The 144,179-nt window shown below is 43.3% G+C and overlaps 3 protein-coding genes, 1 long non-coding RNA gene and 5 pseudogenes across 9 annotated transcripts; 3 read left to right on the forward strand and 6 right to left on the reverse strand.

Moving 5' to 3' along the window:
* Nucleotides 1-23,352: 23,352 nt before the first annotated feature.
* LOC136520549 (2-methylpropanoate--CoA ligase CCL4-like) lies at nt 23,353-26,841 on the forward strand (annotated as a pseudogene).
* Nucleotides 26,842-28,569: 1,728 nt separating this feature from the next.
* Nucleotides 28,570-68,001, reverse strand: LOC136523912 (very-long-chain 3-oxoacyl-CoA reductase-like protein At1g24470). The gene is made up of 4 exons (XM_066517431.1): nt 67,848-68,001; nt 67,491-67,779; nt 67,142-67,211; nt 28,570-29,005 (listed from the first exon to the last, which is right to left on the reverse strand). Exons 1-4 carry the CDS (start codon nt 67,999-68,001, stop codon nt 28,697-28,699), a joined length of 822 nt encoding a protein of 273 aa, XP_066373528.1. The 3' UTR covers nt 28,570-28,696.
* LOC136520548 (2-methylpropanoate--CoA ligase CCL4-like) lies at nt 49,633-51,514 on the forward strand (annotated as a pseudogene).
* A 3,852-nt stretch (nt 68,002-71,853) lies between the features above and the next one.
* On the reverse strand, nt 71,854-74,555 carry LOC136521544 (uncharacterized). Of its 4 annotated transcripts, none has more exons than XR_010775573.1 (5): nt 74,417-74,555; nt 73,759-74,167; nt 72,664-72,893; nt 72,310-72,379; nt 71,854-72,143 (listed from the first exon to the last, which is right to left on the reverse strand). It is a non-coding gene; the product is annotated as an uncharacterized lncRNA (long non-coding RNA). The 4 variants fall into 4 exon arrangements; XR_010775576.1 differs by having other exon boundaries at nt 73,759-74,172; XR_010775574.1 differs by having other exon boundaries at nt 74,375-74,542.
* A 20,185-nt stretch (nt 74,556-94,740) lies between these two features.
* On the reverse strand, nt 94,741-96,834 carry LOC136523913 (very-long-chain 3-oxoacyl-CoA reductase 1-like; annotated as a pseudogene).
* Nucleotides 96,835-98,438: 1,604 nt separating this feature from the next.
* LOC136521526 (very-long-chain 3-oxoacyl-CoA reductase 1-like) lies at nt 98,439-99,946 on the reverse strand. Of its 2 annotated transcripts, none has more exons than XM_066515272.1 (3): nt 99,242-99,946; nt 99,094-99,163; nt 98,439-98,999 (listed from the first exon to the last, which is right to left on the reverse strand). In XM_066515272.1, exons 1-3 carry the CDS (start codon nt 99,856-99,858, stop codon nt 98,739-98,741), a joined length of 948 nt encoding a protein of 315 aa, XP_066371369.1. In that variant the 5' UTR covers nt 99,859-99,946; the 3' UTR covers nt 98,439-98,738. The 2 variants fall into 2 exon arrangements, with proteins under 2 accessions (XP_066371369.1, XP_066371368.1); XM_066515271.1 differs by having other exon boundaries at nt 98,439-99,017; nt 99,242-99,943.
* An 18,020-nt stretch (nt 99,947-117,966) lies between these two features.
* Nucleotides 117,967-120,562, forward strand: LOC136523914 (2-methylpropanoate--CoA ligase CCL4-like; annotated as a pseudogene).
* A 1,645-nt stretch (nt 120,563-122,207) lies between these two features.
* On the reverse strand, nt 122,208-129,405 carry LOC136522231 (very-long-chain 3-oxoacyl-CoA reductase-like protein At1g24470). Of its 2 annotated transcripts, none has more exons than XM_066516027.1 (4): nt 128,938-129,405; nt 128,546-128,834; nt 128,197-128,266; nt 122,208-122,690 (listed from the first exon to the last, which is right to left on the reverse strand). In XM_066516027.1, exons 1-4 carry the CDS (start codon nt 129,314-129,316, stop codon nt 122,382-122,384), a joined length of 1,047 nt encoding a protein of 348 aa, XP_066372124.1. In that variant the 5' UTR covers nt 129,317-129,405; the 3' UTR covers nt 122,208-122,381. The 2 variants fall into 2 exon arrangements, with proteins under 2 accessions (XP_066372124.1, XP_066372125.1); XM_066516028.1 differs by lacking the exon at nt 122,208-122,690 and adding an exon at nt 125,486-126,278.
* A 2,373-nt stretch (nt 129,406-131,778) lies between these two features.
* LOC136522232 (very-long-chain 3-oxoacyl-CoA reductase 1-like) lies at nt 131,779-134,616 on the reverse strand (annotated as a pseudogene).
* Nucleotides 134,617-144,179: the final 9,563 nt, after the last annotated feature.

Here is a 144,179-nt window from a genome sequence, read left to right on the forward strand (position 1 = left end):
TAGAAGTACTACATGGCATAAACATAAGCATGTACTAACAAACTTTCATTAGCTTTTCTATATATAAAAACCTATATATTGATTATAGGTGATGTTGCAAACATTTCATTTGGATCTCAATTTTTTATGAGAGATAGATGATGACAAAACATGATTACTGTACAAATCTTAGATGCTCGGGTTTTATAGATTAATTATTATAGAAAAGATAAATTGTTAATGCAAGAAAACATGTAAAAGCAATATAAATCTAAAGATCATCATTTTCTATAAACACAAAGCTATATTATGGTTTCTTAGGTCACAATATCACCATGCAAGGGCAAAAGAACCACGTTTCACATTTTTGCATATATAAATTATTTATAAACCATTTAAAATCATTTATCAAACATTAATCAAGTTAAATCAATAACTCAGTCATACTACATTCAATGACCATGAAATTTTTAACACAGCACACACATAGCATCAGTAGCCTACCATAAACATTTCACCACATTTGGAGCAACACAACTTTAGATATGAATTCATCCTTAGAAAACCCTAATTAACCTCGATAAATAAAAACAACAAAAACCTTCTACTAACACATATCATCAGATGACTCTATTGTGTAGGTCTACTCACAACGATTCCAAAAAAGTTGTCATTTGCTATTTTATGATTTTTCTATGATTTATTATGATTTTCCAAAGTTTCAGCCATAAAAGAAAAATAGATTTGCACCGAGGCCCCTAAACTTTCATGAAAACATATTCTAGCGAACAGGTCCTTCTAGGCACTATTTAACTAAGTCTATATCTTTGTAGTTTGGCCCTTCCCTTTCGTCGAATTCTTGCACGAGGTCCTTCACGCAACTTGGAGCAGAGGATGCGCAGGAGCTCGCTGTTTAAGGCCAAAGGAGGCCATGCCGTCGGTCGGGGAGTGGCACTGGAGCATCAGGGGACCAACACGCACCCGCGGGTGGCGTTGGCCTGACCTGAGGCGGCCCTAGGTGGTGCAGCCATGGTAGCCGGTGGCAACGATAGTCGGCGCTCCAGTGGCAGTAAGCTATAGGTGGCTACGCGAACAGGAAGGTGGCGTGGAGGAGGTAGCATGGAGCAAGAAGGTTGAGGGTGAGACTAGCTGGGATGGAGGAGGCTCAGAGGACGAGCGAGGATGGTGGCCATGGAGCTCGGTCGGCGGCCATGGCGGCATCCACGCTCTAAGCGCGCGTGGCACCGAGCGTGAGGGAGAGCGAGGGCGAGTGCCAGGAAAGAAGAGAGCGAGTGAGGGAGGCTGAGAGAGGGTTCGGTCGCTCCATATCAAGGTGGCAATGCTGATAGAAATGGGGGCGCATGGCGTCCATGCATAGTGGCCATGTCAACATTGCATCAAGCACGTGGCATGCGGTGAAGTGGGTAAGGTGGGAGACAAATTGGGCTAGCTACGGGCCGATTTGGACCTTAGGCCCAAAAGCAAAGTTGAAGCCCACTTGATGATCTACAAAACTCATTAAGGATGCCTAGCCATTAGAGCTCTCCATTAGTAGCTAATGAAGCCCCAAGTTGATAGTGTCAGCAACTAAACAAGGGTTAAGCTTCGCTCTGCTTATGCTCCAATTACTTGGTCCAAACATGGTCAAATTTGATCCAACTTCTTCCTATTCCTTCTTCATGATGTAAACTCCAACTTTTATATTTGGCTCAACTTGAGCTGCTTAACAAAAATCCAAGAACACCAAATGCCAATCATCATTGCCACTAAAAATTCCAGACAGCCAAATTTTTAGATCCACAATTGCACTAGATTCAATTTTGAGGCCTCGGTTTGACTAAGTTAGAGACGAAACAAGCTCCTGACCCTTAAACAAAGTTTGTTGTACACCTCTTGGTCTACAACTTTGCTTAAAGGATCATAGACTAGTTCAGCTTGGTTAAGAATATACAATTCTCCAAGGTGGGGTACATGAAACTAAAACTAAGATTCAGTGAACTCCTGAAAATAGTTAGTCTTTGCTGATTTTGAAACTAATTTCAAAGATCCAAATGAACTCCAAAGTTGATGAGACTTGCTTCATTGTTTCTAGGACATAGTGTACTTCAACTCATATTAAGAAATCTAGTTGAGTCATCATATGAATTTGGAAGATAAAAATGTCACAACATGTCAACTCGTTGCCGATCAAGGACTTAGATTTCTGAGAGGCCAAAACAGCATTGTATTCAAACTTGAGGCCACTGTTTGAGCCAATTAGGTGTTGAATCAAGGCCTCATCCAAAAATAAAGTTTGTTTTAATCCATTCAAACTTCAACTTTTATTTAAGGTCCAACTCCATGCAAGCACTCCAAATAGTTGGTCAACATATGTCAAAGCAACATCCCGATAAAGCTTAAATTACCCTTATTGATACATTGAAGCATTTTCTTGACATTTTCTCAACACGAACCCTGCATGATTTTTGTTCATGAGTTTAATTAGAGTTGTTTGAGCAAGGTTTCAAGGTTTGGTCGACATCCCATGTTTCCATTTGCTAAATGAAGCAAATTAAGCAAAAATGTAACTTATCATTTCATGTGACTTTTTGGTTCCAAACTTCATGAAAATTTTTCACTGGTCAAGATGGATGCATGTTGAAATAATGTACATGAAATAAGAATGTATAACATTATTGTTGCATAATCTTAACAAGGGTCCACATGTAAGCAAAGGTGTGTTGTCCAAGTTCAAGTTGGGACTCAATTTCATAGATTGGACCACAACACCTTCATCATCACTTCAAAATTATGAACTAGAGATCATAATCATTGCTTGACAAATCCTACTTAAGTCCAAATCCATTGCTTAACTTATGACTAACACTCGGGGTGTTACACCTGGTAGAAGCAACACGAAACAAAGCCGAAGCCCTAACCGTGCAGTAGGTTCGGGTCAAGAGGGATTTGCGCCAGCAGCTTGCATAGACCTAGAATGTGGTAGTTGATCTTTAGCATGAGGTGCATTTTCTGGACAACCAACTGCACCCGATCCTTGATGAGGAAGAAGAAGATCCAGAAATGATGGTCAAAGATGATGGTTGGGTGGAAAAGAAGTGGAGCTAGAGGATGAGGACGATACTATCTCCGACCTCGATAGCAAGCACGCTAAAGATTAGAGTCACCTAGTGACTAGTTAAAGCGCTAGATGTATCCCTGTTATTCATATAATGGACCTATAACTTCAAGTTCGGTATTCGTGATTTAACTTTAGTGTAATATTGGCACTTTGCATGTTGTTTCACTATGGGTTGAACTTTAATGAAATTCTAGTTTTGTTTTACTGGTGGATTATGACATGCATATTAATGTGTTGCAAGTACGATAAGTGATCTATTTGGTGATGTCATGTTGCGAGAATGGATGATTATGCCTCTATTTTATTGTATGAATTTAAGATTCTCTCCAATAATTTTAGTTTGGCATGATTGCACAATTCGTCTACAATCTCTTAACATCAACAAATAATCACTTATTGTTGCAACTTTGCAAATGACTTGCATTGGCACTGGGGCAGGCACCAGCCAAGGTGGCAACAACGGTGACTTACCACCACCACTGTCACCATCTACAAATGAATTCTTTGCATAGTTCCTAGGTAATCAGAGAGCCATGGAGGATACACTACGCCTCATTGCGTAGAACATCGCTCACGCCCGTCAACAATATCAAGGGCCTGAGCCAAATCAATATAGCTCTTTCAAGGATTTCCAAGACACCAAGCCTCCTATCTTCAAAGTGGCCAAAGAACTACTCTAGGCAGATGAATGGCTAAACACGATCGAGCAAATGTTCCGTCTGTTGAGGGTTACTGAGCATCAAAAGACAAAATATGCATCCCATCAACTATAGGGACCGGCAGGGATATGGTGGTCTCATTTCCTGTCTTCTTTACCTAAAAACTCATAGGTCACATGGGAGCAGTTAAAGTTAGCCTTTAGGGGACATCACATTCCCCTAGGACTAATGCGCATGAAAGCTGCTGAGTTCATGTGACTCACACATGGGACAAAGACCCTTACCTAGTACATGCATGCCTTCAACAATTTATCCCGATACGCCCCAGGGTGCATCGATATAGAGGAAAAGAAGATAGAAAGCTTCAAGAGAGGCATTGGCACTAAGCTAATGAAGACTATGGCCAACTCAAGGTGTGCCACATATAATGATTTTGTCAGTGATGCCTTGACCCAGGGGAACTAGAACAATTTACATGCAGCAGCAAAGGGCCACAAAAGAGCAGCTGAGGTAGGCGCCTTAGGATGTTCCTAGACCAGAGCTCCAGTGGCGACTAGGCCATAGTTTCATACACCAGCACCTAAGTTTAGGCCTCCACCGCCAAAAGCTCAGGCCAATCGCCCCTAGAAATTCCGTAGGGCGTTCACCATTGCCCTACCTAAGGGAAATGGAGGGCAAGGAAGCTCAGCAGGACTAAGGAGCAACCAGTCATGCTTCAACTGTAACCAGTTGGGCCATTGGGCCAAGGAGTGCCCCATCCCAAGAAAAATGGCAATCAAAACCAGGGTAACAAGAAACAGACAAATCTAAAGGCACTGTGGGAGAAGTTGTCACCGCTGGTATGTTTCTTGTTAACAAACATCCCGCCATTATTTTATTTGATTCTGGAGCTTCTCATTCATTTATGAGCCAAACATTTGCATCTAAGTATGATCAAAAAATAATTGAGGTAAATAAGGGTGGTTATAGTATAAGTTTGGCTGGGGCTACTATCTCTACAAATCAGATAGTTAGAGATGTGCTCATCTCTATACAAGAGAGGGAGTACATAGTGGATCTGATAGTGTTGCCTAGATTAGCCATAGATATGATCTTAGGCATGAAATGGAAGAGCGATCATGGGGTTCTCATTGACACTAGCACTAGAATAATTATGTTGAGAGAACTAAAGGGAGGTAATGTTTTTCTAGTACCACTTCCCCAAAGTTTTGATCTCTAAAACTTGTCTTGTGCTATCCAAGCCACTACCCTTTGTGATATTCTAGTGGTTTATGAGTTTCCTGATGTATTTACAGATAAGTTGCCGAGTTTACCACCTAATAGGGATGTGGAATTTAAGATTGAGTTAGTGCCAGGTATGGCACCTATCTCAAGAAGACTCTATCGGATGCCACCAAATGAGTTAGTTGAACTTAAAATTCAGTTACAAGAACTATGGGACAAAGGTCTCATTTGACCTAGTTCGCCTCCATGGGGATGTCCAGCTTTATTTGTAAAGAAGAAGGACAAGTCCTTGAGATTGTCTGTGGATTATAGGCCGCTTAATGTTGTGACCATTAAGAACAAGTATCCTTTGCCTCGTATCGATATCTTGTTCGATCAACTAGCAGAAGCAAAGGTATTCAATAAGATTGACTTGAGGTCCGGCTATCATCATATTAAAATTAGGCTAGAGGATGTACCTAAAACAGCTTTCTCCACTAGGTATGGCTTGTATGACTATTTGGTCATGTCCTTTCGGCTAACAAATGCTCCAGCCTACTTTATGTATTTGATGAATTCGATATTCATGCCCGAGCTTGACAAGTTCATGGTTGTGTTTATCGATGATATCTTGATTTATTCAGAGAAATGAGGCAGACCAAGCAGAACATCTGAGAGTTATTTTGTCTAGATTAAGGGAACATAAGTTATATGCCAAGTTCAGTAAGTGTGAATTCTAGTTGAGCAGAGTACCTTTCTTGGGTTACATCATATCTAAAAATGGAATATTAGTAGACCCATCTAAAGTATAAGAGGTCATGGATTGGAAGGCCCCGACTTTGGTTCATGAAGTTCAGAGTTTTCTAGGGCTAGTAGGCTACTATTGTCATTTGATTCCTGATTTCTCCAAGATAGTTAAGCCCATGACCATACTACTCTAGAAGGATGAAAAGTTCAATTGGACTCCAGTGTGTGAAGCCGCTTTTCACACCCTACAGACCTTGCTAACTATAGCTCCTATTTTAACACAATCCGACATTGAAAAGTCTTTTGATGTGTTCTGTGATGCATCTGGTATAGGTTTGGGGTGTGTGCTCATGCAAGAAGGCTGAGTTATTGCATATGCTTCTCAACAATTGAGGAAGCATGAAGTCAACTATCCTACACAACATTTAGAGCTTGCCACAGTTGTTGATGCACTGAAGATATGGAGACATTACTTGTTGGGAAATGTATGGCACATATACACTGACCACAAAAGTCTCAAGTATATCTTCACTCAACTAGAGCTAAACATGAGACAGCATAGATGGTTAGAGCTGATCAAGGACTATAATTTGGAAATGCACTACCATCCAGGAAAAGCCAATGTTGTAGCAGATGCACTCAGTCGGAAATAACAATGTAATGCCTTAGAAGCATTGTTGGAAGATGGGGCTAATCTATTGCATCCTATTGTGCTACACAACATCACTGTCAGTTGTTCACTTGAGAGCAAAATTATAGAACTATAGAAGATAGATGTAGGTGTGTTTCACATAAAGAGAAAGATGAAGGAATAGGAAACCAAGCATTTTAGGTTGGATGAAAGAGGTGTGCTATAGTTTGAGGACCAACTTGTGGTACCGAAAGACCATGAGCTTAGAAATCAAATTTTAGATGAAGTTCATTCATCCAAGTTCTCTATCCATCTGAGAAGTAGCAAAATGTATCAAGATTTGAAAACCCATTTTTGGTGGACCAAGATGAAGAAAGAGATCGTCGCCTATGTCGTTAGGTGTGATAATTGCAGTAGAGTCAAGGCCATTCATTTGAAATCTGCTGGATTACTTCAGCCATTGTCTATTCTAGGCTAGAAATTGGAGGAAATAAGTATGGACTTTATTACAGGCCTTCCGATGACACAGCAAGGTCATGATTCCATATGGGTCATTGTAGATCGTCTTACCAAGTCAGCACATTTTGTACTAATTAACACAACATATCTAGCTGGGAAGTACGTCGAACTGTATGTTTCCTAGATCATAAGGCTACAAGGAGTACCAAGGACCATAGTCTCATATCATGGACCATAGTTTATAGCTTGTTTTTTGGAACCCTTGCACCATGCCTTGGGAACTAAACTAATTAGAAGTTTAGCATACCATGCACAAACTTCTGGACAGACCGAGCGAGTGAATCAAATTTTAGAAGACATGTTGAGAGCTTATGTTATATCTTCCAAGGGTTCATGGGAAGCATGGCTACCTTTAGACGAGTTCTCCTATAACAACAGTTATCCAGAGAGCATCAAGATGGCTCCTTTTGAAGCCTTGTACGGTTGGAAATGTAGAACTCCCTTGAATTGGATTGAGCCCAGAGAAAGGAGATGTTATGGGATTGACTTTGTCACCGAAGCTAAAGAGCAAGTATGTATTATCCAATAGCATATGAAAGCAGCTCAGTCCAGACAAAAAAGTGGTGTGGAATAACCATAGTGAATAAGACACCATGTGGGAACGGGAGGATTATTTATGTGAGGTTTATCCCGCCTTTTATGAGGAATGGTAGGTCTATCAAATCTTGGGATGAGATTTCTATAAGGGGGAGGGGTTGTAACACCCCAGTGTTAAGCATTGCATTTGGCACCTACATTTCATGAGCAAAAGCATCATCCAAGCATTCATGAACATGAACATCAGAAATTTCATCTTATTCTTATACCTTATCACATGAAATGTTGATTTTATATATAAGCTTATGCTTGTAATCATATGTGACCAATGTATGAAATGGTTGTGAGGTCATGAAATAACCTTACACAATCTAGAATCACAATTGGAACAATGTTTATATTAATGACATAGACCAAATTTGCTTCTAAGTGTTGGTTTCATTTTAAATGCCATTTTCATGGTACTAGTTTGACTAAAGTTGAACAGTAGCTTAGAGTGTTTGCATGGTTGTGTGACCTAAATAAAAGTTGTAGTTCATGTCATGTAGAATAATCTTTGTTTAAGGGTCATGATCTAATTCAGTGCCTAAGTTAGTCAAATAGAGCTTAAAAATTCAATTTGTTGCTCTTTCGGGTACTTAGAAAATTGTCTGTCTTAAACGGTTCACACTTTTCATGTAGCCATCTTTGGTGATTTTTAGTTTGCTAACCATTGGGAATTAGGCCAAACTCTTTTAAGCATTTTTGTAGTACTCACTTAGTTCTACAAATTTGATTAAGGAAGTTTTCTAGAATTCACCATGGATTAGGAGTTATAGAGTCACGAAGTCACGCTGTCAGTCGGGTTCAGCGGCATCTAAATCGGCATCGCATGCACACATCGTGACTGACCGACGTAGGCCACGTGCATCGTGTGGTGGCCATACACCGGTGCTGGCCCCATCGGTCAGGCCAACATGGGCAACAAAGTCGTGCGACGCCACTACCCACTCACTCGCCTCACTCTACCTCTCTCTCTCTCGCCTCCATCGTGCCCAAGAGGAACTACACACCACCGCCACCACACCATTGTGCGATTGCTCTCACGCACCGCTCAGCCATCACCTCCTCCACCTCACTGACCCGCCATTGCCTTAGCTTGAGCCAAGGTCAAGCCCAATGGGCCGTTGCCATCCACCGCTCCTCCTACCTCTCTCTCCCTAGTTCTATCATTGCCTTAGGTCATAGATACTCACGTTATCATTTATTTAACCGCTACCGCTGCCATCACACAGGAACGCATGACATTGACGTGCATGTCTGCCATGGCTGCAAGCACGCGCTCACTGCCACCACTTCACCGGCCATCCTTAGCCCACTCTAATACCTATTACCGTGTCACCTAGAGGTGTAGTAGCTTCCTTGATGATGGAGATCCGCCTTCGGTCGCTGTCTCGTCGGAACGATGACACCACCACCGTGCTCTGTGTGCCGTTGTGCCGCCATGCACGTGGTCGTAGCTCACCGCCACTTCACCGTGGCTCAATCCGCACCGTAGAGCTCTGCTAGGGTTCGTAGAAGTTGTAGCCATGCTTGGTTGGTCACGACTTTGCTGGAGATGGCGAGTCCGCCGCCACCGAGCCACCATGCTCACCGGTGAGGTCGCTCCGGTGATCCCCTGGGCCAACCGAGGGTACCTGTAGGTGCGGAATAGGATGGTGAACATGTTGGTGCCGACCTCGTCGTCGGTGAGCTTTTCGCTAGTCAAGTCGTGCCCCTGCTCTCTGTGTCGCTGACATGTGGGTCCCGTTAACCCACGGTCCCAGCTGTCAGTTAGTATTTGAAATGTTTTTTCTTGATTTGTTTTCATAGATTTGAATACAAACTTCAAAAATTCATATCTAGAGCTAGGAGTATTCAAATGAGGTGAACCAAATTTTGTTAGATTCGAATTGAAGTGTACTAGTTGATAAAAATATGAAATCTACTATTAAGTGTATTTTTCTAGGATAATTAAATTGAGCAAGATAAGTGCTTTTAAAATAGTTGCTAGCTTGTAAATTGCATAACTTGAGCTATGAAGGTGATAAAATTGTGATCCCAATTTTGATGATCTTGTGTTGACATCCTCTATTTAGAAAAAAATATTAAACATATAGTAGGTATACTTTTAATATGGTCTTTATATTTAATCTCAATTAATTGCAAGTTTCTAGTGAAATTAAATGGGGTAAAAATACATAACATATGATCATACAAATTTTTACACAGTATTATCATGCTAGGAGGAAAGTAAGAAAAATATTAAATCTATTTCTTGACACTTTTCAGTATGCTAAACTATTTTTGCTAAAATAAGCATATGTAACTTGTCATTTTTGTATAGGTAGCTATACTTATCCAAATGACATCAAATTTGTATAGTAGACTATTAAGGTCATTTGTAGGCTACTGTAATTTTCTTAGAATTTATTGAGTACTAAAAATATTTATCCTTTAAATCACCTTATTATCTAAGGAAATTAATAAATAAATATAAATGAATTAGTTGGGCTTAACCAGGATGTTTTCTGTGGTGTGTGTGATGCATATAATCTATTGATACTGTTAGTGAGGCTTAGAAGTATTTGTTTATAGGCAACTAGTTAATTATTGCTTTATAATTCAACTAGATGACTGCATATGTAGTTTCTGTTGTGGTGATGATTCCATGATGATAATGATCCTTTAGGTAAAACTTGTTAATAACAAAGTTGTAGATAACTTAATTATATACCTCGTGTTAAATTTTCATAGTCATAGGTCTTATGGTTTAAGAATTATGGCTATTAGAAATCTGCTGTCACAAATGCTTGCTCTCTGGACAAATCTGAATGATTGAATTGTTTAACCTATATAACTATTGAATCACATTAAGTTGATTAAAAGAAGGTTGTAGAAAATTTCATAAGCTTTTTAGAATGTCCATAATCATATTATTTGAATTGGTATAACTTTAGCTATGGTCAAAACAAGTGGTAGCTAGCTTGTAGTCCAAAAAATTGCTTAGATGAGAATTTGTTTAGTTACTAGAGAGAGATATGCACCTACTCAGTAAAAATAAGATGTAACTAGTTATCACCTTAATGTAATGCTGCCAAGAACACTTATGAGGATGCATTCATCATATTATACATATCATTATATATGCATCCATGATATCTTATTTCATGCTCATGCATATAGGATCGTTCGAAGGGATAACTCTTTTGGAGTTCAACGAAGAAAAAAATGGAGGAACAACAGGAAACACCTCAGGCCATAGCTCCAGAAGGAGAGGACCAAACTCTTGAGGACCTCCCTGAGTGCTCAGATCATAGGCCAACCTCTTTCCTCAAAGGCAAGCCCCGGAGCATTCTAAGTCTCCTATTTTTTACAAACTTCACTTGAGTCCTTTTATGTTTGATGCATTAGGTTATAAGAGTTGAATTGGAAACACTTGATGCATAGAACTACCTTGTCCAGATATATACACCTTTAACCCTATGTAGGTCTAGGATTGAATACCTACTTAGCTATGCTTAGACTGGAAGAAGTCGGGTGATTTCCTGTCACCTACGAGATATAGGTGGATACTGAGACATGGTTGGCTATATTTGCTATAGTGGAATAGAACAGTGGGGTAATGTAAATGGAGGTCGGATGGAATCTATGTGTAGGTTAACTCATGAGAATCCATCTATGGCGATTAAGAACCGTACCATTGTTGGGCGCTTCTAACAAGATTGAACGCATGCCTCTCACTTAGCTGGACAGACAACTCATTCTGACTGTGAAGCCAAGTAGCTCAACTTAGGCTAGGCCCCATTCTATAAAAGCAGGCACTCTGGATGGTAGTAAGGATGTGCGGGGAGCTAGACGTGAGCCTAAGGGTAGGCCAGGCCTGAACATCCTAGCAACTGGTTGTCCCTAATTGTGCGGCACTGGGCGAACCCGTGAAATGTGGACCTGAGTTGTACCAAAGGTGACCTAAGGTAACCATTGATTTAGTCTGCCTAGGTTTGTGTTAGGAATAAATTCTCAACTGGTTGAAATTGATTCTAATCGTTGTCTCTCCCAAACAGTGAGAAACTTGGCTAGTGCCAACATCGTAGTAACTGTGTTATGAAATATGATTGTTCAGATGAACATGGAATTATATACTGGCTATGGTTACTACTTCATGCTTTTAAAAGATATACCACATGTTTGGCATATGTTAGTTGCTAATCTAGAGATGAATAGTTGTAATTAACTTGATGACCGAATTATAACTATATACTTGAATTGGAAAGATTTTTATGCAAAATGTTGTCAAGCTAGCTCCACTTATAAAGCCTTGCATGATCCTTGGAGTCACTTTATTTTTGGTTTATGATGGGTAAGTCTAGCTGAGTACCTTCTCGCACTCAAGGTTTATTTCCCATTGTTGCAAATGGTATAGTTTATCATTGCTATTGCAAGAACTGCTTTTGTCCCATCGTGGATGAGGAGTAAGCCCTGGGTAGGCATCTCTTATTAATCCCTCTCTTATACTTTTGTGGAAGTGTGATCATGAGCTAGCACTATATTTAAACAATGTTGTAGATGTTGGTTTCAAACTTTTAATTTGCTTCTGCTACTATCTTACCTGAACATGGTTTGTAATAACTTTAATTCATACTCTGATGGATGAACTGTATTTGTGAACTTTATGTAATGTGTGAAATGTATGTTGAATCATGTACGATCTTGGTTGTATGTTGGTTGAATTGAGACCCTTCGTAGTACTCAATGGACTACCGGGTTTATATGGGCTCAAGTATGACAGTGTGACTACTTATGGGCTGCCATTGTACTTGTGCTCTTATAAATTGGTCGGTTCTGCTACAGGGTGCTTAGACTTAGGTTAATCATGGATGCACCCTGCATTCTAGACCAGTGGTACATCGCAGAGTAGCATTAGAACGCAAGTATGACACATTCATTGAGTCCCCTGTATTCCACCTCCCGTTTGTAGGCCAAGTAGGACCCGGTTATGAAGGAATGCATCCCCTTCTGGTGTCTTTCTCTAGTAATGTCCCTAGTTCAATGGTAGAAGATAGCTTACCCAAGTCATAACTAGAGAACCTTAGTAATCCTCTCTACACTCCTGTTTATCCTAACCTTGTTTCTACCCTTAGTTAAGTGAGACCATAGTTAGTCTCACATGTTTCCCTGTGGATATGATATTTGGAATACTTCTGGATGAAAGCTATAGTGGTATCCATGCGCTTATGGATTTATCTATGTGTTAATAAATACCAACAAGCTCTCTGGCACCGTTGTCGGGGAAACGGTTGCTAAATTAACTACGAACCTAGCTTTACCTTGTATCTTTTATCTTTTATCTTTATCTTTTATTCTTTTCCTTTCCACTATGGATTCCACTCCTATCTATCAATATGCTAAACCTATGAGCGCACACCTACAACCACCAAAATCTTCAAAGACTATCCTAGCACCTGGCTATGAGTTGTGCCCATGTTTTATAAAATTGATTCGGGAACAATCCTTCTCGGAAAAAGGCGATGAAAACCCATACTCGCACCTATGGGAGTTTGCACAGACCTGTGCATGCTTGCATATCACTGGCATGTCTAACAAGACCTTAAGATGGAAGTTGTTTCCGTTCTCTTTAACAGGAAGAGCTAAACAATGGTATAGTCGAACCTTAGGAAGTATGCAAGGAGATTGGGAAATGTTATGCTCTAAATTTTGTTTACGTTTCTTTCCCATCTCTAAAGTTGTCAGCCTTTAGAAAGAGGCTCTAACTTTTAGACAACTAGAAGAAGAATCTATTAGCACATCATGGGAATGTATTAATAGTCTTATCACCACTAGCCCAGACCTTGCTATTTTAGACCCGATGCTCCTTCAACATTTTTATATGGGTCTTAGCAAGGATTCTGTGCAATCCCTTGCTCAAGCCTCTAGAGGTGCTTTTCTTCATTTCTCTACTAGTGAAGCAAGGTCTATGCTTGATAGAATTAGTGGAAAGATTCCCTACACTAGCATTCATAATGAGCTCCTCGAGGACAAGAATGAATCATCTCTTGAACAAGTAGAGGAAGTTTTGATAGTCAAATCACAACCACTCCAATCCCAAGATTTAGCTATCAATCCTGAATCATCAATACCCCAAAATCCTCCAAGGGAAGAAGAAATTCCACCGTTGGAAATCCCTGTTGAAATTAAAGATGATCTTTTTATGATGATTTTGGGAAAATCTTAAATTTCTAACTTCACAAGAGACCATCCAGTGAATATCAAGTGATGCCATAGAAGGAAAGTCGAGTCACCTAGAAGCCAATCCTATCTTCTCCCCTTCTATGCTTGCAACCAATATAAGTTTTGAACCCATCCTTGATCCCAATTAATCTCCTGATGCACTTACTCCTAAGTCTCTTGATGATCCTAGAAATCCATTAAGACATCCAAAGCATAGGAGCCATGAAGACTACAAGGATGACCAAGAAGAGCCACAACAATGGTTGGAGGATTTTAAGAGTTCATATGCCATTGAATGGATAGATAAGGATGAAACCTTAATGATAGAACCCAAACCTGATCCAAACGGCGAGCTTGAAAAATCACCTTAATAAACATGACTCATCCAAGTTTGGAGGAGGCCTTAGACAAGATCAACCCGAGAGTCACCAATCCAAGGGAAATTTTGGACATCTATGAAGAATCACCCGTGGAGCTTGAAAAGGAAGATGACATAGACGAGCATGGAAGTTATTTCATGAACACCTCATTAAATCTATGCTCGCATGAGAAATCTCCTAAATCAATTGATCTCTCCAACATTGCCACACATGAGATCTTCAACCCCCTCATTCTTCCTGTTCATAAAGACTTTGAAAGGGTGGTTATAGATGCATATGTTTATTATAAATATTACAAATCTCATTGGCATAAATCTTGAGATAGGCACCCAAAGGTTGGTGTTGGGGGGAAACCACTTCACCAACTTAAAACATAATTTGATGGTTTCCCAAGGATGAGCTTTTATCCTAAAGCAAGCACTTTTGGGAGATAACATGAGCCTTCACCTTTTGTTGTAATGCTCTTGTGAAATAAGCATAGAAATATAATTGTGAAAATATTCTTTCAGGTATTTTTGTCACTAACCATTCTAGGTTTGAAGCAAAAAGGAGGAAGGATGTCGACGCAAGGTATGTCCAACCAATCATCATGCAACAACATTTAAACTTGATTCCGTGTTTGCAAAATTCAAGCTAGGGGATGGATTTCCCTGAAAAATCTTATGCCATTCATCTTGGTTGTCTCTACCTTTAAGCCATGCTCAATAACAATCATGCTCTTTCATCTCCAATTGAATAAATCTCTATAATGCTCTCATGTTACCTTTGCCTACTATAGTAAGTTTTGGTTTGGAAGTACTACACATACTTCCATAGACGTTTAAATTAAGTGTGGTTCTTAGGTTAAATAGCCGCCCTTAATCAAATTAGACATGGAGTCTAGTTTGATTATTGAACTAAAAATTACTTGTGTAGACACTTGATATTTTATTAGACTAACCCCTATAGGAAACTCTCAAATCCAATCTAGGTAAGTCAAGGGATGAATTCATATCAGAGATGAATCACGCTGAGGAAGTGGATGAACAAATCGACAGGCCATGAGCAACATCAAAGACAACATAGCATTAAGTCTTCCTAAGACTCAAGCTAGGATGTTGTTGAGAAGCAGGATGCAACCCACCTCGTATTAGATAGAATATGCCTGCTTCCATTATCTTCAAAAGGACTAGCTCACACATCGGCAACAAGGACCAAGATGTCAAGATCAAAGAGTAAAAAGATGACATGATAAAAGGTTGAGAAAGAAAGGGTGTAAGCTAGGAAACAAGAAGCTCATGAACAGTTCAAACTACGAGGCTAGCCGAACAAGGAAAACTTCAAGCAAAAGGGAGGAACCATCACGAGTCATTTACCCCTCATCATATGGTGTCATCATGCTCCAATGATAAAGGTAACATCATAAGGTAAGTGATCATTATTTAAAAAAAGAGGGAAGAGAGTTTTTCCTTGATTCTGGTAGGCACATAAATAAGAATCAAACATGTTTGGGTTACAACTCCATTACTTGATCCAACCTGATTAACTCAACATGTTCTTTAAGCTTGTTCCTAGCACCACTTTCTTTATCTCATAGTCTTAACCAAATAAGCTGAAAAGTGCACATTCTATCTCTGGAAGATGATAGTCATAATCATGTAAAGTTCGATACAATATGTAAAGATAGACAATCCTTCCATGGGTTAAGCAATTCAACCCTTTTGGCCAAATGTCTTCAAATGCTACATTCATGCTCAATCTTCTGATCTTACCACCCATGTTATAATTGAACGAAGCACATAACATCAACTTCATCTTGTTCAATGTGCCTAAGGATGGAGAAGGATAAATAAAGTTTTGGTTATGTTGGTGTTTTCTCACCAACAGAGCCCATGCACTTGATCTCTACCTGTCTTTATGAGTAGGACACACTTCAAGCAAAGTGTGGAAGGAGTTCGTCGATTCCCCAAATTTTTACAAGAGAAGGTTCTGAGCCTGTCAAACCAAAATCCAAGCTCAAACCCAAGATAGGTTTGGTAGAAGAAGGTGACATCACCATTAGAGGCACCACCACAAGAATGTTCATCTTTAGAGCGAACTGAGGTACTTAATCAATGAACTTCACAAGGAGAAGTCTGATTCAAAGAACTTACAACACCGAACCCTCACTGAAAGAGCTAGCTTGGGGGAGAAGCACTCCCATATATCCAGGTAAGTATTCTTTCCCCTTTGTATTAGTTTTATTTTCTTTTAATTAATTAAAAATGATGAATGAAAAATAAAATAAAAAATTATCTTTGCATTTATAGTAATAATGTGGATCTAGTAAAATTGAAAACAAAATAAAAAGGTGTATCTAGTTTGCTTAAATTTATTTTTAAGAGCTGAATAAAATAAAGAGGACTCAGAATAATCTCTTAAATAGAAATGATGAATATTTGCTCTGTTGTAATTTCTTTCAAGTACCTAGTTTTCAGCCTTGAATTCTTTTGAGTTTTGGATAAAATTACTTTGATATAAAGATTTAATCTGAACTTGAAACCCGTGGGTAGCATAGCTTGATCTAAGTCTAGGTAATTGACGGATATGATATGAGAAGGTCTGAGCTGTTGTTTATCTTGTCCCAAGTGATACTTAAGTTCTGGAGATTTATCTTTTGAAAAACACAAAAAATGCTATGATAAGTTCCTGTATGATAAAGCTTGAATTCCCACTAGAGCCATACATGTTATTTAAGCTAGGAAAACTTTCATTTATAAGTTGTTTGTTTTGCATTGAGTTTTTCCAAGCTTTGTTGACCCTTATGAGAGGTTTGTCATGCTTTTAAAATCAAGATCATGTACACACCACCCACATATGCACTACTCCTACACTAGGGATAGGCGTAAAAATATGCCTTCATCTAGATCAACCCAAAAATGTTTTACTCCTACACTGGGAGTGAACACAAAAACATGTTTGCTAGGTTTTCACTCAAAATAAATGTTCCAAGTTCTTGTTGATATCTCTCTCAAAGTTTTGTTGCAAAAAAGAGGCATGGGGCTATGCAAAAGTTATTCAAAAAAAGAAGAATAATAAAAAATGAGTTGAGGATAAAATGGACATAAAAGTGTCCAAGATATTTAAAACAATTGGTACTTAGATACCCGCATGATAAAAAAGAGATGAATAAGATAGCCCATGTTCTCTAGCAGTTATTTCCAAGTTTCAAAAGAGAGATATGTTTTCAAGGAGCATAGTAGAATTAGGTTAGCCACCATATATATCCACCATATATCCACACACATGCATATCTTGATTTCATTGTATGACTCAACTCTCTTTGGATCCGTTGTTTGACTTTACAATATATGCATTGCAAGTATGCTCTAGCTTTCTCCCTACCTATGAACTCCACATAAGCCTTAGTGATAGGAAGAGAAAAAGGCATAACATCTTTATTGCCTTGGTGAGGATCCACAAATACCACATATATTGAGAGACTTGAGAGTGTCATACAATGGAATATCTAAGTTTTATTTTGAAAACTTATAAAAACTCTAGAACAATGGTGAAACAAAGAACTTGAGACATAGTGCTTGACATGATCATTCTGTCTTTCAATTGCTTAAGACCCAAGTGTAGTCTAAGAAGCCCATAGTTGAAGGTAATATGGGTACGTTTGAAAGTTAGATCAGTTTATCCGGAGGAGAATTCTTGATTGAACGCATGTGTACTTTTGAGGAGTGAAACCATTGTAGCAACTCCTGATCCATTGCTGAGTTTAGCTTTGCTCAGGGACTGGTAAAGGATAAGCTTGGGGGAGCTTGTTGATGATCATTAACATCAATCATAAACCGTCAACATATCCTACATATACACTTAATTCCATCACCAAACATACATCTAGGGGTTTAAACTAATAATTTCCACGAGTTTTGGTGAATCTATGTTTTTAGCAGGGTTTAATCAGAAAACAGTGAAGGAGGACCTATTCATTAAAGCAAATCACATTTATCCACAACGAAACTGACGTGGGAAGACTCGAGAACACTTTGGAAGGCAACCCACCAAAGCAGACCTCGAGGGGCTAACATGTGGCGCCAACCGGCCCATGGGACCCACATGTCATGCTCTCCTCCGAATGTCGGTTCTCCACCGTCTCCTAGATTGCATCAACTCCATCATTTTAAGTTGGTTTGATCTAAGGGTCTAGAATTGACGCTGTCCCCTATATATACAGCCATGTACCCCCTCCAAGAGAGCCATCGTGAAACCCTAATTTAGATACTCTTCATCTAGATCAGAGCTAGCTATCAAGAGAAGATTAGTCCTCTATAGGATCTAGTCTTATAAATAGAAATAGTGAGATAGAGGAGTGAGGGAAGAGTTTGGAGGAGGTGTCGCCCTATCAGTGCTCTCTCTCTCTCTCTCTATGGCTTGTACCTTGGCGGATTCAAGTTCTACTTGAGCTTGCTTCTGAGATTTCTCTGGTAATCAACTTTTGATTCAAGTAAGCATCTTGTTTATATTGTTCATCAGGATCACGACTCTTTTGAGCGCTTTATTCTCTTCCAAGGGGGAGTAAAGTATTAATCATAAGTGTAAGCGTGGTGCTTAGACTTAGGTTAATTGTGGATGCACCCTGCATTCTAGACCGGTGGTAGATCGTGAAGTAGCGTTAGAATGCAAGTATGACACATTCATTGAGTCATCTGTAGTCCACCTCCCGTTTGTAGACCAAGTAGGACCCGGTTATGAAGGAAAGAATCCTCTATCGGTGTCTTCCCTAGTAATGTCCCCAGTTGAATGGTAGAAGACATAGCTTACCCAAGTCAGAACTAGAGAACCTTAGTAATCCTCTCAATGCTCCCGTTTATCCTAACCTTGTTGCTACCCTTAGTTAAGTTAGACCGTAGTTAGTCTCACACATTTCCATGAGAATACGATACTTGGAATACTTCCGGGTGAAAGCTACAGCGGTATCCGTATGCTTGCGGATTTATCTGTGTGCATTAATAAATACCAACAACAGTCTCAAGGACTATGCTAACTACTAGGGGAAACCTGCCAACATCAACCAAGTGCTCAGGCTGGTCACTTTCGTCGAAAGTGATCGGGTGCTACGACCAGGGTAACTGGGTCCTTATCGCAGGTGTCGTGACGTGAGTCTCTCGAACGTTAGGTGGGTGTCTCGTATCCGACCGGATCCTAGTATGGGCACGGATAGTCATTACTCGTTTGTGGGTTTGCTTCGAGTATCCCTTGAGCCGTCGACTATCTCCTCAAGGGGTGCCTCATGTGAGAGTCGCTGCCACGGCTGTCACATGATACATTTTATAATCTTTGGCGAGATGAGCCACTGGGTACCAGTGATTCTGGCACGAAGGATTCATGCTAGACTGGGGATTTTTGGGTTAGGGTTTGGTGAAATTTCGGGTCGATTTGAATCACCTTCTCTCTTTTTCTTTCTATTTCTTTCCCTGAGATCTGGTCGCGGGTTTAGGGTTCGGATCAAGTGGTCTTGAAGCCAAGCCCCTTCCGTCTTCACCTAGTAAGGGTTAGAGACTGTTCTTCTTCTTCGTAGGGTTAGGGTTTGGCTGACCCCTTCTCTGTCTAGATCCGAACAGATCTAGTCTATCTTTTCTTCTCTAATCGATTTCTTGCCCCTAACAAGATCCACACACTAGATCGGCAGCTCTGATACCATTGTTAGATACTTTTGATCATCTGGGAGTGGATCCAGTGGGTGTTTACTTGTGTTTCTCGTAGAAATGGTGTGTACGGAGAGGGACAGAGAGGGAGAGGGAAAGCTAGGGTTAGGCACAAACCATCGGTAGGCATTGAGGAGGTGGATCCGGCCATCACAGGTTCGCCGGTGAAGATCTGCGCTAGGGCAGCGACGAGCGATCAAGAAGGAATGGTGCAGTGAAGTGGTGTTGGCGCAGTGCTGTGGCGGCGGCGGTGCTTCCCGTCACTGGCTGCGCCCCTCTATTAGATCGGAGTAGGGTTTACCGGTGGGGCGTACGGCTCAGGCCAACCTCGTACTGAAAGCCGCCGGCCCCCAACTCTATTTAATGCGCAGTGTGACGGGGGTCCGCCAGCCATAGATGAACTGGACGCCCCCGATCAGGGCACGAGGTCAAGGCCCAAGTGGCCGTTGAGCCACTGTGGTTGGGAGATCAAACCAACAGTATATACTCGATAAAAGATGAACTTGGTAACTGAACTATGCTACCATGTGAAGCACCTGCACCCTGTACTTGGAAGATGAATTAGGCTGGCACAGTATACCATACAGTCATGGAAAACATATGCCCCGAAAAGATGTTGTCCTTGTCATCGCATCGTGTCTGTTGTGTGCGCACAAGTGCTGTTCTGTAGTCACGATCACGATGTTACTATGCTTCACGCGAAATCGCTAAAAACGAAGGCAAGCAACGCGTACCATCAGTTTCGCCTCACAATTTCATTAAATATTTAAATATTTTTTCTCGAACTGATGGCAGTTGAGCTGAATGCAAGTAAACAAAGGACGGCCAATGTGCAATTACTTTGCTACTCGTAGTAGTGACCAGCCGGTGGCTCCTCGTTAAAAGATTTGTTTGTAATTAAGAAGCATTTTTTCATTTTGAAATTAAGGCAAGCTTTTAGCCTATAGTACTCCCCCATCCAAGAAAAAAATACAATTCTCCTTTTCAAGAACTTAAACGGTTTAAATTTTAACTAAATTCGTATAAAAAAAGTATTAACATTCATGATACAAAACAAGTATCATTTAGATTAGTTATAGAATATATTTTTATAATTAATAAATTTATTTGGAGACACAAATAATGCTAATACTATTTACTCTCTCCATATAAAAAATGAAGTTGTTTTAGACAAGGCTTGGGTCAAACATTGGGAACATAAATCTTGAATAACTTTTAAGTTGTTGAGTTTAGAAATGTGAAAACATATATATAGATTTGTCTTGAAAAATGCTTTCACAAAAATTTACATATATTACTTTTTGATAAATATATTTATAAAAATAAGTAGTCAAAGTTATGCTTTGGAGCCGTGTCGCTGTCCAAAACGACTTTATTTTTTAGTATGGAGGGAGTACTATAAACTTGATCAAACTAGTTATATTCTTTTATAGACAGATGAAGTACTTACTATGAGAGAAGGCTACTACAAATGTGGTTTATTATCATTGTTGCCAGTAACATTATTACTACAGCTTGCATCAAAACTACTAGAAGTGATAAGTTGTCGTTGCTTTGAAATCAACAGCGGTAATTCGTTATCCCTGTCAGCTGCTTTATTAAATGCTATCACTGCTGGTTGTTGTTAACTGTGAGAACGCCATTAATAGGGACTTAGGGAGTAGTATGTTGACTTCCTTCCCCTTCGACTCCGGTATGTATCTCCCCGCCTCTCTACATAGAAGTAGCACGCCGTGTTGCCTGCACTCCAACCTCGAAGGACCAGGTGGAGCATATATCCTTAATTTATGAGAAAAAACGCTTGTGCTGTTATTCTAAAGTCTCTGAAGATCATTGCGTTTCTTTGTTTGCGTATACACCATAGGGTTAGAACTGTCAACGTGTGTGCCATCTTCGTACCTTGACCCGTCATGTGGTAGAACCAATCTTCCATATCATTCTCAGTCGTCCAATGGGATGGAAATAAGTTTTGACCGTTGCTCCAGGTTGCTACAAGATCCCAAACTTTTCGCAAGAAGGGACATTCAATGAATAGATGTGTGACTTTCTCTAGGTTCCTTTCACATAGCGCGCAGAAGTAGTTGTTTTTTCAGCCGCGTAGTTGGAGGCAAGTCATTGTCCAGAGCCTATTTTGTAGGAGTAGCCAAACGAAAACTTTGCATCGTGGAGGTGCCAAGACTCTCCATCCAAGTTTTGGGAAGTTCGAGGGGATCTGACCGCAAATTGCATGTTGTAGGCAGAGCTGGCCAAGTTGATCCGGGCTGACTGTAGTGCGTTCCAAAGGCTCAAGTATTCTCTCAGTAGGTCGTGGTCCAGATTGTAGGCAATGTCCCTAATCCAGACATGTCCCGTGATGGCCTCTTTCACCGTTCAGTTCTTTCTTTTGCCCGTGCTTGTATAGGCAAGTGAATAGCCATGATGGGGCTTGGCCATGAAGCCAATTGGAGTTCCAAAATGATGCCTTGCAACCGTTGTAAACTGTTTGAGAGTAAAGAAAACATGTCAGAAATAAAAACTGCAATATTAATAGTGGTAGGTGTCAGTTTTGGATTTGAAAGTTGAAACTCGAAAGTTCCATCATCTGAATGCACATTCAAAACCACAGATTTCCTTCTTAAAGTGTTTTTAGTTGAAAATGGAAGCCATGGAATGCTTTCCCGGTCTAAGGAATGGGAATGGGTTGGGTCGACCCACTGGGTAGTTGACCTGACTCACAAAATAACGAAAAATGGTCGCAGGGCGGTGGTCTCAAAGTTTAAAATAGGTTAATAGAGCTGGAATCTATTAACTCAATGGGTACGATAGATCGATACACATATCATATAATAATATTTTTCTTTAATTTGTTAATCTCTTATTTTTGAATAAGCACAGTTGTTGATAATATGTGATCATATCTATGCTTAGAAGTACACCGAAGAATAATATATTTTAAAAGTAAAAGTAGATAAAACTAAAGGAAATATTTGGCATGTTTTGAACATATTTGTACGCAGGACTATATTTTGAACCAAATGTTGTTTACACGTATGGCATGTTTGGCCAATTCATGAGCAACTACATTTGGTAAGTCTTTATACCCTTATTACAGTGTACTACATGATCTACCAGTTAACTAGATAATGAAAAAGGTACGGCGGCAGTAACAAGTATATAATATACGGGCGCTGGGGCAATATGAAGCATTTTATTGTACGGTCAGAACTGTCAGCAGAAACATAGCACAATAGGAACGCATTGTATGCCTTAGGGCCACGGGGCCAAGTCAAAAGCCAGGGCCTGGTCGGCCCATTCTCATCCTCTAATGTTATATCTTCGAAAATGCTATACAACACATATGTGTTTTAGCGTAAAAAAAATATATGGATTTTTTTTTTATCTCTCTTCCTCTCTCTTTCTCACCGGTGACCACCGGTGTCGGCGCCAGCGACCAGCGAGCTCGCCCCGGCGCCCGCGGCGGCGGATCTGTGATTTGTCTTTCCATAAAAAATTATGATATATGATCTGTGATCTATGGAGGCTGGAGGCTGAAGGTAGTCGAAGGATGGAGGCTGTTTGATCTTAATCCTATGGTGAAACAAAATTCATGTGTTAAAACTACATAAAACAAATGGTTATGTAGTAGACAGACTCTGTATCTTTGTGCCTTTGTAGACTGAAGTTGACAGTGAAAGATACTAGACGACGATACTATTGTAACTGTAAGCATGGAAAAGGGGAACATGTTCACCGTGGCCAACCTTGGAAACAAACCTCCAGGTTCTAGAGAGGTGAAGATATCACCGCTCACACAACACAAGGCCAAGCCAAGCCGCCTCGGGGCACCCCATGGCATGCGCAATCTCGGCGTGAATCCCGCGAACTCGTGCCTGCTCAAGCTGCTGGGCTTCCTGGAACGTGCGGCCACCGTCTTCGGCGACTGCCCCTCCGTTGTGTACCACGACACGGTCTTCACCTGGTCCCAGACACACCGACGATGCCTCTGGCTCGCCTCCGCGCTTGTCTCTCTCGGCATCTCCTGAAGTGACATCGTAAGCCACCCTCCGTCGAGATTCTCCTTGTTTATGTAAGTTTTTACTTCGGTGGAACATGGAATTAACAAGGCCATGAATCGGACTGCATATATAGGTGTCCTTGCTGTTGCCGAACGTCCTGGCCATGTACGAGATGCACTTTGGCGTGCCCATGAGTGGCGCCATGCTCAACAACATCAACACCTGCCTAGACGCACGCACAGTCGCCGTCCTACTTTGCCATTCTGGCTCCAAGCTCGTCTTTGTTGACCCGACGTCTCTAATGTTCATCAGAGACGCGCTCCGGCTACTCCCGCCGCGGCACCCGATCCCGCGCGTGATCCCCGTCGAGGACCCTCATGAGGAGTTCCCGAGTGCCCCTGCGGACATGTTAACGTACGAGTGGGACAGGATTGTTCTGAATTACACCTCCGGCACGACGTCGTAGCCCGAGGATGTCGTGCACTGCCACCGCGGGACCTTCTTGTTCACACTTGACTCGCTCATTGAATGGGCGGTTCTGCCGAGGCCGACGTACCTATGGACGCTCCCCATGTTCCACGCCAACAGCTGGAGTTTCCCGTGGGGGATGGCTATGGTGGACGCCACCAACGTCTGCCTCCGCCGCGTCAACGCTGCCACCGTGTACGCCGCCATGGCGAGCCATGGGGTCACCCACCTCTGTAGCGCGCCCCGTCATGCTTGAAAGCATCTAGGCTCCTAGTTGGGTTTCGGTGATTAATCACAATACGTGATTACTATGACAAACGTGTGTTTTACAAAGGCAATTAAGTTAGGTCATGGTAATGGCAATTGATTGACCAATCATGGTTGTCATGCCTCTATGATGGAAATCGTTTCGGTTTTCAAAGGATGGACGACAAGGTTAAGGATGGACTAGTTCTACGTGTCGTTTGGTGTTGAAGAGACACTTAGAGTAGTTTAGGACTTTGTTTTCCCTTTTGGCCGTACTATTAAGGGGGGTATGAACTAGTACCTTGGCCTAGGTGAGTCTAGTGGGTTAGGTGTGGTGCACACTTGTCAAATCTAGCACTAGGTTGCTCGGAAGTAGCCCTAAGATCAATTGGAGCAAACTTCATTCACATATGATTTCGAGTTGGAAGTGAATGGAGGGTGAAATGCTGACCGGACGCTGAACCGGTTGTGACCGGATGCTGACAGTAGAGTCCGGTCAGTTCATTTGATCAAGGAGAAGTCTCTGGTTGCGACCGGATGCTGAGTGAAAAGTGACCGGATGTTGGGTGCTAGAGTCCGATCAACTCCAGTAAGGTTCTAGAGAGGGAGAATCCTAATCGGACGCGTCCGGTCAGTGCTGACCGGACGCTAGTCAGGTTTCGGTTGCTGACTAGACGCTGAACAACAAAGTGACCGGACTCTGGGTGCCAGCGTCCAGTCAACATCAGTAAGGGTCCAGAGTGCAGGTTTTTGTGACCGGATGTGTCCGGTCAGTGCTGACCGGACGCATGTCAGAGTCTGGTCACAACTTAACGGCTCTATGGCGGGGATAACTGACCGGAGCGTCCGGTCACCCCGCAGAACGCTGACGTAACCTCCTAACGGTTCGTTTTGAATGAGGGGGTATAAATACTTTCTCTATTCATCCAAGGGAGGTCTCTTACCCATTTGATCAGCTGAGAAACACCCTTGAGAGTGCTTTGGAGAGCAAGAGCCTAGTGAGGTGATTGAGATTTGAGAATCCAAGATTAAGGCGTCATTAGTGCAAGGAGAGTAGCAAGTGTGTATCCACCCTTCTTATTAGGCTTGTTGTGGTCAAGTGAGAGTTCATGCTTGTTATTCTTGGTGATCGCCATCACCTAGACGGCTTGGTGGTGATTGGGAGTTTGGTGATCATCCGGCGGAGCTTGTGGATGATCCAACTCAAGTTGTGAGCGGTTGTGGGTGATTCACCGTGACGGAGTGTCGAACAATCAACTCGTAGAGAGCACTTGATCCTTACGCGGATAAGGGGGAGCTACACCCTTGCGCGGGTGCTCCAAGGAGGACTAGTGGGGAGTGCCGACTCTCCGATACCTCGGCAAAACATCTCCGTGTTCCTTCTCCTCTCTTTACTTTGAGCAATTGAGCAATTCAATTCTTAACTTTACATTCTAAGAATTGCCATGGTAGAGTAGGATTGGAACTTAGGTTGCTAAACTTTTGTGTGGTAAATCATTAGAATCACATTCTAGGCACAAGGGGTAAAGTGGGCTAAGTGTAGGGCTTAATTATTGTAAAGAATTTTAGAGTTAGCCTAATTCACCCCCCTCTTGGGCATCTTGATCCTTTCAGTGCTTAACATGCTAGCCAACGCGCCCGAGGGCGTGCGACGGCCGCTCCCAGGAAAGGTGCGCATCTGCATGGCCGGCGTGCCACCGCCGGCAGCAGTGATACAACGCAGAAAGGCCATTGGCTTTGATATCAGCCATGGGTACGCGCTAACCGAGACCGTGGGCCTGCCGGTGTCCTGCACTTGGAAGGGTGAGTGGGATAGCTTCCCAGCGTCGGAGCGTGCACGACTGAAGGCGAGGCAGGGCGTGCGCACGCCGAGCACGGGCAAAGTTAACATCATTGACAGGGAAATCAGCAGCAGTGTGCCCCACGACGGCTCCACGATGGGAGAGATCGTGTTCCGCGGTGGCTGCGTCATGCTCGGCTATCTCAATGACGACGAGGCGACAATGGCGGCAATACATGAGGACAGGTGGTTCTACACGGGGGACATCGGCGTGATGCATCCAGACGGTTACCTGGAGATCTGAGACCGTTCCAAGGACATGATCATCAACGCTGGCGAGAACATCAGCAGCGTGGAGGTCGAGTCGGTGCTTTATAGTCATCCAGCGCTCAATGAGGCAGCCGTGGTGGCATGACCAGACGAGTTATGAGGTGAGACACTGTGCGCGTTCGTCAGCCTCAAGGACGATGCGGTGGGCACGATGACCGCGGCCGACATCACTGCGTGGTGCCGGGAGCACATGCCGCAGTACATGGTGCCCCGAACGGTTGTCTTCCGAGCTGAGCTGCCCAAGACCTCCACCGGCAAAATCCAGAAGTACATGCTTCGGAACCTCGCTATGGAGATGGGGCCGGCCCACAAGGGCCACGGCCGACGCTAGCAGCAGGCCGTAGCAAATAGCAATATGGTGTGCTCTTTTTTTTTTGCGAGTAAGCAATAAGGTGTACTCCCTCCCTCCCTTCTCAAGGATCACCTACATTTTATATTTATAGAAAATATCAGTAACATTTGTATCTCCAAATAAGTGTATTACAAAAATATTTTCAATGAACAATCTAATGATACTTATTACTCCCTCCATTTCGAATTATAAATCGTTTTAATTTTTTGGTTCATCCATTTTGCTATATATCTAAACATATTATTATATCAGGATGGACAACAAAATAAATATACCATAAAAGTAAAAGCGACTTATAATTTGGAACAAAAGGAGTATATACTATAAATGTTAGCAAATAGATGTACCATAAAAAGTCAAAGCGACTTATATTTGATAAGTGTCGTGAAGGTTTGACTCTTCCATGTGTGAGAAAGGAACTTACAAGGCGACAGAGGGAGTAGTGGTTGCCGATTGCTGTCATCCTTGGCATGGGCATGTGTCCTGCTTGGTCTATTTTCTTGGTTGGCTTTAGCATACTCCCTCCCTCGCAGAGTGGCTCATTTGGTAGAGCTACAATTTTAACTAAAATAGTTCTGCTTATTTAGTGGAGCAGTTTTTTATTGGGTCCACTTCATACATGAACCCAACTGTCATTGGGTTCACCCTTTTATTCCCCTATATCTCTCATCTCTCCGCATCTCTCTCATGGATCTCTCACGCTAGCATCTCTCTCATAGATCTCTCTCGCCATCCCCAATCCCTGCGCAGCCACACCGGCACCAGCCCTCCTCCATGGGCACTAGACTCCTCCACCGCCGTTGGCCCCTCACCATATGGCGCTGTGGTGGAGTGCAAATTATGTTATCGCTTGGTGCAGCGCACGAGGAAGCCAGAGTTGTGGGTGGTTCCTCCTCGGCTCCTCCGGAGTGTGAGTAAGGCAGGGTCCACGAGAGTGAGATGGAGCTGGTTGAAGCTCAAACTTTTCAGCTCCTCCATGGTGTTTTAGCTCCAGTCGACGGGCGAGACCTTTTTTGGTGGAGCTATTAGCTGTGTTGCCGTTTGGTTGGTCGCATGGTGAAGTGGCTCCAGGAGTGGTCAGATGTTGTATTTTGAAGAGTTAATAGATCTTAACTTTAACTAAATAAATACTCCGTCTTGACATCCTTCAACACTATCTACGCTCCATCGCATGTACACTTACTTGCCGATGTCGCCAAGTGCTAGCCGTCCACACGGTCCATTCTCCGGCCCTCAGTCCCGTACTCCATGCCTTTATGCTCGACCTTCACTGCTCCGAGTCCATCGTCAACTCGCTTGACCTTCTCCATTGTCGTCAACCATCTCAACGTTCAACACCTGCACATCACAAGACAAGAGACATGTTGCACACGCATCACTACTCAAGCCTTGGTTACTAATCTCAACCCTAAATCAAAGCTTGGTCATCTCTTGGCAATCGCTCATCATTCACACGCATAAGCACATATCCACCATGTGTTCGCACTAAGCAATGCATATCCCCAGTTTGATATCTGTTGGCTCCATGCTCTTCCAAGGATCCCTTTCTGCCTTCAAATCTAACTGAAAGTTAGATAAAGCCCAAGTGCCCGAAATTTTTTTCCTTGAAAAAAAAGATAGGTCGTCATGGAATGGAGCTAATAACCTTATCAAACTGGCTGTTAGAATGGCGTGCATATATCATATCGCGATCCACCAAACACGCTACAATAATATCCTTCGGGAAAGCGAATACAAAGCCAATAAAGATTACACGTTCCAACCACATAGCCCAACGCTAGTAGGACGCAGTTTACAGAGGACAGTGGCCATTGGCCACTGGCCACGCACATTGCTAACTCTTCTCCCGAAAAGTCGTCCCAATCGTCGGGGTGCTCGGTGCAGCCCGTGCCGACCTGAGCCGCTGGAAGAGTGCCCGCTGCCGGAGGTGCTCACGGAGGCGGAGCCAGTCGTGAATGCAGTCTGGCACGACGGCAGCGAGGCACCGCTGGACCCGGTGCCCGGCGTTGGGTACGCAGAGCGCACCGTGCCCGATCCAGCGCACGGCCACGTGCGCGTACGCGTCGGACGTTGGCACAAATGGCGAGAAGCGCTTGGCCTTGGCGACGCTCGACGCCATCTTGGTGTCCACGAACAGCGGGGCCTGCAGCGTCCGTCATCAGTAGTGTTTGTCGAAATAAATTAACTTATAGAGTTATTCTAATTTAAATCATCTACGTTCATTGTATACTCCATAAAATATATTATCATTTGTATTTGATTGGGACCATAAATATTAATACTCTTCTGTATAAAGTTGATTAGCCGGTTTTATATAGTACAGAATACAAATCTTACATAGCCGGTTGTATGTGATTAGACAATTGTTTATTATAGACAATAAAGTCTTAACTTTAAAATGTGTGCAGGCCTTATATTTAAGGGTGAAGGGGGGTAACATCTATAGGAAATATGATAGATCATGGAGTACCAATGATCACTTAAAGGGTTGCTCACCAGCATATGGAAATTAGTATACTTCCTTCGTCCCAAAGTAAATGATGTTTTAAATCCCTCATGGGAACCAACGCTCAAGCTTAAAGACCAAAATATATTTCAAGAAGTAGAGATAGAGATGCAATGGGAAAAGAGAAAGATGCATTGAGAAGTGAGAAGATCAAGTATTTTTGACAAAATTTGAATGCTATAACATTTATTTTGGGAGGAGGAGTAAATACAATCAAATAGCTCTACTATTTGTCTTTTTTCTGTGGGACACAAAAATTGTGATTTTGTCCACAACACATTATTGCCTCTGGCGCACTGACCGAAATCCTTTCATTTCAGTAAATTGAAGCCATGCGCGGAGGTGTGTTGTAAAAGTTAGCAATTAAAGCACATGTACTTCAGGAGTAAATAGATCTAAACAGGTGGAGCAAAACTTTTAGCCCATGTTTTGGGCAAATAGAGCAAAAGGGGGAGGGCTAAAGTTTTGCCATTTACCACCGAAGAGGCCTAAAACTGGGCTAAAACGCCTGGGGACGCGAGCCAGATGCCCACTACCCCGCACCCACCCACCCGCACTCGGTTCCCTATCCATTCCACTGCCCCCCCCCCCCCCCCCCCCGTCGCTCTCGCTCTCTCCCTCCGCGTGAACCCTAGCACCGCCCGCCACTCTCGTCCTCTCTCCCTCCGCACCAACCCTAGCTCCGCCCTCCACCGCCGCCTAGATCTAGCTCCTCCACCCCAGCACCCAAATCTAGCTCCTCCTCCCCACCATCCAACTCCAGCTTCTCCTCCCCCCCCCCCCCCGTCCAGATCCAGATCTGCGCGGCGCAGATGGACGGCTACAACAGCGACGACTACGGCGATAGTGACCGCACTAGGACTTTCTATCGCAACCTGATCCGTATTCCCCTGCCGGCGGCTTCGACATGTTCTCCGACGCGGTATATCCGTTTCTGGGCTCGTGTGGCCTCAATGCTCCCCGGACGGGCATGGCGGCACTCGACTTCAACTCCCATGGCGAAGGGTGGCCCAAAATGGTAGGCTATGAGGGCCTCTTTCATTCTGGCGCGTAAGATGGAGGCATCGGCGATAGCATGGGTCCACCTCCCATTCGTGTCCACAGTGGCAGTCAAACCCTTGGCTCACGCACAGCTAGTAGTGGTGGAGGAGGAGGCACCATGGCCGGTCGTGCTGTGTCGTCATCCTCCGGTGGTGGCCGTGGCCCTCCCTTGCCTCCTGTGAACGTCGGCGTTCATGGGATGCATGGATCTACCTCCGCCATGCCTGCTAGTTTGAGGAGCTGCGGTGGATGTCGAGGAGCCGTGATGAGTGCTATTGCTGTAGACAACTTCAACATTAACCTCGAAGATACTACTGATGAGACCGACATCGAAGAGATATTTCCGAATGCTTATGACCCGGTACATTCTCAAACCTTGCAAAATATGCTTGGTGTTGGATTTTGCCATGTTCGTAATGTATCCGCGTATTTTGTTTATCCATGGTTTAGGCTAGAACTGACAAGGAAGATTGGTCAGAACCACATAACAAAATATTGTGTAATTTGTGGGTTGACCAAATTGACAAGGGTAACTGCATCAAAGGAAACATGTCAAAGAGAGGGTGCAGGGAGATTATACTTAGGTATAATGCTGCAACCAATTTGGTGCATGATCAGAAGCAGATTGCTAACAGGATTAGACAACTGAAGGGACTATGGCAATTCGTAAGAAGACTGTAGAATGACATTGTCTTAGGTTGTAGAGAGGATGGCACTGTTGATGCAACAGATCAATGGTGGAATGACAACACTAAGGTACTTGCAAAACTGCTTGTTTCCTGTCTGACCACAAGTTAGTTGATCACATACTCACTATGGTAAGCACATGTTCTGTAGGACCACTCAGAATGGAAGAAATGCAGGTGGGAGTGGCCACAATACTTGGATCAAATGGACCAAATGTTCCATGGTGTAGTTGTTGATGGCTCAACCGCATTTGTTGCTGGAACTATGGATGAGGAAGAGGAGGATGCAACTGACGACCCTGAACAAGTACATACTCTAGTTAACATCAGTAGCCATAAGAGAGCAAGCAGCACAAGTACCACTAGCTCTAGTTCTCACAAGAAGAGCCCAACACTTAGGGCCATGAACAAGTACATGAGCAAACAATGCTAAGATTCAAGCTGAGAGGAATGACATGTCCAAGCAACGATTGAGTGTGAAGCAACAGAGTGAGAATGCCAACAGTGAAAAGATTAGGCTAGTGCAGCAGTTGGCTAGAGAGTGCGGGGTATCTAAGACTGTCCCTAAGTGGTTTGTTGTACACAAGATCTTCAATGAAGAAAACAGTATGGAGTTCTTCATTGGAATTTCTACAGTAGAAGGAAGGTTGGCCTTCTTGAAGCACTATGCTAGGGTCAACAACCTGATCTAGATTCTATTATCTTAATTTCAGTCTGTCATTTGAACTAAGTGTGTCATTTGAACTAAGTGTATCATTTGAACTATGTCTGTCATTGCACTAAGCGTGTCATTTGAACTATGTTTGTCATTTGAACTATGTTTGTTATGAATGTGCACTATGTCTGTTATGAATGCGATGACTTTGAATTATGATTGTGATGTGAGCCTGTTTGTCATTTCAACTATAATATTTTAACATCTAACTGAGCTTGTGATGCATTTATGTGCCAGGTTGGTAATTCAGCAAGGGAATGGGGACAATCCAGATGAGCCAAGTGATGAGGAACTCTTTAGACTTCTTGTTGATGATGACGACAAAGGTTTCCTGGACGGTATGCTTTTGTTTGCTGGATGGTATGTGCATTTGTCTGCTTGCCGAGCCTTGGAATACTTCCAGGTGAAAGCTACAGCGGTATCCGTATGCTTGCGGATTTATCTGTGTGCATTAATAAATACCAACAACAGTCTCAAGGACTATGCTAACTACCAGGGGAAACCTGCCAACATCAACCAAGTGCTCAGGCTGGTCACTTTCGTCGAAAGTGATCGGGTGCTGCGACCAGGGTAACTGGGTCCTTATCGCAGGTGTCGTGACGTGAGTCTCTCGAACGTTAGGTGGGTGTCTCGTATCCGACCGGATCCCAGTATGGGCACGGATAGTCATTACTCGTTTGTGGGTTTGCTTCGAGTATCCCTTGAGCCATCGACTATCCCCTCAAGGGGTGCCTCGTGTGAGAGTCGCTGCCACGGCTGTCACATGATACATTTTATAATCTTTGGTGAGATGAGCCACCGGGTACCAGTGATTCTGGCACGAAGGATTCATGCTAGACTAGGGATTTTTGGGTTAGGGTTTGGTGAAATTTTGGGTCGATTTGAATCACCTTCTCTCTTTTTCTTTCTATTTCTTTCCCTGAGATCTGGTCGCGGGTTTAGGGTTCGGATCAAGCGGTCTTGAAGCCAAGCCCCTTCCGTCTTCACCTAGTAAGGGTTAGAGACTGTTCTTCTTCTTCGTAGGGTTAGGGTTCGGCTGACCCCTTCTCTGTCTAGATCTGAACGGATCTAGTCTATCTTTTCTTTTCTAATCGGTTTCTTGCCCCTAACAAGATCCACACACTAGATCGGCAGCTCTGATACCATTGTTAGATACTTTTGATCATCTGGGAGTGGATCTAGTGGGTATTTACTTGTGTTTCTCGTAGAAATGGTGTGTACGGAGAGGGACAGAGAGGGAGAGGGAAAGCTAGGGTTAGGCACAAACCATCGGTAGGCATTAAGGAGGCGGATACGGCCATCATAGGTTCGCCGGTGAAGATCTGTGCTAGGGCAGCGACGGGCGATCAAGAAGGAATGGTGCAGTGAAGTGGTGTTGGCGCAGTGCCGTGGCGGCGGCGGTGCTTCCCGTCATTGGCTGCGCCCCTCTATTAGATCGGAGTAGGGTTTACCGGTGGGGCGTACGGCTCAGGCCAACCTCGTATTGAAAGCCGCCGGCCCCCACCTCTATTTAATGCGCAGTGTGACGGGGGTCCGCCAGCCATAGATGAACTGGGCGCCCCCGATCACGGCACGAGGTCAAGGCCCAAGTGGCCGTTGGGCCACTGTGGTTGGGAGATCAAACCAACAGTATATACTCGATAAAAGATGAACTTGGTAACTGAACTATGCTACCATGTGAAGCACCTGCACCCTGCACTTGGAAGATGAATTAGGCTGGCACAGTATACCATACAGTCATGGAAAACATATGCCCTGAAAAGATGTTGTCCTTGTCATCGCATCGGGTCTGTTGTGTGCGCACAAGTGCTGTTCTGTAGTCACACGATCACGATGTTACTATGCTTCACGCGAAATCGCTAAAAACGAAGGCAAGCAACGCGTACCTCCCAACCATCAGTTTCGCCTCACAATTCCATTATATATTTAATTATTTTTTTCTCGAACTGATGGCGGTTGAGCTGAACGCAAGTAAACAAAGGATGGCCAATGTGCAATTACTTTGCTACTCGTAGTAGTGACCAGCCGGTGGCTCCTCGTTCAAAGATTTGTTTGTAATTAAGAAGCATTTTTTCATTTTGAAATTAAGACAAGCTTTTAGCCTATAGTACTCCCTCCGTCAACGGAAAAAATACAATTCTCCTTTTCAAGAACTCTAACGGTTTAAATTTTAACTAAATTCATATAAAAAAGTATTAACATTCATGATACAAAACAAGTATCATTTAGATTAGTTATATAATATATTTTTTATAATTAATAAATTTATTTGGAGACACAAATGCTAATACTATTTACTCCCTCCATAATAAAAAAATGAAGTCGTTTTAGACAAGGCTTGGGTCAAACATTGGGAATATAAATCATGAATAACTTTTAAGTTGTTGAGTTTGAAAATGTGAAAACCATATGTATAGATTTGTCTTGAAAAATACTTTCACAAAAATTTACATATATCACTTTTTGATAAATATATTTATAAAAATAAGTAGTCAAAGTTATGCTTTGGAGATCATGTCGCTGTCAAAAAGACTTTATTTTTTAGTATGAAGGGAGTACTATAAACTTAATCAAACTAGTTACATTCTTTTATAGACCGAGGAAGTACTTGCTAGGAGAGAACGCTACTACAAATGTGGTTTATTATCATTGTTGCCAGTAACATTATTACTACAGCTTGCTTCAAAACTACTAGAGGCAAGATCTATGTTGCGGCATGCCAAGTGCATAGCCGTCTGCAGTGGTGAGATATAATTTATTGTTGTGAGCCACAGAGACACTGCCACTTTGACGAAGAAAAGCATAAACTAGAAATAGAGACTAAATGTGGATTGCGTTGTTTGCTATGTCTACGGATGGACTGCTTGCTTGCTAGCTAGCTGCCTTGACTCTGCACTATTATTAATGGCCTTGTATTTGTATTTCTGTACCATCTGAACAGTATATGGACTTTAGAAAATTTACCGAGCCAAGGGGGGCCATGGCCACACTATGGCCCCCACGTAGCTCCGCCTATGCTATCACTGTTGGTTATTGTTAACTGTGAGAACGCCATTAATAAGGACGTAGGGAGTAGTGGCCCGTTCTGCTTACCCAGAAGCCGGCTTGCTCGTCTTCTTTTTTTATTCGGAACAGTGTTTTTCTCTCACAACAATTTAGCCAGAATAATGTTTTCAGCCAGTTTCAGTCAAGTTTCAGCAAGCCGAACGGGGTTGCTGTGAAAGAAAAAACACTGTTCCGACTGAAAAAAAAGCCGAACAAGCCAGCTTTTGTGACCAGCTGAACGACACCCATATGTATAGATTTGTCTTGAAAAATACTTTCACAAAAATTTACATATATCACTTTTTGATAAATATATTTATAAAAATAAGTAGTCAAAGTTATGCTTTGAAGACCGTGTCGCTGTAAAAAAGACTTCATTTTTTAGTACGGAGGGAGTACTGTAAACTTGATCAAACTAGTTACATTCTTTTATAGACCGAGGAAGTACTTGCTCCCCCGTCCAAGAAAAAAAATACAATTCTCCTTTTCAAGAACTTAAACGGTTTAAATTTTAACTAAATTCGTATAAAAAAGTATTAACATTAATGATACAAAACAAGTATCATTTAGATTAGTTATAGAATATATTTTTATAATTAATAAATTTATTTGGAGACACAAATAATGCTAATACTATTTACTCTCTCCATATAAAAAATGAAGTTGTTTTAGATAAAGCTTGGGTCAAACATTGGGAACATAAATCTTGAATAACTTTTAAATTGTTGAGTTTAGAAATGTGAAAACATATGTATAGATTTGTCTTGAAAAATGCTTTCACAAAAATTTACATATATTACTTTTTGATAAATATATTTATAAAAATAAGTAGTCAAAGTTATGCTTTGGAGCCCGTGTCGCTGTCCAAAACGATTTCATTTTTTAGTATGGAGGGAGTACTATAAACTTGATCAAACTAGTTATATTCTTTTATAGACAGATGAAGTACTTACTATGAGAGAAGGCTACTACAAATGTGGTTTATTATCATTGTTGCCAGTAACATTATTACTACAGCTTGCATCAAAACTACTAGAAGTGATAAGCTGTCGTTGCATTGAAATCAACAGCGGTAATTCGTTATCCCTGTCAGCTGCTTTATTACATACTATCACTGCTGGTTCCATTAATAGGGACGTAGGGAGTAGTATGTTGACTTCCTTCCGCTTCAACTCCGGTATGTATCTCCCCGCCTCTCTATATAGGAGTAGCACACCGTGCCGCCTGCACTCCAACCTCGAGACCGCACGCAGATCCACGAGACCGCCGTTGGTACTGAGAGAGAAGGCACCGGCCGTCCATATCGCGCTCAAGTGGCGAGATCAGTAGTGAGCCATGGATAACGTTGCCCGACATGCTAAGTACTGCCGCCTCGTCGTTTTCTCTCTCGACCCCGTCACAATTTAGGTAAGTCTTGCATTGACTTCATCCAGAAATAACTCATTTACAACCTGAAATTATTTAATTTTGCTTTCTTCCTTATTTACACTAGTAGTACTTGAAGGTTCAAAGTTTCAGGTGGTAAGTTTCAAACGTTATTTATTTCTTTATAAAAGAAATTAAGGTTCCAAATATCTAATGCAAAAACTCTATATCAGCTGCAAGACATTGAAATCATTTTTTCTTAAAAATATGTTTGATCTTGTATTTTTTTCATCTGAAAATTATACAAGAAATCAAGCTGATTGATTCGTTAAAAAAACACCCCGAATGCTAGGAGTTTCTTATGTTAAAACCTGGAAGAATCTATCCGACCACTGAATTCCAATATTTCATTTTTTTCAACCATCTACCCTATAAATATATTGGCCTGATTGTATCTATAAATTGTGCTAACAAAATCAGTCGCTATGGGAGGTTCCAACACCCTCATTGCACCACCTTTATTAAAACTTTCACCTAGATACACTATATAGGGTCCAAATCATAAGTTGTTTTAGTTCCATCTGAAGTCTAACTTTTCTGGATCAAAGTTTATAAGAAAATATGCAAATATTTAAAACCCAATTATTAACCGGTTTTGCTAGCAATGTACACTGAAATGACTGCAGATCGTCGATCTAGATGACCATTATCATATATTATCTTATATGAGGTAATAGCAAAGATATATATATATATATACTTATTTTTTCTCTCTTGAGAAATAGGAAAGATAAGAAAAATATTATGCAAGGTATCTATTAGCTAGACCTAACATACATCGCATGGATATAATTTCCATTCTTGATCTTATTAGATTTAGCTTTTCTGCGTGATTAATAATGTGATAAGTCGGTGACATGACTTTTTCTCATAACATTGAAAACCTAATATGTAGATGCATGATAAACTTGCTTGTAAAACTTTTATCGTTTTGTTCACCTGAAATAACATATTTGCATAGTACAGTTTTCAGTACAAAGAGTTATGCAATTTGAAACGAATGGTTCAAAGAACCAACCCAGAGCAATTTTATGGCCTTTAATTTGCATGCCAGATGGTCATATCGCACATAACTTTGTAGCTACGACATATACTCCAATCATTCTAAATTATAAGTCCTTTTAGCTTTTCTATATACTCCATGAAAGGATAGAGGACCTTCCCCCTGCGAAGGACCAGGCGGAGCATATATCCTTAATTCATGAGAAAAAAGCGCTTGTGCTGTTATTCTAAAGTCTCTGAAGATCATTGCGTTTCTTTGTTTCCGTATACACCATAGGGTCAGAACTGTCAACGTGTGTGCCATCTTCGTACCTTGACCCGTCATGTGGTAGAACCAACCTTCCATATCATTCTCAGTCGTCCAATGGGATGGGAATAAGTTTTGACCGTTGCTCCACGTTGCTACAAGATCCCAAACTTTTCGCAAGAAGGGACATTCAATGAATAGATGTGTGACTTTCTCTAGGCTCCTTTCACATAGCGCGCAGAAGTAGTTGTTTTTTCAGCCGCGTAGTTGGAGGCAAGTCATTGTCCAGAGCCTATTTTGTAGGAGTAGCCAAACGAAAACTTTGCATCGTGGAGGTGCCAAGACTCCCCATCCAAGTTTTGGGAAGTTCGAGGGGATCTGACCGCAAATTGAATGTTGTAGGCAGAGCTGGCCAAGTATTGTCCTGATCCTTCAAAGGTCCAGACTATTACATTGATCCGGGCTGACAGTAGTGCGTTCCAAAGGCTCAAGTATTCTCTCAGTAGGTCGTGGTCCAGATTGTAGGCAATGTCCCTAATCCAGATTTATCCCGTGATGGCCTCTTTCACCGTTCAGTTCTTTCTTTTGCCCGTGCTTGTATAGGCAAGTGAATAGCCATGATGGGGCTTGGCCATGAAGCCAATTGGGAGTTCCAAAATGATGCCTTGCAACCGTTGTAAACTGTTTGAGAGTAAAGAAAACATGTCAGAAATAAAAACTGCAATATTAATATTGGTAGATGTCAGTTTTGGATTTGAAAGTTGAAACTCGAAAGTTCCATCATCTGAATGCACATTCAGAACCACTGGGTACACTAGTACAAAAGCAAGCTGTACTCTTGGTTGGGAAACCCCTTCAATCCCGATTTTTCCAACCGAGAGCACGAATGCGGGACTAAAGGGCTTCTCCTTTAGTCCCGGTTTCTCGCCCGCATCTTTAGTCCCGGTTGGTAATACCAACCGGGACTAAAGAGGCCTCCCGGTCTGGCCACGTGGGCCGGCCCTTTAGTCCCGGTTGGTATTACCCGGGGCTAAAGGTTTTCTTTTTTTTTCTTTTTTTTGTTTCTATTTTCAATTGATGATTCGTTTTGGTTTTCGAATAGGTTTTCAAATACGCATTCTACACTGCTAATAATATACGTATTCTACATGCTTATACTGTTTGAACATTTTGTACAAACTAAATTACCCTTGGATAATATCTATCATGTCTTGGTACTATGTTTGCTCTTTTCTTAACGAGTCTAAGATGCTCAACCGACTATTGGCCATATCGATGACCATCAATATCCAGTGATTGTTGCATATGTTTTTATACACAAATATGATCGACATTAACTAGACTCAACATATATATATATGGGAGATAGCTTAGCTAGTAAGCAAATAATTGAACAAATGTCCATATGATCGACATTAATTATTTAACACTCACTTGAAGTTGTAGGGGAAGAGTATGTCCTTGTTTTGTTGGTTCACTAAGAACCTCATAAGATTTTTCTCGAGTTCAGCTTTCCATTGAGGCGGGGGATTATGGTGTTTGAATACGACATTTGGATCAACGAAACCAACATCATTATCCTTTCTCTTTCTGAGTTCTGTCATCTCATATCTGCATATATAAAAATATAGTTTGAGGATATATAATTTATATATATACATATAGCTTTATATATACACTTTAATAGTAGAAAATAATCACACTTACAGACAATAGCAGCTAATGAGACTTTTGTCGAGAGAATCCAGGTGGCATAGTTGGTGTAATTCTAAAAACTTGACATATATAACGTCATCGCCACGGAAGTAATGTTGGTCTCTAACTCTAACAGAAACAAAGTTCTCTCCCCATTCATACGCCGCCATGTACCACTTGTTTAGCAGGTACATTTGCGTACCCAGCTCACCTAAGGCCTCAGGGTTGTATAGACTCTTTCCATGTTCAAATTTCTTCCAAGGATCCACTTTCGGAGCAGATGGTCCTTCAGCGAGCACTTGGGCAAGGTCCAAACCGGTATCCTCGTAAAACTGAGCCAGGTCCTCCAATTCGACATCCAGTAAGTCTAAGTTTGAACCATATTCATTAGGAATGACAAGAGGGGGGACTGATTGTTGCGATTGTTGTCCGAGTTATGCAACACCTTTCCCTGCTCTAGTCTTTTTCTGCGTCGCCTCAAATGACTTGGTGAGAGAGCGGTCGTAGTCTAATTTTGGCAGGGTCTTTTGAGATTCCCGCTTTTTTTGGTCCACCTTCTTTCTTAGAAGATCTGGAGGTAGGTAGAAGTACGGTTTCTACGGGTTCTCCCTTGCTTCTCGTTGCTTTCTTACTTTTTTGAAGAAACTGTTCACATCTTTTTGTACTGCAGCATTTAATTCCTTTTCACTTTTCTCGTAAGACAGTTTTTGGGGAATAACTGGATTAGAGGAGGCTTTCTTCTTTGCCGGCTGGTGGGCCAACGGCTTCGTTTGCGGGGCGGACCTCTTAGGAGCTGGCTGCTTCTTGGTCATCAAGGGAGGCGGGGCAGCTGTTGGAGACCTCCTTGGAGGCGTTGGAGACCTCCTTGGAGGTGGCAGCGGTGGCGGTGTTGCCACCTGATTGCCCGGAGCACTATGATGATCTGGAGATTGAATAATTAGACTTAGGTTGGCGGAGGCCCTGCTGTGTGAGTACAAAAAAGAATAATTAGGTATAAGAAATTGTTATTATTAATCATGCATGTCAATAGAAAATTAGTGAAAAAATTGTTTCGTTCACTTTTGTCTGCACCTATTGTCTGGCTGTTGAGGAAGCGGTGGTGGACTAGAGACCCCGGGAATAATGATGTAGCACTTGCGCCATAGTATGAATGTCTTCTCTGCTTCTCCTAGAGTCTTCTCCCCATCACCTCCTGGAATGTCAAGAGCCAGATCACTAAAACCTTTGTTAACTCTATCCACTGAGACGCTAACATATCCAGGTGGTATTATTGCCCCATGGATTCTTGGTATCTTGGTAGGATCTAGAGGAGAAAAAACACCGAGAGCCACCATGATTGTGGCATTCCCTTTTGGAATATGTAGCTCACATGATGTAAACGGTGCAGCGATGTCATCCATGGGGAAATGTAGCATTGCGTCATCTTGATTTGGCAACTCCGTAGAAGCGCAGCTACTTTTTAACTGATCAGGGGGCTAATATTAATGTTGATTCCAAGATCTGATGCCTGCCTTTGGGCACTCATTGCTATTTGCACTTGCTTTATGATTTCATCCTACATTCTAGCTTAAATGTCTTTTTCGCGCTCCTGTGCTTGAAGCAACGCCTCCCGTGACTCATGAACATATTCCTCCAACCTGCTGATCTGCGCTACTTCCTCATCCTTCCTTCTCTACCGGCTTCTGTAGGTATCTCTATCATTAGGACAACCATGCTCCCAAGAAATGTTCCGTCCTAAACCTCTCGTTCAGCCACTGTGTTCAATAGTCCCGATGGCATACGTCAGTTCATCCTTCTCTCTATTGGGCCTGAACGCACTAATAGTTTTAGCTTGTAGAGCATAAGAAAATCTTTGTGTTGCTCTTTTGAGTTTTGGGTCATGAACCAGCTTCCTAGTCTCTAGGTCCAGTCTTCCCCCATGAGCGAAAAATTAATTCTTCGTGCGTTTGGGCCAATTGAGTGATTCTGATGTGATACCCTTGGCAAGAATGTCCGCTTCCATTTTTTCCCACTTGGGAATGGCAGTCGTGCAGCCACCTGATCCCATGCCATGGTGGTATACCTTCTGTCGGGCATTCTCTTGGTTCCTTCTCACCCGTTCCTCACCCTCTTTCGATGTCTTGTACTATACAAAATTATTCTAGTAGGGCCTCAACTTCGCGAGCGGGCCCCTAGTATTGAAATTGGGCGTTAGGTTCTTCTTGATGTATTTCGTGTATAGGGATTTCTTCCAAGTCTGGAATTGTGTGGCCATCTTCTTCATAGCCCACTTTCAAACTAGCTCCTTCAATTCATCATCGTTGATATCATCATAATCATCCGCTTGCAACGTGAAATGTTGAAGGATATCATCCCAAATTAAATTCTTATCAAATTCAGAGATAAAACTAACATGAGGTTCATTGATCTTTTGCTTCCATTCACGGGCACTGATCGGAAGTCTGTCCCTTACAAGGCACCCAAAGTGTTGCAAGTGTTGCACGAATTTCCTTGCATGTGGACCAAGTGGTTCGCCTATCTCGATATTGAATTCTGATATTATGTAGCGCCCCTCCAATGGTTTTTTCGGGCCTCGAATATTTTTGCTTTTCACCGTTGTGGTCGTCGATCCAGAGGGCTACGTATAAAAAAAAGAATAAATAAATATCATGTGTACACATAATAGACGATAGATATTCAAATATATATATAAATATATATACCTCGCCAGTATTTTCTTGCACAATATTTTCTTGATTATTTTCAAGAGCCAAGTATTGACTCCCGTCATCTACATCCTGCTGGTCATCATCGGCAAATTGAGTGCCGGTGTTGATAATATCCATCATTTCTTCATCTATGTTGTCTCTCGGGGCAGCCATCTAGCTTTTACACCACAAGATATATCTATAAAAAATAAAAACCATATATCTATAAAATGGATCGAGTCATGTGCTTAAAATTAATTAAATAACTACTCTCGAAATTCAAGTCTCCAAAGCATAACTTTGATTTCTTATTTTCTAGAAATCCATACACTAGTCATGCATATGCTATTTAATGGATAGAGCTAGGGGATTAAACTTAAATAATTATAGAATTTAGGGTTATTCTTTACGCCGAGCTCTAGTTAGGGTTTGCATGCGTGGAACTTGATTAGATATATATAAGAGTTTGGAGAGGAGCTCGGCCGGGTTAGGATTAGGAGCGAGTTCAAGATATTAGGTTATATATATCCTGATCTACATTGGTTTATATAAATATATCAAAATTCATGTCACCCTAATTATGAAGAATCAAATATATATAACTATAGAATTCAAGGTTATTATTTACGCCTTTGTTAGGGTTTAGAGCGGAGCTCGGCCGTATTAGGGTTTGGAGCTAGCCGCCAAGACGATGAAAATATATATATCAAAATTCATGTCACCCTAATACAATCATCTTGAAAATACTCTCCACCTAGATATATCATGCACACAAGCACGGTAAATGGATAATAACCTGTAAATAAAGGAGATGAAATTTTTTCTTTTCGATACTAAATCATTCCTGCAAAGCAACAAGCAACAAGCAAGTAGTAGTTGCCGCTCCCAATAGGACTAGCAGTTTCAGACTCTACTAATTGCAAGCACGATGGCGAGACGAGCACGAGCACAAGCACGATGAGGAGATTGAGGACAACGAGCGTGGAGGATGACGAGCGCGTGGAGCCGGACAGGACGAGGCGCGCGTGCGCGTAGAGCCAGCCACTAGGGACAAAGGACGAGCTCGAGGCGCGGTGCTGGATGAAGGTGATCTCTCGACGATGAGGATGAGCGCATGGCGATGGGGACGAGAACGAGCGCTCTAACAAAGGGGACGACGACGAGCGCTCCGGTGCTCCGGTGAAGGGGACGACGATGGCGATGAGGGCGTGGTAGATCCAAATCAGATCTGGGTGAGGGCGAGGACGATGCCGATGGATCCGGGTCTGGGCGCCATGAACGAACGAGAGAGGCACAAGCCGAGCCGCCAGCGGAGACGGTGAGAGATGGGAGAGGCGCGTGGAGGCAGTTGGAGCCGATGAGGAGCGACGGCGGCGTGGTGGCTCTCGGGCGATGGATGAAGATGATGGAGGCAGAGAAGAAGACGAGACGATATATATTTAGGGGATCTTTAGTCCCGGGTGAAGCCATGACCCGGGACTAAAGGACCTTTAGTCCCGGGTGCAGCCATGACCTGGGACTAAAGGTCTAACCTTTAGTCCCGGGTGCAGCCATGACCTAGGACTAAAGTTATTTTTTTGGCGAGCCGCGAAAACGTAGCCCACCTTTAGTCCCGGGTGGTTGATCCACCCGGGAGTAAAGGTGGGCTGCAGTTGGCTTTCTACCAGTTTTCAGAAGTTTTTCCTTTTTTTATATATTTCTTTTATATAAATATGCAGAGAGTTATTAATTGCCTAATAAATAAAATATTATCCAAAAAATTATAAAAAAATTCATGAACTTGGTTTTGCATTATTATACACAACAAAAATTTGTAACCTAAACTCTTTTGTTTTACTATATAAATATTTAACATAGTGTAAATAATAATTACAATTTGCACCATGCAAAAAAAATACTACTTGATTAAAATCATTAAAACTATTGATTTTTGATAGGAAATTAGTTTTTACATCTTATTAACATTGATCATTTGGTTTTTCATCATACATTCTCCACGTGAAATCCACTGTTAAGCAGAAAATTCATTTAAACCGTAGAAAATATGAAAACACGACAAAAAATTTGAAGTCACAATTATTACATAATAGGTATAATACATCACCATATCAAGTCGGGACAAACAATTTTTTCACTAATTTTTTCACATCAGATGCATTACTTTTGCTTTTTGCTTTGTGCGACATGGAAATCCCACCATCAAACACAAATTTAATCTGAACATAGAAAAAAAGAAAACACCTAATAAACATCTCTGAATTTATAATTATTACATAATACCTCTAATACACACTATTAAACATCACTATATATATCAAGCGGGCACAGTAGTGAACTTCTTCTTAACGTATATCCCTTGGTTATGATCGCGCCATAATCATGGAGTGTCCTCATCATTTAGCTGGATGTTTGGGTCTTTGTTCACTATGAAGGGTGGAATTCGGTTATCCTTTTCATAATCTTCTGATATGTCTGACTTGTCTTCAATTCCGACGATGTTTCTTTTTCCTGAAAGAACTATGTGGCGCTTTGGCTCATTGATTGGGTCGTTGTTGTTTTTCCCTTTCTTCGGTTTTATAGACATGTCCTTGACATAGAACACCTGATTCACATCCTTGGCAAGAACGAATAGTTTGTCTTTGTACCCAATATTGTTGAGGTCAACGGTTGTCATTCCATACTGGTTGTCGACTGCTACCCCGCCTCCAGTCGCCTTTACCTATTGGCACTTGAACAAAGGTACCTTAAAAGTAGGTGCATAGTTTAGTTCCCATATCTCCTCTATGCGGCCATAATATGTTTGCTTATTTCCATTAGGGTCAGTGGCATCTATGCGGACACCACTGTTTTGGTTGGTGCTCCTTTTATCTTGGGCTACTGTGTAAAATATATTCCCATTTATCTCGTACCCTTTGTATGTGAGGATATGCCACGATGGCTGCCTAGCCAACAAATACAATTGCTCATCAATACTCTCATCACCCTGACATTCTTTTTGCAACCAGTCGCTAAAAGTTTCCATGTGCTGACGCGTAATCCAAGCTTCAGACTTCCCTGGAAACTCGAATCGGAGCAACTCTTTATGTGTCTTGATATACGGACCCACCAAGGAGGAGTTTTGCAGAACTATGTAGTGTGCTTTATTAAAATAATTATCCTGCATACCAATATATGTTTTCTTCCCTAGTGTCCCCTTTCCACTTAGTCTCCCCTCATGTCATGATTCAAGAACACCAATCGGGTCAAGGTCGGGAATAAAGTCAACACAAAACTCAATGACCTCCTCTGTTCCATAGCCCTTGGCGATGCTTCCTTCTGACCGAGCATAGTTGTGAACATATTTCTTTAGGACTCCCATGAACCTCTCAAAGGGGAACATGTTGTGCAGGAACACAGGACCGAGAATGCTAATCTTCTTAACCAGGTGAACTAGGTGTGTCATGATATTAAAGAAGGAAGGAGAGAACACCAACTCAAAGCTAACAAGACACTGAACCACATCATTCTGTAGTTTAGCTAGATCCATTGGATCGATTGCCTTCTAAGAAATTGCATTGAGGAATGCACATAGCTTCATGGTGGCTAGACGTACATTTGGAGGTAGAATTCCTCTTAATGCAACTGGAAGCAATTGCGTCATGAGCACGTGGCAGTCATGGGACTTTAAGTTTAGGAATTTCTTCTCTGGCACATTTATTACATCCTTTATATTCTAGGAGAATCCATATGGTACCTTGATGCTTTCTAGGCATTCAAACATGCTTTCCTTCTCTTCTTTGCTAAGAGTGTAGCTGGCAGGACTTAAGTAATGGCGTCCATCATCTATCTTCTCTGGATGTAGGTTGTCTTATTCTTTCAAACACCGCATGTCCTGTCATGCTTCAAGTGTGTCCTTAGGCTTCCCATACGCACCCATGAAGCCTAGCAAGTTCATACAAAGATTATTCGTTAGGTGCATCATGTTGATCGCGCTACGGACCTCTAGGACTTGCCAATAGGGTAGCTCCCAAAATATGGACTTCTTCTTCCACATGGGTGCGTGACCGTCGACATCGTTCGGAACAAGTTCGCTGCCATGTGCCTTTCCAAATACTACTTTCACATCCATGACCATATTGAGTACATCCTCACTAGTTTGGTTGCCTGGCTTGGTCTGGTGGTCTGCCTTACCTTTAAAATGCTTGCCTTTCTTTCTTAGGGGTGATTCACAGGAAGAAATCGACGATGGCCAAGGTACATGACCTTTCAACATTTTTTCAAGAATATACCTTTAATGTCATCGAAATAGTGCGTGCATGCATTATATCCCTTGTTTGATTGTCCTGAAAGATTACTTAGAGCAGGCCAATCATTGATTGTTATGAACAACAATGCTCGCAGGTCAAAGTGCTCCTATTTGTCCTCATCCCACACACGTACACCTGGTCTGTTCCACAAAAGTAAAAGTTCTTCAACTAGTGGCCTTAGGTACACATCGATGTTGTTGCTAGGTTGCCTTAGGCCTTAGATGAGCACTAACATCATAATAAACTTACGCTTCATGCATAACTAGGGAGGAAGGTTATAGATACATAGAGTAATAGGCCAAGTGCTATGACTACTGCTCTGCTCCCCGAAAGGATTCATACCATCCGTACTTAAAGCAAACCTTAAGTTTCTTGCGTCATTTACAAACTCCGGGAATTCTCTATCGATTGCTCTCCACTAGGACCCATCATCAGGGTGTCTCAACATATTGTCTACCTTGTGGTCTTCTTTGTGCCATCACAACAACTTTGCATGGTCTTTGTTTCTGAACAGACGTTTCAAGCGTGGTATTATAGGAGCATACCACATAATCTTGGCAGGGATTTTCTTCGTGGGACGTTCGCCCTCAATATCACCAGGGTCATCTCGCCTGATCTTATACCGCGATGCATGACATACCGGGCATACATCTAACTTCTCGTACTCCTCACCATGGTAGAGGATGTAGTCATTAGGACATGCATGTATCTTCTGGATTTCTAATCCCAAAGGGCAGACTACCTGTTTTGCTTCGTACATAGTGGCAGGCAATTCGTTATCCTTCGGAAGCATCTTCTTTTGCATTTTCAGTAACTCCCCAAATCCCTTGTCAGATACACCATTCTTTGCCTTCCATTACAGCAATTTCAGTGTGGTACCCAACTTTTTCTGCCCCGCATCACAAGTTGGGTATAGGAATTTCTTGTGATCCTCTAGCATGCGCTCGAACTTGATCTTCTCCTTTTCACTTTCACATTCTCTTTGTGCATCACGAATGGCCTGACCAAGATCATCAGCGGGCTCATCTTCTGCCCCTACCTCTTCTTCAGCTTCCCCCATTATAGTATCATTGAAGGCACCATATTCAACAATAATGTCATCATCGTCCCATTGTTCTTCTTCACCTTCTTCCATTACAACCCTGGTTTCTTCGTGCTTCATCCAACAAATATAGTTTGGCATGAAACCTGACTTCAACAAGTGTGAATGAAGAGTCCTTGAGCTAGCATATTCCTTCAAATTCTTACATATGGCACATGGGCAGCACATGAAACCATCGCGTTTGTTTGCCTCGGCCACGCGTAAGAAAGAATGCACGCCCTCAATGAACTCTTGGGAGCGGCGATCAACATTGTACATCCAATACCGGCTCATCTGCATTACATGACATACATACCATATTAAAACCTATAACATAATTAGTTAATTATATGACATGCATGTCACCACACAAGGTATTAATTTATAAAAGTCTCGCTATAATGTAGACAATCCCAACTACCACTAAAAAAACTAAAGCTAAAATACACTTCAGCAGCATAAGGATTTCATGACCAATCCCAACTAAAACACAAAGATCATGCGTTTGTTCAACATCTATGGGCTTCTTCCACATGATCACTGCCTCATCAGCCGCCGTAGCCGCCTGTGCAAGAGAGTTTTGCACGTGTTCAACATACTCTTCCTCCCAGTACTAGCCTGAACATCCAGTGCCATCCCATTGAAATTAAAACAAAAAATTAGAACTTTAATCACAATCATCATGAAAATAAGTATAAATTAACCATAATCATCAAATGTGACAAAATAACTCACATTGAGATCCAGACACTTGTAGAAGATATGGCCCTTGTTGGGACACTCCTTCCTCACCTGGTACTCCATCACAATCTTCTCCTCACACTTGCCGCATGCAATGAGAGGGAGGTTCGGCCTCAGTCGCTTTGGAACCCGATGAGAGGCCGAGGACCCGGAAGCAGTTGCCATCTACTCTCTATACTAATTTTTAATATAATATAAATTTCTCATTTTATAAACAAATAAAATTAAAAAAACTCTAAAATTCTCTATATCTCTAAACCATGAAGTGTGCTATGCATGCAAGAAATGAAAGCTGAATACTAGTTTTGAATAACTACTTTAACCTTCCTTCATCCAAATATGTAAATTTTAAAGTGATTTTGAGCTTAAATGCCATACAAAAAAATCCATCATAAAAAACCACATATATCTAGTCCACAAAATAAGATATGCTACTGATGAAACATGAGAATATAAAGTTGGTAACCTTTAGAATCGATGGAGGAATCGAAGAAATCTTGTGATTACCGGCGATGAGGAAGAAGAGAGGCCGGCGATATGAAGCAAGAACACTGAGCTCGAAGTGGCTTGGGCTCGGGGAGGAAGAAGGGGTATATAGGAGGGGACCTTTAGTCCCGGTTGGAGACAGAAACCGGGACTAAAGGTCCCTTTCTAGTTTTGGACGGAGCCTCCAGCCAGGAGTAGACTTTTACTCACGGTTGGAGGAACCAACCGGGTGTAAAAGTTAACCTTTAGTCCCGGTTGGTAGCTCCAACCGGGACTAAAGGTCCCTTGCAGCAAAAGCCTGCCGCAGTAGCCGTTGGGCAGGGACCTTCAGTCCCAGTTGGATCTACCAACCGGGACTAAAGGTTTCTCTAGTCCCGGACGCGAAAAATACCAGGAGTAAAGCCAAATTTCGAAGTGGATCAAAAGTCGTTTCTCTACTAGTGGTAGTTGACCTGACTCATAAAATAAAGACAAATGGTCGTGGGGCCAGTGGTCTCAAAGTTTAAAATAGGTTAATAGAGCTGGAATCTATTGACCCAATGGGTACGATGGATCGATACACATATCATATAATAATATTTTTCTTTAATTTGTTAATCTTTTTTTTTGAATAAGCACAGTTGGTGATAATTTGTGATCATATCTATGCTTAGAAGTACACCGAAGAATAATATATTTTAAAAGTAAAAGTAGATAAAACTAAAGGAAATATTTGGCATGTTTTGAACATATTTGTACGCAGGACTATATTTTGAACCAAATGTTGTTTACACGTATGGCATGTTTGGCCAATTCATGAGCAACTACATTTGGTCAGTCTTTATATCCTTATCACAGTGTACTACATGATCTACCAGTTAACTAGATAATGAAAAAGGTACGGCGGCAGTAACAAGTATATAATATACGGGCGCAGGGGCAATATGATGCATTTTATTGTACAGTCAGAACTGTCAGCAGAAACATGGCACAATAGGAACGCACTGTATGCCTTAGGGCCACGGGGCCAAGTCAAAAGCCAGGGCCGGGTCGGCCCATTCTCATCCTCCAATGTTATATCTTTGTGCCTTTGTAGTGTGAAGTTGACAGCGAAAGATACTAGAGGACGATACTATTGTAACTGTAAGCATGGAAAGGGCAACATGTTCACCGTGGCCAACCTTGGAAACAAACCTCCGGGTTCTAGACAGGTGAAGATATCAACGCTCACGCAACGCAAGGCCAAGCCAAGCCGCCTCCGGGCACCCCATGGCATGGGCAATCTCAGCGCGAATCCGGCGAACTCATGCCCGCTCATGCTGCTGGGCTTCCTGGAGCGTGCGGGCACCGTCTTCGGCGACTGCCCCACCGTTGTGTACCACGACACGGTCTTCACCTGGTCCCAGACACACCGATGATGCCTCCGGCTCGCCTCCGCGCTTGTCTCCCTCGGCATCTCCCGCAGTGACATCGTAAGCCACCCTCCGTCGAGATTCTCCTTGTTTATGCATGTTTTTGCTTCGGTGGAACGTGGAATTAACAAGGCCATGAATCGGACTGCATATATAGGTGTCCTTGCTGTTGCCGAATGTCCCGGCCATGTACGAGATGCACTTTGGCATGCCCATGAGTGGCGCCGTGCTCAACAACATCAACACCCGCCTGGACGTGCGCACAGTCGCCGTCCTGCTTTGCCATTCCGGCTCCAAGCTCGTCTTCGTCGGCCCGGCGTCTCTAATGCTCATCAGAGACGCGCTCCAGCTACTCCCACCGGGGCACCCGATCCCGCGCGTGATCCCCGTAAAGGATCCTCATGAGTTCCCGGGTGCCCCTGCTGACACGTTAACATACGAGAGGCTTCTCAACAAAGGCGACCCGGAGTTCGCGTGGATGCACCCGGTGAGCAAGTGGGACCCGATTGTTCTGAATTACACCTCCGGCACAACGTCGTAGCCCAAGGGCGTGGTGCACTGCCACCGCGGGACCTTCTTGTTCACACTTGACTCACTCATTGAAAGGGCGGTTCTGCCGAGGCCGACGTGCCTATGGATGCTCCCCATGTTCCATGCCAACAGCTGGAGTTTCCCGTGGGGGATGGCTGTGGTGGGCGCCACCAACGTCTGCCTCCGCCGTGTCAACACTGCCACCGTGTACACCGCCATCGCGAGCCATGGGGTCACCCACCTCTGTGGCACGCCCGTCGTGCTTAACATGCTGGCCAACACCCCCGAGGGCGTGCGACGGCCGCTTCCAGGAAAGGTGCACATCCGCACGGCCAGCGCGCCACCGCCGGCAGCAGTGATACAACGCACAAAGGCCATTGGCTTCGAGATCAGCCATGCGTACGCGCTAACATTGACCGTGGGCCTGCCGGTGTCCTGCACTTGGAAGGGTGAGTGGGACAGCTTCCCAGCGTCAGAGCTTGCACGACTGAAGGCGAGGCAGGTCATGCGCACGTCGAGCACGGGCAAAGTTGACATCATCGATAGGGAAACCGGCAGCAGTGTGCCCCGCGACGGCTCCACGATGGGAGAGATCGTGTTCCGCGGCGGCTGTGTCATGCTCGGCTATCTCAATGATGACGAGGCGACAAAGGCGGCAATACGTGAGGACGGGTGGTTCTACACGGGGGACATTGGCGTGATGCATCCAGACAGTTACCTAGAGATCCGAGACCGTTCCAAGGATGTGATCGTCAATGCTGGCGAGAACATCAGCAGCGTGGAGGTCGAGTTGGTGCTTTACAGTCATCCGGCAGTGAACGAGGCTGCCGTGGTGGCGTGACCAGACGAGTTACGAGGCGAGACACCGTGCGCGTTTGTCAGCCTCAAGGATGATGCGGTGGACACGGTGACCGCGGCTGACATCACTGCGTGGTGCCGGGAGCGCATGCCGCAGTACATGGTGCCCCGAACGGTTGTCTTCCGAGCTGAGCTGCCCAAGACCTCCACTACCAAGATCCAGAAGTACGTGCTTCGAAACCTCGCCATGGAGATGGGGCCGGCCCGCAAGGGCGACGGCCGACGCTAGCGGCAGGCCGTAGCAAATTGCAATAAGGTGTACTCTTTTTTTTGCGAGTAAGCAATAAGGTGTACTCCCTCCCTCCCTTCTCAAGGATCACCTACATTTTAGATTTATAGAAAATATCAGTAACATTTATATCTTCAAATAAGTGTTTTACAAAAATATTTTCAATGAACAATCTAATGATACTTATTACTCCATCCATTTCAAATTATTAATTGTTTTAATTTTTTTGGTTCATCCATTTTGCTATATATCTAAACATATTATTATATCTGGATGGACAGCAAAATGAATATACCATAAAAGTAAAAGCGACTTATAATTTGGAACAAAAGGAGTATATACTATAAATGTTAGCAAATAGATGTACCAAAAAAATCAAAGCGGTCGGAGATGTGGGGTCGGAGTCGGAGGTAGTGCTTTGCTAGGCCTTTCGGTCGGAGAGACCATCCGAAGGCGGCTAGAGACCGAAGTAAGCGCTTCGGTCGGAGAGGTGGGCCGGAGTCAACAAACGGGTGCTGCTCCTCCTCGGCCAGGCCTTCCAGTCGGTAATTGGATCGCCCTTCTGGCCTGTTGTTTAGACTCTAGGGCCGACCCATGAGTTGCGCGCTATCTGCTTGGGCCGAGCCTTTGCGGGGAAGCCGGTCTGCGAGGGACCTCGGGTTTATGAACCCAACAGGAGCCCCTGAGCCCCCGGTCGATTCAGGCAGAATCATTTGGGGGATTTTTGCCTTGACGGCGGGTGTAGCCCCCGAGCCCCCGGGCGGTTCGGGCAGAACTGTCTAGGGGGTTTTTTGTGTTGCCAGCAGGGGATGTTTTTGTTTTGTCACTGGGTGCGCACGAGCGCACCCGCGGGTGTAGCCCCTGAGCCCTCAAGTGATTCGGGCAGAATCGTCTGGGGGTGTTTGTCAGCGGGCGTGTGTGCGTGTTTTTTAGTTGAGATGGAGTTGTCAACCAAGGCGTCGTTGCGCAGCCGAGGCATTTTAGTTTTTTAGGGATCGGGTGAGATAGAGCTCGCGGATCCTGGTGTCGATGCGCGCCGTGGGATCGATCGAGGCAGTTAGTCAAGGGATCAGACAAGACGGAGCTCGCGGGTCCTAGCGTCGGTGGGCGCTGTGGGATCGGGCGAGGTAGTTAGTCATGGATCCTGGCCTTGGTGCTACCTATGTAGCCGAGGCGGTTAGTTAGTTTAGTTTAGGGATTGGTTGAGACAGAGCTCGATGATCCTGGCGTCGGTGCGCACCGTGGGATCGGGCGAGTCAGAGTCGTGGATCCTAATGGGGTGAGCTCGGGGTCGCAGACCTAGGTGTTTTTGGTGTGTAGTTGAAGCGTAGCCGGATGGGGCAAGTTCAGGGTCACAGACCCAGGTAGCTTTGGATTGCAGTGGAAGCACAGCCGGATGGGGCGAGTTCGGGGTTGCAGACCTAGGTAGTTTTGGAGTGCAGTTGAAGCGTAGCCAGATGGGGCGAGTTCGAGGTCACAGACCTAGGTAGTTTTGGAGTGCAGTCGAAGAGTAGCCAGATGGGGCGAGTTCAGGGTCACAGACCCAGGCATTTTGTGTCTTGAGCTCCCGAGCCCCGTTGGGCTTTAGTATGGGTCGGTGTGAGTTGTGTGCGTTACCTCATCCTCGGTTCCTCACAACCGAAGGTGTTGAGTTTTGTTGCTTGTCCCGATCGCTCGGGCTCGAGTGATGCGCTCGGTGGGTTTGATAACGGGTATGATCGAGTGGAATCCGGGTCCATCATTCGTGACTAGGTCGGCATAGCCCTCTTGTGACATTCCACTGCTCCTTTACCTACAACCCAGCAGATGCCTAGGTTGTTCTAGAGACCAACCAGGGTGGCCGAATGGCCTCCCCTCAATGGAGATTCTATGGGCTTGGCAGAGACTTAGGATCAAACGAGAAGGTTAAGATGACCTTGTCTGCCAGACTGGGCGAGGGCCGTACGGGGCTTATCTGTGTTTTCTCCCCTGGTTCTGTCGTTGCTCTTGTCGAATGAGGCAACTGCTACTTTGTGACGCAACACGGAGCGTTGTGATGCATTTCGCTGCATGTGCGATGCTTAGTTCTCGAGCCCCCTTGGTGATTCAGGGCTCAAATCGTTCGGGGGCACTGGCATATGGAATGAATGCGCGTATGGATGTATGAAATGATTTATAAAGAAATAGAGGTGGTTAGTAGTGTTACCTTGATGACTCGAGTGACGGGGTTTGGAGAGCTTTAGTCGGAAATGTCTGACCGGGACCCTTGCTTGTCGTTTGTGACAGAGTCGGCATGGCCTACATGGGGTGCCCCTTCGCTCCCTACCTGTCTCTTGGTGTGTTTTTCTGAGCCATTCGGTCGACTTAGGAAGCCCGATGGTCTCTCCCGACGGAGATCCTGTTTTGGGTTTTTCCAAGTCCCGCCTGGGGATACGGAGAGCTGCCTACATGTGGTGATGCTTTGGTTTTTGTGCTCGGTCGTGCAATAGAGGTGGGCCATACCCAGGCCATGTTTCGTCTTACCAGGCGGTGTTTTGTCTGACCCGGCGTCGTTCCATCGGTCAGCGTGCGTCCCATCGGTCTCGGTGTGTCCCATCGTTTCCCATATGCATTGAATGGGGGGGAAGGAGAGAGTTTTTCGCTCTGATCTATTGCCCCTCTTCGGTTGTCGTGTTTCTTCCTTAAATAGGGGAAGGGAGAGGGCTCTCCATCATAGTCCTTTGCCTGTTCTCCAGCTATTGTCTCTCTTCCTTCTTCCTCCTCCCCGAGAGTGCCTATATGCCATGGCGGTTCCTAAGTGAGAGAGGGGATGAGGGAGGGGGAGGACTTACAGATCCTTTGGTGAATCCAAAGCGTGATATCGAGCTGGAGGCTGCCCAGGGTGGTGCTGGATTTATCTACGAGGCCTTCTTCGTGATGGAGCCGTGTGTGGACTTTCTCCGGTGGATCTTCACTGGGCGAGCCTTGTCGGAAGGGAAGTCGCTCAGGATCGTGCCGGTGGAGGGTTCCGTGCCTACAGTTGCTCAGGTTGGCTAGTTAATAAAGTTTGATGAGATCTCTTGCAGCCATGGTGGCCATACCCCGGTGGCCGCATCCCTGCCCAGGAGCTGCCTTGACTACATGAGAAGGTCAGGAGATCCATGCTCTTCTGCTGAGCATCTATGGGTGCAACGCCCTTGAGGTACCCGTTGCGCTCCCCGAAGTTGAGGGAGTGGAACTAGGCAGGTCCCTTGAGGTACCCATTGTGCTTGCCGAAGTCTAGGGATCAGAACCGGGCGAGGCCCCTATAGCAGTTGCTATGTCTGGCTACGTGTGCCATGGTAGTATTTTGAGTAGTAGAAAATGTAATAGTTGAGTTCGTGGGTGAGTCCCCGTGTGAATAGTTTTTTGTATCAATGAATACATCAGTGCTATTTTTGTGATAGAATCACTATCCATTCCTTGTTTTTATCCTAGCATAGCTATTGTTTTTGTCCTTTCTTTTTCAAACCTACCCGTTAGTTCTATAGGCTACAACTTTTTAAGAACCTGGGCATGGCCCATGGGGCTTGGCTCCTCATAACCGTAGGTTGTGGCGGGGTGCGTTCAGTTAGGAGTAAGAACAAAGTTACGTAGGACAATCAAAGGAAAAGGAATGCGCTTCCATTCGGGGACGAAGTTGTTTACCATGTGACGGTAAAAAAGAGAGTAAAAAAGAGAGGTAGTATCTAGTATTGTACCCTCATGGAACCCTCGAGCGACCCGGGCTGAAAGTGTTCGGGCTGGGGTGCTTTATAGGGGCAAGTTTGACTAAAAGCGGTAAGACCAAATTTTAGGGAAAACGACGTAGTTGTTCAATGTTCCATGTGTTGGTGAGAACATTACCGTTGTTGTCCTCCAGTCGGTAGGTGCCCGATCGGATTATTTCGGTTACCATATAGGGCCCTTCCTATGATGGAGAGAGTTTGTGTTTTTCCTTCATTGATTGGGTCCTCTAGAGTATGAGATCTTCGACTTCGAGTATCCTCCCCCTAATCTTCCTTTTGTGGTACCTACGCAGGGTTTGTTGGTAGCGAGCGGAATGGATGATGGTCATCTCACGGGCCTCTTCGAGCAGGTCGACTGCGTCTTGCTGAGCCTCCGTGGCTCGATCACAGTCGAAAGCCTTCACTCTTGGGGCGCCGTGGTTGAGGTCGGAGGGCAGCACTGCCTTAGCTCCGTAGGCCAGAAACAAGGGTGTGAACCCTGTGGATCGGTTTGGGGTCGTTCTTAGGCTCCAGAGGATCGCTAGGACCTCTGCAACCCATCGCTCAGCGTATTTGTTGAGTCGGTCAAAGATGCGTGACTTAAGTCCTTGGAGGACCATGCCATTGGCATGCTTGACCTGACCGTTAGTTCATGGATGTCTGACCGAGGCCAAGTCGATCTTGATGCCGTATCCATCACTGAAGTCTAGGAACTTCTTTCTGGTGATGATACAGTTAGGAACACCAAACCGATAGATGATGTCAAGGAAGAATTTAACTGCATCTTCCGAGCGGATGTTGGTGATGGGCTTGGCCTCTATCCACTCGATGAACTTGTCGACTGCTATGAGTAGGTGAGTGAAGCGGCCTAGGCCCTTTTTGAGGGGTCCCACCATGTCGAGGCCCCAGACCACGAATGGCTAGGTGATGGGGATGGTTCGGAGCTCGTGTGCCAGCAAATGGGTTTGCCAAGCATAGAACTGGCATCCTTCACACCTGTAGATGACCTCCTTTGCATCTTGTAGCACAGTGGGCTAGTAAAAACCTTAGTAAAAGGCTTTTCTAACCAACAACCTTGGGGCCACGTGATGTCCACAAATCCCGACATGGACCTCAAGGAGGAGCTGCTTCCCCTTGTTGGTGGGGATGCACTTCATGAGCACCCCTAATGGACTCTGTTTGTAGAGCTCATCACCGAGCATGATGAAGGTCTTGGCATGTCGAGCGATCCATCAGGCATCAGTCCTTTCAGGCAGGAGAACCTCCTCGAGGAGGTAGGCGAGTAGCGGCGCTTGCCAGTTGGTTTGATCGAGTGCCAATATGGCGACGTTGGCGAGTGACGTTGTCATGGAGGTACTGGGATCGAAGGCCCCGAGCGCTGGCTTGGCGTTGGGGTCGGAGCCCCTGGGTGCCAGCTAGGTGTCGGGGTGTGTTTGGACTAGATCTTCTAGGATGCGGGCGGATGGCTCATGGATGTCATTGATGAAGACCCCGCTCGGGGATGGATCCTGCCTGGCGGCCAATTTCGCAAGAAAATCAGCGGCGGCATTGTCCTTTTTAGGGGACATGATGCAGCTCGATCCCCTAGAATTTGTCCTCGAGCTTGTGCACCTATTGGTAGTATGCTGCCATGAGGGGGCTTTTGTAGGAGGACTCCTTCATGACCTGATCAACGACTAGTTCTGAGTCATCACGAACATACAGTCATGTAGCACCTAGCTCGATGGCAATGCGTAGTCCATTGATGAGGGCCTCATACTCCATGGCATTGTTTGAGGCTGAAAAGTGGAGGCGAATGGCGTAGCGGAGCCTACTCCCATCCAGGGAGATCAGAACCACTCCAGCCCCTAAGCTGGGTGCCATTACGGACCCGTCGAAGTACATTGTCCAGTACTCATGGGTGACGTCCAAGTCGGTAACTGTACCTCTGTCCATTCGGTGACAAAATCTGCGAGAGCCTAAGATTTAATGGCGGTACGGGGGATGTACCTCATGTCATGGCCCATGAGTTCGAGTGCCCACTTAGAGATCTGTCCTGCGGCGTCGCAGTTGCGGATGATGTCCCCGAGTGGGTATGAAGTGACGATCATGACTTCGTGGTCGGTGAAGTAGTGCAGGAGCTTCCGGGTCACCATCAGTGCGTCGTATAGGAGTTTCTACACCAGGGGGTACCGGACCTTGGGGTCAATGAGTACTTCCCTAATGAAGTATATGGGTCACTAGACCTTAAGTTGGTGTCCTGGCTCCTCCCTTTCGACGACTAGCGTGGTGCTTACGACATGGTTGCCGGCGGTGATGTAGAGGAGAAGGGGTTCTCCCCGTTTGGGAGCAATGAGGATTGGGGCTAACGTTAGGGACATTTTGAGGCTCTCTAGGTCCTGCTGAGCTTCCTCAGTCCAAATGAACGTGTCCATCTTTTTGAGGAGCTTGTAAAGTGGCATCCCCCATTCGCCGAGCCAGGAGATGAAATGGCTTAGAGCAGTCAGGTAGCCGGTGAGCCTTTGTACGCCCTTGATGTTGCGTATGGGACCCATGTTCAAGATGGCCGTGATTTTTTTAGGGTTGGCCTCGCTGCCGTGCTCGAACACAATGTATCCTAGCAGCTTCCCCTTCGGAACCCCGAAAACACATTTTTTGGGATTTAGCCTGATGTTGAATCTTCTGAGGTTCACGAACATTGTGGCCAAGTTTGCGATCAAGTCATAGGCTTGAGTTGTTTTGACCACTATGTCATCAATATATATGGTGATCGTTAGTCTTGGCCGCTTGGCTTGATCAAGCTGATCGAGCGGGTTGATTTGGTCGGCAAAGCATTGCTACATGCACCTTTGGTAAGTGGCGCCAGCATTCTTCAAGCCGAATGGCATGGTTACATAGCAGTACAAACCATATGGGGTGATGAATGAGGTTGCGAGCTGATCAGACTCTTTCATCGTGATATGGTGATAGCCCGAGTAGGCATCCAGAAAGGAGAGGATCTCACAACCCAAGGTGGAGTCAACTATCTGCTCTATGCACGGCAAAGGAAAGTGATCCTTTGGACATGCTTTGTTGAGGCCAGTATAATCAGCATACATTCTCCACTTCCTGGTCTTCTTTTTAACAAGAACGAGATTGGCATGCCAGTCAGAGTGAAATACCTCTCTGATGAATCCGACTGAAAGGAGTTTGGCAATTTCTTTGCCTATGGCCCTGCGCATCTCGTCGTCGAAGCAATGCAGGCGCTGCTTGGTGGGCTTTGAGCCCAGGATGAGGCGCAGTGCGTGCTCGGCGACCTCCCGTGGTATGCCCGGCATGTTAGAAGGCTGCCATGCGAAGACATCACAGTTGTCGCGTAGGAAGTCGACGAGCTCGTGTTCCTATTTGGCCGGGAGCTGGGTCCCAATCTGAACCATCTTGGGTGGGTCGGTGGGATTGATTCCCACCGCCTTGGTTTCCTCGAGCGGTTGGAAGGCCATCAAGGAGGTTGGTTTGTTGTAGTCTGGGACTACCAAGATCGATGATTCCCCAAGCCGCGGGAGCTTGGACGAGTTGACGACCAAAGTGGCGAGCTTGTAGTGCTTGCGGTTGCACATGAAGGCATGCGAGAAGGCGCTGCTCATGGTGATGACGCCGTTTGGTCCCGGCATCTTCAGCTTGAGGTAGGTGTAGTTGGGGATTGCCATGAATTTTGCGTACCATGGTCGCCCCAAGATGGTATGGTAGGACCTTGGAAAGTCCACCACTTCGAAGGTGAGGACCTCTGAGCGGAAGTTGGCTCAGCCACCGAATGTGATGGGCAGGTCGATCTGCCCGAGCGGGTATGCCTGCACTCCAGGGATCACTCCATGGAAGGGAGAGCCCACCAGTCGGGGCTCCGATCAAGGGATGCGCATGGTGTCGAGGGTGTCGACGTAGAGGATGTTGAGCTCGCTGTCTCCGTCCATCAGCACCTTGGTGAGGTGCTTCTTGCGGACGATGGGATCGACGACGGGCGGGTAGTGTCCTAGTCTCAAGACATGGGAGGGATGGTCCCTCTAATCGAAGGTGATCAGAGATTCCAACCAGCTGAGGAAGGAGGGGATGGCCATCTTGGCAGCGCATGGACCAGATGATGTTGTGCTGGCACTTGGAATAGATGACGTTGGATCCACCGAAGATCATGATGCATTCATCAGCATCGGGGAAACCATCTTTGTCCTTGCCCGCCATGCCTCCTTTCTTGGTTGTCGCCTCTTTGTCGTCCCCTTCTTTTGGCCCGTCGGCCTGTCGTAGGAAATGTTTGAGGAGCTCATAGTCCTTGTAGATGTGTTTGACGGGGTAGGCGTGGTTGGTGCATGGGCTATCCATGAGTTTGTTGAAGTGGTCAGGCAGGCCCTATTGGGGCTGCTTGCCCATGCGGTCAGTTGTGGCGACCAATGCGGTGTTGTCCGGTCAGCGTCGGTCCTTTTTGTTCTTCTTGCCCCTCTATGTGGAGGGGCCCTCATCTTGGTCCATGCGCTTGGCCTTGCCTTTGTCCCAGCCCCCATTGAATACCTCTCTGACCGCTTCCTCGCCAGAGGCGTGGTTAGTGGCAACGTCGAGTAGGTCACGGGTGGTATGGAGCTTGAGGCATCCAAGCTTGTGGATCAGGGACTCGCAGGTCGTCCCAGAGAGGAATGCGCTGATGACGTCTGCATCAACAACATCAGGGAGGGAGTTGCATCATTGGGAGAACCTATGGATGTAGTCCCATAGGGACTCATTGGGCTCCTACTGGCAACTCTTGAGGTCCCAGGAGTTCCCAGGGCAGACATATGTCCCCTGGAAATTTCTAACGAAGACCCTCTTGAGGTCCGCCCAGTCGTGGATGCTATCGTGTGGGAGGAATTCAAGCCATGCCCGAATATGTTCCCTAGGGAGATATTGAATGATGAAATAGTCATCATCCACCCCTCTGGCTCGGCAGGCGAGCCAGAAATCTTTGAGACAAATACCGGGGTTTCTCTCCCCGGTATACTTGGTAATGTTGGTGGGCGGTCGGAAGCGCGGTGGGAACAGCACTCTCTAGATGTGCTAGTCAAAGGCCCGTAGCCTCAGGCCCTCCGGGCAGGGACTCCGGTTGTCTGGCCGGCAACCGTGCCTAGGGCGCGTTTCATCGCTCCCCTCGGTGATTGGATCGGGATCCATGTCGCCTGCTCTTGCCGCCGCCCGGTGGACGTCATCATCGTGCCGGGCCCAATGCTGGTTGCTGATGACGCTGCGAGCATCCTGGTGTGGACCGGGCCGCTCATGTACCGAAGGTTGGTGTGGAGCAGACGCCAGGTTGGACCAAGGCACGGCTAATGCCTCCTTAGTCACACATGGCAGCTGTAGCGGTGAGTGGATGGAGCGATCTATCTGGCGTGTCCCCATTCCCTCAGTGGGGAGAGAGGGCACATGTCGGAGTCATGATGTGGAGCTTTCCGCCTGTTGAACAGCGGTGGCTTCTACTAGAACTCGAAGGTTTCGGTAGACTGTCCGCTCCTAGGGGTCGACGGGCTCAGGAACACCGCGCAGAAGCATTGCTACAGTAGCGATGTTTTGGCTAGCCCGAGCAAACTATGGGAGATTGTTCCCCTCATTCATGATGTCGTGTTGGACCTGGCAGACGCGACCCCAGGCGCCACCGGCCAGGCCATGCGCATGGCGGCGGTTGGTTCTACCACCGTTGTTGTAATTCCTCGGCGTGCGCTTGCGTAGACGCAAGGGCCCCCGCACGTGGGTCTGAAGGGGCGTGAGTCTACACAGATTCCACAACCACCGGCGGCTGTCCCAGAGTGTCCGTCATAGCGCACTCTTGGGACGGACGGTGGCGAGGTGCCATGTCACCAATGCTGGAGCCGTCGCTCTCACTCTCATCATCCGGGAGTTCATGGAAAGTGGCAGGAGCGTAGCTCGCCATTCCCATGAATTCGGATGTGAGGGGGGATGGCGTCAACCTCCTTTGGAGCCCCCGAGTGTACGCATCCGTGGGGGACGCGAGGCTATAGGGGAACCGATCGTACGGCTATTCATGGCACAGGCAATACGGTCCCTCCGGATGATCGGCAGAAGATAGTAAATAATAGTACGCATATTACTTATAGCGGTGTTTGAGTAGAGAGTTTGCTTGGAATGAAGCATAGATGTCATGTTATTGAAGTCATCATGCGTCCCAGAGGCGGTGGAGGGTGCCCCTCCGATGAGCGCCTGAACGGGTGCCTCCGCGCAGAGGTGTAGTACGTCGAGTCGGTCGGCGAAGAAGTCCAGACTTCTAAAGCAGAAGGCCTGGGACGGCTCGAAGATGGGTGAAACCCACATCCCAACAGGTGGGAGTGTGGGAAACTCTAGTGAACTAAAGAGAATCGTATCGCCTGAGCCCTCCATGGCGAAGGTGGTGGAAAAGTGGGTCATCCGATGAACAAAAAGTGTTGAACGTACAACGTCTTCCCCACGGACGGCGCCAACTATCGGTGCAAAAAGTGACCAACAAGTAAATATTTGTAGTTTTGCCGTACATTTTGATTGGAGGTGGCCTAGCACTCAATGACACAAGGTTTATACTGGTTCAGGCAATGTGCCCTACGTCCAGTTTGAGTCGGTCGGTGACTTTATTCCTAAGCCCAGGTGCTCGAAGTTTGCAGTGGGGTTACAAGCGAGAAGGAGAAAGATGGGGTGTACGAGAGGTCCGGCCAGAAGGACCGAGAGCGATAGGAGCTCTGCTATGATCTAAGTGTTCACAACATTTATTTTGGGAAGATCAAGTGAGAAGATCAAGTATTTTTGACAAAATTTGAATGCTATAAACATTTATTTTGGGAGGAGTAAATACAATCAAATAGCTCTAATATTGGTCTTTTTTCTATGGGACACAAAAATTGTGATTTGGTCCACAGCACATTCTTGAAGTCATCAATAATGCCTCTGGCGCACTGACCGAAATCCTTGCATTTCAGTAAATTGAAGCCATGCGAGGAGGTGAGTTGTAAAAGCTAGCAATTAAAACACATGTACTTCAGGAGTAAATAGATCTAAACAGGTGGAGCAAAACTTTTAGCCCATGTTTTGGGCAAATAGAGCAAAAGGGGAGGGCTAAAGTTTTGCCATTTGCCACCGAAGAGGCCCAAAACTGGGCTAAAATGCCTGGGGGCACGAGCCAGACGCCCACTACCCCTACACCCACCCACCCGCACTTGGTACCCTATCCATTCCACTGCCCCCCGTCGCTCTCGCTCTCTCCCTCTGTGCAAACCCTAGCACCGCTTGCCACTCTCGCTCTCTCCCTCTGCGCAAACCCTAGCACCGCCCGCCACTCTCGTCATCTCTCCCTCCGCACCAACCCTAGCTCCACCCTCCGCCGCCGCCTAGATCTAGCTCCTCCTCACCGCTGTCCAGCTCTAGCTTCTCCTCCCCCCATCTAGATCCAGATCTGCACGGCGCAGATGGACGGCTACAACGGCGATGGCTACGGCGACGGCTACGGCGATGGCTACAACGGTGATCGCAGCCTGATCTGTATTCCCCCATAGGCGGCTTCGACATGTTCTCCGACGTAGCATATTCGTTTTCGGGCTCGAGCGGCCTTAATGCTCCCTAGACGGGCATGGTGGCACTCGACCTCAACTCCCATGGCGAAGGGTGGCCCGAAATGGCTGGCTATGAGGGCGTCCTTTGCTCTGGCGCATAAGATGGAGGCATCGGTGGCAGCATGGGTCCCCCTCCCATTCGCATCCACAGTGAAAGTTGAACACTCGGCTTACGTGTGGCTCGCAGCGGCGGTGGAGGAGGCACCATGGTCGGTCGTGCCTTGTCATCATCCTTCGGTGGTGGCCGTGGTCCTCCCTTGCCTCCTATGAACGTCGGCGTTCGTGGCATGCATGGATCTACCTCCACCATGCCTGTTGGTTTGAAGAGCTATGGTGGACGTCGAGGAGCCATGACGAGTGCTATTGCAGCAGACAACTTCAACATCAACTCTGAAGATGCTATTGAAGACACCGACATCGAAGAGATATTTCCAAATGCTTAAGACCTGGTACATTCTCAAACCTTGCAAAATATGCTTGGTGTTGGATTTTTTCATGTTCGTAATGTATCTTAGTATTATGTTTATCCATGGTTTAGGCTAGAACTGACAAGGCAAATTGGTCAGAACCACATAACAAAATATTGTGTAATTTGTGGGTTGACCAAATTGACAAGGGTAACTGCATCAAAGGAAACATGTCAAAGAGAGGGTACAGGGAGATTATACTTAGGTATAATGTTGCAACCAATTTGGTGCATGATCAGAAGCAGATCGCTAATAGGATTAGGCAACTGAAGGGACTATGGCAATTCATAAGAAGACTGCAGAATGACACTATCTTAGGCTGTAGAGAGGATGATAATACTGATGCAACATATCAATGGTGGAATGACAACACCAAGGTACTTGCAAAACTGCTTGTTTCCTGTCTGACCACAAGTTAGTTGATCACATACTCACTATGGTAAGCACATGTTCTGCAGGGCCACTCAGAATTGAAGAAATGCAAGTGGGGGTGGCCACAATACTTGGATCAAATGGACCAAATGTTCCATGGTGTAGTTGTTGATGGCTCAACCTCATTTGTTGCTGGAACTATGGATGAGGAAGAGGAGGATGCAACTGACGACCTTGAACAAGTACATACTCTAGTTAACATTAGTAGCCACAAGAGAGCAAGCAGCACAAACACCACTGGCTCTAGTTCTCACAAGAAGAGCCCGACACTTAGGGCCATGAACAAGTACATGAGCGACAACGCTAAGATTCAAGCTGAGAGGAATGACATGTTCAAGCAACATTTGAGTGTGAAGCAACAGAGGGAGAATGCCAACAGTGAAAAGATTAGGCTAGTGCAGCAGTTGGCTAGAGAGTGCGGGGTATCTAAGACTGTCCCTGAGTGGTTTGCTATACACAGGATCTACAATGAAGAAAATAGTATGGAGTTCTTCATTGGAATGTCTATAGCAGAAGGAAGGATGGCCTTCTTGAAGCACTATGCTAGGGTCAACAACCTAATCTAGATTCTATTATCTTAATTTCAGTCTGTCAATTGAACTAAGTGTGTCATTTGAACTAAGTGTATCATTTGAACTATGTCTGTCATTGCACTAAGTGTGTCATTTGAACTCTGTTTGTCATTTGAACTATGTCTGTTATGAATGTGCACTATGTCTGTTATGAATGTGATGACTTTGAATTATGATTGTGATGTGAGCCTGTTTGTCATTTCAACTGTAATATTTTAACATGTAACTGAGTTTATGATGCATTTATGTGACAGGATGGTAATTCAGCAAGGGATGGGGACAATCTAGATGAGTCAAGTGATGAGGAACTCTTTAGACTTCTTGTTGATGATGATGACAATGGTTTCCTAGATGGTATGTTTTTATTTGCTGATCACTATGACAAATACTACAATAAGGCAAAGAGAAGGAAACCAATGGTAACTGGGTTGCAATGGGTAGAGAGAACTCTAGGAGATAGAAACAGATCCTACAACATTTTAGAATGAGCCCAACTATGTTTGATCGATTTCATGATCTTTTGGTTGAGTCATATGGCCTCAAATCAAGCACAAAGAGTACCTCGGTGGAGGCTTTAGTCTTGTTTTCTGTGGATGCTGGGAGCACCACAGTCAGTTAGGCAAGCTGAGGATAGATTTGAGAGATCACTAGGCATAGTTCACAACAACTTCTATAAAGTTTTGTAATGTGTGGTTAAGCTAGTTGTAGACATAATTAAGCCAGTTGACCCAGAATTCAGAACAATTCATCATAGATTGAGAAATCCTAGGTTCCATTCCTTCTTCAACATTTGTATAGGAGCACTAGATGGCACTCACATACCATGTGTGGTGCCAAGTGATAAGGTGGTTCAGCACATATGCCACAAGGGCATGATAACACAGAATGTGCTGACAGTTTGTGACTTCGACATGAGGTTCACATTTGTTCTTGTTGGATGCCCTGGTTCTATACATGACATGAGAGTGTTCACGGATGCTATGACCAAGTACGGTGACATGTTTCCACATCCACCGACAGGTAAACAACTTCTAATGTTGCAATCACAACTTCTAGTCCAACTAGTTCAAACTTACAAAAATGTTCTATTGTGTAGGAAAATTTTACTTGGTGGACTCTAGGTACCCGAACCGTCCGAGTTATCTTGCACCCTACAAGGAAATGAAGTACCATCTTTCAGAGTATCGAGAAGGCCTGGAGCTATAAGGTAAAAAAAGAGATCTTCAACTTTGCACATTCATCTCTTAGAAATGTCATCGAGAGGTTATTTGGTGTTCAGAAGATGAACTGGAGGATTTTGTTGCATATGCCAAGTTATGCACCTCATAAGCAAAGCCAAATAATAGTAGCATGCATGGCACTCTATAACTTCATTTGATCGAGTGGAATAGTGGATAGGGACTAAAATCGTTGTGATCGTGATGAGAAGTATGTTCCATCTAAGGCATCGACCTCTCAAACACGTACTGGTCAGCCGCTGCCAAGGGATGAATCTGCGTACATAAATGGTTTTCGTGACCAAATAGTCATTGGTTTGTAAAATACATCATGAATATTTGAATTGTGTACTTGAATTGTAACGTGTGTGATTGATTTGTATGGTTGAGCACAATTAAATTGTGTACTTCAACTATTGAATAATTGTGCAATAAAGTGTAATTTTTTATTGTTTGAAAATGAACGTGCAACACCGCCGTGCAGTAGTCCGGTGAGCAGCATCACTGGCGTGCAGCAGCAAGAAGCCCAGCACGCAGCATGCATTACTGTGCATGGATCACAATTAATGAACCAAATCAGTCATTAAATGAGGACAAATCAGTCTTTCATAGAAACAGTGTCATTTGCCATAGATCTAAACACCTCAAGCTAAAGTTTGAATAGCCAAAGTTTAGCGGCAAAAGACTAAGAGCAAATCTTTTGCCATGGCCAATGTGCCTGTTCGCTTAGTCGTATTTGGCTTATAAGCCATGGCTTATCAGCTAATGAACAGTATTTTTCTCTCACACTAAACCAATCAATAGTACTTTCAGTCATGGCTTATCGGCCAAACAAACACAAACGAATAGGGCGAATATATCTAAACAGCCTCTACCTATTTGCAACAGAAGCATTAAATTATTAACGTACTGTAAAGGCAACGTAGGAAGATACAGACTCTGCGGCTTGGATGTGTAACTGTAACTTGAGCTACCGCTTGCAAGCAACTGAATTTAGGCCCTGTTTGGCAGAGCTCCCAGAGCTGATTCTCTGTTGAATCTAGCAAGAGCTCTGCCAAACAGTCTTTGAGAGAAATGATTCTCTGTTGATTCCGTGAAGTGATTCTCTGAAATGAACTAGGAGGCTGAGAACTGAAAAAAGTAGCTTCTTTTGATTCCGTGAAATGATTCTCCATCATGATTTCAAGAGTTTATGCCAAAAAATTAAAGAGAATCACTTTCAGCCACAGAATCACTTCTCTTAGAAAATCAGCTTCCTTAGAGAATCAGGATCAGATAAAGCTCTACTAAACAAGCCCTTAAGGTTATCCCAAAAGATAAGGAAGAAAATAATTTTCTTTGCACATGTATAACAGATCATATAATGTTATGTTATTAAAATATGTTTTAATCTTAAAATAAAAAAATATAATAGTATCAAATCCGTAGTACTAAAATATGACACTATTCTACAGTTATTTGTGTTAAATATTACCACCTTTTGTCCAAAATTATAGATTATTTTTGTCTTTTTTTAGATACATAGCTTTTGCTATACACCTAAATATATATACGATATGGCCATCTTATAATAGAAGTTATATATTTAGAGAAAGCAAAACAACCTATAATTAAAACGAAAGGAGTATATACTAATGAATATATAAAAAATGCTTACTGTTCTGAGTTACCTGACATTGGCTATGAATCCCTTTGCTTCTGTACTCAACGTAGAGGCTCCTCGAGAATTGAGAAACATACCTGCTTGAAATTTTTACTCCAAAGATTAGACACTTATCGTAAAGCTTATTATGAATACTTCGCATTTTGGATAATATTGACACAGCTCTGGCCAGCTCAAACACTATTTTGGAGTATATGATTCCAAGCGTGTTTTTTGAGAAAGATGTAAACGTAAATTATTACCGTTTGGTGGACTCGGGAGGGAAGAGAACATGAATTGCAACCAATAATTAGGACTAATAAAATTCACCAAAGAAAAAACAAAAGATGCCAGTTAAATACGTAGTAAATTATTACCGTTTGGTGGCGGCATAGATCGTGTAGAGCGGGAAGGATGGGATGGCCTCCGTTGACCCGGATCCGATGTTCACGATGGCGCCCCTCCGGCGAGCCACCATCCCGGGCAGCACCGCCGCCGTGACCTCGGTCAGCGCCCACAGGTTCACCCGTATCATCTTCACCCACGCGTCCACGTCGAATTCGTGCAGGTACACGGCGCACGGCTTCGCCACGCCGGCGTTGTTGACCAGGAGCCCCACGTCAAGCCCGTCCACGACCTCGCGGAGCTGCCGCATCGCCTCTTCACCTGCCAAATGTTTAGCACACCATCATCAGATTCGATCATCATGCGTATCGCGTATTTTTTTCTTTCACCTGCCGTGGAGACGAAGGCGAGGTCGAACAGGACCGTCTTGGTCTGCACGCCAGCGTGAGTCTTGGTGATGGTGTCCGAGACGTTCCGGAGCTTGCCGGGGTCACGGCCGACGAGGACGACATTGAGGCCCCGGCGCGCGAGCTCAAAGGCCATGGATCTGCCACTACTATTGGATGGCATTATTGTCCCGGGCGGTAATAGCCTTTAGTCCCGGTTATCGTGCCAGGACAACGATTTCGGGACTAAAGGTGAAACCTTCAGTCCCGGGTCATCGAGTTGGGACTAAAGAGAGTAAAGAGGGACATTTAGTCTCGATTGGGGTTACCAACCGGGACTAAAGGCCCTCAAGCCGAGCAAACGTGGCCGCACCCTTTAGTCCCGGTTGATAACCCCAACCAGGACTAAATGTTCCTTTTCTTTTTCTTTTTCTTTTTTTTTTTGTTTAATTTATTTTCAGTTCAGTTACACATATTTGTTTAATATATAATATGTTTTTATATACGTATTCTACGCTGCTAATATAAATACACGCACGCATATAATTACATCTAATTCTCATCTCGAGCATTATTATATTCGAATAAAGTATGAAACTATATATATTATAGATATATATGTATATATACAACACTTTCATAATCTTGTTCTCGAAAATAACGATATTAATAAATATTTAATTTACATCATTTATTCCTTAGGATCAAAGTAGAACTCGCCATTGGGATTTAGCACTTTTTCTAGAAGAAATCCTGCTATTGACTCTTGAACTGCTTTCAGATGGTCTTTTTGCATAACCCTTTATTTCAACCATTCAGTCTTGCATTTGAAATAAAAGGAAAAGTATTAATACATACATACATATATATATATATATATATATATATATATATATTCATTTAAAAATAAATAAAAAAATTGATATATACGTACTCTGAAGACATCTTCAGGAGTTCTTTTTATGTGTGCAGTGATAAATTCACAAACGTAGTATCCACACAAGTTATTACCTGGTTGCTGCCGCAAACACCATTGTACGAGAAGAAGATTATTCTCATCATCTCACACGTAAATTGAAGTACGATATAGTAATTAAACACGTAGGAAAGTATATATAGTATAATTTATTGGTATTTCAACTACAATAAATGGTGCCTTGCAATCCTTACGGTGTTGCCGAATAAACTCTTTTCAAACCCTGTGCGACCAATAATGTACGATCGTTAATAAATTATGACAAAGTCTATTTAATAATAGTTGTGCGCGAGAGATCGAAATTACCCATGGATAATGTCTATCATATCTTGGTATAGTGCCCGTTCTTTTCTCAACGAGTCCAAGATTACTAACCGACTTGAGTTTAACTCAATGACAATAAGTATCCAGTGAAACCTGCATTGGTTTATACACACACGTACATGCATATAAGTTATATTGATATTACATAAAATGTGTAGACTACATTATTATTAACACTTACTCAAAGTTGTATGGGAAAAGTATTGTTGTCTTGTCGTGCTGGTTCACGAAGAACCTTATGATATTCTTCTGTGCTTCAGATATCCACTGCTCCTTAACAATAATATCGGTTTTGAATATGATATAAGGATCAATGAAGCCAACACTGGTGTCTTGTATTCTTTGGAGCTCTGACATCTGAAATCTGTATATAAATATAAGTTACATGTGAGGATAATTATATACACGTACGCATGGAAGTGAGTTTATTAAATAAAAGTAAGAATCACTTACAAACAAAAGTAGCTAATGATTGATTTGTCTAGAGCGTCCATGTGGTATAGTTGATGCAATTCTTCGAAACTAATATGTAAGATGCACTACTAGGGATGTGTACATCAATGATGCTCTTCTTTCGTCACTGAAGACTCCAAAATCGTCACATATATTATTTTATGATGAATTTGTGACGATATGGTATTCGTCATTGAATGCGCGTCATATTTTACCTACCGTGACGAAACGTCTATTTTCGTCATAGATGTGCATTTGTTCTATGACGAAATGGCCGTCGTCATAGAAGTGTATTTTTTCTATGACGATATATTTTCGTCATTGATATAGCCCTTTTTCGTCATGACTTGCCGTCTGTTAGGCGGCCAGACGACGTCTGCCACGCTGGCAGCTGACGTGTCTTGTCCACGTGGCGCGTCCACATTGCAGATGACGTGTCCGACCACGTGGCAGCTGACGTGGCCAGTGATGTGGATGGTCCACGTGTCCACTTTTTATTGGGCCACAAGGCTTGCTGTGATAGGTTCTCATTTTCGTCACTGAAGTAAATAGAAATTCGTCACAAAATCAATTACCAAATCATCACAGAAAGGTCAGATAATTCATCACAAGTGCACATGCTGATTTCATTACAGAATGTAAATAATACTGGAATGACCAAAAGCTTCCATAAATTAACAGATCCAGTATTCCAATGACCAACAACTTAATCAACAATTCTAAACTCGGTTCACATAACTCACTAGACATCACATTTGAACTACTAGTTTCATCTCAGTTCACATTAACATCACAGGAAATAATAAAAAGTTGCCAACCACCAGCAACATAAGTTACTACATAAACAAAATCACCAGCAGACCCCTTGCTTAATGAACCAGCAGCTACGAGCAGCGCTCATGTCGAAGAAGCATTGTTGATGGCCAAGATACGCTTGAGCAACGCATTGTTCTCCTCCATTGCCTTGTTGTTTATCTCTGTCAGCTTCTTGTACTCCTCCATCTCCTTTTGTGTCCTCGCCAACTTTTCCTCAGCTTCTTCACTTCTCTTCCTGAGTTCATCGATTTCACCTTGTACAGCAGCCGTAGCTTCAGCTGCTAGTTGCTCCCGAAGCTCGCTTTCATTTGATGATGATGATTTGGAGGATGGCACTGGTTTGATGCCAACACTCTTCAGGAAAAGGTTTGAGCTGTTCTGGGAGAGCACCTGGGACACAACCTGCACACTAGACACTGTTGTCTCACCTTCAGCAACAGGTTCTGTCCTCAAAGCTTCCATATTTGACTGAAACAGCAATGACCCATCATTAGTTGATACTTATTGCATTAATTTGAGGAGGAAATATCACACAAGATGTATTTTAAAAAATAAAAACCTACGCTGCATTGACAGAAACTGATGCCAAAGTGATTTGCAATCATGAGTCATTTATTTGTTGTCAGGTAACTGAATACAAGTAGAAGTCAACAATATAGGATTATTATTTAGCAAGTATGTCTAGCAATATGTATTAATTAAATGACGAATGTCACATAGATGTTTCCAGCAATCTCATCACAGCTCATACATATCAGCCAAGCCATCATCCACATACATTCCAGAGGAAAAGATAGAAGACACAATTGCTTATAGGCTCAAACATCACACTAGTTCCAGGTTTCATCACACAAGTTCAAACATACAAACATTTGCTGCTTGGTTTACTTCAAGTGAGGCCTGTTGAGCAAGAATCTATGCTTCCACCTATTCCTGCTTCAGATAAAGGAAAATGTGAATCCTATTAGATGTGGACATAGCTGTTACTCAACCAAATTTAAAATCACTAAGTATTATAGAACAACAAACTGAATCATCTATTACTTACTAGTATAGTGCCCGTGCTAACGCTACGGTGCCATCTATAAACACAAATCAACCAACAAAGAGCATAATAACTCAGACAACAAAATAATAAGCATAATAACTCTGTTAAAAGTGAGATGAAATTCAGATGAGCACATACTAAAAAAACATAATAACTCAGCTAACAAAAAAGCATAACACTTGTACATTTTATGCATGGCTAATGTGTTAATAATGATATGAAGTTCTCTCCAATTATGTGTTTTTTATTCAATTGAGCAACACCAACTGGCAACTGAGGTTATCATCATGCATGGAAATGTGCTACAAAGAATCATCTCCAGCACCTTCTGGTTGAGCAGCGACATCAACAAGCATAGACTGAGCAAACAAAAAAGCAAATCGAACCTGGCACCTGCTTCGTGGAGCCTGAAAATGGCAGTGCTTTGCTTGGTGAGGGCGTGAGGCAGCAGCAGAAGAAGAGCTCTGCGTTTGCAGCATCAGCCTCCTGTTGGCACCCAATACTGCACTGCACTGCAGCGTTGCTGCTGGCTGCTCAGGCGCACCAGGGAGAGCGAGCAGCGGCCGCCCGATGACCATCTATGCAGGAGCTCGCCCAGGCACAGCACGGCGTACACCACCACGACGAGCTTGAGCAGGAGCGGCAGGTACTGCGAGAGCTCCACGCTCAACGAGTGCAGCACCTGGCAGAGAAGGAACAGAGACAAACGTGATCAGAGAAATGAGAAAAATATTAACCGTCCCGTCGAAGGGCGAGGAGTGGCAGCCGGCGTGACGTACAATATGATAACACATAAAAGAATGAGTGACATCTAGTATAGCACGGCAATATCAATCATGAATCAATACCTGAGCTTGCCAAATGGTTTCATGACAGTCAGCCAGTGCCCTGTGCACCTATATCACTTGCCCCTCAAATCTGCAATCCATCAAAGCAAAGAAAAAAAATTGTTTGACGATTTAATTTATTAGTCTCCAAGTCTATCGCTGTGCTCAAGATATATTTGTTTAACACATAAATATACATTGTCATAATCTTATTATTGTTTGTCACAAGACCTGTCAAAATACAGAATTTAAGCAGATATAAGAAGAACGGTGTTTCCCTATGCATACCTAATAATGATATAACAATAGTACAATACTACCCAACCAGAAGACAATACATGGGGTGAGATCTAAATGACGCGAATAAGCACAAACCTGTATGACGAGCCCTCGGCATCAGTGGATCTGACACCGTTCCCATCGCCGAATGCAGATCCGGCTCCTCCTCCATTACTTCCTCCTCAACGGCTGAGGCGGAGGTCCAGGCCGCCCCCGACCTCCTGGTTCATGTTGATCAATGTCCATGGGTTGATCTGGATGTCATCCTTCCTTCCTGAAGGATCCATTTGGTCCCTCTCGATCCTGATCGACAGCTTCCAAGCACTCTGTGTCATGTTTGAAGTGAGCTTGGTTATTATTATAAACGGTTTACTGACTGGTATTATACAGCAGCAGCAGTAGTACTGCTGCAATCGATAGCTGCTTACTTCGGGTCTTTCAAAAAAAACTGCTTACTTTATAATTCGGTCAAACCAATAGATTCATTACTTCATAAATCAAACAGTAAAACATTTGTTGTATCTCCCTTCAACTTGTTAATTCAGATGCATACAACTGATCCATCCAAGAATAGTGCCATGATACATTCTTCAAACCAATAGATTCGTTAGCACAATTAGCATTAACACTTCCACAGAAAAAAAATCTATCACATTCACATGGACACAGATGCAATTTATCTGTGCTATGGACATGCTGAAACATTTCAGGGGCCTGTTTTAGAACTAAAGTCTAAAACTCATAATTTGGTCAGTTAGATAATCAAATATATTGCATCAGATTCAGATGGCCTATATCCTCTCTTTCAGGCAAGAGAGGACAAAAGCATATGCACTATGTGTCTAATTCTGCTAGTACACGGCCAGCTCGTTACTACCCTCAATATCAAGTTCGCTACAATTAGACACCACCAGGATGCATCCGGATTCCCAGCCTAATAGAACTGAACTGAGCTCGAGGAGTTTCCCGAACATATGAAGAATTATCATATCGAATTTCCCACTCTTCCAGTCTCCAAACTGTTGTTTGACTGCTACTTACTATAGACAGGATCATACCCAGACTAAATCACAGTGTATTCCGAATACCACAATACAAGACCCAATCCGGCGACAGCTGCCGATTCCCCTCCCAGCAACACGAAAAAAGAAGACAAGAGGATGGCATTAGGGCCGCAGGGGCGTGGCGTACCGCGAGTTCATCGACGCCGATCTTGACGAAGATGGCGTCGGTGACGCGGGAGGCCAGCTCCTTGAAGGCCGGCTCGATGAAGTGGCAGGGCCCGCACAAGGACGCTGAGAACGGGGGCAGGGCCGCCGCCGACGGCGGCTGCAGAGGGTGATGCCCTCCACCCGCCGATGGTGCAGTGTTAGATCGTCAGGTTGACCGTCCCATCGGGCATCGTCTCTGGCTTCGCGAGCGGATCAGGCGGGGCGGCGGACGGAAACCCTAGCCGTGTGAGGACAGCTAGCAGTAGGAGCATCTGAATCTGTAGAGAAGAGGACACAAAAACATGTCTGTTCGGTTCTCTGGCTGAGACATGGCCGCTGCTGAAGTGCTGATTGTCGCTGGCTGCTGCTTCCTGGGATGAGCAGATTCACTACGCTACACAGTGGAGGCAAACCAAGAAAAAGTAGATTCACTTAAATCCCACAAAAAAATAGCAAAAAAAATGAACAGGTACTACTACTACTACCAGCACACAAGTTCACACCACAAGCAAGAACTAAATCCATGACTATTGATACACAATCGAGAGAAACACATTTGGATTCGAGTGATGGCATTGAAGGCTACTGCTACGTACTACTACGTATCTACGAAGGGCCGCAGCTCGAGCACTCCTTGCCTGCGGTCGCCGTCGCTGCGAGTGGGAGCGCCGCCGCCGCAGCTATGAGTGAGGTCGTCGTCGCTGCTACGGAAAATTTTCCCCCCACTCGTGCGTGATTTCAGGGAGGGGTTGCGGCTTGCGGGGAAGGGGAGCGGAGACGCATGCGACGCCTTGCGGCGGGGAAGGGGAGCGGAGACGCTCTGGGGTGGGAGATCCAAAGAATATAGACGGTCGGATGTGGTTGAGTAAGGAGAGAAAATGAGATGAGGGTTAGGGTTCTAGGTGAAATTATTTTATACTTTCTTGCGCATAGTAGCTGTTTGATCATGAATCAATAGCCAGTAAATTATGGGTCAAGTACAGTAATGGGCCGATTTTAGGGTTTAGGCCTATTAATATATCTGGTGTTTTTATTTTGAATTTTTTAGAATTTTCATCTTTAATTTTCGGTTATTAAATGAATTCAAATGAAAAATCCGTAAAAAACTTGGATGTGATGGTTTTTTTTTTCTAAAAATTTCTAAAATCATGCTTCAGCATTTAAGTTTGATCAAACTTGGATGTGACAATGTTTTACATATTTTAAAATTTGAAATTTAAAATTTGACAAGTTCAAACCAAAATTTTAAACCCTAAATGATTTCAGATGTAAAAGTGATAAATACAAAAGTTGTTCAACTCGTCAAGATCTACAACTTTTATTTTGGTCATCTTGTTATTTGACAAAATTTGAACCTTTTAAATTTAAAATTTTAAAAAATAACAAGTTCGAACCAAAATTTAAGACCCAAATTGATATCAACATAAACAGTGATGAATACCAAAGTTGTTCAACTCATTAATATCTACAACTTTTATTTTAGTCAATTTGTCATTTGACAAAATTTGAACCTTTCAAATTTGAAATTTTAAAAAACGACAAGTTCGAACCAAAATTTGAGACCCAAATTAATTTCAACATAAAAAGTGATGAATACCAAAGTTGTTCAACTCATGAATATCTACAACTTTTATTTTGGTCATTTCTTCATTTGGCAAATTCTTAGCACACATTGTTCACTAATCTTACACATGTCTCATATAGTTTATAAAACCTTATGAGAGATGTGTCACATTTGTGAACAATGTTGTTACTACTTTGTCATATGAAGAAATGACCAATACAAAAGTTGTAGATCTTGATGAGTTATTCAACTTTGGTATTTATCACTTTTTCAGCTGAAATCATTTGGGGTACTAAAATCTTGTCTGAAGTTGCATTTTTTTAAAATTCAAATTTTAAATTGCTCAAACTTTTCATATGTATATATTGACAAAACCAACAAAATAAATTGATAGAGAATGATTTTATAAAATTTTAGAAAAAAAATTATCAGATTTAAAGTTAGTATGAGGAAGAAAAACTAGTTACAAAATTGACCCACAAATTAAAAAAAAATAACACTGTTTACTACGATCATGTAAGGGTCATCTAGAACAGTGTAATTTCTCTTTTTAATCTGTGGGTAAACTTTGTAATTAGTTGTTCTCCCTCATACTAACTCCAAATGTGATGGTTTTTTTCCTAAAAATTTCTAAAATCATGCTTCAGCATTTAGGTTTGATCAAACTTGGATGTGACAATGTTTTACATATTTTAAAATTTAAAATTTAAAATTTGACAAGTTCAAACCAAATTTTTAAACCCTAAATGATTTCATATGCAAAAGTGATGAATACAAAAGTTGTTCAAATCATCAAGATCTACAACTTTTATTTTGGTCATCTTGTCATTTGACAAAATTTGAACCTTTCAAATTTAAAATTTTAAAAAATTATAAGTTCGAACCAAAATTTGAGACCCAAAATGATTTCAACATAAAAAGTGATGAATACCAAAGTTGTTCAACTCATTAATATCTACAACTTTTATTTTGGTCATCTTGTTATTTGATAAAATTTGAACCTTTCAAATTGTAATTTTTGAAAAACAATAAGTTCGAACCAAAATTTGAGACCCAAAATGATTTCAACATAAAAAGTGATGAATACCAAAGTTGTTCAACTCATTAATATCTACAACTTTTATTTTAGTCATATTGTCATTTGATAAAATTTGAACCTTTCAAATTTAAAATTTTGAAAAACGACAAGTTCGAACCAAAATTTGAGACCAAATTGATTTCAACATAAAAAGCGATGAATACCAAAGTTGTTCAACTCATGAATATCTACAACTTTTATTTTGGTTATTTCTTCATTTGATAAATTCTTAGCACACATTGTTCACTAATCTTACACATGTCTGATATAGTTTATAAAACTTTATGAGAGATGTATCGTTAGCACTTTGTCATATGAAGAAATGACCAATACAAAAGTTGTAGATCTTGATGAGTTATTCAACTTTGGTATTTATCACTTTTTCAGCTGAAATCATTTGGGGAACCAAAATCCTGCCTGAAGTTGCATTTTTTTAAATTCAAAATTTAAATTGCTCAAATTTTTCATATGTATATATTGACGAAACCAACAAAATAAATTGATAGAGAATGATTTTAGAAAATTTTAGAAAAAAAATCATCAATTATCATGTTATACGTTTACAAATAGAAAAACATGCATGCCTTTATCACAAAACGGCGAGTGCTCCAGTGGTAACGCACCAACATGTCTTGCAGCAGGTCGCGGGTTCGAATCTCCCTGCGTGCGCTTTTTTTTGGCAAAAAAAAAGGGATGCGGAAGGATGCAGGTCCACCTGGACCGTGTGGGCCACGCTGCCCCACTTGTTTACCGCCACGTCCTCAGGCTAAGACCCGCTAGTGGGACCGCATCGCCATGTCTTCAAGGTTGGGACCCAATGGTGGGACCACATCGCCACGTCCTCGAGGTGGGACCTGCTGGTGGGACCACGGCGCCATGTCCTCGAGGTGGTACACGAGCCAAACGATCTATGATGATTTAGTTTTGTTGTTTTATGATGATTCTTTTGTTTTCGTCATTATTCTTCATGCTAAAGCTCCGTCACTTGTTACTTATGACGAAGCTGGAAATTTCGTCATAGAAAGCGCTTGTTCTGTGATGAAATTTGTAAGCATCACAACTGAATCGTCATTGATGAACACATTTCTAGTAGTGATGTCATCGCCACGGAAGTAATGATGGTCTCTAAATCTGACAAAGATCCACTCCTCACCCCTGCCACACGCCCGCATGTACCACTTGTTGAGCAAGTACATTTGCGTACCCAATTCATTCAGAGCCGTAGGGTTGTATAGACTTTTGCCAAATTTATAAGTCTTCTAGGTATCAACTTCTAGGTTCTGGATTGGAGCTTTGCCCATTAATTGATCCAAGGTTAAACCAGTTAGTTCAAAAAAAGCATTAAGGTCTTGAACCGACACTTCTCCAGAGTTGTCTGGTCGATAGACTTCTATGTTGGAATCATATTCATTAGCAACAATAAGATTTTGCATTGGTTGCTTCTGTTGTCCGAGCTATGGGACATCCTTCCCTGATGCTTTTTTCCTTTTCTTATCTGCATCATGTGACTTCACGAAGGAGCGGTCATAGTCTGATAGTGGCGGAGGCTTACGAAGTTTAAGCATCTTTTTCTTGTGAGCTTCGACCTTCTGCCTCAGCAGATCTCGTGGTATGTAAAAGTACGACTTCTCCTTAAGCTTCGCTTGTCTCTGCTTTTGGATATCTATAAAAAAATCTTTCACTTTTTTATCTTCTTCAGCTGCTATTTGCTCATCAGTCTTTTTAGAAAGTATTTCTTGAGAAATAACTTTTTTTCGGGGTCTTCTTTAGCGCCGAGACCTTAGACGTCTCTGTAGTGCGTCGCTGTGGAGAGGGTGGGGGCAGTGTTGGAGACCGGTGTGGAGGTGATGAGACCGGTGTTGGAGACTGGCGTGGAGGCGTTGGAGATTGTTGTGGAGGCAGTGGGGTCGGTGTAGGAGTTGGAGATCATTGTGGAGGCAATGGGGCCGGTGTAGGAGTTGGAGATCGCCGTGGGGATGAAGTCGTCTCGCCCCCCGCGACGCTGTGATGAGATGGGGAATGAATGATTGGGCTAGGCTGGGGGGAGACCCTACTACAAAAACAAGTTGTAAGTCAATTATTTTTTAAGTCAGTATAAAATTAATGGAAAATAATATTTCATTCACTTTCATTCGTACCTAGGGTGAGATAGGGGAAGCGGTGGCACCCCAGGAATGATGATAAAGCATTTGCGCCATTGAATAAATGTCTTCTCTGCTTCTCCTAGTGTCTTCTCCCCATCACCACCTTCAATATCAAGAGAAACATTGTTGTAACCTTTGAGCACTCTATCGATCGAGACGCTAGCATATCCAGGTTGAATAACTGACCCATGGATTCTTGGTGTCTTCGTTCGGTCTATTAGAGATACAACCCCGACAGCCACCATGATTGATGTATTATTACCATCTGGAATGTGCAGCTCACATGTTGTTAGATGCTCAGTAATGTCATCAACAGGGAAATGCAACCCAGCGTCATCTTGAATAACTGGCAGCTCCATGGAAGCATAACTATTTTTCATCTGACCAACGGGGCTAATAGTGACTCCCGGCTTTGATTGCGATTGCATTTGACTCATTGCTAGCTGCACTTGCCTCTTGATCTCCTCCTGCATTCTTGCCTTAAGAGATTTTTCTCGTTCACATGATTCAAGCAATGCTTGTCGTGACTCATTAACAAATTACTTCAATATACGGATTCAGTCTGCCTCCTCATCCTTCTTTCTCTAGCGACTTCTGTAGGTATCCTTGTCTGCTGGGAATGCTTGTAGCCACGGAACCGTCCCATAGCCTCTTGTTCGACCACCGTGTTCGAGATTCTCTAGGGCATATGTCAATTCATCCTTCTCTCGATTGAGCTTGAAAACACCACTATCAGCTTCTTCCCTAGCACGAGCTAGTCTTTGTGTTGCTCTCTCAATTTTTTGGCCGAAAATTAGCTTGCCAGTGTCTGGGTCTAGGCTTCCCCCATGAGCGTAGAATCAATTCTTCACGTGTTGAGGCCAGTTCTTCTCTATTGTTTCAGGTATGATTCCCTTGGTAGTAATCTCTGCTTCTAGGTTCTGCCACTTGGGAATAGCACTTCTATAACCACCTGATCCCATGCGATGATGGTATTGCTTCTGTCGGGCATTCTGCTGATTTCTCATCACACGTTCCTCACTCTGTTGAGATGTCTTGTATTGTACGAAGTCATCCTAATGGGACTCCAACTTGACAAATGCCTTAGCATTGAAATCCGGCGTATCATTCTTCAAGATAAACTTTTTATACAATGTCTTCTTCCAACTCTGGAACAACATTGCCATCTTCTTCATTGTCCAATCCCTCACTAGCTCCTTCAAAGCATCATCTGCTTGTAATGTGAAATGCTGAGTGATATCTCTTCAAGCTAGGTTCTTGTCACGATCAGATATAAAACTAACATTAGGAGCAGATATCTTCTGCTTCCATTCATGAGCACTAACTGGGATCCTATCCCTTACAATGAACCCACATTGATTGACATATGTCTGAGCATGTGGTCCCAATGGTTTGCCAGTGTCGGTGTCGAATTCTGATATTATGAAACGGCCCTCTAATGGCTTTTTTTGCCATCGGACTTTCCTACTCTTGCCGGTGGTTGATGTAGTCCAGAGACCGGCTACATGAGTAGAAACAAAACGATTAACAACAAATATACGTACGCATGCATCTATAAGAAATGATAGATAATCGAATATACCTCGCTAGTATTTTCTTGTGCGACAATTTGTTGATCTTCAACCACTAGGATATTCAGGATATCCTCATAATCAATAAAGTACTAACTCGTGTCATCTACATCCGCATTGGTGTCGGCGTTGATAATATCCTCCATTATGTCATCATTCAAGTTATCATCCGAAGCAGCCATTTGTATCTTCAAGATAACACATAGATAGAATTACTATAGCACATAACATAAGTACATGTGATAACACATATAGAATTACTAAATCCAATTAAATATAATAACACATAATATTTCATAAGGATAAACAATAATAAGGTATAGGCTTTGGAATCGAATTAAAAACACTTTTGATCCAAAAACATAGAAATAAGTATATGTATATATACACATAGAATGATACAATTTTCTCTCTCTCTCTCAACACATAGAAATAAGTGCATATGTATATATCTCTAGATATGCATGTGATAACACATAGATCAATGTCTCTCTAGATACAATTTTCTCTCTCTCTCTCTATCAATACATGGAAATAAGTACATGTATATATACACATAGAAATAATTAAGTACATATGTATACATATAGAATCTCTCTCTAGATATGCATGTGATATAGATAGAATTACTAATAAAATATCCAAGTGATATATAGATAGAATTACTAAAATAAAATATGCATGTGATATAGAGATAGAATTACTAATAAAATATGCATGTGTCAATTACTAAAACAAAATTAAATCTAACATATATATAGAGAGAGATAGAATATAATTACTAAATCCAATTAAATAAAATAACACACATATATCTAGATAGAATTAATTACTAAATCTAATTAAACCTAACATATATACATAGATAGAATTACTAAATCAAAATTAAATCTAACACATATAGAGAGAGAGATAGAATAATAATTACTAAATATATCAAAAACTATAATAAAAACTATCTAAAAACTATCTAAATAAAGTACTAATTAAATTTTAATACATTTAAATCTAACTAACATATATCAAAAACTATATAAAAAACTAACTAAAAAACTAAGAATAAACTACTAATTAAATTTTAATACATTTTAATCTAACATATATATCAAAAAACTATCTAAAAACTATCTAAATAAACTAGTAATTAAATTTAATATACATTTTAATCTAACATATATATCAAAAATAATCTAAAAAACTAGAAACTTTGTAAAAAAATATGGTCGAGATTAGCAGCTAGCTAGCAGGCTAGGCGGGCTAGACAGGGCGTGCTGGCCGGCCATGGGGCCGAGCTGAGCACCTCACGCGAGGACAATGTACGGCGGAGACGAGCTCGACGGCCGCCGGGCGGGGCTCGACGACGAGGCCGGGCGGGGGTAGACGACGACGGCGGCGCGGCAGAGACGAGCTCGACGGCTGGGCGCGGCAGAGACGAGATCGAAAAGTAGAAGATGAACAGAACAGAAATCGTTCGATATATATAGGCCGGGACCCTTTAGTCCCGGCTGGTAATACCAACCGGAACTAAAGCTCCTTTAGTCCTGGCTGGTAAGCCGAACCGGGACTAAAGGTCCAACCTTTTAGTCCCGGCTCGGCTTACCAGTCGGGACTAAAGGAACTTTAGTCCCGGTTGGTGTTACCAGCCGGGACTAAAGGTATTTTTGGGCGGACAATTCCGCCCACCCTTTAGTCCCGGTTCCTGGCCTAGGCCGGGACTGAAGGCCTGAAAATTTTGGCAGCCCGCCAGAGTAATTAAAAAGGCCTGGGATATTGATTTTGTTCTCCTTGTTTAATACTAGGTTAATCAATTAATTTTATAGCAACTTCAATACTTTGCAATATTTATTTTAAAAAATACTATTGATTAACTAATTATTTATTATAAATAGGAAAATTTTGTAACCTAAAGTTTTTAATTTCTTTTATGAATATAGAATATAAATGTTACTAATACTAAGTATTTTGTTAATGCAAAAATATATTTGTAACTTAAAATTAATAAAACTAATATTATTCGATAGGAAATTTATTATCACATTATTGTAACGTTAATGTTTCAATTTTTTCTCTGTTTTTGACCAAAATGACAGGAAATTTTTGTTGAACCCATAAAAATAAAGAAAATATAGTATTTTTGTTCTACAACTTTTTTAAATGAAAAAATAGCCTATATAAGGATTGTAGATCTTGATGAGCTGAACAAACTTGGTATTCAAAATTTTTCAATTTGAGACAATCTAGTGTTCCGAAAACTAGTTTGTTGGCGTCGAAATTTAAAAATCACAAATTTAAGCCATCTAAACTTTCTCAAATGGAAAGTTGACCAAAACAACAATTGTATACCTTGATGAGCTGAACAAACTTGGTATTCAAAACTTTTCAATTTGAGACAATCTAGGGTTCCGAAAACTAGTTTGTAGCCATCAAAATTTAAAAATCACAAATTTGAACCATCCAAACTTTCTCAAATGGAAAGTTGACCATAACAACAATTGTAGATCTTGATGATTTTAACAAACTTGGTATTCAAAACTTTTCAATTTGAAGTCATTTAGAGTTTATAATACATGAGTCAAAGTGTTGTTTTTTTATTTGACCAAATTTGACTTGGTCAAACTTGCACAAATGAGACACTAAATGACCTCAGATGAAAAACCACTTAATACCAAGTTTGATCATCTCAGCAAGATCTACAATTGTTACATATCTTATTTTCCCATTTGAAAAAGTTTTATCAAACACTAGTCATAAATTCTTGAATCTCGTATAAACTTTCTAAAACTATGTCACACACTTGTGAAATTTGAACTACATTTTGTTCAAACTTTTTCAAATGAAAAAATTAGCCTATATAAGGATTGTAGATCTTGATGAGCTTAACAAACTTGGTATTCAAAACTTTTCAATTTGAGACAATCTAGGGTTTCGAAAACTAGTTTGTAGGCGTCAAAATTTAAAATCACAAATTTAAACCATCTAAACTTTCTCAAATGGAAAGTTGACCAAAACAACAATTGTAGATCTTGATGATTTTAACAAACTTGGTATTCAAAACGTTTCAATTTAAAGTCATTTAGAGTTCATAATACTAGAGTCAAAGTGTTATTTTTTCATTTGTCCAAATTGACTTGGTCAAACTTGCTCAAATGAGACACTAAATGACCTCAGATGAAAAATCTCTGAATACCAAGTTTGGTCATCTCAGCAAGATCTACAATTGTTACATAGATCATTTTCCCATTTGAGAAAGTTTTATCAAACACTAGTCATAAATTCTTGAATCTCATATAGACTTTCTAAAACTGTCACACAATTGTGAAATTTGAACTACATTTTGTTCAAACTTTCTCAAATGAAAAAATGGCCTATATAAGGACTGTAGATCTTGATGAGCTGAACAAACTTGGTATTCAAAACTTTTCAATTTGAGACAATCTAGGGTTTCGAAAACTAGTTTGTAGGCGTCAAAATTTAAAAATCATAAATTTGAAATCATCTAAACTTTCTCAAATGGAAAGTTGACCAAAACAACAATTGTATATCTTGATGAGCTGAACAAACTTGGTAATCAAAACTTTTCAATTTGAGACAATCTAGTGTTCCGAAAACAAGTTTGTAGGCATCGAAATTTAAAAATCACAAATTTGAACCATCTAAACTTTCTCAAATGGAAAGTTGACCAAAACAACAATTGTATATCTTGATGAGCTGAACAAACTTGGTATTCAAAACTTTTCAATTGGAGACAATCTAGGGTTCCAAAACCTAGTTTGTAGGCATCAAAATCTAAAAATCACAAATTTGAACCGTCCAAACTTTCTCAAATGGAAAGTTGACCAAAACAACAATTGTAGATCTTGATGAGTTTAACAAACTTGGTATTCAAAACTTTTCAATTTGAAGTCATTTAGAGTTCATAATACTAGAGTCAATGTATTATTTTTTCATTTGACCAAATTTGACTTGGTCAAACTGGCTCAAATGATACAATAAATGACCTCAGATGAAAAAACTCTGAATACCAAGTTTGATTATCTCAGCAAGATCTACAATTGTTACATAGCTTATTTTCCCATTTGAGAAAGTTTTATCAAACACTAGTCATAAATTCTTGAATTTCATATATACTTTCTAAAACTATGTCACACACTTGTGAAATTTGAAACATATATTAAACATATTACAATATGAAGTCATAACATATTACATAATATCTATCTCTAAAACATAATATATTAAACATGCATCGTTGTATCATGCGGGCACAACAGTAAATTTTTTCTTGATGTATGACCCTTAGTTATGATCTTGTCGTAACCATGGAGTGTCTTCATCATTTAACATGATGCTTGGATCTTTCTTCACTATGAAGGGTAGAATTTGGACATTTCTTTCATAATCTTCTGATATGTCTGACTTATCTTCAATTCCCACTATATTTATTTTCCTAGAAAGAACTATGTGACGCTTTGGCTCATTGATCATTGAGTTGATGTCTTCGTTTTTTTCCTCTCTTTGATTTTGTAGACATGTCTTTCACATAGAACACATGACTCACATCGGCAGCAAGGACGAATGGTTCGTCTTTGTACCCAATATTGTTGAGGTCCACTATTGTCATTCCATACTCTTTGTCGACTGTTACCCCTCCTCCGGTCAGCTTCAGCCATTGGCACCGGAACAAAGGGACTTTAAAATTAGGTACGTAGTCTAGTTCCCATATCTCTTCTATGCGGCCATAATATGTTTGTATATTCCCATTTGGATCTGTGCCATCTATGCAAACACCACAATTTTGATTAGTGCTCCTTTTATCTTAGGCAACTATGTAAAATGTATTCCCATTTATCTCGTACCCTTGGTACGTGAGGATATGCCACGATAGTTGTCTAGCCAACAAATACAGTTGCTCATCAATATTGTCATCGCCTTGACATTCTTTTCGCAACCAACCACTGAAACTTTTCATGTGCTGACGCCTAATCCAAGCTTTAGTCTTTCCTAGAAACTTGGATCGTAAGAACTCCTTATATATCTTGATGTACGGATGCACCAACAACGAGTTCTGAAGAACTGTATAGTGTGCTTTATTGAAATAATCGTCTTCCATGCCAATATATGTTTTCTTCCCTAAAGTTCTATTACCACTGAGTCGCCCCTCGTGTCACGATTCAGGAACGCCAATTGGGGCAAGGTCAGGAATAAAGTCAACACAGAACTCAATGACATCCTCTGTTCCATAGCCCTAGGCGATGCTTCCTTCAGGCTTAGAATAGACTTTCACATATTTCTTCAAGACTCCCATAAACCTCTCGAAGGGGAACATGTTATGTAAGAACACTGGTCCAAGAATACTAATCTCCTTCACCAAATGAACTAGGAGGTGTGTCATGATATTAAAGAATGATGGAGGGAACACCAACTAAAAGCTAACAAGACATTAAACCATATCATTCTGTAGAGTAGCTAGTTCCACTAGATTAATTGCCTTCTAAGAAATTGCATTGAGGAATGCACATAGCTTCATAGTGGCTAGACATACATGTGGAGGTAGAATTCCTCTTAAAGCAACTGGAAGCAATTACGTCATAAGCACGTGGCAGTCGTATGACTTTAAGTTTAGGAATTTCTTCTTTGGCACATTTATTATACCCTTTATATTGGAGGAGAATCCCGATGGGACCTTGATGCTGCTTAGACATTCAAACATGCTGTCCCTCTCTTCTTTGCTAAGCGTGTAGCTAGCAGGACTTAAGTAATGACATCCATCATCTGTCTTCTCTGGATGAAGGTTGTCTCATTCTTTCATGCCCTGCAAGTCCTGGCGTGCTTCAAGTGAATCCTTTGGCTTCCCGTACACACCCATGAATCCTAACAGGTTCACACAAAGATTCTTTGTCAGGTGCATCACATCGATTGCATTGCGGACCTCTAGGACTTGCCAATAGGGTAGCTCCCAAAAGATAGACTTCTTCTTCCACATGGGTGCATGTCCCTTAGCATCTTTGGGAACAGATTCGCTGCCTTGTCCCTTTCCAAATGCTACATTCACATCCTTGACCATTGCGAGTACATCTTCCCCGGTTCGGTTATGAGGCTTCTTTCGATGGTCTGGCTTACCTTTAAAATGCTTCCCTTTCTTTCTTACTTGGTGATTCAAAGGAAGGAATCGACGATGGCCAAGGTACATGACCTTTTGACATCTTTTCAAATATATACTGTCAAGGTCATCAAAACAATGTGTGCATGCATTATATCCTTTATTTGTCTGACCTAAAAGATTACTTAAAGTAGGCCAATCATTGATTGTTATGAACAACATTGCTCGTAGGTCAAAGTGTTCTTGTTTGTACTCATCGCAGACACGTACACCTGGTTTGTTCCATAAAACTAGAAGTTCTTCAACTAATGGCTTCAGATAGACATCAATGTCGTTGCCAGGTTGCCTTGGACCTTGGATGAGGATCGGCATCATAATGAACTTCCGCTTCATGCATAACCATGGAGGAAGGTTGTAGATACATAGAGTAACTTGCCAAGTGCTATGACTAGTGCTCTGCTCCCCAAAAGGATTCATACCATCTGTACTTAAGGCAAACCTTAAGTTTCTAGCCTCATTTGCAAACTCTGGAAATTCTCTATCTATCGCTCTCCACTAGGACCCATCAGCTGGGTGTCTCAGCATATTATCTACCTTACGGTCTTCTTTATGCCACTGCAACAACTTTGTATGGTCTTTATTTCTGAACAAACGTTTTAAGCGTGGTATTATAGGAGCATACCACATAACCTTGGCAGGGATTTTCTTTCTAGGACATTGTTCACCCTCGACGTCACCAGGATCATTGCGCTTGATCTTATACCGCGATGCTTTACATACCGAGCATTCATCCAAATTCTCGTATTTATTGCCATGGTAGAGGATGTAGTCATTAGGACATGCATGTATCTTTTGGATTTTTAATCCCAAAGGGTAGACAACCTTTTTTACTTCGTACGTAGTGGTGGGCAATTCATTTGGCTTCGGAAGCATCTTCTTTATGAGGTTCAATAAATTCCCAAATGCCTTGTCGGATACACCATTCTTTGCCTTCCACTATAGCAATTCCAGTGTTGTACCCAGCTTTTTTTACCCCTCTTCGGCCGTCGGGTATAGCAACTTCCTATGATCCTCAAGCATGCGCTCGAACTTAACTTTCTCTTTTTCACTTTTGCATTCTTGTTGTGCATCATGAATGGCATCGCCAAGAGAATCACCGAGATCATCTTCTGCCGCTACCTCTTCTTCATCTCCCCTCATTGTAGTATCATCAAAGGCACCATACTGAGCAATAATGTCATCAATGTCTAAATCTTCTCCTTCACCTTCTTCCATCATGACCCCGCTTTCTCCATGCTTAGTCCAACATATATAGTTTGACATGAAACCTGACTTAAGCAAATATAAATGAAGACTCATTGAGCTTGAATATTCCTTTCAATTCTTACATAGGGCACATGGACAACACATGAAACCATCCCGCTTATTTGCCTCGGCCACACCTAAGAAATAGTGCACGCCCTCAATAAAGTCTTGGGAGCGGCGATCGGCATTGTACATCCAATGGCGTGACATAATCTGCATTACACGATAAATTATGAAAACCTTGAACATAATTAAGTATTTTATTACACAACATAGATGACACACACATAGTTGATTAATTAACTAAGCCTGGCTACAACGTAAGCAATCCCAACTATCACTAAACAAACTAAAACTACAATGCACTTCAGTAACATAATTATTTCGTGACCGTATGCAACTAAAATAGACAAATCATTCATCTGTTGAATATCAATAAACTTCTCCTACTGGCTCACTGCCTCATCAGCAGCAACCGCTACTTCAAGCGCACCCGAATTCTACACGTATGTAGCATAATCTTCCTCCCAGTACCAACCATCGCATCCATTGCCCTTCCACTGAAATTAAAGCCAAAAAATATTTAGTCAAAAATATTCAAGAAAAGCAGGTCATTTAGCCATAATAATCAAATGCGTAACAAACTCACATCGCGATCCGAGCACTTGTAGAAAACACGACCTTTACTGGGTCCCTGTCACTTGACTCGGTACTCCATCACAATCTTCTGCTTACACTTGCCGCAGATAATGAGAGGGAGTTCTGGCCTCAGTCGTTTCGCAACCGAACGAGAGGCCGGGGATCCGGTACCAGTTATCATCTACTTTCTATACTTATTTTTGCAAACTAGTGTAAATTTCACATTTTCTAAATTAATATATTTAAACAAAACTAAAATTATTTATTTATCTAACTAAACCATGAAATATGTACTGTGTATAATAGTAAAATACCAAATTATCAAGTGATTTTACTATTGTAAATCATCATGTGATTTTGAGCTAAAAATGACATAGAAATCATAATCAAATCCACCATATCAAGTTACTTTCTATACTTATTTTTGCAAACTATTATAAATTTCTCATTTCTAAAGTAATATATTAAAAAAAATAAAAATATTTATTTATCTAACTAAACCATGAAATGTACTACATATACTAGCAATACTAAACTATCAAGTGATTTTGATGAACTAATTTAACTTTTGTTTATCCAAACATATATGCAAATCATCATGTGATTTTGAGCTAAAAATGACATAAAATCATAATAAAGTCCAACATATAAAGTTATACATGCATCTAAATCGCAAAATGAGATAAGCTACTGATAAAACATAGAGGATTAAGTTTGTTACCTCTAAAATCAAAGAGCAACACCAATGGAGGGGGAGAGAGCAAGAACAACAACAAGCTGAAGAACAGAGGCAGTGAGTTTGAATGGAATGGCTCGGGCTCGGGGAGAAAGAAATGAGCTGGTCTATAGACCAGAATAATTAGTCCCGGTTAGGGAACCAAACCGGGACTAAAGATTAATCTTTATTCCTGGGGCATCACCCAAACCGGGACTAAAAGCTTTAGTCCTGGCTGGTATTACCAACCTTTAGTCCCGGTTGGTAATACCAGCCGGGACTAAAGATCCCTGCCCCGCGGACGACCGTTGGGCAGGAACCTTTAGTCCCGGGGGCAAAAAATGCCGAGGCTAAAGTCAAATTAGGACATCGTTCTAAAGTCTGTTCTCTAGTAGTGTGCCGATGCCTGATGTCGGGCCCGTGACCACGGCCCACGCGCCGTAGCGGCAGCGAAGGCCCGTCGGGGTCGGCGAGCGCAGGAAGTTGGGGAGGCCGAGGTAGGCCAGCAGGCGAAGTGTGACGGCGCCGAGGTAGAGGGCGCCGAGAGCCGCCAACGAGTGGAACCATGGAAGTCGCTGCAGCTGCTGGATGTCACTAGCGTGGTGGACAGGCATCTATCTGAGACTCTGACTCTCCCTGTTGCAACTGCTCTCGCTCCCTCTTGTTCTGTGCGGTGTATTTTATACAAGGCGGCAACAGTGTTATCATGCGCCTCTTTCCATGAATGTGGACGCACCATGCTGCTGAATTTCTATGAGCCTTACGGAACTTACCATAAAAAACAATGAAATACTGTGACTTACCAGTTACCAAAGCTCTTATTTCATCGAGGCAGAGGAATTACACCCCAAAAGGAGATCCTGTTTCTTGCTATTCCAAACCTTGAAGGTCACACTCACACAAACCTTGAAGGAGAATCCCGTGAAAAAAAAGTTGGCCATCCCGTGAAAAAAAAACAGAGCAAGAGAAGGTGGAATCCATAAACCTGCCAGAGTAATAGCAAGAGGAATTAATTAATATGTGGGTGGCATTTGCACTGTCCGTTTATGTGCCCATATGGTCGACTGCTCGTAGCTACCAGCTCTCCAACGAACTGATAGGGCTAAGCTATTAATTAATTCCTCATTCATACGGGCGGAGAGTACTATGTTTAACTTTAGAGTAAAATGCATGGTTAGCCTATCAACTTATCTACTTATATCAATTAGGTCCTCTAACTTTGAATTTTCATTTCTAAGTCCAAAACATTTTAAGTGGTGCACAAATAGTCTATACGGGTTCGTTTTTGTGTTTATAACAATCGACTTGGCCGATAACCCGGAGAAGAGGTCATGTGTAGCAAAGCGCGTGTGAGCAGTGGACTGGTCGGTCTTTTTAGCAAAAAAAAATGACTTGTTTCTTCCTTCGTATTCCCTATAGGGGAGGCCCTCCCTCTCTCCGTCCCCCATGTTCTTCTCTCCCGTAGGCAACTTGGCGGTGGTGGTGGAGGCAGATCCTTGGCAAGCCACTTCATGTCGTCTACAGCCAGTGACGGAGCTCGCCAATTTTCACACCTAGGGCCGCTATCCAAGGACTTATGTATACATGTGAACATTTTGCAAGCCATTTGCATCACTAGCTAATTCTTCTATTAGTTTTGATTGTGCCTGTACAGAATGTTAGTTTCATGAGAGTGGTTGTATAACTGGTTAAGCATATAAGAAAAAAATATTCCATGTCTTAGTCCTCTTTATTGTGTAATTCTACAACTCTCCAAAAATCCAGAAACACACAATCATTAATTCATCATGGAATTGGCAAATGACAAGTGTCTTGAGGATCCCTGGATCCGGAAATCCAAGTTCCAACTTAAAATGGAGCATGGATTTGGGGTTGGGATGAGGAATTTACTTGATACTGTTGGAGTGCTTCCTGCCTGCCTATTTAGTCTATGGTCTCTATTGTTGTGTGCTGACATGCTAATCACACCCTTCTCCAACCAGGAGCGTGATGGCCGTCCGCCAGCCCTACTTTGATATGGCGCACAGCTGGCTGCCGAGACCCAACTCCGAAGAGTCTTGCTCGTTATCAGCCCGCGCCTTGCTCCGATTTGATGCGCCCCTTGCTGGTCTAGCCATACGATGGCCTAGGGTTCAAAACAGGAAATAAACGAAAAGAAAGGCGGCGTCTACTGCACAAGAGTCAATGACTCACGCACGCGTGACGGCGTGAGCTAGGTGAATAGGCGCTACTACCTTGGGCCTTTTGCCTTGCTGGACTGGTCGGCTAGGGGTCAGACTATATCAAAGCAACGTTGGGCCACCTCAGGGGAGTAAAGGGATCTCTTGGGCTACGCCAAGGGCCACGGCCCTAGTTGCCCTAGGCCCATATCCGCCCCCGTCTGCAGCATATTTAGGCAGATCATGTTCCCTTCCTTTGATCATGTGCACTAAGTGCCACCACCGGTTTAAACAGGTGAGAGGTGGAATTTCGAAGAAACCCTGGAGCACACAGCAAGTTTTCTACTGTTACTCGATGCACATGGTTAATTTGATTTTGGATTTGTCTTGTGGTTTTTGAATTGCCCAGCTCTGAATTTGGCTTTGATGTGTTCAAACCTGAATTTGGCTGATCAATGGTGAAGGTTACCCATTCTTCTATTAGGAGGCATACATGAAGCACTTGGTTTCGTTTTAGCTGTAACAAGAGAACCATACACTCTTACAATGATAACGAGGAGTATTGGTTGCCTTTTGTCTAATAACCCGCACATCAGAAAAATTAAAATCACTCACCGAAACATTCAAAGGTACTATGAGCGGGAGATGAATTGGGTATCTAATTCAAACTTAAATCCTAAGCCTCAAATAAAATTACCATTAGGAAAATCATAAACATCGCCCTGTTCGTTTGGCTTATAAGCCATACTTTTTCAGCCAACGAACAATATTTTTATCTCACAACAAATCAGCCAACAGTACTTTCAGCCATGGCTTATACAGGCACGCACACTTGTTTGGCTGATAAGCCATGGCTGAAAGTACTGTTGATTGATTTGGTGTGAGAGAAAAGTATTATTTATTGGCTAAAAAAGTACGGCTTATAAGCCAAACAAGCCTAAACGAACAGAGCGATAGTAGATAATAACTAAGGTGGTGTTTAGATTCAGGGTGTAAAGTTTTTAGGTGTCACGTTGGATGTTACATGGGGTGTCGCATGGGGTGTTCAGATACTAATAGAGAAACAAATTACAGAATCCATTAGTAAACCACGAGACGAATTTATTAAGCCTAATTAATCCGTCATTAGCACATGTGTTACGGTAGCACTTTATTGTCAAATCATAGACTAATTAGGCTTAAAAGATTGATCTCGCAAAGTTTTAGGGAGGAATTAAATAAGGCTTACGAAAAGTCACTTTGCATCTGACCTAGTTTTTGCTGGTAATGCCCAATAGGGGCCTGGCACAATTAGTGCTAGTCCAATTAGCAAGTCTATAAATGCTAATCAGCTTTTAACCCTAGAATTTTATCCCTGCTGCCGCACGCCGCTTGGCTTGCTGCCGCACGTCCTACTGCCGCAGGGCTCCTGCCAGTGCAGCCGTCGCCCAAGGTTCCTGCCGCCGCCGCCGCACCAACAGTCTTCCACCCCATCAAAGGTTGATCGTGAGGATCTTCGAGTATGTGCCGTGGAGTGCTAGCACGCTTCGGTTCGTCGTCCCATCCCGTATGTGTGGACTGTCGTAGAGGTGTCGCTAGGTTGCGCACTTCGTCAGATCGTACGACTACTTCCTCAACGTTGATCGGATCAACTACTCGCGCTTCATCAAGACTTCCGCTGCGACGCGCAACGAGCGAAGGTATAATCTATGATTATCTACTCGCAAGTGATCCTGTTTACGCGGTTAATTCTTTGCGTGCTAGCGAGTAGCATACCGCGTTGCCTAACAATGGTACCAGAGTTGTGCTTGTGTTGTTTTTTATCTAGATTAAATATTTTGCATGGTTGATTGTAGATCAGATCGTTTTGGCGAATAGCGTTACGCGCGAATTGAACTGTTTTACTCCGTTCTTGCTTCCTCATTATGTGACTGGCTAACTGGCCGTCTTTACGACGGTGCATGAGCGTCGCACGGCTGACCACGAGGTTGTGAGTTTGTGTAGCGAAACAGTCAATACACGGCGTGAACGACTATGTCGGCTAGAACGCCATGCCTATTAGCTTGCCGACAGCATGCAAAAAATATGTTCTATCCGTTATCGGTTGACGGGACCAGATCGTGTTTTTAATTAAAAAAATGGGGACGCATTGCATCATTCGTAGAAATGCCTAACTCGTTTTTGCAGAGAATGATGTGATGGTATGGCCTCAAAATCATGTGATGATCTATGTGTAATAAATTTGTGTGGCGTACGTGTCACAAATTATTATAGCCGGGTTAAGGTTGTTCATTTTTGGCCTGCGTGCCACTCCTGTAATGTAATTTATAATTTTAATTTATCTACTAGCGTGTATTAGCTAAATTAGATTATGTAATTCATCGACATGAGCGAAGCGACTCGGCAATCATCGTACCTTGGAGAAGGCGCCCAAGATGCGACGTCTCGGCGTAGGCGTGTGGACCGGCGGTCGTCCGCATGTGCTGATTTTTGTTGGACGAAGAAAAGTCCATACTATCACAATAATTTGATTATTTGTGATGATTAATATTATGCACATGGTTAATTTGATTTTGGATTCGTCTTGTGGTTTTTGAATTACTCAGCTTTGAATTTGGCTTTGATGTGTTCAAACCTGAATTTGGCTGAGCAATGGTGAAGGTTGCCCGTTCTTCCATTAGGAGGAGACATACATGAAGCACTTAAAAAAGAAAAACATCATACATTTTGAAGGGAGTGGGTAGCTTTCGTAGGGTGGGGTTTCGTTTTAGCTGTAACAAGAGAACCATATGCTCTTACAATGATAACGAGGAGTATTGGTTGCCTTTTGTCTAATAATCTGCACATCAGAAAAATTAAAATCACCCACCCAAACATTCAAAGGTACTATGAGCAGGAGATGAATTGTGTATCTAATTCAAACTTAAATCATAAGCCTCAAATAAAATTACCATTAGGAAAACCATAAACATCGCTCTATTCGCTTGGCTTATAAGTCATACTTTTTCAGTTAATGAATAATATTTTTCTCTCACAATAAATCAGCCAACAGTACTTTCAGTCATGGCTTATCAACCAAGCGAACAAGACAATGGCCTGCACACATACACGAAGGAGATGCGGACGTACGTATTCAGGTCGAGCCAGGTGCGTACACGTACACAGAGGCCGATCGAGCAGGCGCGCACACTAAAGGAGGAGTTGGACTAAACCTGTCCATATATATATACGCCTTGTTCGTTTGGACTTGTTTAGATCTGATTTGGTGTGAGAGAAAAGTATTGTTCGTTGGCTGAAAAAGTACGGCTTATAAACCAAAAAAGTCAAAACGAATAGGGCGATAGTAGATAATAACTAAGGTGGTGTTTAGATTCAGGGTGTAACGCTTTTAGGTATCACGTTGGATGTTACATGTGGTGTCGTATGGGGTGTTCTGATACTAATAGAAAAAAATATTACATAATCCGTTAGTGAACCACGAGACGAATTTATTAAGTCTAATTAATCTGTTATTAGTATGTGTTAAGGTAGCACTTTATTGTCAAATCATATACTAATTAGGCTTAAAAGATTCGTCTCATAAAGTAGTCGTAATTTGTGCAATTAGTTATTTTTTAGTCTATATTTAATACTCTATGTATGTGTTTAAACATTTGATGCGATAGAGTGTAAAGTTTTAGAAAGGAATTAAATAAGGCTTAAGAAAAGTCATTTTGCATCCGGCCCAGTTTTCGACGCCCTCACCGCCCTCATTCGCTGTATCACCGCTCTCAGCCGCGGGTGCTCGCCCAGGCGGAGCCAGTCGTGCGCGGTGTCCGGCAGGATGCCGGCGAGGCACCACAGGAGCTGGTGACCGAGACTAGGGGTGCAGAGGGCGGGCCGTGGCCGATCCAGCGCGTCGCAGCAAGAGCGTAGGCGTCTGGTGTGGGGACGAGCGGCGAGAGCCACTTGTCTCGCACGGCGCTGGACACCATCCTGGTCGCCACGAAGAACGGGGCCTGCAGTCCAATGCAGTGCAGACCAGTGAATTGAATGTGAGCAACTACCCAATGTCACGAGAATTCAGGGGTGTTTAGTTTCACGGACTAAATTTTAGTCCATGTCACATCAGACGTTCGGATGCTAATTAGGAGAACTAAATATAAATTAATTATAAAACTAATTACATAGATGGAGACTAATTTACGAGATGAATTTATTAAGCCTAATTAACCTGTCATTAGCACATATTTACTGTAGCACCACATTGTCAAATCATAGACTAATTAGGCTTAAAAAAATCGTCTCGCAAATTAGTCGTAATCTATGTAATTAGTTATTTTTTAGTCTATATTTAATACTTCATGTATGTGTCCAAATATCCGATGGGACAAGGACTAAAATTCATTCTAAGAAACCAAATAAGCCCTCAATCGACTCAGATCTGCCACTTCGTGCTAGCGACAGCGAGGTATTACCTCCGTCCTGATAAGAATACGGCTATGCGTTGCGTGTCACGAAAAGTTATTTATATTTAATCGAGTTTTAGTGAATAATATTCACATTTATGATAAAATCCCTATTCACTTAAACTACTTTAGCAGAACTTTTCAGCGAATGAACAATATTTTCCTCTCACAACAAATCAGCATAAGCTAAATTTCAACTAAACGAACCGAGTCTAAAATTTATTCTGAAAATACATTTCGTAATTAATCTAATGATATTTATTTGGTATTACAAACATTGATAATTTTCAAACATTGATAATTTTTTATCTATATAATTGGTCCAACTTAAAAGTGCTGAAACGTGACACTGTTCTATGGGACGGAGGTAGTACGAAACTTTGATGACTGGCATCCTTGTCGCAGCGAAATTTCTTTGCTCAAGTTAAGCAGCAGGTTAATCTTTTTGAACTACAGAATTTTGCTGGATATATTACCTGGCACTGCACATCAATCCCTTTGCTTCTATACTCGACGTGAAGGCCCCGGGAGAACTTGGCAACATACCTAAGCTTAGGATGAACAGACGATGCAGAGACGTACACAGGACGTAGTACAACAGTTACGTGCTTATTGCGATACGTACCTTTTGGTGGCGGCGTAGACGGTGTTGAGTGGGAAGGAGGGGATGGCCTCCGACGACGCGGAGCCCATGTTGACGATGGCTCCCCGCCGGCGCTCCAGCATCCCGGGCAGGACAGCGGCCGTCACCTCCGTCAGGGTCCACAGGTTCACACGCACCATCCGCACCAACGCCTCCACGTCGGCCTCGTGCAGGTACACCATGGACGGCCTTGACACCCCGGCATTGTTCACCAGCACCCCGACGTCCAGCCCCTCGATCGCCGCTCGGAGCCGCCTCGCGGACTCGTTGCCTGACAACAACCAAGAGAATGAAGCTGATGCAAATGCCCTTTGGCCCCAAACGTTCAGGCACTCGCGCTACGTACTGAGAGGTGTCGTTACCTTGAGGGGTGCCCACTAGTGAGAGGTCGAACGCCACGGTCTTGGTCTCCACGCCGTGGCGAGACACGACCATGTCGGAGGTCTCCTCGAGGTTGGCGGCGTCGAGGTCGAGGAGGACGAGGTTCAGGCCGCGGCGCGTGAGCTCCAGAGCCACGGACCGGCCTATGCCTGACGTCGGGCCGGTGACCACGGCCCACGCGCCGTACCGGCGGTGTAGGTCCCTCGGGCGGCACACGGAAAGCGCGAGGTAGGAGAGGAGGCGGAACGACAGCGACGCCGAGTAGGCGCCGCCGACGAAAGCGAGCAACAGGAAGAAGCATGCGGGCGGTGGCGGCGCCTGTTGTGTCATCCTCACAACTCAGGCCTTGTTTGGTTGCCAATTTTTTGGCGAAATGACACTGTATCGTTTTCGTTGTTATTTGGCAATTAGTGTCCAATCATAGTCTAATTAGGCTTAAAAGATTCGTCTCGTGGATTTCGTCTAAACTGTGTAATTAGTTTTATTTTTTATTTATATTTAATGCTTCATGCATGCGTCCAAAAATTTGATGTGACAGGGAATCTTGAAAATTTTGGCAAAGTGAAGTGGAACTAAACAGCCCCTCAGCAGAAGCGCTGTCTTTCTCCGTGTTCCTTTCTGCTACGCTTCTCAGTTTCGAGGCTAACTACCTCTGCTGTTAGGCCTGGTCCAAAATTTTTCATCCCAAACTATCACATCGAATCTTGCGGCACATACATAGAGTGTTAAACATAGAGTTTGTTTAAAAATCGCGAGACGAATGTTTTAAGACTAATTAGTCCATGATTAGCCATAAGTGCTACAGTAACTAACATGCGCTAATGATTGATTAATTAGGCTTAATAAATTTGTCTCGCCGTTTTCAGGCGAGCTATGTAATTAGTTTTTTTTATTAGTATCCAAAACCCTTCCGGCGTCCCAAAACATCCGATGCGACGTCCAAAAATTTTCATTTCCCGAACTAAACCGGCCTTACTATCTCGCCATCGATCATGACTGCCCCCAACTACCAACTGTCTCTGCTCATAACATCCACCAATGCTGTTACTATTCTCATGGCGTGCAATTGCCCCGGCTACCACCAACCATCATCCAACCGGCTACACATAGACACAGGCGTGGAAAACGGACGGATGAATACACATGTAATCAGATAAAAATATCAGTACTTATCATATTTTTTGTCCTATATATGAATAAAAATATAAATATTTTCGATACGAATATAAAAAGAATAGCTCGGATTCAGATTCACATTTGAATATATATTCAATTTAGGGGTCGTTTGGTAAGGTGAAACAGTTCGGGTTCCTCTCTGGAATGCAAGAATTTCGTTGCCGAATGAATTTAGGCTGAGCATTTCTTTCTATAATCGAGGAGAAACGATTCTCCCTTTTAAACTAGGCGCGTAAAGCGCCTCAATCCTGGTTCCGATCGACTCAGTTTCTAGCCTTTTTGTATGCACTAGTGATTGTATTTTTTAACTGGAAGAAGTTAAAATTTGAGTTGTATTTAAATTGTTCTTCAACTTTTAAACGTTGAGAATGAAAGTTATTGAAAAACAAAATTATATAACATTGTCATGTTATTTCAAAGAGAACTAAAGTTAATAAAATTTTCCATATTAACACTAATGAATTGATTATATTAAAATTAATTAATTGTGTAGTATTTATCATTAATAATATTAGAGTTAATATAATTAATCATTAATTTTTAAATATTTTTAATGGGTACATAATTAGTAGTATTAAAATTAATGTCATTAATAATTACTTTTAAATAGCTTCATTGTGCACATAATTAATACTAAAATTAGTATATTTAATCATTAGTCATATATATGAATAACGTTTACATACTTTCACTTAGTACTACATTCTTGATGGATACAGATAAATATACATCTATTTTCCTGAATACGGATGTGGAATTAGTCAGAGAATGAAAAAAATGGTTTCGAATATATGTATCCCATTAGAAATGAATACCAATACATATATCTATATTTCATATTTTAATGGATACAGATTTGGATAATTATGATTTTGAGACATCCATTTCCACCACATGGACCGTTAGCGGTTAGCCAATCCTCTTTTACAGCAATATAAAGGACTTTATTACAGGCATTTTCACGCGGCCTTCGTGTCCCTGTAGAAACTGGTAAGACCACCATTTGTTATTTTCCTTTTCGTGCACCGCGCCGCGCTACAAACTCACTGGTAGCTTTGCTAGTAGCCGCCGTTGCCCTGCGGATGCGCTCTGGACGATCTGAGCATCCGGAAGATGGCCCGCTGATGCAGATGCAGAGCTAGGCGATAGGTGTCGCCAAGGATCTCCGGCAGGAAGGCCGCGGCCCACCACTGGAGCTGGTGCACCACGCACAGCGGGCCGTGCCCGATCCAGCGCACCGCCGCGCGGGCGCACGCGTCTGGCCCCACCACGAACAGCGGGAACAGACTGTTCTTCGCCGCGCTGGAGACCATGTTCGTCTCCACGTACAAGGGCACCTGCAGATTTTTAGACCATGTTTGTCCGATGAAACATAAATCTATCAATATAATATATTGCGTGGTTGATCATCACCTGACATTGAACATCGATTCCTTTACTTTTGTACTCCACGTAAAGGTTTTTCGAGAACACAGCAACATACCTGCGAAAAAATAAAAAAAAAAAGTAGAAAAAAGAACCAAACTGAAACTGCTAGTACATGTTTACATTATTACAGTACCGTTTGGTAGCGGCGTAGACGGAGTAGAGTGGGAACGAGGGCACGGCCAGCGTGGACCCGGACCCGATGTTGACGACGGCGCCCCTCCGCCGCCGAACCATGCCCGGCAGCACGGCGGCGGTGACCTCCGTGAGCGCCTGGAGGTTCACGCGCACCATCCTCATCAGCGACTCCACCTCCACCTCGTGCAGGTACAGCGCGCCGGGCTTGTTCACGCCGGCGTTGTTCACCAGCACGCCGACGTCCAGCCCCTCGATGGCTTCCCGGAGCCGGCGCATCGCCTCGTCCCCCTGCGCCGTCGACACCAGGGAGAGGTCGAACACCACGGTCCTGGTCTGCACGCCGTGGCACCTCGCGATCTTGTCGGACACGTCCTGCAGCTTGGCGGGGTCCCGGCCGACGAGGACGAGGTTGAGACCCGCGCGCGCCAGCTCCATGGCCATGGACCACCCGAGGCCCGACGTCGGCCCGGTGATGACGGCCCATGAGCCGTAGCGCCGGCGGAGGTCCTTCGGCTTTCTCAGGCAGAGTGCGAGGTGGCGAAGGAGGCGGAAGCAGTCGCCTGCGACATACAGGGCGCCGATGGTGGCATAGAACAACCACATCCACGCAGGCATCGTCTATTCTAGCCGTTCTTTAACTTCGTCCGATGCTCCACCGCGTTTACTCCAAACAAGTGTTTGGACGAAATGGGTTTCTTATAACTTCGTCGTCACAAGCTTTTAATTGTATTGAATCCAAATTGTCTAATCAGTACAGGTTGATCGGATGGGGGTTTTAGGGAGGATCATAAAGTCTTTACTTTATAGTTGGAGCCTAGAGGTGCGTGATAAACACCCTGATCGGATGACCGTTTTCCAGACCGGGCCAGCCCAAAAAAAAAAAATACGGGCAAAATACATGGTCAGGCCCGTAGTCATAAAAACCCCTCGTTCAGCCACAGATAAAATGATCATACAAATATATAAGTCTAGAAGGCTACAACACTACAACTACAACAACACAAGTGCCAACTACAAGTCTTCAATAACACAATGCGACCAGATCACCAAGACACCAGATCAATATTTCAAAGATGAAAGCCTCAACACAATGTGCCAACTGCCAAGTTATTAAAAACAAAAGGAAATTAAACCATCAAACCAAGCAGGAAGCAGCCAAGATGAAGCAAATTTTGACCTGTTTGTGCACTGCAACCTTATTAAAAACCTTTCTAGGTGTTGATGCAAAAGTGGATCTGCAAATACAAAGGGCTAATACCCGAATCGATATCCAAAGTGTGCCAGTCGATTTGACCTGTTAATCGACAAGTATGAAGATACGAGCACTTTGGTCCTGACAACAGCGATACGCCCGGAAGTCACGGCCAAGAGGTACTCACGCGGAACTCGAGAATCGCCGAAGGTCGCAGTGAAGCGATGCAACTCGCCGAATCAATGAGAACTCGTAAAAAGGAAAAAATATGCAAATTGACGAAGTCGCCGAAAAGTAAGTAGATGCAAATAGGAGTAAAAATTGGTTTTGATATTGATTTTTTTATATTACATTGCCCCTCAATCTATATTTATACCTTGATCTAAAGAGACATAACCAAATACGACTAGGACACCAAGTCCATATCTAAGGAAACACGTGACTCTTACATGAATCATACTCTAACAAATATAGAAAAGGAAATCAACTCCTATCTATTTCCCTGTCCGTCTCAATTACGATGGAATTCTCACCGACCTCCTTTCCATCGGCATACTTCCTGTTTCATCGGCAGTAGTTTTCAAGCCTTCCTTCATCGGCATCGATAATAACATCTCCAACCTTATCGGCAACGCCCGAGTCTAAATCAATCTTTCCATCGATCACCAGCACTCATCGGCAACCATCTTTACAAGCTGATTTTCATCGACTGTCAGCGTATACAGTAACTTTCCTCCTGCCGATTAGCCCACTTTGATCATTTTGACACGTGCAAAAAACGATGTCAACACATGCCCCCCAATTTCGGAGTATAAAACCATTAATGCTCTGAAATTTACTCCAGATAACGTTTGCCTTCGCCCAATTACCGTAACTCATCCTCCAAGCCAAAACTTGATCTGTTATCAAATCTAATCAAATCTAGTCCTGATTCACGCACCTTAGTAAATATCGCGCAATTTCCAACCACTCTTGCCCTGATTATGGTTAAGATACCGAAACAATAATCCATCGGCAAGATCCTAACATAATAATGCCGCCATTTTCAGAATTAAAATATCCTGTACCGAGATCTCTTCCAAGTCATGATTACTTGCCATCAAATCATCTGTACAATCCCTTGATTATCGTGCGAACAGTTACCATATCCATCTGAACCACCTCGACCCACATGCGCGCGGCATAGAGATAAGTCCAGAATACCCCTACTCCAAGCGGCTTATAAATAGATTTCTCCGAAACGCCCGTCTTCTACCCTCAGACTCCAATCTTTGGCATTCTCTCTTTCCGGCGGCGACTCCGACGAACAACTACGCGACCTCAACCAACAAGAACTTTTCTCCAGCGTCAACCTCGAGTCTCCAGCTCGTGCCCCCATCTACCTCAAGATAATGGCAATCAACTTCGACGTCCCTGCGGTTCGTTCCACTTTCGTTACTTCTTACCTCGATTCCTCTGGTCTTTGCGAGTTCATACAGTTGGTAATTTTTTCTCTTTTTCTTTGTTCTTCGGATCCTCTAAACTTAGGAACTTCGCAACAAATTAGTTATTCCAACCGATCAGCCGCATTTCCAATGCCTAGGACCAATGGGCAACCCAGATCCAACTGATCTGATTAATGCAGAGGTTAACAGAATCCCTTTTAGAACCCAAAATTTCTCTCTGAATTTATGGAAAGATACATTCCAATCTTGACCCAAAACCACCAAAGGGTGGAAAGATTGGTACTTGAGGGTCAACAGGTCGATGCAAGTACACTGGGCAGAACGGAAGCTAGACCAATGCATTAGGCTATCCATTGCCGATATGCAAAAGAACGAGTCAATGATGATTGCAGCTGCTTACTTCTAGTCAGACACAACAAACACTTTTATGTTTGGACATGGCCCAGCTACTCCCACACTTGCCGATGTCTACATGCTCACTGGCTTGGACATTTCAACTGCCGATGAAGGCTCTATCTATGGCAGAAAATCTGAATATAGGGTGAATACCCGCAACATCGGCGGTTGGACGGGATATATTCAAGAATGCCAGAGGACCGGGACAGTTAACCAGACGGAACATGCCACATTCTTGAATATGTGGTTAGAAAAATTATCTTCTGTGGTCGATCAGTAGGACCAACCAACACCTTCCTCCCCGCGGCTGAACTCTTGGCTAATGGTGTAAGGTTCCCTCTTGGCCGATACCTTCTGAGCTCCACTTATCATCTTCTTCATCAAGTGTCTCAGAAACTTTTGCTTGGCGAACCCATCGGCAACTTAGAAGGCCCGTGGTGGTTTATCAACATGTGGCTGAATGCCCATATGCACAAACGTTTGCAATGGGACTTCTTTGCCCAACAATTCCCATGAAAAATTGCTGAAGACCACGTGCTTGGGGATGAGGAATCGGCAACACGCTCACCCCTCAATTTTGGTGAAGCCATAATTGTCCTCCCTGGAACAGAGGCCAATGAAGACCAGATCGGCAGATTCTTCCAAAGCTTCTACAATGGTCTTTCTCGTGATCATAGGGCCTGGGTACCTTATATTGACGAAGAAAACAGATTCCCCCTTCTTTTCAACTTTGCCGATGACACTCTGGATCAGGATAATGAACTCATGATGCCCATCATTACTCCCAGGGCAATCCCAGTAAACACATTCGGTAGCGGGAAAAACACCAATATCACGTATGAATTTTACAATCAATCGGCAGTATCCCTTCAATTGGCTTTTGGGAAACTGCCAATCAAACTTTGTTTTGTCGATGTGATCAAACCCAGAGAAATAATCACCTGCAGAACAGATTGGAGCAGGGTAGTGCGACTCTCCCCCGATGCCGATACTACAGATGTCGATCTATCCATCTGGACGCCAGCATCTTTCATCACTGAATCATATAAGCAATGATGGCGAGAGTGGAGGGAACAACTGTTTGCAACATCTACTCACACATATCGGCACATGATCAACCCTGAATACGCCATTCCTGATGACGCAGTAAGTTTCTTTTAACTCCCTTCTGCTTTTTCCTTTCATATATCGGTAACTAACTTTCTCGTGACAGGTTAACAACCCAGCATCATCTATGAGCAAAAGTGGGAAACCCTTCGATCTTTGGCCTGTTTCCCCGATATCACTGATCGGCTACAACGCCCCCACCTTAGCTGCTTTGACTCACCAGAAGACCCGTGCCAAGACCATCACCTCCAAGTCCAAATTGGCTATAGCTAGGGACACTCCATTGGCTGCTGCTACAACCCTGATCAAGGCATTCAAGGTAACAACCCTATTTATTTCTACTCATGCCGATCACAGACTGTATTAACATTAATCATCAGGGTATAAGAGCCGCTGCTGGATCGTCATCGGCAATTCCTCCGACATCAAGCACCACTACCTCTAACAAACCTTTAGAGGTATTCCTTTGATTTTACATTTTATCTGTTAAATATCATACCTTACACTTGTTTTACAGCAACAAATGGGTACATCGGCAAGCGTACCAGATGTTCAAGCTCCACAACCAACAAGTGCCGATGCCCCCCAGCCAACCATTGCTGAGGCCCAAGCAAAGCGCAAAGCCTTAACAGATGCCGAGGCACAGCCAAAACGATAGAAGTCCATGCTGATCCCCACATCTGCCCCAACGTCTGCAAGTCGGCAAGAATCAGCCGATGCAACTGAGCAAGCAGTTAATCCTCCTGTATAGGACATACCATCGGTCATCATACCCCAAGGGCCAACCACCGATGAGGCCACAGAGGATATCCCATCGGCAAGCTCAGCCGATCCTCCACACGGCATACTCCAGGCTGCTTCCTCTAGCCAAGTACAGGAAATTGCCTTGAAACAGGTAAGCCGATTGACCTAGTTGATTTATAATATTCATACTTATCCTTAACTGACCTCTTTTTCTTTTTCTCAGGAACAAGACTCCCCAAACAGCCTATTTTCCTTTGCCATTGACGTTTCTGATGATGATGTAGAGGAAGCAAGTTCTTCCCTTGCACTGGGAACAATATCAGCAGAAATTAAGTCCAAGTTGGAAGCTCTCCTGGACTTGTTACAGCAAGATACCGCCCAACTGGTAGATGACTCGGACCCCGCAATGGCAATTTTCAAAACAATCCGTGGCCAGGTCCCTGCCGATGTTGAAGAAGCACTCTTCCCAGTAGCCCATTTTGAAAGCCACCAACTGCAATATCAACGGGCTGCTCAACGCATTGCTGATAGAGCAGCTCAGGCTCAACTCAAAGAAGAGATGCTACAACTAAAACAGATTGCCGATGACAAACACAAGGGCATCGACAACTTGCAGACTTCGGGCGCTGAACTTAAGCAGAAAATCTTAGATTTATCGACAAAGAGGATGGCTCTATTGGCTGAATTGAAAGAAGTCGAGGCAGCCTTAACTCATGCCCGACAAGAAGAAAGCCAGCTACCCGATGCCATCAAGGCCCTTCAGCAAGAAAGCGACATCCAGGCTCGCAAAGCCTTGGCCATGAAGAAAAAACTCAAGCCTGTGGAGGGTGCTGCCGATGAAGACATCAAAGAAATGAAGGAAGCCGACCAGATTCGCCTACGTGTGATATTGGCTATCCAATCCTTGTTAAACTTGTAAATCTTGTCTATTGCATCGGCACTTTATGAGACATTGACATCCTTGTATAATTCTAGCCGATAGGACTGTTATCGGCACTTATACTTTAATGCATCCATCCAGATACTAGGGTAATATTTCTTTAAATATTTTCCATTTAATGCTCTGGGAAACACAACCCCTTCGAGGGTTTCTAAAATATATGCGTTACCAGGAACAGACTGATTTATCCGATATGGACCTTCCTAATTAGGAGACCACTTTCCAAACTTTGAACTTTTAGTCCCAATCAGTAAAATCAATTTCCAGACCAGATCTCCATCGGCAAACTCCTTTACCTTCACCTTCTTGTCATACCATCTGGCTACTCTTTTCTTATTTTCTTTGATGCTAACTAAAGCCCTTAACCGATGACCCGCCACATCTTCCAACTCATCCTTCATAAGAGTATCATAATCATCGGCTGTCAGCTGATTTTGAGAGCATATTCGCCTAGAGCCAGTTTTAATTTCCTAAGGCAATACTGTGTCATGTCCATATACTAACTGATAGGGCGTTACTTTGGTTGCACCATGACATGACATCGATATGACCACAAGGCTTCATTTAATACTGTATGCCACCTCTTAGAATTTTCTTTAATTTTGCGCTTAATGAGTTTGATGATCCCTTTGTTAGAAGCCTCAGCCTGACCACTAGCTTGAGCATAATATAGAGAAGAATTTAAAACTTTAATTCCTATACCTACAGCAAACTCATCAAATTCTCCCGATGTAAACATAGTACCCTGATCGGTAGTGATAGTTTGAGGAATACCAAATCGGTAAACAATATGCTCTTTCATAAAATCGATCATATTAGCCGATGTCACCTTTTTTAAAAGAATTGCCTCAACCCATTTTGTGAAATAATCGGTAGCAACCAGAATAAATTTATGTCCTTTGCTCGATGGCAGATAAATCTGACCGATGAGATCAATAGCCCATCCCCGGAACGGCCAAGGTTTAATTATAGGGTTCATAGCCGATGCAGGCGCTCTTTGAATATTACCAAACTTTTGACACTCCTGACATCCTTTAGAATATTTAAAACGATCTTCAAGAATAGTTGGCCAATAGTATCCATTCCTTCTGATCATCCACTTCATCTTGAAAGCCGATTGATGCTCTCCACATACTCCTTCATGAATTTCACCCATCAAGCTTTTCGATTCATCACTGATAACACATCTGAGTAAAACTCCATCTATAGTTCGATAATATAATTCATCATCGAGGAGCACATACTTGGTAGCTTGGAACCTTATACGTCTTTCAACCTTTTTATATGGATCCTTTAAATAATCGACAATCTCCTTTCTCCAGTCATCGGTATCGACTGCCGATGTTAGCACTTCCTGAATAGGCTGATACCCTGAAGCATGCTGAGCTAGTCGATTAGCCTCTTCATTATGCAGTCGAGAAATATTTCAAGACGAAAATCTCTAAACCCTTTCAACAATTGCAAACATCTTTCATAATACGAAATTAAAACTTCACTTCGGCATTCATAAATCCCAGCCAATTGATTTATAACTAGCATAGAATCACCAAAGATTTCAACAGCATCGTCACGTATCTCCTTCAGCAATTCTAACCCTTTTATCAAGGCTTGGTATTCAACCTGATTGTTTGTCGATATAGCAACAATCGGCAATGAAAACGCATACTTCCTTCCTTGAGGTGAAATCAACACAATACCGATACCTGCTCCTTCACCACATGTGGACCCATCGAAGAAAAGTGTCCAAGGAGCAACCTCCAGAGAGTCCACTGTATTACAATGCTGAGTGACAAAATCAGCCATAACCTGCCCCTTTACTGCCTTAGTCGATTCGTAACGTAGTTCAAATTCTGATAATGCTAAAATCCACTTGCCGATTCTACCACTTAATATCGGCATCGACAGCATATACTTGACTACGTCGTCTTTGCATATGACCGTACATTCGGCAGATAACAAATAATGTCTTAATTTGACACAAGAAAAGTATAAACATAGACATATTTTTTCGATGACCGAATACCTTGTCTCAGCATCCACTAATCTTCTGCTCAAATAATAAATAACACGTTCTTTCCCTTCAAATTCTTGAATAAGAGCTTAACCGATAACGGTATCATCAGTTGACAAATACAACCTGAAAGGTTTCCCGTGTTGAGGTGGAACTAGCACTGGAGGATTTGTTAAATATTTCTTAATTTCATCTAGGGCTAACTGCTGCACAGCTCCCCATACAAATTCCTGATCGGCTTTCAATTTAAGTAATGGACTGAAAGCCTTGATCTTACCCGACAGATTAGATATGAATCTTCTAATGAAATTAATCTTACCGATCAAAGATTGCAATTCAGTTTTATTGGCAGGAGCAACCACCTTGTTAATTGCATCAATAGACTTCCCACTGATTTCGATGCCCCGCTGATGCACCATAAAACCCAAGAATTGACCTACCGATACACCAAATGCACATTTATTAGGATTTATCTTCAATCCATGCTTCCTTGTGCACTCCAGTATCTTTCGTAGATCGGCTAGATGTTTTGTGATATCTCCAGACTTAATCACTACATAATCAATGTAGATCTCCACTAATGTGACGATGTATTCATGAAAAATAAAGTTCATAGCTCTTTGATAAGTAGCGCCGGCATTTTTCAAACCAAACGTCATGACTATCCACTCAAACAACCCTACATGACCTGGACATCTGAAAGCAGTCTTGGGAATATCTTCTTCAGCCATGAATATTTGATTGTAACCTGCATTACCATCCATGAAGCTGATAATTTGATGTCCTGCTGCAGCATCAATCAATAAATCAGCAATCGGCATTGGATAGCCATCTATCGGTGTGGCTTTGTTGAGATTCCTAAAGTCAATACAAACACGAAGTTTTCCATTTTTCTTATAAACAGGAACCACATTAGAGATCCACTCTGCATATCGACACTGCCGAATAAACTTTGCCTCAATTAATTTAGTTATTTTGGCCTTAATGTCAGGAAGTATATTAGGGTTGCATCGGCGCGCTGGCTGCTGATGTGGCCGAAATCCAGATTTGATAGGTAACCGATGTTCAACAATCGATCGGTCTAATCCAGGCATCTCAGTATAATCCCAAGCAAAACAATCTTTACTCTTTTAACAAATCAGTTATTTGCTGCTTACACTTGGAATCTAATTTAGCACTAATAAAAGTAGGTCTTGGCCTATCGCCATCACCAATATCTACTTCTACTAAATCATCTGCCGATGTGAACCCTTGACCTAATTTTCCATCATCGGCAAACCTATCCATTAAAACTCTTCTTCAGAACCGACTGCTTGGATCGGTGGAATTTCATAATCAGCAACTCTAAGGAACTCTTTTTCCCAAACTTCTCTTGATATGCATTTAGTTCGCTCATAAGTATCTGATTCTGCCGATGCGATGATATAAGAAGAATCACCAGGGACAAACTCAATCTTATCCCCAATCCGCTGTACGAGACATTGATGCATTGTAGAAGGAACACAACAATTAGCATGAATCCAATCCCTCCCTAGAAGCAGATTGTATGCACCCTTGCCATTAATAACAAAGAACGTCGTCGGCAAGGTTTTGCTGCTGATGGTCAATTCAACGCATACTGCCCCTTTAGCCGGTGACACATTGCCTTCAAAATCCTTCAGCGTCATATCGGTTTTGGTCAAGTCTTGATCTCCCTTACCAAGTTTCCGATACATCACATAAGGCATAATATTAATCGCAGCCCCTATGTCGATAAGTATCTTAGATACAGGCTGCCCATCAACTCTGTCTTTCACAAACAAAGCCTTAAGATGCTGTCTCTCGTCATCGGTAGGTTTCTCAAAAACAACCATCATTGGATCTAGTGTCAACTGAGCTACTTGATCAGAGAGAACAATTTCTTCCTCATTATCAGATAGTGCCAAAAACTCCATCGGCAACATGAATACATATTAACATCTGTCGATGGACCCTTATTTTTGTGTTTTACCTACCACTGCTGATGACCGGACCTCTCATTGGAGGAATTTTCCTCTCGGTATAAATCCTCCTGATGCTCACGTTGCATCCTCCTTTTCTGTGTCTTTGTCAGACCCTCCGGGCACCATCGAGGAAACTTGGTTTTCCAAACCGGCTGATAACAGGTCCCAGTTGATTCTACACGGCGTATATTAGGGTCCCTGTAGAATATTTCTTCATCGGGAACTCTTGCGTTTGCCATCTCCTCAAGCTCCTCTTGATTCCTTGGAAAATATCCAGCGCGTTTACCAAGCCTTTCATGTACACTAAGTCTGCCCCATAGCCGATCATGCACTGATGCTCTGCCTCTGATCGGCTCATTGATAAATAAACCCTGATTGCCAGGTTGAAACCTCCTTTCTGACCGATTGACCCCATAATAACCATTGCACTCAGGGCAATTTTCAACAGTTGGCAATTTAATACCTTCTTCCCAGCAATGGATGAAAAACGGGCACCTCCAATGATCTTTATGCCGATACCATTCTTCCCGACGTCTCTCTTCTTGCTGTTGTCGATATCGGTCCTTACACTGACGCCAACCCTCCTGCTGCCTTCGATGGGTAATCACAATGCCAGGTCGAGGAGGGTTTTTGGAACTACTGCTTTCTCCCAGCAAACCCTTACTTTTTGCATCATCGGTAGTTATCCGATGTTGGGGATCCACTGATGCATTTTTCTCAGCAGCCTCTGACGTCAATACCTTAGTCTTCCCTTTGGCCTCCAACATATTTGCTGGAAAAGGGTGTTGATCAATTTTCATCGGCTTCTGGGCCTTGGAAGTACCAAACTTAATTCTCCCAGATTCAATAGCCGATTGTAACTGTTGCCTGAACACCTTGCACTCATTTGTACTGTGTGAAGTTGCATTGTGCCATTTGCAGTACAAGATCTTCTTCAACTCTTCTGCCGATGGGATCACATGATTAGGTGACAGCTTAATTTGGCCCTCTTGAAGCAGAAGATCAAATATCTTATCGGCCTTGGTGATATCAAAGGTAAACTTTTCTGGCTCTTTCTGACCAAAGGGACAAGATATCGGCTTTTAATTCTTAACCCACTCAGCTAAGCCGATAACTGGTTCTTCATCAGAATCAGAATCTCCTACTTCTTCAATAAATGATACTTTTTTACTCCAATTCTTTTTAGGTTCAAAAACCCTAGTATCTTGATCAGAGATTCTTTGCACAAGATGACTGAGGCTTTCAAACTCCTGAGAAACATATCTGTCTTTAAGATGTGGCAATAACCCTTGGAAAGACAGATCGGCAAGCTGCCGATCATCCAGCACTAGGCTGTAGCACTTATTTTTTACATCTCGTAGCCTTTGCACAAAGCTTTCTACCGATTCATCATTACGCTGTCTCAATTTTACTAAATCGGTAAGCTTCTTTTCATGGATTCCAGCAAAAAATACTTATGAAATTGTTTTTCTAGATCAACCCAAGTAATAATAAAATTTGGTGGTAATGAAATGAACCATGTAAATGCCGATCCAGACAAAGATGATGAAAATAATCAAACTCTTAATTCATCTCTGCTAGCTGCCTCTCCACATTGAATAATGAAGCGATTGACGTGTTCCATTGTTGATGTATCATCTTGCCTAGAGAATTTAGTGAAATCTGGTACCTTGTACCGATTTGGGAGAGGAATTAAATCATATGCAGGAGGGTATGGAGTCCGATAAGAATAAGTATTGACCTTGGGCTTTATCCCAAACTGATCCTTCATAATTTCTGCTGTCTTATCGGCCCAAAAAGCATCAGCCTCCTGCTGACGAACTGGCTGAATTTCTACAGGAGGTGCCTGCTGATATCCCTCCACATTCTTTGTGGCCCACGATCTCCAGCAATCGGCATATTTGCCATTACTTGTGGTCCATTAACCTGTTGGAAAGGATTCATCGGCTGAGCTGCCGATGCTTGATTCTGGAAACCAGCTTGCATATGACCTTGTTGAATCCCTGCAACCTGCTAATTTTGCTGAACTGTATGTTGAACAGGTAACTGTCCTGACCAACCATTATTATAACTCATCGGTACAAAACTTACCGATGGCTGGTAATTTGCTGACATTGTTGGATAATTATAACCAGCTTGAGGCATGAACTGAACCCCAGTTTGACTCATAGCAGGGGCTTTCTGCTGCATCGGCAGTAAGCTTGCCGATGGACTTGAATTGGGTGTTTGAACCAAAGGCATCTGGAAACCTCCTGGAGTTGGTTGCACAGTAGTTGCTGTGGCATATTGAGGCACTTGAGACATCGGCGAAACAGCCGATGGTATAGGAGCTTTTCCTACTGCATCAAACACTTGAGGTAACCCAGGATTGAAAGCAGATGACTCCGGAGGCATACCATATCCCCACCAATTAGCAGGAATCTGACTATTTTGAGATACAGGGCCTGACATAGCTGATGCCGATAGATCTGTATTAAGCTGAACTCGTCCTCCTGGTAGTACCGGATCTGATCGTATCGGTGTAGATTGAATATTAGGTAAGCCTACCAATACTAGAGGAGAAGTAACTTCTGTACCCACAACGGCCAAGGGAGCCAATGGAGTATTGACAGATGCCGGCTTTGGTTGGTGATAGGCAGGCCCAACGTAATGTGGTGACGCTTGTCCTTCTTTGAGAGTTCAAACCACAGCATTATGAATAGTATTGGACAACACATTAGAATGATTAATCAAAGCATGATTTACTGCAGAATTAACCATCTCTTGAAGTTTACCAGGATTGGAGTCAAAGGTAACCTGCCGAGGCAATGACAAATCTTGCTTCTATAGAGACATAACCAAATACGACTAGGACACCAAGTCCATATCTAAGGAAACACATGACTCTTACATGAATCATACTCTAACAAATATAGAAAAGGAAATCAACTCCTATCTATTTCCCTGTCCGCCTCAATTACGATAGAATTCTCACCGACCTCCTTTCCATCGGCATACTTCCTGTTTCATCGGCAGTAGTTTTCAAGCCTTACTTCATCGGCATCGACAATAACATCTCCAACCTTATCGGCAACGCCCGAGTCTAAATCAACCTTTCCATCGATCACCACCACTCATCGGCAACCATCTTTACAAGCTGATTTTCATCGACTGTCAGCATATACAGTAACTTTCCTCCTGTCGATTAGCCCACTCTGATCATTTTGACACGTGCAAAAAACGGTGTCAACACTAGGTAAAACTCATGTCTCGTAAGAAACCCTAGAAAGGAAAAATGAGTACGGCCAACTCATTCACAAATTCAAATGTTCAAAGTTATTACAAACTTAACAATAGTTCAGAATGACTCACACTCACTTTCACTCTCACTAAATCACACTCAAACTCACACACACAGCCACATCACTCTCACACTCACTGAATCACACTGGTCTCACACTCACAGAGTCAGACTCAGTCACCAGCCCCAGCAGCGACATCTTGATCAAGTCATAGGTTCTTGAAGGAATCTTCTGACTCATGGTTCTCCACAACATGTTAGAAAGCTCTAGTTTAGTTTTGGTGAATTGATAAAACTCTAAGTGCTAACCTAGTTCATTTAAGTGATCATGAGATAGGTAGCATTATTCCAAGTGGTGAAGCAACGGTGAAGATCATGATGATGCTGATGCCATGGTGATGATCAAATTGCTTGGACTTTGAAAAGAAGAAAGAGAAAAACAAAAAGCTCAAGGCAAAGGTAAAACTTGATAGGAGCTTTTTCGTTTTGATGATCGAGACACTTAGTGAGTGTGATCACATTTAGAATCGATAGTCGTACTATTAAGAGGGGTCAAACTCGTATCGAAATGCGGTTATCAAAGTGCCACTAGATGCTCTAACTCATTGCATATGCATTTAGGATCTAGTGGAAATCCAACACCCTTGAAAATGCTTGTGAAAATATGCTAACACACGTGCACAAGATGATACACTTGGTGGTTAGCACATTTGATCAAGGGTGGTAAAATTTGGGTCAAAAGGAGGAGTTTCGTATTGACCGGACTCTGCCTTGGGCAGTGACCGGACTCTGACCCCGCGTCCGGTCAGTAGCACGCAGTGAAGGCCACCCTCGGTCCTTTAACTAGACGGTGAGAAGAAAGAGGATCGGACACGCAGGAGGTGCGTCCGGTCAGGTGATGACGTACGCTGACGAAAGCATATGAACATGCCAGTAAGGACCGGACTCTGGTCCACGTCCGGTCGCCTATGATCGAACACGTCCGATCGAGAAAATGTAGCTCTAGATGCTCTCTGGAAGTGACCGGACTCCACGTTATTGGAGCGTCCGGGCATTCCATCAGTGCGTCCGGTCGCCGGCTGTTGCTGCGTAGGCACATGAGGACCTGACGCGGGCGTGGTACGTCCGGTCAGCTTGCCTGTGCGTCCAGTCACAACTTAAGTGCACTAGTCAATCTGACCGGCGCGTCCGGTCAGCCCGAATTTCAGAGGACTGAGGAGCCAACGGCTCTATTTCATTGGGGGTCCTATTTAAGGTGTGTGGCTAGCTCTAGCTCTAAAGTTTAGCCATTTGCATTGACATAGCAACCTTGTGAGCTTAGCCAAAGTCCTTCCACTCATCTACATCATTGATTCATCATCTTTGTGAGATTGGGAGAGAATCCAAGTGCATTGCTTGAGTATTTGCATCTAGAGGCACTTGGTGTTCGTGTTTCGCTATGGGATTCGTTTGTTACTCTTAGTGGTTGCCGCCACCTAGATGGCTTGGAGCAGCGAGGATCGTCGAGCGGATGTTGGTGATTGTCTCCGGCTCCGATCATGGTGATTGTGAGGGGTTCTTGATCTTTCCCCGATGGAGAGGCAAAAGGTACTCTAGTGGATTGCTCGTGGCTTGTGTGATCCTCATCTTGTGTTGGTTGTGCGGCACCCTAATGAGGGTTTGGCGTGTGATGCCAATTAGCGCGTGAACCTCCAAGTGAGTGAATCGCCACAAATGGGACTAGCTTGACGGCAAGCAAGTGAACCTCGGTAAAAAATCATTGTGTCATCATTTGATTCTGAGATGATTGGTCTTCATTGGTATTCATTCTTGTGATTGATTGATTCATTCCTCAACTCGGCGGTATAACCATCTTGCTCTCTCTCTCTCTCTCTCTCTCTCTTTATATTACCGTAGACTAGTTGTCAAGCTCTTTAGTGTAGCTAGTCGTGAGAGCTTGTTAGTTTGGTTAGTGTGGCTCTTTAGTTAGCCTTTGAGAGCACACTAACTTCATTGTGTGGATAGAGACTATAGAAACTAGAATTGTGTTAGGTGGCTTGTATTTTTAGTGGGCTAGCGCAACATTCGCTTCGCCTCATATTTGTCTAACCGGTTTGCTAAGTGTTGTTGTAGAAAATTTTAATAGGCTATTCACCTGTTATGCTCTAGCCATTAGGACCTTTCACTTGTTATGCTCTTTGCTTGCCTAACTCCGAGTCCTTCATGCAGGTCAACATTCACTGCTACATCAATGATTTCGGAGACACTGCACAATCATTAACGGAGGCAATCACAAATTCAACCATCTCCTAAAATATCTGAGAATTTTTGGAGACGGGCGTTTTGTTTATGCAGTCGGTCAATAACAGCTCGCCTCTTTAAATGGATTTACAGAGGCAGTCAAACAGTGCTCGCCTCCTAAAATAGATTTACAGAGGTGGCCCTCTTAAGTGGACCGCCTCAGAAAAAGGAGCCCATTTTTGGAGGTAGACCTCCTAAAAGGCCTGTCTATTTTAATGTGGCCAAGCCCACTAGTGTTTAGAAAAGTCGTCAGCCCGAAAATCAAGTAATATAGTATATAAATAGAACGAAACCCTGGCCCACCCCACAATCCCCACTCTCTCTCTCATCAGCCCCTTTATGATCTTCTCACGTGCCTCGCTCTTCTCTTCCTCACCTTTCTGCGGAAGCCAGCGCACATTTCATTGTCTATGTTTTCCCATCTGAGAGAAGACTCCTTGTAAGAACTAGATCTTGCGAGAAATAAAGCTAAGTTGTCCTCTGAAATATGAGTTATTGGTTTGCATCTCTTGGTTTTCCTTTCCGGTGCCCGGTTTTTGTAGCTTTTCTTTGATTTCTTTGTTCTGAGTTCTTCCAGGTGTTTGGGCTGGATCAATATGTGCTATGACCCCTAAAGAACCTTTCTACCAACCAGATTTGGCAGATTCCTCACGAGCACATAGATTGAGTTTTGGAGGAAAATTTGAGAAAACCCCGCTCCGGTAGATGTATTTTGAGACCACCTCTGATTCTAAGTGAGTTTGGTTTTGATCTTCTATGGTTACCTTCAAAACACCATTAGAATCATCTCCACAAATTTTGGGGTCAATTGGAGTTTGTTTGGATCAAATCCGACATTTCTAGGCTTTTTCGCAGAGGTTTTCGGGCCGTAATAAAATCAGCCAAACCAGTTTGGCAGCTGCAGAACCGGCCAAGCCAATTCGAAAACCGGCTAGGTTGGTTTTCCTAGGAGGTATTGTCACTGCACTGTGTACGTTTTCGCCTCCCTTGCTGCGTCTTTCGCTGTTTTTGTTTTCTGTCTTTTCCGCTGTGTTATGTGGACTGTCTTGAGTGTATCTAGTCATCGGTTAGCCTATGTGTACTTGTCATGAAGGTTTTGGGGTTTGAGAGAGCTCCATGACAGATTTGGGACGGTGGCCAGTTTTTTATTGGAGAAATTTTAGTTGGCTCCTATTCACCCCATCAGGTCGCCTGCTCGATCCTTCATTTAGTACTGCAGTGATCATTTTGATTCTCACGAGGTGGCTCCTATTTAGTACTGCAGTGATTCTAATGTAAGATTTTATTTACAGTTACTGAGTGACACATGGTTGGTTGGTGTGTTGAATAAATATATTCAATGCCCTGGTGTGCTAAGCATGTGTGTGTATATAGCACTAATGCCTTGTTTAGATTGAGGTTAGGAATCAGTATTTGGCACTGTAACACTTTCGTTTGTATTTGACAATTATTGTCCAATCATGGCCTAACTAAGCTCAAAAGATTCGTCTCGTAATTTACAATCAAACTGTATAATTAGTTATTTTTTTATCTATATTTAATACTCCATGCATGTGTCCAAAGATTTAATGTGATGGAGAGAGAGTGAAAAAATTTGCAATCTAAACAAGCCCTAATGGACTAATGCAACTATAGTCACCTTGCCCCAAGGTACTTGTGCCCATACGCTCATGTTCTCTGTCATTGTTAAGCCGTGTTACTTACGAATTTTCTGAACCTCATGGAGAATGAGGAAACACAAATATATCCTACATTGACCTCTGAGTACATAATAATATAAGACGATTCAGCATTCACTAATCTAAGGACGTGTTTGGCTGCCCTCCGGCTCTCTGGTACCAAAGCGGCACTAAACTGCCACAGGAGGAGTGTTTCTGTGCTACAGACAAAGGAGCCAGAGCCCTTTTTGGCATACGGAGGCGGAGCCAAGGGTTTCAACTCCGGTGCTCTAGCTCGGGCTCCGGTGAAGAAGTGGCACGAGAGGAGGCCGACCAAACATGCCCTAAATCGTTTTTATAGTCTTCTGACAACTATTTTTTTTGTTTTGGATTGGCAGGAGTAGCTTGAACTGCACACGTTGACACATATATACCCGATAAAAGATGAACTTGGTAACTGAACTATGCTACCATGTGAAGCACCTGCACCCTGCACTTGGAAGATGAATTAGGCTGGCACAGTATACCATACAGTCATGGAAAACATATGCCCTGAAAAGATGTTGTCCTTGTCATCGCATCGTGTCTGTTGTGTGCGCACAAGTGCTGTTTTGTAGTCACGATCACGATGTTACTATGCTTCACTCGAAATCGCTAAAAACGAAGGCAAGCAACGCGTACCTCCCAACCATCAGTTTCGCCTCACAATTCCATTAAATATTTAATTATTTTTTCTCGAACTGATGGCGGTTGAACTGAACGCAAGTAAACAAAGGACGGCCAATGTGCAATTACTTTGCTACTCGTAGTAGTGACCAGCCGGTGGCTCCTCGTTCAAAGATTTGTTTGTAATTAAAAAGCATTTTTTTCATTTTGAAATTAAGACAAGCTTTTAGCCTATAGTACTCTCTCCGTCAAGAAAAAATACAATTCTCCTTTTCAAGAACTTAAACGGTTTAAATTTTAACTAAATTCATATAAAAAAGTATTAACATTCATCATACAAAACAAGTATCATTTAGATTAGTTATAGAATATATTTTTATAATTAATAAATTTATTTGGAGACACAAATGCTAATACTATTTACTCCCTCCATAATAAAAAAAATGAAGTCGTTTTAGGCAAGGCTTGGGTCAAACATTGGGAATATAAATCATAAATAACTTTTAAGTTGTTGAGTTTGGAAATGTGAAAACCATATGTATAGATTTGTCTTGAAAAATACTTTCACAAAAATTTACATATATCACTTTTTGATAAATATATTTATAAAAATAAGTAGTCAAAGTTATGCTTTGAGGACCGTGTCGCTATAAAAAAGACTTCATTTTTTAGTATGGAGGGAGTACTATAAACTTGATCAAACTAGTTACATTCTTTTATAGACAGAGGAAGTACTTACTATGAGAGAAGGCTACTACAAATGTGGTTTATTATCATTGTTGCCAGTAACATTATTACTACAGCTTGTATCAAAACTACTAGAAGTGATAAGCTGTCGTTGCTTTGAAATCAACAGCGGTAATTCGTTATCCCTGTCAGCTGCTTTATTACATACTATCGCCACTTCGAGACCGCACGCAGATCCACGAGACCGCCGTTGGTACTGAGAGAGAAGGCACCGGCCGTCCATATCGCGCTCAAGTGGCGAGATCAGTAGTGAGCTACGGATAACGTTGCCCGACATGCTAAGTAGTGCCGCCTCGTGGTTTTCTCTCTCGTCCCCGTCACAATTTAGGTAAGTCTTGCATTGACTTCATCCAGAAATAACTCATTTAAAACCTGAAATTATTTAACTTTGCTTTCTTCCTTATTTACACTAGTAGTACTTGAAGGTTCAAAGTTTCAGGTGGTAAGTTTCAAACGTTATTTATTTCTTTATAAAAGAAATTAAGGTTCCAAGTATCTAACACAAAAACTCTATATCAGCTGCAAGACATTGAAATCATTTTTTCTTAAAAATATGTTTGGTCTTGTATTTTTTTTTCATCTGAAAATTATACAAGAAATCAAGCTGATTGATTCGTTAAAAAAACACCCTGAATGCTAGGACTTTCTTATGTTAAAACCTGGAAGAATCTATCCGACCACTGAATTTCAATATTTCATTTTTTTTCAACCATCTACCCTATAAATATATTGGCCTGATTGTATCTATAAATTGTGCTAACAAATCAGTCGCTATGGGAGGTTCCAACACCCTCATTGCACCACCTTTATTAAAACTTACACCTAGATACACTTTATAGGGTCCAAATCATAAGTTGTTTTAGTTCCATCTGAAGTCTAACTTTTCTGGATCCAAGTTTATAAGAAAATATGCAAATATTTAAAAGCCAATTATTAACCGGTTTTGCTAGCAATGTACACTGAAATGACTGCAGATCGTCGATCTAGATGACCATTATCATAGATTATCTTATATGAGGTAATAGCAAAGATATATATATATATATATACTTATTTTTTCTCTCTTGAGAAATAGGAAAGATAAGAAAAATATTAGGCAAGGTATCTATTAGCTAGACCTAACATACATCGCATGGATATAATTTCCATTCTTGATCTTATTAGATTTAGCTTTTCTGCAACATTGAAAACCTAATATGTAGATGCATGATAAACTTGCTTGTAAAACTTTTATCGTTTTGTTCACCTGAAATAACATATTTGCATAGTACAGTTTTCAGTACAAAGAGCTATGCAATTTGAAACGAATGGTTCAAAGAACCAACCCAGAGCAATTTTATGGCTTTAATTTGCGTGCCAGATGGTCATATCGCACATAACTTTATAGCTACGACATATACTCCAGTCATTCTAAATTATAAGACCTTTTAGCTTTTCTATATACTCCATGAAAGGATAGAGGACCTTCCCCCCGCGAAGGACCAGGCGGAGCATATATCCTTAATTTATGAGAAAAAAGCGCTTGTGCTGTTATTCTAAAGTCTCTGAAGATCATTGCGTTTCTTTGTTTCCGTAGGGTCAGAACTGTCAACGTGTGTGCCATCTTCGTACCTTGACCCGTCATGTGGTAGAACCAATCTTCCATATCATTCTCAGTCGTCCAATGGGATGGAAATAAGTTTTGACCGTTGCTCCAGGTTGCTACAAGATCCCAAACTTTTTGCAAGAAGGGACGTTCAATGAATAGATGTGTGACTTTCTCTAGGTTCCTTTCACATAGCGCGCAGAAGTAGTTGTTTTTTCAGCCACGTAGTTGGAGGCAAGTCATTGTCCAGAGCCTATTTTGTAGGAGTAGCCAAACCAAAACTTTGCATCGTGGAGGTGCCAAGACTCTCCATCCAAGTTTTGGGAAGTTCGAGGGGATCTGACCGCAAATTGAATGTTGTAGGCAGAGCTGGAGTTTCCCGTGGGGGATGGCTGTGGTGGGCGCCAGCCGGCAGCAACGTCTGCCTCCGCCTCGTCAACGCTGCCACCGTGTACGCCGCCATCGCGAGCCGTGGGGTCACCCACCTCTGTGGCGCGCCCGTTGTGCTTAACATGCTGGCCAACGCCCCCGAGGGCGTGCGACGGCCGCTCCCAGGAAAGGTGCGCATCCGCACCAGCCGGCGCGCCACCGCCGGCAGCAGTGATACAATGCACAAAGGCCATTGGCTTCGAGATCAGCCATGGGTACGCGCTAACCGAGACCGTGGGCCTGCCGGTGTCCTGCACTTGGAAGGGTGAGTGGGACAGCTTCCCAGCGTCAGAGCGTGCACGACTGAAGGCGAGGCAGGGCGTGCGCACGTCGAGCACGGGCAAAGTCGACATCATCGATAGGGAAACCGGCAGCAGTGTGCCCCGTGATGGCTCCACGATGGGAGAGATCGTGTTCCGCGGCGGCTGTGTGATGCTCGGCTATCTCAATGACGACGAGGCGACAAAGGCGGCAATACGTGAGGACGGGTGGTTCTACACGGGGGACATCGGCGTGATGCATCCGGACGGTTACCTAGAGATCCGAGACCGTTCCAAGGACGTGATCATCAATGCTGGCGAGAACATCAGCAGCGTGGAGGTTGAGTCGGTGCTTTATAGTCATCCGGCGCTGAACGAGGCAGCCGTGGTGGCACGACCAGACGAGTTACGAGGTTAGACACTGTGCGCGTTCGTCAGCCTCAAGGACGATGCCGGGAGCACATGCCGCAGTACATGGTGCCCCGAACGGTTGTATTCCGAGCTGAGCTGCCCAAGACCTCCACTGGCAAGATCCAGAAGTACGTGCTTCGGAACCTCGCCATGGAGATGGGGCCGGCCCACAAGGGCGACGGCTGACGCTAGCAGCAGGCCGTAGCAAATAGCAATATGGTGTACTAAGGTGTACTCCCTCCCTCCCTTCTCAAGGATCACCTACATTTTAGATTTATAGAAAATATCAGTAACATTTGTATCTCCAAATAAGTGTATTACAAAAATATTTTCAATGAACAATCTAATGATACTTATTACTCCATCCGTTTCAAATTATAAATCGTTTTAATTTTTTTGGTTCATCCATTTTGCTATATATCTAAACATATTATTATATCTGGATGGACAGCAAAATGAATATACCATAAAAGTAAAAGCGACTTATAATTTGGAACAAAAGGAGTATATACTATAAATGTTAGCAAATAGATGTACCAAAAAAAGTCAAAGCGAATTATATTTGATAAGTGTTGTGTAGGTTTGACACTTCGATGTGTGAGAAAGGCACTTACAAGGGGACAAAGGGAGTAGTGGTTGCCGATTGCTGTCATCCTTGGCATGGGCATGTGTCCTGCTTGGTCTATTTTCTTGGTTGGCGACAGCATACTCCCTCCCTCACAGAGTGGCTCATTTGGTAGAGCTACAATTTTAACTAAAATAGTTCTGCTTATTTAGTGGAGCAGTTTTTTATTGGGTCCACTTCATACATGAACCCAACTGTCATTGGGTTCACCCTTTTATTCCCCTATATCTCTCATCTCTCCGCATCTCTCTCATGGATCTCTCACGCTAGCATCTCTCTCGCCATCCCCAATCCCTGCGCAACCACACCGGCACCGGCCCTCCTCCATGGGCACTAGACTCCTCCACCAGCGTTGGCCCCTCACCATATGGCGCTGTGGCGGAGTGCAAATTATGTTGTCGCTTGGTGCAGCGCACGAGGAAGCCGGAGTTGTGGGTGGTTCCTCCTCGGCTCCTCCGGAGTGTGAGTAAGGCAGGGACAACGAGAGCGAGATGGAGCTGGTTGAAGCTCAAACTTTTCAGCTCCTTCATGGTGTTTTAGCTCCAGTCGACGGGCGAGACCTTTTTTGGTGGAGCTATTGGCTGTGTTGCCGTTTGGTTGGTCGCATGGTGAAGTGGCTCCAGGAGCGGTCAGAGGTCGTATTTTGAAGAGTTAATAGATCTTAACTTTAACTAAATAAATACGCCGTCTTGACATCCTTCAACACTATCTACGCTCCATCGCATGTACACTTACTTGCCGATGTCGCCAAGTGCTAGCCGTCCACACGGTCCATTCTCCGGCCCTCAGTCCCTTAGTCCATGCCTCTATGCTCGACCTTCACTGCTCCGAGTCCATCGTCAACTCGCTTGACCTTCTCCATTGTCGTCAACCATCTCAACGTTCAACACCTGCACATCACAAGACAAGAGACATGTTCCACACGTATCACTACTCAAGCCTTGGTTACTAATCTCAACACAAAATCAAGCTTGGTCATCTCTTGGCAATCGCTCATCATTCACACGCATAAGCACATATCCACCATGTGTTCCCACTAAGCAATGCATATTGCCTGTTTGATATCTGTTGGCTCGATGCTCTTCCAAGGATCCCTTTCTGCCTCCAAATCTAACTGAAAGTTAGATAAAAAGCCCAAGTGCCCGAAATTTTTTTCCTTGAAAAAAAAGATAGGTCGTCATGGAATGGAGCTAATAACATTATCAAACTGGCTGTTAGAATGGCATGCATATATCATATCGCGATCCACCAAACACGCTACAATAATATCCTCCGAGAAAGCGAATACAAAGCCAATAAAGATTACACGTTCCAACCACATAGCCCAACGCTAGTAGGACGCAGTTTACAGAGGACAGTGGCCACTGGCCACGCACATTGCTAACTCTTCTCCCGAAAAGTCGTCCCAATCGTCGGGGTGCTCGGTGCAGCCCGTGCCGACCTGAGCCGCTGGAAGAGTGCCCGCTGCCGGAGGTGCTCACGGAGGCGGAGCCAGTCGTGAATGCAGTCTGGCACGACGACAGCGAGGCACCGCTGGACCCGGTGCCCGGCGTTGGGTACGCAGAGCGCGCCGTGCCCGATCCAGCGCACAGCCGCGTGCGCGTACGCGTCGGATGTTGGCACAAATGGCGAGAAGCGCTTGGCCTTGGCGACGCTCGACGCCATCTTGGTGTCCACAAACAGCGGGGCCTGCAGCGTCCGTCATCAGTAGTGTTTGTCGAAATAAATTAACTTATAGAGTTATTCTAATTTAAATCATCTACGTTCATTGTATACACCATAAAATATATTATCATTTGTATTTGATTGGGACCATGAATATTAATACTCTTCTGTATAAAGTTGATTAGCCGGTTTTATATAGTACAAAATACAAATCTTACATAGCCGGTTGTATGTGATTAGACAATTGTTGATTATAGACAATAAAGTCTTAACTTTAAAATATGTGCAGGCCTTATATTTAAGGGTGAAGGGGGGTAACATCTATAGGAAATATGATAGATCATGGAGTACCAATGATCACTTAAAGGATTGCTCACCAGCATGTGGAAATTAGTATACTTCCTTCATCCCAAAGTAAATGATGTTTTAAATCCCTCATGGGAACCAACGCTCAAGCTTAGGGCGTCCCAATGGTGCATTGATGATGGTTTCTATCCTCATTAAATGACTTACCACGTAGGCAAAACGCTGATGTGGCAACGTAATTAATGAAGAAAAAGAGCAAAAATCATAGAAATGGTTTCTTCATGAAGAAACCAGGTCTACTCTTGACCCAATGCACTAAGAAACCATGAAATCGCCATTGGGGAGAAACCACCAGTTTCTAGAGAGCTCGTGTCGCACTCCCATTGGAGGAAAAGATAGAGTTGGGAGAGAGAAAGAGAAAATAGTTATTACTCATAGAAACCATGGGTTGGAAAGGAGTACTTTTTTTGTGCGGTATCCTATGTTATAGAAACTACTAGTTTCTTTCATTGGGACTGCCCTTAAAGACCAAAATATATTTCAAGAAGTAGAGATAGAGATGCAATGGGAAAAGAGAAAGATGCATTGAGAAGTGAGAAGATCAAGTATTTTTGACAAAATTTGAATGCTATAAACATTTATTTTGGGAGGAGGAGTAAATACAATCAAATAGCTCTACTATTTGTCTTTTTTCTGTGGGACACAAAAAATGTGATTTTGTCCACAGCACATTATTGAAGTCATCAATAATGCCTCTGGCGCACTGACCGAAATCCTTGCATTTTAGTAAATTGAAGCCAAGCGAGGAGGTGTCGTAAAAGCTAGCAATTAAAACACATGTACTTCAGGAGTAAATAGAACTAAACAGGTGGAGCAAAACTTTTAGCCCATGTTTTGGGCAAATAGAGCAAAAGGAGAGGGCTAAAGTTTTGCCATTTGCCACCCAAGAGGCCCAAAACTGGGCTAAAATGCCTGTGGGCGCGAGCCGGACGCCCACTACCCCGCACCCACCCACCCGCACTCGGTACCCTATCCATTCCACTGCCCCCCGTCGCTCTCACTCTCTCCCTCTGCGCGAACCCTAGCACCGCCCGCCGCTCTCGTCCTCTCTCCCTCCTCACCAACCCTAGCTCCACCCTCCGTCGCCGCCCAGATCTAGCTCTTCCTCCCTAGCACCCAGATCTAGCTCCTCCTCACCGCCATCTAGCTCCAGCTTCTCCTCCCCCCCCCCCCCCGTCCAGATCCAGATCCGCGCGGCATAGATGGACAGCTACAACGGCGATGGCTACGGCGATGGCTACGGCGATGGTGACCGCACTAGGGACTTTCTGTCGCAGCCTGATCCGTATTCCCCCGCTGGCGGCTTCGACATGTTCTCCGATGCGGAATATCCGTTTTCGGGCTCGAGCGGCCTTAATGCTCCCTGGACGGGCATGGCGGCACTCGACCTCAACTCCCATGGCGAAGGGTGGCCTGAAATGGCAGGCTATGAGGGCGTCCTTCGCTCTAGCGCGTAAGATGGAGGCATCGGCGGTAGCTTGGGTCCCCCTCCCATTCGCGTCCATAGCGGCAGTCGAACCCTCGGCTTACGTGCGGCTCCTAGTGGCGGTGGATGAGGCAGCATGGCCGGTCGTGCCATGTCGTCATCCTTCGGTCGTGGCCGTGGTCCTCCCTTGCCTCCTGTGAACATCGGCGTTCATGGCATGCATGGATCTACCTCCGCCATGCCTGCCAGTTTGAGGAGCTACGGTGGATGTCGAGGAACCGCAACGAGTGCTATTGCAGTAGACAACTTCAACATCAACCCCGAAGATGCTGCTAAAGACACCGACATCGAAGAGATATTTCCAAATGCTTAAGACCTGGTACATTCTCAAACCTTACAAAATATGCTTGGTGTTGGATTTTGCCACATGTTTGTCATTTGAACTATGTCTGTTATGAATGTGCACTATGTCTGTTATGGATGTGATGACTTTGAATTATGATTGTGATGTGAGCCTGTTTGTCATTTCAACTGTAATATTTTAACATGTAACTGAGTTTATGATGCATTTATGTGATAGGATGGTAATTTAGCAAGGGATGGGGACAATCCAGATGAGTCAAGTGATGAGGAACTCTTCAGACTTCTTGTTGATGATGATGACAAAGGTTTCCTGGACGGTATGTTTTTGTTTGCTGATCACTATGACAAATACTGCAATAAGGCTAAGAGAAGGAAACAAATGGTAACTGGGTTGCAATGGGTAGAGAGAACTCTAGGAGATAGAAACAGATCCTACAACATGTTTAGAATGAGCCCAACTATGTTTGATCGACTTCATGATCTTTTGGTTGAGTCATATGGCCTCAAATCAAGCACAAAGAGTACCTCGGTGGAGGCTTTAGTCTTGTTTTCTATGGATACTGGGAGCACCACAGTCAGTTAGGCAAGCTGAGGATAGATTTGAGAGATCACTAGGCACAGTTCACAACAACTTCGAGAAAGTTTTGTAATGTGTGGTTAAGCTAGCTGCAGACATAATTAAGCCAGTTGACCGAGAATTCAGAACAATTCATCATAGATTGAGAAATCCTAGGTTCTACCCCTTCTTCAACATTTGTATAGGAGCACTAGATGGCACTCACATACCATGTGTGGTGCCAAATGATAAGGTGGTTCAGCACATATGCCGCAAGGGCATGATAACACAGAATGTGCTGGCAGTTTGTGACTTCGACATGAGGTTCACATTTGTTCTTGCTAGATGCCCTGGTTCTGTACATGACATGAGAGTGTTCACGGATGCTATGACCAAGTACAGTGATGTGTTTCCACATCCACCGACAGGTAAACAACTTCTAATGTTGCAATCACAGCTTCTAGTCCAACTAGTTCAAACTTACAAAAATGTTCTATTGTGTAGGAAAATTTTACTTGGTGGACTCTAGGTACCCGAACCGTCCGGGTTATCTTGCGCCCTACAAGGAAACGAAGTACCATCTTCCGGAGTATCGAGAAGGCCCAGAGCTATAAGGTAAAAAAAGAGATCTTCAACTTCGCACATTCATCTCTTAGAAATGTCATCGAGAGGTTATTTGGAGTTCTGAAGATGAACCGGAGGATTTTGTTGCATATGCCAAGTTATGCACCTCATAAGCAAAGCGAAATAATCGTAGCATGCATGGCACTCCATAACTTCATTCGATCGAGTGGAATAGTGGATAGGGACTTTAATCATTGTGATCGTGATGAGAAGTATGTTCCATCTGAGGCATCGACCTCTCAAACACGTACTGGTCAGCCGCCGCCAAGGGATGAATCTGCGTACATAAATGGTTTTCGTGACCAAATAGTCATTGGTTTGTTAAATAGATCTTGAATATTTGAATTGTGTACTTGAATTGTAACGTGTGTGATTGATTTGTATGGTTGAGCATAATTGAATTATGTACTTCAACTATTGAATAATTGTGCAATAAAGTATAATTTTTTATTGTTTGAAAATGAACGTGCAACACCGGCGTGCAGTAGCCCGGCTAGCAACATCACCGGCGTGCAGCAGCAAGAAGCCCAGCACGCAGCATGCATTACTGTGCATGGATCACAATTAATGAACCAAATCAGTCATTAAATGAGGACAAATCAGTCTTTCATGGAAACAGTGCCATTTGCCATGGATCTAAACACCTCGAGTTAAAGTTTGAATAGCCAAAGTTTAGCGGCAAAAGATTAAGAGCAAATCTTTTGCCATGGCTAATGTGCATGTTCGCTTAGTCGTATTTGGCTTATAAGCCATGGCTTATTAGCCAACAAATAGTATTTTTCTCTCACACCAAACCAGTCAACAGTACTTTCAGCCATGGCTTATTAGCCAAACAAGCCCAAACGAACAGGGCGAATGTATCTAAACAGCCTCTACCTATTTGCAACAGAAGCATTAAATTATTGACGTACTGTAAAGGCAACATAGGAAGATATAGACTCTGCGGCTTGGATGTGTAACTGTAACTTGAGCTACTACTTGCAAGCAACTGTATTTAGGCCCTGTTTGGCAGAGCTCCTAGAGCTGATTTTCTGCTGAATCCAGCAGGAGCTTTGCTAAACAATTTTTGAGAGAAATGATTCTTTGTTGATTCTGTGAAGTGATTCTCTGAAATGAACTAGGAGGCTGAGAGCTGAAAAAGTAGCTTCTCCTAATTCCGTGAAATGATTCTCCATCATGATTTCAAGAGTTTATGCTAAAAAATTAAAGAGAATCACTTTCAGCCACATAATCACTTCTCTCAGAGAATCAGCTTCCTCAGAGAATCAGAATAAGATGAAGCTCTACTAAACAAGCCCTTAAGGTTATCCCAAAAGATAAGGAAGAAAATAATTTTCTTTGCACATGTATAACAGATCATATAATGTTATGTTATAAAAATATGTTTTAATCTTAAAATAAAAAAATATAATAGTATCAAATCTGTAGTACTAAAACATGACACTATTCTATAGTTATTTGTGTTAAATATTACCACCTTTTGTCCGAAATTATAGATTATTTTTGTCTTTTCTAGATACATGGTTTTGCTATACACCTAGATATATATGCGATACGGTCATCTTATAATATAAGTTATATATTTAGAAAAACCAAAACAATCTATAATTAAAACGAAAGGAGTATATATAAGGCTAGACGAAAAACTCGAAGCCTTTTAGCTCGCTCGGCTCGTGGCTGGCTCGACTCGGCTCGGCTCGTTACGATAACGAGCCGAGTCGAGCCAAGATTTTAGCTCGTTAGCTATAACGAGTCAACTCGAGCCAACTCGCGAGCCGCTCACGAGCTAAACGAGCCAAGCTTCTAGGAAAAAAATATCAAAACTTATATTAGTTTTTGTATTACTTCATGTCTTGCACTTTACAATTGACTGTTAACTGGTCTAGACCCTATAAATTGACTGGTAACTGGTCTAGATGTATTTATTTTATATTATTATTATTCTCAAACTTTAGATAAATGCAAATATTATATTTTATGTATTTTTTATACCTGGCTCGCGAGCTTAACGAGCCAGCTCGAGCTTTTAACGAGCCGAGCCGAGCTATCTTTCTGGCTCGTTAGGATAACGAGCCAAGCCGAGCTAGCTCGTTATCTTAACGAGCCAGAACGAGCCGAGCCGAGCCAGCTCATTATCCAGCCTTAGACCAGTATATACTAATGAATATATAAAAATGCTTACTGTTCTGAGTTACCTGACATTGGATATGAATCCCTTTGCTTCTGTACTCAACGTAGAGGCTCCTCGAGAATTGAGAAACATACCTGCTTGAAATTTTTACTCCAAAGATTAGACACTTATCGTAAAGCTTATTATGAATACTTTGCATTTTGGATAATATTGACACAGCTCTGGCCAGCTCAAACACTATTTTGGAGTATATGATTCCAAGCGTGTTTTTTGAGAAAGGTGTAAACGTAAATTATTACCGTTTGGTGGACTCGGGAGGGAAGAGAACATGAATTGCAACCAATAAATAGGACTAATAAAATTCACCAAAGAAAAAACAAAAGATGCCAGTTAAATACGTAGTAAATTATTACCGTTTGGTGGCGGCATAGATCGTGTAGAGCGGGAAGGATGGGATGGCCTCCGTTGACCCGGATCCGATGTTCACGATGGCGCCCCTCCGGCGGGCCACCATCCCGGGCAGCACCGCCGCCGTGACCTCGGTCAGCGCCCACAGGTTCACCCGTATCATCTTCACCCACGCGTCCACGTCGAATTCGTGCAGGTACACGGCGCACGGCTTCGCCACGCCGGCGTTGTTGACCAGGAGCCCCACGTCAAGCCCGTCCACGACCTCGCGGAGCCGCCGCATCGCCTCTTCACCTGCCAAATGTTTAGCACACCATCATCAGCACAGAGATGCCCAGTCTAGTTGTTTTGTTACAACAGATTCGATCATCATCCGTATCGCGGTTTTTTCTTTCACCTTGAGCCGTGGAGACGAAGGCGAGGTCGAACAGGACCGTCTTGGTCTGCACGCCAGCGTGAGTCTTGGTGATGGTGTCCGAGACGTCCCGGAGCTTGCCGGGGTCGCGGCCGACGAGGACGACATTTAGGCCCCGGCGCGCGAGCTCAAAGGCCATGGATCTGCCGATGCCTGATGTCGGGCCCGTGACCACGGCCCACGCGCCGTAGCGGCGGCGAAGGTCCGTCGGGGTCGGCGAGTGCAGGAAGTTGGGGAGGCCGAGGTAGGCCAGCAGGCGAAGTGTGACGGCGCCGAGGTAGAGGGCGCCGAGAGCCGCCAAAAAGTGGAACCATGGAAGTCGCTGCAGCTGCTGGATGTCAGTAGCGTGGTGGACAGCCATCTATCTGAGACTCTGACTCTCTCCCTGTTGCACCTGCTCTCGCTCCCTCTTGTTCTGTGCGGTGTATTTTCTACAAGGCGGCAACAGTGTTAGCATGCGCCACTTTCCATGAATGTGGACGCACCATGCTGCTGAATTTCTCATTCAACTAACCGAACGGCCCCTGTAGCTCGTAGCTACCAGCTCTCCAACTAACTGATAGGGCTAAGCTATTAATTAATTCCTCATTCATACGGGCGGAGAGTACTATGTTTCACTTTAGAGTAAAATGCATGGTTAGCCTATCAACTTGTCTACTTATATCAATTAGGTCCTCTAACTTTGAATTTTCATTTCTAAGTCCAAAACATTTTAAGTGGTGCACAAATATTCTATACGGGTTCGTTTTTGTGTTTATAATAGTCGACTTGGCCGATAACTCGGAGAAGAGGTCACGTGTAGCAAAGCGCGTGTGAGCAGTGGACTGGTCGGTCTTTTTAGCAAAAAAAAAATAACTTGTTTCTTCTTTCCTATTCCCTATAGGGGAGACCCTCCCTCTCTCCGCCCCCATATTCTTCTCTCCCATAGGCAACTTGGCGGTGGTGGTGGAGGCAGATCCTTGGCAAGCGACTTCATGTCATCTCTAGTCAGTGGCGGAGCTCGTCAATTTTCACACCTAGGGCCGCTATCCAAGGACTTATGTATACATGTGAATATTTTTGCAAGCCATTTGCATTACTAGCTAATTCTTCTACTAGTTTTGGTTGTGCCTGTACAGAATGTTAGTTTCATGAGAGTGGTTGTATAACTGGTTAAGCATATAAGAAAAAAATATTCCATGTCTTAGTCCTCTTTATTGTGTAATTCTACAACTCTCCAAAAATCCAGAAACACACACTCATTAATTCATTCATGGAATTGGCAAATGACAAGTGTCTTGAGGATCCCTGGATCCGGAAATCCAAGTTCCAACTTGAAATGGAGCATGGATTTGGGGTTTGGGATGAGGAATTTACTTGCTACTGTTGGAGTGCTGCCTGCCTGCCTCTTTAGTCTATGGTCTCTATTGTTGTGTGCTGACATGCTAATCGCACCCTTCTCCAACCAGGAGCGTGATGGCCGTCCGCCAACCCTACTTTGATATGGCGCACAGCTGGCTGCCGAGACCCAACTCCGAAGAGTCCTGCTCGGTATCAGCCCGCGCCTTGCTCCGATTTGATGCGCCCCTTACTGGTCTAGCCATACGATGGCCTAGGGTTCAAAACAGGAAATAAACGAAAAGAAAGGCGGCGTCCACTGCACAAGAGTCAACGACTCACGCACGGCGTGAGCCAGGTGAATAGGCGCTACTACCTTGGGCCTTTTGCCTTGCTGGACTGGTCGGCTAGGGGTGAGACTATATCAAAGCAATGTTGGGCCACCTCAGGGGAGTAAAGGGATCTCTTGGGCTACGCCTAGGGCCACGGCCCTAGTTGCCTCAGGCCCATATCCGCCCCCGTCTGCAGCAGATTCGGACAGATCATGTTCCCTTCCCTTGATCATGTGCACTAAGTGCCACCACCGGTTTTAACTGGTGAGAGGTGGAATTTCGAAGAAACCCTCGAGCACACGACAAGTTTTCTACTGTTACTCGACGCACATGGTTAATTTTTTTTGGATTCGTCTTGTGGTTTTTGAATTGCTTGGCTTTGAATTTGGCTTTGATGTGTTCAAACCTGAATTTGGCTGAGCAATGGTAAATGTTGCCTGTTCTTCTATTAGGAGGAGGCATACATGAAGCACTTAAAAAAGAAAAACATCATACATTTTGAAGGGAGTTGGTAGCTTTCATAGGGTGGGGTTTCGTTTTAGCTGTAACAAGAGAACCATAAGCTCTTACAATGGTAACGAGGAGTATTGGTTGCCTTTTGTCTAATAACCCGCACATCAGAAAAAATTAAAATCACCCACCGAAACATTCAAAGGTACTATGAGCCTCAAATAAAATTACCACTAGGAAAATCATAAACATCGTCCTGTTCGCTTGGCTTATAAGCCATACTTTTTCAGTCAATGAACAATATTTTTCTCTCACAACAAATCAGTCAATAGTACTTTCAGCCATGGCTTATCAGCCAAACGAACAGGGCACACCTGCACGTACACGGAGGAGATGCGGACGTACATATTCAGATCGAGCCAGGCGCGTACACGTACACAGAGGCCGATCGAGCAGGCGCGCACACTGAAGGAGGAGTTGGACGAAACCTGTCCATAGTAGATAATAACTAAGGTGGTGTTTAGATTCAGGGTGTAAAATTTTTAGGTGTCACGCTGGATGTTACATAGGGCGTCGCATAGGGTGTTCAGATACTAATAAAAAAATAAATTACAGAATCTGTTAGTAAACCAGAGACGAATTTATTAAGTGTAATTAATGCGTCGTTAGTACATGTGTTAAGGTAACACTTTATTGTGAAATCATAGACTAATTAGGCTTAAAAGATTCATCTCGTAAAGTAGTCGCAATCTATTCAATTAGTTATTTTTTTAGTCTATATTTAATACTCTATGTATATGTTCAAATATTTAATGTGATAGGGTGTAAAGTTTTAGAGAGCAATTAAATAAGGCTGGTCATATTTCAGCTTGTTTCAGCCTATTGTCTCCCACGAAACATTTCAATCAGCCACATCAGCCGAACACGCCGAAAGTCACTTTGCATCCGGCCCAGTTTTCGACGCCCTCGCCGCGCTCATTCGCTGTATCACCGCTCTCAGCCGCAGGTGCTCGCGCAGGCGGAGCCAGTCGTGCGCGGCGTCCGGCAGGATGCCGGCGAGGCACCACAGGGGTGCAGAGCGGCGGGCCGTGGCCGATCCAGCGCGTCGCAGCAAGAGCGTAGGCGTCTGGTTGGTGTGGGGGCGAGCGGCGAGAGCCACTTGTCTCGCATGGCGCTGGACACCATCCTGGTCGCCACGAAGAACGGGGCCTGCAGTCCAGTGCAGTGCAGACCAGTGAATTGAATGTGAGCAACTAAACGTGACACTGTTTTCAACGAAACGAACAGAGTCTAGGCAACATACCTAAGCTTAGGATGAACAGACGGTGCAGGAGACGTACACAGGACGTAGTACAACAGTTACGTGCTTATTGCGATACGTACCTTTTGGTGGCGGCGTAGACGGTGTTGAGTGGGAAGGAGGGGATGGCCTCCGACGACGCGGAGCCATGGACGGACCCACAGTATGCTGGATGGTCCACGGCATACCCTGGGGTCGAGGTGTAAGTAAACTAAAATATAAATTTTTATGTAAGAAAAAAAGAAATAAACTTACTACCTCGTAGACACACCCGAGTATATATATATAATTGGTCCAACTTAAAATACTGAAATGTGACACTGTTTTATGGCACGGAGGTAGTACGAAACTTTGATGTGTGACTGGCATCCTTGTCGCAGCGAAATTTCTTTGCTCAAGTTAAGCAGCAGGTTAATCTTTTTGAACTACAGAATTTTGCTGGATATATTACCTGGCACTGCACATCAATCCCTTTGCTTCTATACTCGACGTGAAGGCCCCGGGAGAACTTGGCAACATACCTAAGCTTAGGATGAACAGACGGTGCAGGAGACGTACACAGGACGTAGTACAACAGTTACGTGCTTATTGCGATACGTACCTTTTGGTGGCGGCGTAGACGGTGTTGAGTGGGAAGGAGGGGATGGCCTCCGACGACGCGGAGCCATGGACGGACCCACAGTATGCTGGGTGGTCCACGGCATACCCTGGGGTCGAGGTGTAAGTAAACCAGAATATAAATTTTTATGTAAGAAAAAAAGAAATAAACTTACTACCTCGTAGACACACCCGAGTACCCGACGTCTCCCAGCCGTTCGGCTTCTGTGCGGGCACGCGAACTCGCGCATACGACGCTCGGCGTAGTTACTCTGCTCCACCTGGCTCGAAACCCCACCGGTCCCACGCATTGACTCACGCGCACCGCCTGCAACCATCCCGCTGGATCCGCGCGGTCACGCCGACGCCATCCTGGAACAACGCCATGCGCCCACCGCCCACGCGGCCACGACGGTCGCTGACTCGCCAGACTCGGAGGCGCAGCCGCGGCGAAGCCCGACGCCGGAGGGCCTGCAACGTTATCGTCTCGGTCGGCTGCCGCTCGACGAGACACTGAGACGCACAGCGGCATACAGGTTTAAGATTAATCTTCTATTCTTCTTCTTACTTGTGTACTTAAATAGTTTTAATTATTTATGTATGAGTCATTTTTTCCTGTTCGTGAGCTCATTCATCCGCATCAGATCAATAATTAGCATCCGGTCATTAGTCCATCATATCCTGTGACTTGTGAGTTTTCTAACCGAAAGTTCCAAACAGATCGATTCTATATTATGAATTATTTGTGTTTTATTTGAACAATTTATATCGAGATTTATCGTCGTTTGTAGCTTAATCTTTTAATTTAAGGCTCATCATATTATTTAATGTATTTGGTTTTACCGAATTAGAATATAGTTTTACCGAATTGCATAAGAAAAAAAATTACGGTATACCCTGTGATAAAATCCTAGGTCTGCCACTGCACGGAGCCCATGTTGACGATGGCTCCCCGCCGGCGCTCCAGCATCCCGGGCAGGACAGCGGCCGTCACCTCCGTCAGGGCCCACAGGTTCACACGCACCATCCGCACCAACGCCTCCATGTCGGCCTCGTGCAGGTACACCATGGACGGCCTTGACACCCCGGCGTTGTTCATCAGCACCCCGACGTCCAGCCCCTCGATCGCCGCTCGGAGCCGCCTCGCGGACTCGTCGCCTGACAACAACCAAGATAATGAAGCTGATGCAAATGCCCTTTGGCCCCAAACGCTCAGGCACTCGCGCTACGTACTGAGAGGTGTCGTTACCTTGAGGGGTGCCCACGAGTGAGAGGTCGAACGCCACGGTCTTGGTCTCCACGCCGTGGCGAGACACGACCATGTCGGGCTCTCCTCGAGGTTGGCGGCGTCGAGGTCGAGGAGGACGAGGTTCAGGCCGCGGCGCGCGAGCTCCAGAGCCACGGACCGGCCTATGCCTGACGTCGGGCCGGTGACCACGGCCCACGCGCCGTACCGGCGGTGTAGGTCCCTCGGGCGGCGCATGGAAAGCGCGAGGTAGGAGAGGAGGCGGAACGAGTAGGCGCCGCCGACGAAAGCGAGCAACAGGAAGAACCATGCGGGCGGTGGCGGCGCCTGTTGTGTCATCCTCACAACTCAGCAGAAGCGCTGTCTTTCTCCGTGTTCCTTCCTGCTACGCTTCTCAGTTTTGAGGCTGACTACCTCTGCTGTTACTATCTCGCCATCGATCATGACTGCCCCCAACTACCAATTGTCTCTGCTCATAACATCCACCAATGCTGTTACTATTCTCATGGCGTGCAATTGCCCCGGCTGCCACCAACCATCATCCAACCTGCTACACACAGACACAGGTGTGGAAAACGGACTGATGAATACGCATGTAATCAGATACAAATATCAGTACTTATCATTATTTTTTGTCCTATATATGAATAAAAATATAAATATTTTCGATACGAATATAAAAAGAATAGCTCGGATTCAGATTCACATTTGAATATATATTCGATTTAGGGGTCGTTTGGTAAGGTGAAACAGTTCGGGTTCCTCTCTAGAATGCAAGAATTTCGTTGCCAAACGAATTTAGGCTGAGCATTTCGTTCTATAATCCAATCCAGGAGAAACGATTCTCCCTTTTAAACTAGGCGCGTAAAGCGCCTCAATCCTGGTTTCGATCGACTCAGTTTCTAGCCTTTTTGTATGCACTAGTGATTGTATTTTTTAAATGGAAGAAGTTAAAATTTGAGTTGTATTTAAATTGTTCTTCAACTTTTAAACGTTGAGAATGAAAGTTATTGAAAAACAAAATTATATAACATTGTCATGTTAATTAAAGTTATCTTTTATTTCAAAGAGAACTAAAGTTAATAAAATTTTCCATATTAACACTAATGAATTGATTATATTAAAAATAATTAATTGTGTAGTATTTATCATTAATAATATTAAAGTAAATATAATTAATCATTAATTTTTAAATATTTTTAATGGGTACATAATTAGTAGTATTAAAATTAATGTCATTAATAATTACTTTTAAATAGCTTCATTGTGCACATAATTAATATTAAAATTAGTATATTTAATCATTAGTCATATATATGAATAACGTTTACATACTTTCACTTAGTACCACATTCTTGATGGATACAGATAAATATACATCTATTTTCCAGAATAGGGATATGGAATTAGTCAGAGAATGAAAAGAAATGGTCTTGAATATATGTATCCCATTAGAAATGAATACCAATACATATATCTATATTTCATATTTTAATGGATACAGATTTGGATAATTTGTGCTACAATTTTCACGCGCCCTTCGTGTCCCTGTAGAAACTGGTAAGACCACCATTTGTTATTTTCCTTTTCGTGCACCGCGCCGCGCTACAAACTCACTGGTAGCTTTGCTAGTAGAATTTGTCCACTGATGAGCCGCCGTTGCCCTGCGGATGCGCCCTGGACGATCTGAGCATCCGGAAGATGGCCCGCTGATGCAGATGCAGCGCTAGGCGATAGGTGTCGCCAAGGATCTCCGGCAGTCACCGCGTTTACTCTGAACAAGTGTTTGGACGAAATGGGTTTCTTATAACTTCGTCGTCACAAGCTTTTAATTGTATTGAATCCAAGAATGGGGGTTTTTTGGGAGGATCATAAAGTCTTTACTTTATAGTTATTAAACGGATGACCGTTTTCCGGACCGGGCCAGCCCAAAAAACACGGGCAAAATACAAGGTCAGGCCCGTAGTCATAAAAACCCCTCATTCAGCCACAGATCAAATGATCATACAAATATATAAGTCTAGAAGGCTACAGCACTACAACTACAACAACACAAGTGCCAACTACAAGTCTTCAATAACACAATGCGACCAGATCACCAAGACACCAGATCAATATTTCAAAGATGAAAGCCTCAACACGATGTGCCAACTGCCAAGTTATTAAAAACAAAAGGAAATTAAACCATCAAACCAAGCAGGAAGCAGCCAAGATGAAGCAAATTTTGAGCTGTTTGTGCACTACAACCTTATTAAAACCTTTCTAGGTAAAACTCACGCCTCGTAAGAAACCCTAGAAAGGAAAAATGAGTACGGCCAACTCATTCACAAATTCAAATGTTCAAAGTTATTACAAACTTAACCATAGTTCAGAATGACTCTCACACTCACTGAATCACACTCAAACTCACAAACTCACACACACAGCCACATCACTCTCACACTCACTGAATCACACTGGTCTCACACTCACAGAGTCAGACTCAGTCACCAGCCCCAGCAGTGGCATCTTGATCAAGTCATAGGTTCTTGAAGGAATCTTCTGACTCATGGTTCTCCACAACATGTTAGAAAGCTCTAGTTTAGTTTTGGTGAATTGATGAAATCCTAAGTGCTAACCTAGTTCATTTAAGTGATCATGAGATAGGTAACATTATTCCAAGTGGTGAAGCAACGGTGAAGATCATGATGATGGTGATGCCATGGTGATGATCAAGTGCTTGGACTTTGAGAAGAAGAAAGAGAAAAATAAAAAGCTCAAGGCAAAGGTAAAACTTGATAGGAGCTTTTTCATTTTGGTGATCGAGACACTTAGTGAGTGTGATCACATTTAGGATCGATAGTCGTACTATTAAAAGGGGGTGAAACTCGTATCGAAATGCGGTTATCAAAGTGCCATTAGATGCTCTAACTCATTGCATATGCATTTAGGATCTAGTGGAAATCCAACACCCTTGAAAATGTTTGTAAAAATATGCTAACACACGTGCACAAGATGATACACTTGGTGGTTAGCACATTTGATCAAGGGTGGTAAAGTTTGGGTCAAAAGGAGGAGTTTCGTATTGACCGGACTCTGCCTTGGGCAGTGACCGGACTCTGACCCCGCGTCCGGTCAGTAGCACGCAGTGAAGGCCGCCATCGGTCCTTTAATTGGACGGTGAGAAGAAAGAGGATCGGACACGCAGGAGGTGCGTCCAGTCAGGTGATGACGTACGCTGACGAAAGCATCTGAACAGGCCAGTAAGGACCAGACTCTGGTCCGCGTCCGGTCATCTATGATCGAACGCGTCCGATCGAGAAAATGCGGCTCTAGATGCTCTCTGGAAGTGACCGGACTCCACGTTATTGGAGCATCCAGTCATTCCATCGGTGCGTCCGGTCGCCGGGTGTTGCTGCGCAGGCACGTGAGGACCTGACGCGGGCGTGGTGTGTCCGGTCAGCTTGCCTGTGCGTCTGGTCACAACTTAAGTGCACTGGTCAATCTGACCGGCGCGTCCGGTCAGCCCGAATTTTAGAGGACTGAGGAGCCAACGGCTCTATTTCATTGGGGGTCCTATTTACGGCGTGTGGCCGGCTCTAGCTCTGAAGTTTGGCCATTTACATTGACATATCAACCTTGTGAGCTTAGCCAAAGCCCTCCCACTCATCTACATCAATGATTCATCATCTTTGTGAGATTGAGAGAGAATCCAAGTGCATTGCTTGAGTGTTTGCATCTAGAGGCACTTGGTGTTCGTGTTTTGCTGCGTGATTCGCTTGTTACTCTTAGTGGTTGCCACCACCTATGGCTTGGAGCAGCGAGGATCGTCGAGCGGATGTTGGTGATTGTCTCCGGCTCCGATCATGATGATTGTGAGGGGTTCTTGATCTTTCCCCGACGGAGAGCCAAAAGGTACTCTAGTGGATTGCTCGTGGCTTGTGTGATCCTCATCTTGTGTTGGTTGTGCGGCACCCTATTGAGGGTTTAGCGTGTGATGCCAATTAGCGCGTAAACCTCCAAGTGAGTGAATCGCCACAACGAGGACTAGCTTGACGGCAAGCAAGTGAACCTCGGTAAAAATCATTGTGTCATCATTTGATTCTGAGGTGATTGGTCTTCATTCTTGTGATTGATTGGTTCATTCCTCAACTCGGCGGTATAACCATCTTGCTCTCTCTCTCTGTTTATATTACCGTAGACTAGTTGTCAAGCTCTTTAGTGTAGCTAGTCGTGAGAGCTTGTTAGTTTGGTTAGTATGGCTCTTTAGTTAGTCTTTGAGAGCACACTAACTTCATTGTGTGGATAGAGACTATAGAAACTAGAATTGTGTTAGGTGGCTTGTATTTTTAGCGGCCTAGCGCAACACTCGCTTTGCCTCATATTTGTCTAACCGGTTTGCTAAGTGTTGTTGTAGAAAATTTTAATAGGCTATTCACCCCCCTCTAGCCATTAGGACCTTTCACATGTTATGCTCTTTGCTTGCCTAACTCCGAGTCCTTCATGCAGGTCAACATTCACTGCTACATCAATGATTTCAGAGACACTGCACAATCATTAACGGAGGCAATCACAAATTCAACCATCTCCTAAAATATCTGAGAATTTTTGGAGACAGGCGTTTTATTTATGCAGTAGGTCAACAATAGCCCACCTCCTTAAATGGATTTATGGAGGCGGTCAAACAGTGCTCGCCTCCTAAAATAGATTTACGGAGGTGGCCCTCTTAAGTGGTCCGCCTCAGAAAACGGAGTCCATTTTCGGAGGTAGACCTCCTAAAAGGCCCGTCTATGTTAATGTGGCCGAGCCCAGTAGTGTTTAGAAAAGTCATCAGCCCGAAAATAAGGTAATATAGTATATAAATAGAACGAAACCCTAGCCCACCCCACTATAACAGAACTGACCAATTTATAAGAGCACAAGTACGAAAGCAATCACCGGAGTGATCGAACCGTCATACTTGAACCCATATAAACATTGTAGTCAACTGAAACCATGAAGGATTTCAAACCAACTTGCATACAACCAAGATTACAGTAATTCAAAATAACAAGCCACATGTTACATCCATTTCACAAGTAGTTCACAAGTACCTCATACATCAGAGTTCACGTAGTTATTACAAAACGAGTTCACAAATAGCGGAAGCAAAGTAGTTTGAGACCATCACACACACTTAGTTCAAATACAAGCTGGTTCCATAGTCATATCCAGCAAAAGCAGTAAGATAAGATAACATAGATGATCATGCCCATTATCTAGTCTTCATCCCCCGCAGGGTGGAGACAATACTTGCAGTAGCCGTTATAGAGCACGTCATCTACAATAAGGGGGAATAAACCCTGAGTACGAGAATGTACTCAGCAGACTTACCCATCGAAAACCAGAAATAAATGACACCAAGGAGTATGCAAGGCTTTAACGGTGGATCTTGCTTGACAACCATTTTGCATAAAAGCTTTAGTGATATGAGAGCATAATTTAATTTATGAGTAAGCAGCAAGTTATCAATATTAACCTGTCAACTAGATTAGCACATGTACTAGAGCAAGCAATTGATTTAACTCCAAACATTAGTAACCATATCCAGTATGATGTTGTATCATCATCATCATCGATTTAACCATCAAGTTCCATTAAGTGCATCTACGTTGCCGCTGCTCAGTCAAGTTCTCACTATCTGGGAGAGACGGCGATTCGAATTGATTCCTATCCAGCTAGAGGGGTATCCTAACATAAACCCAGGCATACCGCACGAAGGCAGCCTTAGGTCACCTTTGGTACATCTCAGGAATCGTGGCTCCGAGCAGTGCCGCACCCTCAGGGAGTCCACTCTGCCAGGTGGTCAATCTCACCTCGGACTTACGCCAATAGCTCCCCGCACATCCTTACTACCGCCAGGGTGCGCACTTTCACTTCTCGGTCTTCCAGCCTGAGTTGAGCTACTCGGCTTTGCGGTCGGAACGAGTTATCCGGCCAACTAAGTGATAGACATGCGTTCAACATGACATGAGGACGTACAACGAATCGGTCCTTAACCGACACAGATGGGGATAGATCCACACCCAAGACCTCCTTACCTTGTTGCTTCTCTATCGACATCCCGCCCAGTCATAATTCATTATTAACACATGGTTATTTTCCATGATAGCAAATATAGCCAACCATGACCAGACACTCTCCTAACTTGCAGGTGACAGGAAATCACTTGACTTTTACCGGTCTAAGCAAGGCTAAGCTTTGATTCGCTCCTAGACCTAAATAGGATTCAAGGTACGTTTACTGGACAAGGAATAGATAAATATATGCAACAAGTGTTTACATCAAGTTCCTATCAGTTAATGCATCACAAATAAAGATACTCAAAGTAACCATTTTCAAAACATAGGAGACTTAGAATGCTCCGACACTTGCCTTTCAGAAAAGACAAAGGTTGGTGATCGGGACACTCAAGAACTTCTCCGTCGGCTCCTTCTTCAGGGGCCTGCACCTCCTGCTCCTGAGCTTGCTGTTGCTCCTCCGGAAGTACTTGCTTGAATTCTAGAAACGTGACTCCCTCCGGAACACCTATTGCATGCATATGCATAGTATAAGAATCATGCATGCACAAGAGATGGAAGATGATGATGAAATGTACAGCCATGTATAGATGGATGCATGAAAGACATGATGATACAAGATTAACATCTATTTTACTGAGTATGTGCATATCTTTTTTAGAACACAAGAACTACACACTCACCAAGCTCTAACAACCTAAGATAAAGTTGTTCATCTTTAGTAAGAGATCTAGCACCTGCAACTAACAAGTTATTTTAGTTAGCCTAGCATCTAACTCATCATACCGACTCATATCAAACAAACAAGCTATTCACTGAAATCACAGAGTCAAGGTTGGAAACAGCAGTAACTAGTTTTATCCATAACTAGAGTTGTACTAATCCAAAAGACATGCAACAACACAATTTGGAAAGCTTATAAAATTGTCTACAGTTCATTATTAATCACCTCAGCATGATTCCCAAATTTAGCAGGTCGAATTTACATAAACACCGAATCAGTTCTAAACAAGACAGAGAGCAGACAAAATTGTGATCCAACTTTGAACGACTGTAATTCCTAAACTACTAGGCCAAAGGCCACTAAATTTTATCAGGAGATAGATACATAGGTTATCTACTACTTTTGTATTCACCACTTTCCCAGCAACCCAAATTATAATGGTGAACTTTGCAAAGTTCCCAGAACTGTCCAGAAAGACATAATGCAAGAAAATAATTATTAACATACGTTGTAAACATACAAATGGACAAAACCAACTTTACCAACTCATCACACATGATGAAAGAACACCAGAAAACATAGTGGCCATTCCTAAATAAATTCTTTTCACACCTTTATTAATTTATTTAGATAATGAGGTTAATTAATAAACACATATCCAAATTGTATACCAAATTCCACAAAAATTACAGTAGTTTATACATGTCTCCAATAGACCACTGTATAAATTTAACATCATTTCAACAAGTATAACATCCTACACAAAAATGACAAGGCATAAAGGCTTAAGATGACATAAATAGAAAACCCTAGTGAAAAGTGTCAAGCAACAGATTTTATATTTTTCATAACATCCTTAAGGTACTAGGACATCCTCCAATAAATTTCATGGTCATAGGATTCATAGATAAATTACTAAAATTCACACAAGGATCATTCAATAATAAAAGGAAAATTTATAACTCAAAACTCATACATGCATTGGCCCTCAAATTTTTACCAGAGCTTCTACTCATCAAGAAGAGCTCACCCATGAAATTTCATAGTTTTTGGAGCACAGGAACTCAAGATATAAATTCCACTACAAGTGTTCATGTTATATTTTTCCTAAATACTACACTTCACCATGATCCTAACAAAACTTAGAACCACCCAATTTGGATCTACCAAACTCCAGTTATCAATTTTACAAAACTGTATTAATTGAACTGGCTTTCATTTCACAGTGACTGACAGGCGGGACCCAATGGTCAGTCGGGCCCGCATGACAGTGAGACAAAGCAGAGCACGGTGGCTTTGCTCGACGCGGACCGGTGGAGCTCGCCGACGGCGGCGTCTCCGGCGACGAGGATGGCACCAGCGTGACCACCTCGACCTCACGCATCTATGGACCTACTTGGCTGGACATAACGCCGGAGCTAAGCACGGTGGCGGCGTACAGAGGCGGCACGGCATAGCAGGCCAACGGCGATACGCTGGGGGTGACCGCGACTGCTCAATCAGGGGTTCGAAAAAGTGTCTACAAGCTACGACGAAGCTAGCGCATGAGATTCCCCGCCGAATGGGGGACGGAGGTGCCCCGGCCACGACGACGGGCATGGCGGCGATGCTCCGGCGAGGCTGTGCGCGGCGTGGTAGCTTACTGAGCGCTGCAAGTGAGCAAACATGGGCGTGGGGTGACGACGGAAGCACGATGGAGCTATTGCGGCGGCGGAAGACGATGAGACCAAGCCAGCACTAGCAATGGCGACGGCGGCGAGCCTAGCGCTGCTGCCGTGGCACTGCGGATGCTACTGTGAGCGAAGGAGGCAAAGGAATGGAATGAGACGCTAGGAGACTCATGGGCGTGCTCAGGGGCTTCATTTGGCGTGCGGCATCACGACGTGGCCAGCGCGGTCAGGCCAGCGGCGATGCGCGGCATACACGTGGTGGATGAAGTCTGAAACGGTCGACCACTGTAGCTTCCATTCAGTTAAGGCCACCGATGCCTGACAGCGATACTTGATGGCCTTCAAACTCCAAATCCGTGATGAACCAGGCTCGAGTGTAATTGACAAAGTGGGAGATCTAAGTGAGGGCTACAACTTTTCCAATTGGAACTCGAGCTGGTTCGGTCTAGTTAGGGAGATACAAAGCTCCAAACAATGCTACATGAAATTGAAAATCATTTGCTAGACTTAGAAAATTTCTAAGTGTAGAATCAGTACCCAAAACTAACTTGTGGGACATGTTTGAGACTGTTCCACACATTTTCATGACTTGGCCTCTAAACAAAGTTTGTTCCATATATAATTTGCTACGACTTTGCTTTAGGTTGCTCAACCATGCAAACACTCTAAGCTTTACTTTTTAAATAGTCAAACAACAGAGCTCCAGGGTTCAACACAAGTCAAACTATTACTTGGAAGTATAATTAGACAATATGGTCAACATGAACATTGTTCCTAATGACATTCTAAGTGTAGCTAAGTTGTCTAAGAGGACATTTGACCTACAATTGCATAGACCACACATGAGTACACACAATTGCTAGCATAAAACCAAGCAATTCAAATAGAAACACACATAAAATGATAACATTCATCATGGTATGATGCTTATGAATGAGATGATGCACATGCTCATGTGATGCAAGTGTTTTAGTGCAACCATAACACTAAGGTGTTACAACCCTCCCCCCTTATAAAAATCTCACCCCGAGATTTGAAAAGCGTACCATTTTGAATAAAAGGTAGGGTATACATCCTTCAAATAATCTTCCCACTCCCACGTTGCATCGCTCTCACTACCTTGGTTACTCCACATAACCTTGTAAAACTTAACCACATGGTTCTAGGTTATTCTTTCTCTTGTATTAATAACCCGTATTGGCTTTTCTTCATAGGATAGATCTGATTTCAACTTGATATTTCTAAGTGAAACTCTTTCTTCGGGAACACGGAGACATTTCTTCAATTGAGATACATGAAAAACATTGAAGATAGCTCTCATCTCATAAGGTAATTCTATCTTGTAAACTACATTCCCACTCTTTTCTATGATCAGATATGGACCTACATACCTAGGTGCAAGCTTCCTTTTTACTCCGAATCACTGCACACCTTTCATCGATGACACCTTCAAATAAACATGATCACCTACTTCAAACTCAATGGGCTTTCTTCTTTTATCCGCATAGCTTTTCTGCCTAGCTTGAGCGGCTTTCATATGTTTTTGGATA

This window comes from Miscanthus floridulus, chromosome 18 (assembly GCF_019320115.1).
Source record: "Miscanthus floridulus cultivar M001 chromosome 18, ASM1932011v1, whole genome shotgun sequence".
Classification (NCBI taxonomy): Eukaryota; Viridiplantae; Streptophyta; class Magnoliopsida; order Poales; family Poaceae; genus Miscanthus; species Miscanthus floridulus.

Excerpts from the sequence above, each read along its gene's own strand:
- LOC136523912 (XM_066517431.1), bottom strand. The coding sequence starts at position 68,001 with ATGGCCTTTGAGCTCGCGCGCCGGGGCCTCAATGTCGTCCTCGTCGGC. Across the intron at positions 67,212-67,490 it reads ATCTATGCCGCCACCAAACG|GTATGTTTCTCAATTCTCGA; the intron begins GTAATAATTTAC and ends AATTTCAAGCAG. Across the intron at positions 29,006-67,141 it reads GGATTCATAGCCAATGTCAG|GCCCCGCTGTTCGTGGACAC; the intron begins GTAACTCAGAAC and ends CGGACGCTGCAG.
- LOC136521526 (XM_066515271.1), bottom strand. The coding sequence starts at position 99,858 with ATGCCTGCGTGGATGTGGTTGTTCTATGCCACCATCGGCGCCCTGTAT. Across the intron at positions 99,164-99,241 it reads GTCTACGCCGCTACCAAACG|GTATGTTGCTGTGTTCTCGA; the intron begins GTACTGTAATAA and ends ATTTTTTCGCAG. Across the intron at positions 99,018-99,093 it reads GAATCGATGTTCAATGTCAG|GTGCCCTTGTACGTGGAGAC; the intron begins GTGATGATCAAC and ends AAAAATCTGCAG.
- LOC136522231 (XM_066516027.1), bottom strand. The coding sequence starts at position 129,316 with ATGGCTGTCCACCACGCTACTGACATCCAGCAGCTGCAGCGACTTCCA. Across the intron at positions 128,267-128,545 it reads ATCTATGCCGCCACCAAACG|GTATGTTTCTCAATTCTCGA; the intron begins GTAATAATTTAC and ends AATTTCAAGCAG. Across the intron at positions 122,691-128,196 it reads GGATTCATATCCAATGTCAG|GCCCCGCTGTTTGTGGACAC; the intron begins GTAACTCAGAAC and ends CGGACGCTGCAG.